Raw genomic sequence first — 144,179 nt, forward strand, 5'->3', positions numbered from 1 at the left:
CTGTGTGGATAATTCACCAACAACACTCTGTCCTCTTAATATTAGGGAAATTTTCTATTTTGAACACAATATGGTTCTGTACTCCATAATGTTTATTTGTTGGGAAATTGAAAATACTCATGTGACATTGCAGTTCCGAGCATTTTCAACATTTTGCAAAAGCTGGTTTTTTACTTGTTTACTATTTTTTTATTTGCAGAAAAAAAGCAGTCAGGTAAATAATTTGCAAGAAAACAAAAATTACGAATCCTTTTCTTTAATGAAAATAATGTACATGTTATTGCCTAGACCACCATAGTATATTACACGTCAGAATAGGGTCTTATACACTTTCGATATTGTTTCACTAGGTTATTACAAATTTTAAAAATTGAATTTATGTCCAGAACATACAATGTCCATTGTAATATAAATTCAATTTAATGCAACCGCAATTTCGTGCATTTTCCGTTGTCTTTCATACTGGTTGCAAATTCTATAAGACATTTATGCTACACACATATACCTACTGGATCTAAGCCTATGGAATGTTATAAGTATTCAAACGGAATGCCATTTAATCATCCGATACTGTAGATCGTAAGTTATTTTTACAATTCATAACATTTTGTTTAAATTTCTGGGAATAAATGCTAAAATTTACACATTGATATGACGAAGATTGTTCGAAAATGTCCACAGGCGTAAAATGACTGTACATTAAAACTACCTTCTTGTACGATATGTGCAATAAGTATATAAAAAACTAAGTCTGTGGACATTTTTCTTTTTTCTTTCCACTATACATTTAGGTTTCCACAAGTACGACCAAGGAAAAAATACGATAAAATTAATTAATTTTTATACAAGTAAATATTTTTGCTTGTATGAAAACTAACACATTTTAGAACATGTTAAGTATAGTAAAGCGTTCACCTGAGATTTGGTAAATAACATGTTCCAAAAGTTAGAACTTAAAAAGTAAATATATGTGTGCAAAAATTATAATACAAAATGAAAAGGGGAAGGACCCTATTCATAAAAATGTTTGACGATGTCAGGTCTAAAAACAAAATATGGGTATGTCAGTCTAATGATCGTAGAAAATAAAAAATAAAAATTGTTAGAAACAATAATTATATCGTTGATGATATTATAACGCGTACAAACAATATATCAATAATATCAACAATCGCTTAATTTCAATTGTAGGAACTTTTCAACATTTCTAGATTGGTCCTCACATAAAAAAAGAACCACTAAATTCGATTATATACATTGACATACATAAAGAGTAGATTAATAAAATTCATATACACTAATTACTAAACAAAGAGCTAAATTCTAGAATACTTGTATATTTACCGTATAACATATATCTATCTACAACAATTGTACACAACCGGCGGGTGACATCCATTCAAATATATAATTATGAGACCCTGCTTAACAATGAGTGTCAACCGTCAGGCTTTAACAGTTATATTGTTACTATACGTTTTCTCCAATCATCCCAGTTTTTCAACAGAAAAAGAGCCGAGCAGGTTCTTGATTTGCCTTAGACCTGAATGAGTGGAAAAATATATGATCTTGTATGTACAGTGATATTATAAGCGAAAGCAATAAACAATTTATACATTAAAAATAAAACTGTATAAAACGGAGACGATAACTACCTATTTCTAATTATAGATATAAGTATTTTTGGCATAAATTAATATTGAACAGTCGAAAGACGTTTAATTTTCGTGGTGTTTACTCGACTAACCTACCTATAGGAACTCGTTATCCAACTGGAAGACTGTTAGTAATGTGATGACGACAAAGGTGCTTCAAACTAATTAGTTAATACAATAAATAAGTAAACACTACGGTCAAAATATTTAAATATGTGTGACATGCATGATTATGACTTTTACCGAGATCCAATGACACATAATTGAATATCGAGAATACTGACGAGAGATGCCTTTACGAAGTTTCAGTATAAAAACAGGATATCTTCAAGTGGGAATGTTCCTTGTTTCGTCTTTGGCAAAGTCTGTTTCACGACACAAAGTTATGTTGGTCCTAACAGAGGATACTACACAATTGCACAACACGTCGATCAGCTATTCCATGTAGTGATCAGCGAAGAAATTGACGTGGGGTCATTCCTGCTTCACCATCACATTTGGATTGAAGTTATTATGGGCGCTGGTCGTCACCAGCGACAAGGGACTGTTCGCCAACGAGTTCGCTATGGCAAACATGGCTCCGTTCGGGTTCCCGGCAGAGCACGGAGAACCCAACGCGGCCGTCGGAGGATTTATCCTCTTCTCCTTTTGCCGCCTATTGCAAAACCACACCCGCACTACCTCTTTCTCCATGCAAAGTCCATCCGCTAATAGGGAAATTTCTTCGGACGTTGGCTTGGGGTTCTGAAGAAACGCTTTTTCGAGAGCCACTCGAACGCTGGTCTCTATGGACGTCCTCTTCTTCCGGCGCCTGCCGATGGTCTCTGGCGTGGTCATGGGATTGCTGAGAGCCCCCGGATTGGTGAGGGTGCTGTCGGCGTCTTCCAGCCACTTTTGCAAGAGCGGTTTCAGTTTGCACATGTTCTTAAAACTCAAGTTTAAAGCTTCGAACCTCGATATCGTCGTTTGGGAGAAGTCGTTCCCGTAAAGTTTACCCATCGCCAGGCCGACGTCGCCTTGAGTAAACCCTTGAATAAGTTTGAAGTAGAAATTTGAAACCTCGATTCACTTCCGGACTTACCTAATTTAATCCTTCTTTGTTTGAATGTTTTGGCAAATTGCTCGAGCTCTTCTAGGTCCGTCGTTTCTTCGGGCGACGGCTCTAGCAGTCTGGAGGGCGTTTTTAGATGCTGAGGGGTTAGACCGCCCGAACTGGGCGTGCTGGGGGTGAGTAAACTGGCCGGTATGTGCGAGTTGTTCGGTGGGGTGGTCTGCGTTTGGGGTAATTGCGTATTGGAAGGGATACTCGTGTTGTGTTGACTGGAATTTTGTTGTTGCGCTTTTTGGAGCTGCTGGAGTTGTTGGGCTGCCTGAGCTATTTGTTGCACCTGAGAAGAAACGTCGAGATAAAAACACGTGTGATGAAATCCATAAATCATTCTAGTGGAATCATGCAAACAACACATTAGAAAACGAAATCTGGTTGCGTAATTGCACGTCGTTACGAATAAAATTATATAAACGTGTTAAAAAAGGGAAATAATGTGCATGCTTGTAATGAGAGGCATACATGACAAGAACAGGCGACATTCACACACCTGCATCGAATGTGGCGGTCTTGAAGATAGACCAGACCTAGGGAATCCTTGTAGAAATCCCTTCAAAATTATAATACATCGAAATTAATTTATCTTAAATTTCGCAACTGTTATCAGAACTGTTTCGCAATGAAAGGTGTATTTCAATATTCAATGTACATGACGAAATTTAATTTTATATTTATCGTAGTGTTATTAGGAAACGGGAAAAATACCAACCTGATTTTGTAGAAAGAATTGCGCCTGCGGGTTTCCGCTCGCCTGTTGTAACATCGCCAACTGCTGCAACTGTTGGAGATTTTGCGGATTTTGGAAAGCTTGGAGACTTCCTAGCATCTGGAGGTGGTTTCCGAAGAGGCCCCCTAGACCACCTAGGGCGGCTAGAGCGGCCCCTACGCCAGGACTCGAACTCGTTACTTGAGAGTTAGGTGATGATAACCTAGGTTGCTCAGCTTCACTAGTTACCTGAAAGAAAACGAATTTGTTAATTATTAAAGTGTGGGTTTTGTAATTTTTTTCGCATATATGAAATGTTTGTTCTCGTGGCTTTAATGAAATTATTAGCAGATGACGATTTAAGTATTCGTGGAAATCTGTTTGAGATCTCTGATTACTTTAATATACATAATTTGTATGTTCCAAAGGTTTCTTATTATCGGTGATAAATTCCACCATAAAAAGTAAGGTTTTTCATATAAAGTTGGACACATTAAAAGAAAACAAATTTACGGATTACCCTTTTTTGTTTTTCTATGTACGTTGTTAGACGCAGTTGATTTAAAAAAAAAAACCATTTGCAGGCTATCTGTGTGACATTTTCGAACCATTTTAACATTTTAGACATAAACATTTCCAGAAAACTTAGTGAAAAAGTAAATTATTTATCTTAACAAATGCTATCTAATTTTGAAATATTTGTTTAATTGATTGATTAGCCTATTATGAAGTTTACTTAGGAAATACTCAAGCAATACATTTTTATTAACGATACATTTCGCAGCGGTGCTTTAGTTGTACAAGTAAAACCTCGATTTTTATTTATTTTGCAGACAATTTTTAGAGTTTTTATTTTGTATTTTCATACTTTTTAAATATTTCTTTTTAGGCTACAAATTATTATTGTTATATAAATTCTAAATTTTAAGTATGTAAATTTTGTGACTTTGGAATTTTCCGTTAGTAAATACATACATCATTATTTTCAGCAAGGGAGTTTTTTTTTAATGAACTCAAGTTAAATCGTAAGCTCTCTTCAAGAAATAATATCAGAACAATATTTCTACATGTAAGTATATGTTCATTAATAATAAAAAATTATTAATCTTTCATTAAGCAAAATTTTATCAATTAAAAAATTAGTTTCTACTTTTTCTTTGTGTATAATTGCAATTCGATAATTTAATTTATTAATTGTTATTACTCCCAAACCACGGGCACAAAACCACCTGTCAACACGAACATTTTGGAGAATGAAGACATTAAAGGCAAAATTATTGCTGCGCGAATTTCAGTTCAGGTAGTACATCACTGAAAATGGTCGTAAGCTTGAGGCAATTATTACGGGTAATTTAACAGCTAATTACATTCATCCCAAATAAATACAGCGAAAAATTAGAGGTTGTGCCATCGTTGTGCATTTTAATGAGACGTAAGTTGATGCATTCAGAAACTATGCATTTCTTGCCTTCAGAATGAACCACTGCCATCATTATTGAGTTGTGAATGCTTAAAAACACAAATGGAATCAAATTCGATTGTAGGGGAGAACGTCCCTGAAGAGTTTAAACATTTAACTTTTTGAAGGGTGTTATTCGTCTGGGACCGGCCGACTTCAGATTTATATGTTGAGAACAAATGTTTTCAAAAAGAACAGTTTACTAAACAACCCAGGGGAAAAATCGTCAATTATAAGTGTAGTTCGTTCCGAGTCAATATTTAAAGAAAACTTTAATATTTCGATGTTATTGGTTTGTAAGGGGCAGTTTATGTTGACTTCGCAAAATCTCCATCTAATCCTGCGTACTGCTGTCGTTTTTGCAGTATTATTACTGGTGATGTAACAATATGTAGTTAACATATGTACAGAAATCTGTGATATGTATGATAAATGATATAAAATACTCGGTTTTGGATATTTTGTTTTCTTTCATTTACATCACAACGGAGCCATTAATAAATTCGAAAGAAAATATATAAACAGTTTAAACAGTATAGCCTAATTCATTAAAAAGATTCATTTTTTCAGAACATCTTTCGCTAGAACATATATACATTAACATGAAGCTTAAATTAATTTTGTTGTATACACCACTAATCAAAACGTTATTCATTTCTAAAATTTGACGTCCCCAGAATACTTATATTTATTCAACTTCATTACTGTTCCGTTAGCATCCGTTTTAAAATAAAAACTGTTCTCTGTTTTAATGTCGATTGTTTGATTTTAATTATTTATTTTGTCACATTAATTGTTTACTCATAAACACTTTTATCGGCTTTGGGGCCCAATTTCAGATTGACGGGGAGCTAGGAGCTAGCGCAAAATGAATTTGCCATATAGTAACACCTATTAGATTGCTTATAACTTAGCTGGTTTTTAGTTAATAATCATTATGACAGATTTTTTTGACTGAACAAAAAAAAAATCAAACTGTAGGCACTGAAATATACCCACAGTGTTGTTAAAGAATATTTTTAGTCTGAATCTTAAAAAATAGCCAAGAAAAGAAGGAAAAAAAGGCATTTAACAGATCTTACTCTGGACAGTGTACACAAAATTTAAGATAATTCCAATAAATGGTTTTTGAGGTATTCTACTTGCCCTACCTTATATATCTCTGGCTTTTTTAAATTAAAGGAAAGTATTTACTAAAGTTTATTCGTATGACCTACTAAGTTACCAAGGTTTCAGAGGAATTCGTTGGGTAGGTACTTTCTAAGATAAATTGTAAAATTTTATTGTACAGTTCTGAATGTTTGTAGAACTTATATGTTTACGTAGGTAAAGCTTGAAATATATGTGGATTACTAAGCCATAGTTAAATAAAATGATATTTTACACATTTCTAGAGAAATTTACGCAGTGGAAATGAGGCATGAGGCATTATTTTTTGGACACTAGAAATAAATATGATTTTGTTAAAATTAATCACCAAATAAATTACTGTTAATTATGTATTAGGATTTTATTAAAAGCTTGATTAATTTTAGAAATTTAATTTTGTTGGGACTATATTTTGGGTGGATTATCAAATCACACCATGCTAAATGCTTAAAGTGAAATATTACATAGCATTAAAATTTTGTGTAAGATCATTTATTTGTGGGGATAGCTGTATAAATTTTAGTACGAACAATGTAATAAACACCGACTAATAATAACACTAAGAAATTGCTGTATTCATGATTTTTTAGCCATTCTGTGTAATTAATTCCAAAAAATAAAAATAAAATATTAAAACATAAACAAAATTTTAACAAACATTTATTTAATAAATTTTTGAGATGACGTCATCAATTTCTAAAGGAAATAAATACATACATTTGAGTCAATATTTGTAACCACTGGATAAAGCTCGGTATTCTACCAAAATGCCAAAATTGTAAGATTTCATTTTTCAGATTTTATTTTTTTATGATAACTCGTACGCGCAAAGTCAAAAATGTGGGTACGTAATAACGAAGCATGTCACAATATAAATTTGAAACGACATTATTTAGCAAAATTTTGAGACGACGTCATTAAATTTTGGATAGGGAGAAACGACAGCTAAAATTTCATATTAATTAGTCCTGCAGTTTAAAAAAAGGATCACTAGACAGACGTAAGACTGACGAATTTGTCAAAATTACACTATTAGAATTTTGTATTTACACGATACAGTCACCAGTGACGCGAAAAGTACCCACCAAAGTCAAATTAGGAAAAATATGTTACTGAAGACTTACCAAGTTGAGGGCGCCACCCCTGTCCGAGTCCATGGAGTTTTCGTCATTCTGCTCACCTTGCCGTTCGCTGGCGATGCTTTGGTCGTCTCCGCTGAGATCGCCGTTAACGTCACCGTCTAAAACCATCGCACTAATTAGGCATGTGTGTGCATTTGAATAGCCAATTTACAAACGATATTTTCAGTTATTACCCGCGCTGATAACATTGATGCAAATTTTTTTACGATTAATTTTAATATTTGAACGTAAAATGTGTTGCATTGTTACGAAACGTAAATAAAAACTCGCGTGTAGGCAGTAGCGATAATCGGCGATAACGCTCCGAAAGCTTCATGTGAAGCAATTTTCCAATACATCAGGACGTTGCTGTTAAGTCCTGCATACACCATGATAAGGTAAATAACGCTTCGATAAGCGTGTGGGGCACTCCGCACCGCCTAGCTATAAGAAATTTCACACCAACTGAATTTTGATATTTAGGGATGCAGCGGTCACTTCACTCGGATTCATCGACCGTAAAAATAGCTTCAAACTGAACGGACGAACGGTAAAACGAAAAAAAGCCCTGCAGACTGTTTTATCAAATGAATGGGTATTTATATACCAAGGGTGAGAATATTACGTTTGTGGTCTACAATTTTGATTTAGATTAGGCGGATTTCCTCGCCTAGACGCTTCGCTATAAAAATGACGTAGGTATGCGAACAAGTTTTGGAAAAATCATCGCACTGTTTTTTTAACATAAATTTGTCAGATTTGGTCAACTTACTAAATTATTGGTTACTGACAAAAGGCTTGTTTTTTGATTTCATAAATAAAAGAATATGTGTAAACTTATGAAATTGTATAATGGAAAATTTACCGAAAATGTTCAAAACATACTGTGAGATTTATTGCTTTTTTCCATGAGAATCCATGGTCAAATAATGGCTTGTAGTACTTATGGAAAAAAACTAGTTGCTATTTTATAACACATTGCTTCTTGAGAATGTTACAATCTTTTAAAAGAGGAAGGACCAAACTTTATGTATATTCGTATTTTTTCAAATAACGATCAAGCATTGGTAAAAATTTTGATCTAAAACTAATACTAAATTTTTACTTTAATTTTTTTTTCTCTCATATAAACTTTCTTTGATCCTTTCTCTTTCAACAGTACATATTACAAACTTATGAAATATTATAGTATAGAAAATCAATAAATTTTTTACACAGTCGCTGAGAGACCCCATTTTAGCATTGATTCTTGAACCGAAATACTCATTGTTTCTTGTCCGCACCATCGTAGTAACAGCCTTAACGTTATAATAATATAAATATTTAGTAATGCAGAACTACAATAGAAGAATATGAAGTAGTCAATACTACAATTGTTTGGCGCAAAATTCTTCTTACGTTTTGTTAAAATATGAACGAGGTTTTCTTCTTTTAAATTAAAAGATTCAAAATAATTATCAAAATGTTTTTGAAGAAACAGAAAAACAGGCTGCCCTCAAGAGATTACAAGTGGTCTTTTATTTTAGGTGTTTTCTATAAAAAAAATACCGGAAAATAACGGTTTTTGATCTGTTCAGAAATATATTCGTAGATGTCTTTCGTAACATATTACTATTTGAAGAAGAAAAAAAATGTTTAAAGTCAAATTTTCAAACATAACGTACATTTTTGTGATGTAGAAACATTTCGTTTATGCTGATGAGGTTGTATCATTTATTTAATAAATTAAACTTAAAATTGGGTACCGATTATGTACTGTGAAAACAAATGTGACACTAATTGCTTAGAAGATGTATGTCATAACAGTTAAATGTATGTCCCAAAAATGACTATATTTGTGCAATCTTTTCACAATTCATCCTTCGTTATGTAAAAAAAAGAATAAAATATATTCTTCCTAATGCATGTAGGTACTTACTATACAGATGCTAGAAACATATTTTTAGTTGAAAGCGATTTCGCTAATTATCCTTTTAATTATTGCAAAGCTCATTTTTAAAGAAAGTACTTTCAGTGTAACAAGAAATAATGAATATTTTTCTACTTTCATATAGGAAGTGTAAGTCCTGCCAATTTGGAGGTGAAATAATCTAATCTAAAAACTATTATTTAAATCAAAAATATTTATTAAGCTTTCGAAATTTATTTTTGTTGTCTTACGGTAGTGCATTTTTCACTGACGTCATTTGGACGGCGCAGTAACAGCCATGGCAACTGGTGGTAAATAAAGCTTCTAGCATACATTACAAAGTGATTTTTGAATTTTCTCATTGACCTTACGCAAAATACTTTTAACGTTAATGTTGGGTTGCTTTCTATACATATGTCACATATGTCAGCATCAAAAGCGAGACACAATGTGGGTACAGTCCGTTTAAAAATATTAACTTTATTTTGAACTTGACTTGACCTCTTATACATGTTACATATCTTACAAATATTTATTTTTTCCATAACTTGATTTTTTTATCTGTAACTTAAGATTACAAATACCTATATATACATTATAAATATCGTTAATATCATCTAAATTTTACCTATCTAAATAATACATGATTAAAAAATTGTAGATACTAAGAAACCATACAAATATACTTACACGTAGCGTGCTTTAATCAGATTTTTTTATCATAAGTATAATTTATATATAGAGTTCAAATTTTAAATTATGTGATATATGTATGTATAGCTGAAATAATATGACGAGTAAAATTTTTGCTTACAATGACGAGAAAATTGGCTTTACTCATCCTCTTGAACTATTTCATTTTATTCTTTATACCAAACCAAAATTACGTTCCCATTTAATATTTTTTGGAGCGATAATTTGACACGAAAAAGAGTGTAAACTAAGTATCACACATTAAAAACCAACTTTTCTCTTACTGTATATCGTGTTTTTATTAAATTCACGTTTAGAAATCCATTGTTTTGTTTTTTGTGCATTTTGTAAAATAAATATCAATTTTGCTTTCCAGGTTTTATCTCCGCAGAGCTTGCGAATGGTATGGTTAAAATATCTGTAGTAAATGACTCCACAGACAAAAATATAGTACATTATCATGTGTTGAAACGGTAAAATATCTCAGATAACAATACGTATTCTCGTCTAAAACTTGTTCTCTTACAAATAAAGTCAATTTATACGAGAATTTACTTTTTTCGTTTCGTATGTAATGAAAATCTTCCTTCGCTACCCACAGCAAGCATTATTTGAACGTAAACTTCTATTTACAAAGCAACGAAGTAAGATTTGAGGAAAACTATGTTAATGCCATGCAGTGTTAACGCGTGTTAAGGGTTGTAGGGCATCAAAATATTGCTACGTCACCTCAAGATTGATGAGGCGTCCCTCGGGTCTGACATTGTTGTTAACGCAAGCAACCCCTGATATGTTAAAATGTGACCGCTTTGTTACCACCACGTCACCCAATCAAAATTCACAATGAACCCTTTTAAACATCACCCTTTAAGCCGGCGTGCGCCATTTTAGAACGGATTAATTTTTTTTAAACCGCTCGACGTGCGGATAACTGCAACTAACTTTTTAATCACGTGTTCTGCACGAATTACTCCAATATACATGAGACATGACTGCAGCCGCTTGATAATTTTTGTCGCAGGTAATTAGAAGTTTTATGGTGGTTTTTGAGCTGGCGGAAGGATGTGAACAAAATGTTTTATAGTCGTCAGCTGAAGAATTTTATTTTTTTGATATACACGAATCTTAAGTGAGTCACTTAAGTTTTATCTTGAAATATTTGTAATACTTTTAGTATTGTTGAATATAAAAAGATTGCTACAATAAATTAATAAGATTAATTAGTAATTGTTAGAATTTTAAATCTTATCTCTAAGTGTGATTATCTCAAGTACAATGGAAAATTGACCAATAAAAATTAACAGCAAGTCTTTTAAGTTCAACTATTTTTTTAATGTTCATAACTTCTTGATAAAGAATATAGTAGCTTTATTGGTTCTGTTGAAGCGTGTACTATGTCTTAATCACTTGATCTACGTCTAGTGCCAGATTCATTGGTCATTTCCTAGTGATTTCTTTATAAAGAAGGATCACTTACTGTTAGGATTTGTCAAGTCAAATATTATTCCCTCATTTTAATTAATAATTAATTTGTTTAAATGTGATATTCAACATTTTAAATACTATTCTGAGATAAATTCATCAAAAAGAAAATACGTTGTTCACAAGCATAATAACCCGTCAAAATAAGCGTATCTTATTTCATTATTATCTGTAAAAAATACTATAATCCAATAACTTAATAAATTAGATTAAGTGAATAATAAAAATTTCGTATTGTTATAATGATAATCTGATTGACACTAATAACTACGTGACATCTATTGAAAATAGTGATCATAATTTAATAATTTTTAAGACAAAAATTATTTTATTGAAGGAACGTAACAAGGATTAAAGCGATTCAAACTGTTTTCTATTTTTCCTATTTTCTCAATATTGTCCTATAGCAGTTAAGGAATAAATGGATTGATCCACGTGAATATTTTTGGACTAAAAAAATCTTCCATTTTGAAATGTATACTTTTTGAAAAAATATATCAGAAATTGAAAAAGAAAATTTGTTTGGTAACATCAATTTGTTATAAAAATCGAAATGAAAATTTTTGAAAGGAATGGAAAATAACTATTTTAAAATATGTAAGTTATACATACAAAATGTGTGTAGTCTATCATGAATATATAATTACGCTACAATTGGTGGACCATGGTAAAAATTATGAGCGCATCTAAAGACAAAAGGTTTTGAATTTTGCACGTCAAATCTAAATTGTAATTACATTAAGTATAATTTTACTTTACTTATTTAAATACAATATAGTATTACGTCCATTGTCCATGTCGGAATTTGTAAATTATGGACGTCAATCTTCGTATCGGATGATCAGATAATATTAAGTATTAGTTATACTCGTATTATTTATAAGATAAATGTGTCATTTCACTTAAAATTATTCCTGTTCGTTTATATAAATAAATTGTTTCGTAGTAATTATTATCAGCGCTCAAAGCTTAGTCCGTTTTTATGAGAGATGTACAAAGTTTACGAAGGTACTTGCGTCATACTTGCTCTAGTAATTTTAGCGCTTCCTCGGTCCTGTTCGGCGTTTTTCAGTTTTTATAGAATCGAAGTTGAGTACATGAATCGAATATAAAATAGGCATATTCAGATAGGCTTGGTCGGCCTCCCTAGTAGCATTTAAATAGTGCGGATGAAGAATTTTTGCGTCACTGGCTATGTAAAATAGGGTTTGATTTTAAGTTGAAGATACGTGATTTGAATATATGTGCGGAACGGACGAGTTCGGTAATAATTTAGTAAGGAAATTTCGCACGACACCTGAAAAAAGCCCGAATCTGAATGGACAGTATAAAAATCTGAAAATATATTCAGATCGCATTCGTAAAACTCTTTGAATAACAAAACAGAGAGCACAATAAAAGTATACTGCCACATTATGTGAAAGCTTGGCGTGATAGTGGCAGGATTTGACTAGAGCTTTCGAGCGAACCGAATCGTCGACGGTGCGAGAAAAGCTCGTAATTAATTGGGAGTTATATAAGTGTGATAATACAGAGAAAATCACACATTAAAAAGTAATTGGACCAGTTAGAGGAGCTTAGAGATGAAAGACACGCTGGAGCTTTCTGATCATCAATCAATCATAACGGATCGTGTTTCAACACTATTCGATCAAACAACATTTAAGGGCGGCGAGGGTGCATTTTAACCGGGAAAAGGGTGTAAAAGTGTAGTGAAGGAATAAAGAGCAGACCGTTAATCCATGAAATGTCCGGGAATCGATTATCGCGTTGCCATATGGCATTTTGATTTTTTTCGAAAAATTTATTTATTGAAACGTCAACAGGCATTTAATTTGGACGGAGGCACGGAGGGATCTTTTATAATTCAACAAGCCGTGGCACGTGTCGCATAACCCCCAGCACGTGGCCATCTTCTTTATTAAAAAGGGTTAAACACTACTTAGGGTTTTTTATACGCATAATATTTCCTTAGGGTCGGTTTTATTGCGACAAATGCCTTTCCCTATTCAATAAGACTAGGTAAAGAGTTGACGCCTGCATGCGTGTGGCCTTCGAAGAACAATAAAAATATTTTAATGAGGGTGGGAAAGGACAAAGTGATAGTCATTAAAATTGAAATCTTCATAAAAGCTCGTTAGGTTCCTGCATTAACCAAAGTAGTTCCCGGTAAAAAATATAAAATTATACATTAGTAAGAACAGAAGCTGAGTATTTTTCGCTATTATATGGACTGGACGGACTTTTTAATTTGGCCGTCTAGCCGACTTAAGTGTGATCAATTTTATTCTCAGGTAAGAGCTACTAATGATACTATTCTTGACTGCGGCAATAAAACAGCAATTAATTAGTGAGATTCGGTAATTAGAAGGGCAACATTGCTTACCATCGTTGGAGGGCGGCGTCGAAGGCGTCTTATCCATTCGCGTTATCGAGCGTTGCTCACCTGGAAAAAGTTTCCAATTTACATTACTCATCAATGATAAAGGCAAAGCAAATAAGATTAAAAAAATATTCAAATAATGATAATTCCAAGAAGGATTATACTTGTGTCATCTTTTTTTAAAATTCGATATGACTATGGTATTTGCATGTGGAAGCAAATAATCCAATGTTTTATGAAATATCGCGTGAGGGCTGTATGAATATATCTACGCATCATAAATATTTAAATGTTCATCAGTAGAATGCATTCAATCCACCGCAGAATATTCAAAAATTCAAAACTCAATTATCTGATACATGCATGCCCTTTGCAACTGCTCCCGATAATTAAGTTAGCGGTAACAATCCAATCTTTGGAAGTAAGTAAATTTCATGTATATTGGGTTGTTCGATATAAATATACATTGGTGTGTGTTTTATTTATAAATGTGGAGACATAAGGAGAGCTTTTGCGGCCGAAATGTCTATCTAAGGCGTCTCGGATAGTTTACTTCTTACGACTCCCACGAGGCGGCTGACCCCACGCTATTATTTTTCACCCTTAGCCAGGCTTTTGCATATATCCTGGTCTACGACTCTATTTGTGTTTATTCGGTTTCATGACTTACCGAAGACGACTGTTAATTTCATCAAGTCTGGACTTTCTGAATTTAAATTGGAAATAAAGCTTAAATTATGTTAATGCGGATAGCACTGTCTTAATTACGTGTTACGATAATTATCCGAGTATAATTAATTATGGGATCGAGCATAATTAAATCAAACAAAAAGTGATGCAAATTGTTGTGAAATTGTTTGGTGAGGCGGGAAATTCTTCTGTCGCAGCCGAAATAAAACTAATTACGAAAAATCTGTGTTTGTCATTTCCTTCGGTAGCAAATAATTTAACGGTTGTTACATTTAATAAGTGGAGGAATGAGACATATTATTTTCCAAATTAATGGCAAGCATTAGCCAAGTTATTAATTTATTAAATGACTGGTGCTCCCCAATAAAAAAAATTAACGATCTAGAAATAGCCAATAATCGTTGATAATTGGTCAGACAATTTATTGTTTGATTTTCGTGGTGATTAACCAGCTTTCAAACGCAGAATCTACCACTAAATAAATTGCTAACATCTCATAATCACAAAAAAAATAATAAAAAAATACACTTATAATTAGCAAAGGTACTTACTCAGATGATTAATATTTGGTACGATCCCAAAGTTGAAAAAGTCAAAATAGTTTCTGTGCGGCATATTCGTCAGTGATAATAAAGATGTCATGCTGATGAAGATATTCTGATTAACTGAATATTTAAAAGAAATATTTACTATATGTACGTTAAGATAGCTATAATTAAGTACGATATCGATAAGAACTCTGATAAGTAATAAAATAAACACGTGTGAAAAAAACTTCAATACTATATTATAAATAAGAGTAAGTAGGTAATCGTCAAGTAGATTAAAGCACTCGTGATCAGCATTATGGGCAAGAAAAACATGAGGCGGTACATGCTAGTTCACTTGTTTTTTAACTAGTTGAAAAGTCACGGAAGGGATGTTTTCGCGCCGGCTTTCCGATCATTTTAATAGTCGTTCTTAGATCGAGTTGAGTTTGAGACTGACAGGGTGGTCAGTGGTCAGAGTCTGATATAGACTCTAATACATTCACCCTCTCGCTATGCGATCCTCTGCATGCCCGCATATGCCACATGCTCCCATGCCACCCCTCCAGTTCTACTTAACGGAAAAGTAAATTCCATAATTTTACGAAATTGTTTCAAGGTAGCTTTTAGTAGATAACATCGTCTGAGATTCTACAGTATCTTCTCTACTTATTACAATAAGCACTAAATTTAGATGTCAAAACCAGGATCAAAAAATAATTAAGCCTTGATGCCCTCCGACATGAATTTTCGTCGTAAAATTAATTGCCTAATCTTATCATTTTATGGCTGTTTAAACAAGCATAAACTAAAAAAATATTTTTTTTAAGATGGAGAGTACCTATTGTTTATCTGAACTGCATAGGTATTCCAAGTATAGTTTATCTATTGTAAACCGACTCACGTCGCCAATAAATCAACATAAAAAACTATTTTTTATGATTTAACACTGAAACCATGTCGTATTTGAATTGTGGAAGAAAATTATTTCAAAACAGATAACAGGTGCTTATTATCAATAACAGATAAATAAATTTGTTCTGGATTCGTAGATAGCACTATTTAGATTTCAACATAATTGATATTAAATAAAAAATTCGAAGGTTGAATTTAATAAGAAATAATCCCTTAAAGTACAGTAATAAAGTTCTTATCGATTATTATTCGCAAATTATTGTAATAATGCCTTCACTAATGGGAATATTTCATTAAACTAACAGTTGGATTAGTTAATAAATTATTGCAAAAACACACCGCTATAAGATTCGCGGTCCGTAAATATCACACATTCTGGATTTTCTACTAAATTTTACTAAATAAAGAACAATCGTCGAGTTTTTTAGTTATTTTTGGGGAGTTTATAACAAAAAAAAAGTACACAACTAAATATTTAAAAAGGTAAATCAAGTTGAATAGCTGTCAAATTGAAAATATTATTAGAAAGACGTTTTCTGCGTTTAGACCATGCTAATTTTGAAAACGAAAAATGACTTCGATGTTTCCGTAAAGAAAATCTTCAGGAAACAAAAGATAATAATAGAAGAAGAAGAAGAAAAAGAGTTCGGGAGGGAAAAGAACGGTAGTGGAGGTAAATCTTGTCTGAAATTTTCTGAAGATTCCCCTTACCCAAGTGGGAAAAACATCGAAATCCTTTACAAAAATCTTTTTTCTTCTTCTTTTTTGGTTAGAGATTCCATAGAAGGGCAAGACAGAGTAGCTCGAAAATTTTGTAATTTAAACATACCGACGATAGTTTACTGTAAACATTAGGCTTGACTCAGTGTCTCTCCTCGAGTGGTTATGCTATAGTTGCACACGTTTCTTTACTTTTCATAATGTTTCTGGAAAATAATTTGTTTGATTTTATTTATCAGATGGAATATCATCGAATGTGTAAATCTTTTGCCTTGTCTTGAAGTTGTGCCATTTAAGTTTATTGTTTTCATCTTGTCTAAATGGTTTTAAGAAATTATACTTGAAACGTAAAATAAGTTCATATTTACAAAGATTATGAAAAATGCTACATAATGTTCTCAATTCAAAAGAAACAATACGGTTGCACAACGACTAGGTACATTTTGTTGTGCGCCAACAGGTTTTTGACAGAAAAATAAAGATTGCAAGAGGAAATAGAAGCATAATCCGACGTTGCCTCATTATGTGATAAGGGAAATGACTTTTAGTTGACTTGTATTGTAAAGCTTAAACATATTTAAAGACTATTTAACACCTTTCTTTAGAAAAAGATATTTTTATTTTTTATATCTTGAACCAATACATATTAGGAAATCATAATTGAAACTTTGGGGTACATAAAAAATAGAATTGCTGACGTTTTACTATAAAATTACATTAATCGCAATAATATTGTTTCATATGTCGAGATGTGATTTTAACAACGTATCCGTTTATGTGTAGAGTGTTTACTATTTTGAGGCGAATTATAAATTGTATATTCAAAGAAATCTAACAAAGACTGCTTTATCTACAATCTGATTGATTAATTGATTATGTTTCATTTGCGTCGAAATTTTATCCACAGTTTATCACTATTTCGGTTTTGCATAGAACTGGAGAGGTACCACCTAGTTCATTTTATATTGTTTTACTATGACATTTTACAGAAGTTTTTGACCACGCTATACTCGTATTTTTTGGAAAGGAAACCATAAAACTTAATGTATATCTGTGTCAAATAATATTGTTTGTTTTTTTTTTTAATTCGGTTAGTATAAATCTTTAGTCTTTTCGTTTTTTGACTAAACGAATAACGCATTTTATAAGTAGGTAGATCTGCCATAGCCTTTTATAAGTAATACCTAATTTATTATATAGTTTGTTCTTGCAATTCCAATTATTCCAAATTATATGTAAAATTATACTGCAGTTCGTGCATCGAACATTTTTGAAAATTATGAACGTTGTCAGAATCGATCACGTAAATTACAAAAATTAATTCCAATGAGATGTAGACACTTATTAAATTATTTGATAAAATTTATTTATATAAAAGTAGTAAGTACCCAAAACTGCTGAGTTATTGTTTGATTAAAATTTCTAATTTTAAGACGCGATTAGATGACGCAATTTTATCTCAAATTAATAAGAACATTTTTTAAGAGACAAGAGAACTCAGGATAATTTTTTTAAACTTTTTTGTTAATCCAAAGTTATAAATAACATCAAAGTTGCTGGAAACCCGTCTTTGGTTATAATCACATGTTTTACTAAAATTATTCAGAGAAAGAGCTCAACTGGTCAAAAATTCACACTGCTTGTTGGCGAAGTCCGCTTTACAAAGCATCCCATTTGATAACTTTGAATTAATTTATTTTAAGTCAGTGCGTTGAACTGAAATATTTATTAATAAAACTAATGAGTTGACTACGACAAGTAGAAAGACAAAAATTCAGATTTTTTATGTTTATACAGTTTTCATAAATTATAAAAACAGTCTGTCAAATTAACTACTAAAGTTAAATTTCAGTATGTAACTGTCTTAAAAACATATTGTATTTTTCATTTCGCTTTTCGCCATGTTGTTTAACGGCTGCAAATTCCTAATGAACCTGAAGAAATTAGATTAATTTCAAGCATAATATGTTTAAGCATATATAGTACCGAATAATTTTTTAGCGATAACTACTAATTACAATTTTGACAATAATATTTTTTGAAACTGAACTATATACTGTTATTATTGTTATTATTATATCGATTTTATCGATATTTTCGAACTTCATAGTTAAGTATACGAGTAGATGTGAAAGAAAAACTTCCTTTAGCCTGCAATATAAGATAATTCAAAATATGAGGTATACCAAACTCCTGACTAAAATCAAATTACTTATAATGTGGCGTGGCCTATCTGTAGTTATCTAAATAAGTACACAGATCAGTTTTAAATGTTAAAATATAAAAATGCGCATTTCGTTAAGTTCTGATAACATTAGGCAATAGTTAATAATATTTAGTCCGGCGTTTTAGCTGTAAGCTGCTGTCAACTCACGATGAATTAAAATACTCATCATTTTAATCTAATAGAATGAAGCTATTTAGTAAGTTTATTTATTGTTCTAGAAAATACTTTCGTTGACATGACTCGTTAACAAACTGATAAGAATTTTATACCACATTACCTATTTACAAAGAATTTAAAACTGATATTAATTCTTTTAAATATGACAAGACGATAATAAATCGCCTTAATTTCAATAGGCGAAAAATGATTTGATATCATCCCGTTATCTGAATGATGTATTTCCGTTTCAATTAAAAAGTGAGTATGAAATTCCGGTGTCAACAGTTCCGAAAATCCATAGTTCATCAAAAACAAAATGTGGAATTAATAATTTCAACTATCTCGGAAAAAACAGAGAGGTAGTATTGTATCCGTATTAATAACTGTCAATTTATCAAAAAGACATTAAAGCTTTCATAAAAGCACAAAATGTGAAACTTTGAAACATTAATTAATTTAATTAGTAAAGTTTCGGACATTTACTGAGCGCCGCTTCGTTATTTACAGCTTCAATATTAGATTATATATTTTATTTCTTTTAACATCTTTCATAACAGTTACCGCTGATAGAAAAGTTTAGGTAGTTAAGGCGAATAAGGGCATTTCTACTATAATTAATCGAAACGTATGTGAATACCGTCCAAGTCGGGGGCAAATTTTAGCAGTGTTTACGCAGTATATCAATAAGGGAGTCTCCAAGGGTCCCCCGTTGACCACCGGGCCCTGTGGAATTGCAAAATATACACCCTCAACTAGAGTGGATCCAAATATAGAGCACACCCATTCCATACGCAACGGAACGTGGTCGAAAATCCACATCAAATTTATTTCCTTCAATGCATAGAATATTCGACGTACCTTTTGAGTAGAACGGTCAGCTTTAGTATTGAAATGTAGCCCACGGTTAAAAGCCACTTTGATATGTATTTCAAATACATTTTAAAACAGTTCGTTATAAGGTAAAAAGGGCCATGGTTTATTTATGGGCGCTCGTGGTTTCGCAGGCTATTATTAAAGAAGAAGGTGGTAAAACTAGGCAATAGGTTCGTATCCTTTTTCTTATAAATTGGCATTGTACTGGGATTCAGACGTTTCGTGTTTACTTTACATTCATATCTCGGCGCCGCCAAAGTGACATTTTTTTTTATAAAGTCAGAAGTGTTGAGTACGTTTGAATATTCATTGAAACAACTCAGGAACAAGCTAATACTAACGCGGATACTACACACTTGTCGACCCGTTTCGTCAGCTACGCTGTCTCCTCTTGGATTAAGGTTTTGAGTTTGAGTTTGAATTAGAGCCAACGCAACACTGATCATTAAAAATATTCTAAAATGCTTGTTTAATAAGAATTTTTTTTACACAATTTATGTAACTAACTCAAGCCACTTTAAAATCTCAGTTCTTTTCTGTTGGATTAAATTAAACTTTAGCATCCTTATTCTAAGTACAATATTAATTCCTTTATAAAATTTAATTTTCTATTTAGCATGTGCCGATAAACATTACCTACTATGTATATAGCTTTACAGCGTAAATGCCCGCTTATTAGTTGATAAAAACTTGCGTCTGTCACTGTGACTATGACTTGTGGCATTCCACAGTTAATCGTATAATTGATTACAATTAGGTACTTTTATAATAAATTGTGAAAAATTAAAAACCTTGGCTCGGTAACACGCAGTAATCTCTTACTGATTAATAGAACGTTATTAGCCTTAATTTGCAAAATTTAGAGCAGCAAATTTTATCAAAACATATTCCAAATCAGCTAAGTACTGAGACCTGTATTCGGGACACAGTATCTATTAAAGAAACAACAATTTATTTAATTTTTTATTTACAGATTTATGTACATCAGGTTTTTGTACATCAGGTTTTTGTACATCAGGTTTTTGTTTTATATAGAGATATATATGTCATGAGAAATATCACGTTTCATTTTCCAGTTTTCGAATTTTCTTTAAGAAAATTCCCTAGTACCTACATATGACGGCCTTACTGACAAAAACCGAAAGACTCGTAAAATTTTGAAACAAATTTTGTTTTTGTAATATTCATATTTCTTTTCGCTTGTTTCTTCGAAAATAATGTTTATAGAGTGTGTTTCAGTTTTTAGAAACATACTTCATATTTTCGTTGTTTAAATGATATTTTTTTGAAATTTTCGTAACACATAGGTACCTTTTCAGAGAAATACTTTTCATGTTTTTTTACATATTTTTCAGATTATGTTTTGTAGTTACCACAACCTTAAAACTTGTAAAAAACTGCTCTTTCGTATTATGCTTTGTATTAAAGCTATTGTAAATTGTGATTATCAAAATTATATATTCATGAATTTTGATCACAGATCAATTTTATGTAATAAAACATATTGTTGACAGATATTTTTTTTCACTGCCTATCGTTTTGAAATCACACTATTATTTACTTGTCAGTGATTAAATTAATTATTTCATATGGTAAGCGTGTATCCAACAAATTTTGTTCCCGTAATTAAAAATACTGTTAATCTTTACCACTTTCTGTACATTGTATTTTTTACATATTTTTGTAAAATAATCGAATTTTATGTTCACTTGAACATTAAATTATTAAAATTAAAATTTATCACAATATTCATGAAAATAATGTAACAATTTGTGGAAATTGTTCATCTAAGTATTTATCAAATTTCGTTAATTAAATACATACTACTTTTACTAGTAACACATCTTTATATTTTTACGAATTCCACATAATTTCAAAATTCTCGGGAAAATACGGCAAAAATAAAACAGTGTTCCATTTTCTTAATTACATACATATTTCTAAAATACATTTAACGTGTGATACTTTTTGCTTTAAGTAAAGCGAACTATTTGTCAAATTATCGTCATGCAGTATTTGGATTAACTTACGTACATGATTTGAAAAGACCTTTATTAAAAATGCCAATTTTATACATTGCTAAATCCATATTCATATGTGGATATACTTTGAAGTAGGCGCTGACTTTTGCCGCCTCGCTGAAATAGGAGTTATAACGAAATGGTCAAAATGACGTTATTCCTAATTCTCTATGGGTAGTGAAGGGTACTTTAACGCTGAGAGACAAATTTAGTCAAATTTAAAGTTCCTAAAATTTCATATTTTTAGACAACATTAATTCAAAAATACATTTTCAATTATTTGTTCGTTTTGTCATTCGTTTTTCTCAATTTATTTTATATTTGAACTCGCCATATAACTGGAATACCGTAAAAATTCTCGTTACATTTTTTGTGTGTTATAAACAAACGTAACTCAAGCCGTGGGTAAACAATTTATTTCGAAGAAATGACGTATCTTAGCATGAACGAATCCTAGGAAAATTTCGTGTAATCATAGTCTTGTTTTCCAAAACAAGCATAGGTAAGTTAAAACGTAGTTGTTTGTAACAAATTACATAAAGATTAGGTATCTGGTGACTTACAATATTTGATTGTATTTAAATCATAGTTTAAAACACGTGTCGTGTTCGGAAATTTTTAACAAAAATTTCAAGCATTGCACAACAATATTGTATGCAGATGCATCTTCACAAAAAGTAGAATCAATCTATACAAAAGCCGTTCTATTCGGAAGCTTTCTACAAAATGATGTATTTTCTTTGAGCACAACATGAGTGATTTCCAAACGGCGAATACTTTGAATTCTTAGGTCCGAACGACTGCATAAGAAAGCATTATACAAACAATGCAGTTTCAAGAATGGTCTGCGGATCCTTTGCGGAGCTTTTTTACAGAGGGTGGATGCCCTTAGCATTTAAAGCGACTTTAAATCAGATCATTTACATTTAGGACATGTTCTCAAAACCTACTTAAAAATCACCCAAGGACATGCTGATCATCGAGATAAAGCGAGAAAAATAAGTTTATCGCTCTTTGAAGATTACTTTTTATTATTCATGATTATCTATCAAGAGCTAATTTTAAATAATTTAATTGATTGAAGGTGATAAGACACGTCAAAGAGATTACTATTAATATTTGCTCAGTTTTAAAAAGGCGCCGGATGACGTTATTATATGTAATAAAAACTTAAAATGAACATGTAAATCCACTTAGATAAAAATCGATAAATCGGCCAGCTTTGTCCCCTGTTTGAATTAATTTGCGTAACATTAAGGGTCGTGATTTACCTGTATGACTGGGGGCTATTAGCATGATAAGGATCAACCTTTTAAATATTTAAAAAGGGGTGAATTAAACAGGTCCTGCTACCTGTTCAAGGCTGAAACAGTACGCGTGTCAACTTGTGGTAAGCCGCTTGGGACAAGTTAAGTGTTTCAAATCCCTATGCGAAAATACTTTAAATTCCATCTTCCCTTCTTCAGGACCCTAATTTACATCCTTTTAAAAGAAGGGTGTCAGTACTCAATGGCTTTACGAGGACTATCGCAATATTTGTTAAACGTGCTTTATGTTCGATAGTATCGTTGACACGACAATAACATACGTGAAAGGAGGGATAAAGAAAATAGGTATATTTGACTCACTCTATTTTTTCTTTTACAGATAAGTTCGAGTGACTATTACTTTTTAGAAAGGTGTTTATTTTGGTCTTCTAGGTTTAGATTACACAATGTTTTCGGCGTTATTATTTCGAAGATAACTCACAAACAGACAACTATGTTTATTACAGTAATGTTTCAAATTCAATATTTATCTAGATTGCAGAAATATTTTTCACTTAAGATTAATCGATCATTTTTTGAACTAATAAAGTTATTTACGTAAACTAACAGGTATGCGTATTATACATACGTGTACAACGGCTTACACTGTTTTATACCAAGCAATTTATTGTCGATAGTCAAATAGATCAAAGTTTGAAATGTTGGATAAGTATTAACTTTAAAGAGATAATATCTGTTTTATTGTTTATATTTTAAAGATTATTTACTCCTTAATTACACATAAGTATGTACGCAGTTTACAAAAATAACTATATTTCATATAAAAATATAATACCGACATAGGTAATTATGTTTACTGCGTAGTTTGGTGATTAGAAAAGGTAAACGGTGGCGTAGAAATGTTTTTTGCTACCGTAACACTATATTTCATTTTTATTTCATTTTGCTAATGATTTTCTCCCTCTTATATCGGTGTATCAATTCGTTTTAATATTATTTTATAGTTCTCTTCTGTGTTAGACAAAACTATTTTCCTTTCTAAAACCTAATCATCGAATATTTTTAGTACTTACGTTTTACTTTTTTGATAATACTGATGTCAATAAATCCTCCTTTGACAGTTTCTTTACACATTACGTCTCAATTTACTCTTAAAAATGTATTTATTTTCTCTGAATGTAGTTTTAAAATACTTACTCCTAGCCACACATTACTAAAAAAATTCTTTTGTCACTTTATAATTTTATAACTACAAGAAGCATCCAAAAAAGAGTTTGTATTTCATTTGATTTTTTTTGCTGCACATGGTCACGGAGCTTGTTTATGAAACCGGGTTTGGTCATATATGATAAGTATTTACAGCAAATCATGACAGGTTAAGTTTCAAGTTTTTTTTATGCAATATACAGGATGTTAATAAGTGATTTACATCTAGTGAGCTATGAAATTCTTTTATTAATTTGCCGCTTCACTTAACTCTGTTAAATTAATTAATCTGTCAACTAGTTGTCAAAATTTGAATCAAATTCTAACGTTTATTTCTTTAAATCACAAAGAATACTGAAAAATGAAGACTCTAGAAGGATATACATTTTTTATCGAACTCTATTTTCTGTTTAGCGAAGCGATTAGTGAAAAATGGCAATACTCAACTTCTGCCACCATAAAACTGTATTTTTCGAAAGCGGCAATTTTTTTGTCAAGTCGTGTTCACGGTCCTCTAGATATAAATAATTTATTAACACTCTGTAGATTCTAACGCTGAAAAATCGACGAAATGTTCGCTTATTAGCCTGTGGCAGAAAAATGGATAGAACCAAGAGGAATTTTTGGGTAATAAATATATTTCCACTGTTTTCTACGACCAAAATTGTCGCCATAAAGCACACTCAAAATTTTTATCACAACTAAACGTTTGTTTTATTTTTATGTGGTAGTATTGCCCATTATTAAAAAGGGTAAGAAATACGAATTCGGTCAGATTAAAAAAATATTTATTTGCAGTGATTTGAGTCCTTGTAGGACTAAATTCGATTTCTAAAATGTACTGCAAAATTAAATATGTGGAAGATAAGAACGAATGTTCTTAAATATAACAAATGCTGAAGAAAAGAGTATTCCTACAGGTCATGGATGAGGTATTAAAAAACACCAAAGTTGGTGGTGTTAAAAAAGTAGAAAGTTTGAATGATATAAAGAAAAAAAGAAGTGTAAAAAATTTGCGTTATTTAAACAAAGAAATTTGTTTTGAGTTTAGAAAAAAATATGGTTGAATCGAAAAAATGCTAGGAAGAGTGTAGGAAAAATGTCGTTAGAGATGAATACTAGCGAATTAAAATAAAAATTGCCATTTAGGAAGGAGGTAATCAAATATTTCAAGAGACGTAACGGGAGCTTAAAAAACTGGTTAGTAAAAGAAGATCTGAAAAATGTACAAGAAGAAAAGAAAGTACATTGTGGATAAAGACCCATTTTATTTAAGTTGGTTAATACAGATATTTTTTTAAATATTACATTCTATATTTCTAAACGGCAACTTCTGAAACTGCTGTCTCGTTCCCCATATACCCAACACAGCACGAAACCAGTGCAGACGCCGAACTAAGGAAGAAATTGTAGAAGTATGAAAGACATTTGATAACGAGTTTTAAATAAGGGAATGGACAATGGATGAAAGTGTATAATAGAGATGCGAAAAAGGTGGAAAATATATTTATATAACTTGTTTTATTTAAGTATATTTCTATTAAAATTTCTTCTGTAAGAATTCTTCTGTAAAGTATTAAAGATTTCTGTTTTTTTAAACAAGAGTCCATAGCATTGTATTATGTATGTTTTTTATTTGACAGCTTTACCCTTTTGGCTACATTTTTGCATATACCAACAACTTTTGTTTTAAGTACTTAACCATTTTAATTAATTACAAAACAAACTCTGAAGCACCGATTGTGTCAAAATTTCAGTATAAAATAATAAATACATATTTGAATTATACTGGTGTATTTAAAAGAAATCGTCCTTTTCCGTAATTTAAAATTAAAATTTAATAAGCAACACTTTTTACACAACTACGTATTTCTAGTACATTAATACGAAGTGGTGAGTCAATGATTTCTCGTTCATCTGATCTTACGTTAATTGAACCTAATTAGATATAAGTAATTTGAAGATGAACAAAATATGTTTATTTCAAAAGTTGATAAGATGTTGAAGATAATTGTGCCGCTATTATCATTAGGTATATGGCGCGACAAATTTAAAACAGATTCATATTGATAGGAATCAATTATTTTGGAATTATTCTATATTAAAATGTGGACTAGTTTATAAAAAGCAAATTAAACAATGCCCATTTAATCAGGCGATGAATTTAATCACATGATGAAATTTGACCAATTATGGTCTCAGATTTACGCGTTAATTGCAGTTACATATAAATGTATTGAATAAATTTTAATATAAACTAAAATATTTAATCTGAATGAACATATTTATTCCATTAATGAGACGCCGGATTTTAAATGTAATTGTGACGAAGGAACACTGACAATAATATTAGTAATTTTTTCGGGAAGTATGGATTTTGGTTTAATTTCATCACACCTAGAATTCCTTAAGTGATAAATAATCATAATTTAAGGAATTTTAGATTTCATAATTTGTATATCTGTTATTTGTCAAACATGGGAGTGTTATTTTAAATTACGGCATTTCAGGTTTCGATCTTAGATAAATTTATTGACATATTTGCTATACATTTACATTAAATATGAGTATTGCAATCAAACATAAAACTCTACAATTATCATTATAATCAATGTCGATTCGTTCAGCACATATAAGGCACATTTATGATAGTTTCAAGTTCTTTTATTAGCAAGCAGGTCAAAGAGGGAAAAGCCTTCAAATTATTAATAGTTAATAACTTTAAACTATAGTCTATTCTCCAGATAACTATAAGTGGCTAATTGTTTAAGAACAAAGGAAATAATTTCAATTTTTTTCAACAAATTGCCTATGCATTGGGGAGAGGATAGTTGTTGAGTTGGGAGTGGCCTAGGGTTGAACCTTTTAATTACGGAATGGGGATGAGACAATTTATTTGTGCACTTTGAACGGGCGACATTTATGAAGGGTTATTTATTAGGCGTATTACCGAAAGCTCGAGCGACGCATCGTGTTTGATTTTTATAATACTGATAAGAAAAGTTACAACAATAAGCGTAGGCAACCAGTTATACGGTTTGGTAGGTAGAGTCCCGCGTTTTACACGTACCAGGGCGACATTTAATACAAAAGTTGTAGCTGTCCTAGCACTAGTTTATGCCCTCATCGAGGATGTTTTACATCAATGTCCTGCGGAATATTCGAGTCCGGGGTTCGCATATAGGGTCTGCGACTTGGTGAGTAGGTCGTATATAACGGAGGGAGTCTTGGGGATAACCGTCCTCTTTCCTGAAACGCCCGGAATGACCAGCCAGCAGCACCTTGCCATGATAGTCCCCATTGATATACGGCCGTAGCAGGTTATACATTCCATAAAACATATATTGAAATGTCAGTAGATGAGCGGCACATGTAACTGAATATGACTAAAATGGACGGCTTGCTTGCAGCCATAAATTTCACGGACCTTGTCCGGCATCGAGCCCTTTCCAATAGATAAATTAATTTTTGATGTCCGTCCGTCTCTGATACTCTGTTACTACCTAAGTTTTTCCGTGCTTTCAGTGTTTGTTTTTTTTTTAATGTAGCGGTGTATATTAATTATTCCGGGAAAGGTAATGTCCCAGATTAAAAAAAAAAAAATCACAGTAATTCTGTCTTTCTATTGCGTCAACCAAATCAGTTCCTTCTTCCACTTCTCCCAAATCTACATATTTTATGTTCCAAAATTATATATCTTTTCTGTAATTAATGTATCAAATGATCGACCGTGATCACATGTTTAATCATCTAAGCTATGTATTTTGCGCTTCGTTTAAATGATGAACTTGACTAATATTTAACTTACCCGTTTCAAATTTTCGTCAATTTGTGTATAATTTATTTTTTAGATTATGATTAGTGTAAAATTATAACCATAAGTTGATTGATAATGATATTTCTAATTAGTCTGTACTGTAATTTCTTAGTTCTACATCCATTTTGTGGAAAACTTTACTGCTTATTTTTGGGAGTAAATATATGCAGAAATGTATTCGCTGCAAAAAAAGCAGATAGTCTTTTAATTACAAAATTACATTGCTGCTTTTCGGGTGTAAAAATTGCGCCATTTATATTTAATGTTCTTATGGAGTTCAATGACTGCGACCAACGACAATGTTCGCATGTGTTTGTAGTTTAAATAATGGCTTAAAAACCTATTATTTTACGCTTTTTCAAATAAAGTTTGAATTTCTTTAATTAGTCGTAAAGAACTAAATTGTGGTAGGATGTAGAGTAGATTAATTATTATTGTTACAATTAATGAATACAATTCTGTCATTACTAGATGGATAGAAAGCTTAATACGCATCGCTTTGTGCTCAATCCTGCAACACCGTTTTTTATAACGTTATGTATTGTAATTCATATAGTTCACACTTCTTTGATAGTTGTTGCCAAGTTGTATTATATATGTAAAACATTTAACAGAAAGTCAAATTTTTAGATTGTCTAAAATAGGATGCATTTTTCAAGTGATACAACACCACGTCAGCACTCAGTGATAAAACCAAATGGTGGTATTTTATCACCTACATAAATGTATTTTAGCGGCTGATATAAATTCTTCTGTTTATGTATATCTCTTAGATTGGTCGCAAGGTTTTTTTCTGAAAATTTTGTACGAAAATATGACGTACCTAGGTGCATTTTATCGCACAAGATTCGGACAGGTATAATTTTGTCAATGATAAAATTCCTGTTGATTTTATGACATTGGTGGTTTACTTTACTTTACTTACTTACTGATTAATATTATTAATCGAATTGATACAAATTGTACAGAAAATCATGTAAAGTACAGTCAGGAAGATTTAGTAGAATTTGAAAGCACGCGTTTTTAATAAACAAAATAATTCAAGAAAACTTGAATTGTAATCGTTCCACTTTTTTTTGATTGTGTGTTCAAACTAAAATTAACCTCAAGGTGTTTTTGATACCTTTTTAAAATACAAACAGATTTTTAGGGAAAGATAAGATTTCTGTATATGCACAGAAATTTTGTTTCTTTATTCAATTTTGCGTAAAAACCTTTTTGTCGAAAGATTACCGATGCTTGGGCAGGTAAAGTTTGTCCAGAATTATAAGAATTTTATGGACTCCCAACGTTAATTGGTTTTACATCTTTGTGGTTAATTCTATTGTCCAGCTAAAGAGCCTGTCAGGAGAAGGCCGATGTTTTCTGTACCTGAGTTCGCCACGCTATTCAGCTGTACAATAAAATTGACAACAGGGTTGTAAAACGAATTAACTTTGGGAGTCCATAAAATTCTTATAATTCTAGACAAACTTTACTTCTTTCCCTTATAGGTTAGACCTAGAACTTCCTGTGTTATTAATAGAAATAAATTCGTCATATACTTAACTATTAGTCTGTTTTCCGAGAAAACAAATACTCCTATTAGATAAGGCAAAGTTAGTATTTGTTTTAGTTTTCCTTTTTTGACATTAGTGTAGTATTAGAATCCAAAAGTTACTGTAAATAGATTAAAACTTTCGAATTTAAAATCGTTGTAAGAGATTTTCATAAAATACAAATTAGTTAAGAAGAGAACAATTTTTGTTACCCTCATATGCCATATTATATTTTTTTTTAAATATTACTTAACAAACTATACAGCCCGCAACTAGCATCACAAATTTGTATGGTTTATATTGGAATACGTTAAAATTTGTTTTTGGAAACGACAGTCCTGATGCAGAGAAACTAGTCAGTTTCAGCCCAAAGCGTACAAAAAGAAGTTAATTACAACGCAAATTTAATATTTTTATCCACATTTTAATATTGTATCTGTTCATTCAGCTTTAAATGCGATCATTAATTCTTTCATGAGGCAGTAATTAGCTGCTATTGTTACATCATGTAGGTTGTTTGTATTAGAATAAGTAGCACCTGCTTGGTTTATTATAAATAAAACGTAGAGCAATAATCATTGACCTAATTAACAAAAAGGAACTCCCGTATTATTGAAGCACCTGCACTTATAAATACATACTATTCTTTTGAATGTGAAATACTCAAATTGCATCCAAATTCTCCGTTAAAGAACTTAAACAGGATGCATTATTTTAATACCATAATATTGTTTGCAACTAAATATCTGGATGCTTATTATAAATTGTGACTTTATTGATGTAATAATCAAATAAATTATTGCTGTTAAAACAACAGCCCTTAAACGATTAGCGACAATTTTTGCTTGTGCCAGAAATGGTGTCTCAAGTATTATGAAGAAAAATTGTTAAAAAGCGCTTGAAAGTGGCATGTTAATACTATTAAATCATACCGTTTTGTTATAAAAGATTCTTGTAATTTGGAAAAATATAAATAAATAAAGAAGAGTTTAATATTTTTCTTATCACAAATTTATTTGACCAACAAATTTTCGTAGTGTAGATATGCTCCAACAAAGTCACGCCAAACTAAAACCTTGAGAGAAGCGACGTAAAGATTAAAATCAAGTACTTGTTAAACTATTAAAAAACTTAGGAGTTAATTAATTGCGTCACATATTTGAAAAAATACTCAAATAATCTCGATAATATGGCTAGGATAATTTTTTTATCGCTACCTAGAACTGCAGCCAGTTTTTCTATTAAAAGCGCCAACCTGTTAGATTATTAATTTTTCATGCACTGTGTATCATTAAATACAATGTTACCGTGTTAACAAATTTTCAAGAGAAGTAGGTAAATTACTTCTGAAACAATTTGTATAAGCTATTGAAAATTGAAATTAATTATGGCAGCACAAACAGTATTATTCTTCTAGTTGAAAGCATGCTATTTAATTGATTTAATAGTATGTACTTTCTTTGTGGCGGCATTATCAGTTTTCTGCTGGAGAGATAAGTAAGTTTTAAAAAGATGGCAGAGAGTCTGTGTACTTCACTTAACTTTACAGATTTGTTGTTTTAAAATTAATTCCTTGTGAAATTTTGATTGACATTTGTATTATATTTCTGATTAAATTGATAATCATATCAATTGTTGCTTCCGTTGTTATTGTAATAAAATTGTTTATAAAAACAAGCAAGATCTGGAAAAATCCGTCACTTACGGAAATCTCATCAGAGTTAAAACGATGCTAGGGAAGCAGACGCTGCAGATTTGCATTAATATATTTGTAATATAATAATAATAATAAAAAACTGCCATGCTGAGATTAACACTGGCCATTTCAGAGACAGCGTCCCTTTAAAAGACTTAAAGTGGGGTGGTAAAACAGTCAATCTTTATCGAATTCTCACGTCTGGCGTGGTCCATTTGTCCCTCCGTTTCAGATTGCCCTTCTTGTTCGCAAGAGTCCAACCCCCGCAGCAGGAGACTTTCTCTTATTTAAATCGAATTATACTCAAGTTGAAAGGTGCTTCATTCTCTCGAAAAGTGACCCAATACACTACCCGAATCCTCTCCGAAAAACGTCCAATTTCGTTTTGTATAATTAAATGAACAGAGGCTAAATTCAAATTTATTGTTATCGATTGTGTCGAAGAAAAAGAAACATGGTAATGGGTATGCAGTCTTAATAATCAAGGATGATACATAATTTACCTAGTGTAACTAATTTTTTTAATTGTTACGCTTATGTCTGGAAGTAAATACAGTTAAAATTTGCAATTTCACTCTTCGTGTGCAGTAATTTTCATTTTATTACCGGAATTATATAATTAGACGTTGGAATCGGTTTTCGATGCACACGATGCAAATTGGCTCGGGCGAAATTGATGACGAACTGAAAGCAACATGTGACATTAACAAGAAGGGGTGACTCAGCAAATTTGGGGCTTTTCGTAATAATCTGTCAATGGGGTATGTTTCTAAAATCAATGATGTTCGGAAATTGAGTGTCTCCCCAAAAATGGACGAATTTAATAGACAAGTGATCGTTTTTGTCATGAAAATCAAAACGCCGCAGATGCGAATTGCAGAGGGTGAAATTGGGATATTTGCGCTTAAATACAAGAAATATTGTTTAGCGATGGAGCGATGGATCACTAATTCAGAAGCTAAACATTTTGCTTATATTTAGAACAAAATTAGCTCAATTTGTTTTACTTTTTAATTTTATAAAACGAGTGAATGTCGAATGGGTACAGTATTTCGCACACACCTTAATGTATTGCGTCAAACGTGCGCTGCGCGCACGATATACTTTCGAAATCATCCCCGCAACATGGATACGTATTGTCCATGGTAATGGTTTGCTTCATGTTGGCATTCCTTGATAAATGGTTATGTGCAATATGACATATACCTAATAACCAAGTTCTTTCCGAATGTACGAAATTTGCTTATCGGTAATTATTATTTAATACATATTATATTTATGTATATAAAGTGCACTCGTAAGTGTATGGTAAATAAAATATGTATTTAATCAAATGTTTTATACTTAACTGATACAGATATATGCATATTTTGGTTAAATTCAATGTACATATTTAATTGCTTATTCAAGTGATTACTTTCCTGTTATACTAGTGATCAATGTACCGATAAAATCGTACACTCTATTAGTGTCATTTAACAATTATCGAACAACCTACGTGGCAGATCCTCCTCAATCTTTGATAATTTTTGCTTTGAAATTTACCTAAATTGCAGGGTTGCATTCGAGAAAATTTGCTGACATAAAATAATTTCATGCTGAATGTTAACTTATATACTTCCATATAAACACAAAGAACAAGTTAGTGTTCTATCACTGTTGACGATTCTTACATATCTCGATTAAATTATTGCATAGTAGAAGAATACGGCTCTGTTCACTGTTTGGTGGTCGCTAAGTTTTGACCGAAAGTCTGTAATTTATGGTTTTACGGATTGTGGCTTAGGTCTTTTAAATTTTAAATTCTAAAATTTTATTAGTGTGTAAAAGTAGTATGCTTACGACATAGGAAAATGACACAGTTACGGTATATCTATTTTTGGCTTTTAATTAAATTAGCTGATAATGTCATGATGGATTTTAAAATTTTTTGGAATTTATATGTTATCAGTTAGATAACCATTGCTGTTGTGTAAGTCGCTATTCATAATGACTTTTTTAGCTCTCTCATACTAACAGAATTTGAATTTTAAGTAATATTCACATTAATAAAACTAATAATTGCTGGAATGTACAGGGTGAGTCAGCACGCGCACGCCCCTCGATGTTGTTCAGCTTTTAAGGAGCATACATTAAAATTATTTTCTATTATATAATGTTTTGTTGATAAGTACATTTTTTTTTTAAATTCCGATGTGACGTTGCCATTTTTGTAGAATTTCAATCTACAAAGTACCTATTTATAAAAAAAACTATAATTTTCAAAAATCGATACTTCAGTTTTTTCAAATATAACCTCTTTTATAACTGAATCTTACTCTATTTGTTTGTTCTTTTTGCTTCAGTATGTCGATGTGTCCCTTAAGAATCTAAAAAATCTCAATAACTATCAAATTTAAATATGGAAAATACTTAACAAGAAAGAAAGAGAACGGAAAATAGAATAAGATACAGTAATCAAGTAGAGTGTGCTCTATTTGGAAAAACTGAAAAGAATTTGAAAATCGTTATAATTTATTTTTGTTTTATATAAACACTCTGTTATTAAAACCCATTTTTAATACCACAATTTATCTCTCGACAAAGTATTGTAACCAAGATTTTAAAAATCACCCTATTGCGATTTATTTGTGAACCAAAAAAATTGAAGAAAATTGAAATAAGTTGGTGGCGTCGCATCGGAAGTTCGAAAATAAACTATGGTCATTAAGCTTAAGAAGAGATCAATCAGAATATGTAAAATACATAGGGTATCCCATTTGAAAAAAATCAAGTGATGTGATAGACTTAAAAACAGAGCACTCTGTATAGTTGAAAATAATTTTGGTATATAGTCCTCAAAGAACTATACAGTTTTAGTCCTATACTTTTTTTCTATTTCTAATAATGAATGAGATATCGAAGAGCGCGTGGTTAGTGACTCACTCTGTATATTTTTTTACACTTTCAGCAATAATAACAATTATAATAAGATGTGATGTTTACAGTTTTCAACAAGGCTTCCAATGACGTAAATCTCTACTTAATTCCGGAACACGTGCTTTTAAGATTTTCAAAAATCAGTTTTAGTTTCTTCCTTATCTATATCTATGTGTTTAAATAAAAAATAATTTGATTTTACTTTCTTTGTGGATATGTATATATTTTTTTTATCCGCAGGAATAAATAGAGTCGTCCATATTATTTTTTTAGTAAAATTAGATCAAAATAACCAGTACCGTTAAAAACAAATTGTACTTAGTTAATAAAGTTTTAGACTGTATGAAAAGATATGACAGAAATTTTAAGAATCTCAATACAATCATATTTTTATTTAGATTGTTTGTTGTTGTATGGGTGCATAATTTAGGGTTCGAACTACACAATACGCATCCATAGAACCGATCACATTATTCCACAAAAATGAAGTTTACAATTTCTGCAAGCTAACTGCGTTACATCTTCAGATGTCTGCAGAGAAGTGTCTTGGACATAATACAGTTTTTTTAGTTCATTAATCTCCTATTAATTTCAATTTGATTCAATATATTCTTATCATGTTTTTCTATTTTTATAATTAGCACAATTAATGCAATGCTATATTTTTATGTAGGGATAAGTTTCGGTTAATCTTAAGGCACAAATCTGAATACAAATAACGTTAGAAAAATACTCACTCGGCGAAAGCGCCAGCCTCGTCTGCAGCGCAACTTTGGAGTCTTCGGCGGAAGGTACTTGCATTTCCTGTCGCCAAGTCATTTCTGGGTCGTTTAACCATAATTTACCTGCAAAGATGACATTTTTGAGTCCACGTGAGCATGAAATCGATAGTAGGGATGAGGTTAGTTAAGATCTCTCTCTCACCCTTCCGCATGCGATATACGAAAGGAACGTGCAATGGTGATTCCGAAGGTAAACAGAGGAGGAAATACTATGCTGATTCTCGGCCCGATTCGGGGGAGTTAAAGAGGGGGCGGTAGTAGCGCTAACTAGGGTCGCACTAATCAATAACCCCCCTTCCGCCCCCATTCCGTCTCTCCGGAACACACAGCTTCTACTCCGGATCAGCCACAACAACTGGCCAACGATTCAGGTCTTCAACCTTTGCACTTTCATACCACTCATAAAAGCACTGAATAAACATTTTCCGTGAATGCTGGAGTTTTTTCCTTTCGGACTTTTCTGTAACCCAAGGTTAAATATGATCTTGTTTTTAATAGTAGAGACACATAATCGCTTCAAAGAAACATTCAACGCGGTAGCTAGTTGATTATTATTTTTGGTAATGATAGCTTTGGAGTATTTACGTTTTTTTTTCTGAGGTTGTTTCACAGGGATTTGTATGTTTTTATGTGTGACCGGTTCACCGGTTTTTAGGCGTTTGATTGCCGGGAAGGAAATTATCGAGCTTTTCGTGCCGGACCATTTCACGTGAATATTTTATTCTTATTTTCCTCCGCAATTAAACAAAGTTTTTTGCTTCTCGAGTCCCATCTCTAGGCTTCTGCCTCGAGATCTATGATGGATGGAACACGATAAAACCAAACTTTAAACAACAACAGAAAGCTATTCAAATGTTTGTGAAACAACTGGGTTGCTAATTAAATGTATAACGACAAAATGATCATAATTTGCCCTAATAGCAACGACAGCCCTACTTTTTTAGCCCAAATTCCTACACATCAGTATTTTATTCAACACCGCAGAAACGAGTATATGATTAACGCAGCAACTCTAATTTGCAGCGATCTTAAAGCTAATAATCGCAATTATTAAGGAATCTGGTTTGTACGTATTTGCCTTCCCAAGAGGTATGTAAAATCGCAGAAAGAAAACTTTTGTCTCGTCTAACCTTTGCCTCGGCACAGTGATATCTCCCACTAAAGTCCGTTTCAGTCTTTAATCTCTTATTTCCTGAAAGTTAGTAGTCCAAGATTCAACATCCACCGGCTATGTGATTTAGGAGAGATAAAACCGAGTTAAATAAAAGTGAAATAGGGGTATTTTAGTTTGGCGCGGGTTAGTGTAGGGGTGGTCTATTCTTTTGAAGATTCACAATTTGATTCGAGGGGTCTAAGTAAATTGCGGCCTGCTTTTCTCAGACGCTTTCATGGCGGCCCAACGGATGGACACCACCAACACAAATCAGAGAATACGGGGAAAGAGGAAAGAACATACACATATATAAGAAGACACCGTGAGACGAGGGAACTGTTTGTCTTTGCGCTTCAATACCCTTCGCTGGACTCTGAACGAGTTACACACATGTAAAACGTACACAAGTGAAAATATCGTCGTCAAATTGTCGTCTTCATGTGAGTTTCATTTTGCAATTTAGTTGCAATGTAGCGGAAACGTTATATTCCCGTCATATTTAAAAGTCTGGTGCTTGCGCTATTCGTTTTTCTTTATTTCATTTCCAGCAAAAAAAATGTTCCATAAGTTTGTCAGTTCATATATAAGTATTATATGTATATTTGAAACAGCACTGATTTTATTTAATGCTAATTGTATTGAGAGTAGTAAGTCTTAGTTATTTTTTTACAGTTTTTAATTTCAGTAATACTAAATCTGACGTCTATTATTATAGAAAATGAAGATAAAACATGTTTGAGTTTTGTTCAACAAATCTTCAACAGCTCAATAAAATTCGGTTATTGTTGATTTGGAGTTGACGTGCATAATTTGAGATACTAGTATGAAACGAAAAATCCCGGGACTTATTTAAACATGAAAAACAAAGTATTAGAAGTGGACAATATTTTTGACCAAACACACCTGAGACTTAAAAGCAAAAACAACCTGTTTTGTTTTTTTGAAATAGAAGGTGCACTAGTATTTCTAATGTAAGAAAACGTACATTCTTTTTAGAAACAAAAAATAAAAAAACCAGAAATGGATTTCAATTTTTTTGCTTATGTGACTTTATATAAGTACATATAATTAATATTTTCGTTCAACTCTCACAGAATAAGAGAGAAGGTTTAATTGCAAGCTACTTACAATATTTTGTAAAAAAAAATAATGATGGCAATATGCACGAGAAAATTCCATTTGTTTTATTACATTTTACCTTACATAGAAGGAAAAAGCGGTTGTGAGAATATAAACAAATATATACTTAAATATTCAAGTAGGTATCATCATGACTGAATAATACATATAACAAAAGATATGATAAAGTAAAAAGATAAATACATTTGTCGTAAAATTATAATATAACGGATTTAGAAAGTTAAAAGTCGTCTTATCGAATATACAAGGGGATAAAAACTACAGCACATTAAAAAATACGCTATAAAAATGAATAAAAAATGTAGCGAAATAATGAAAAAAAATGAGGCAAATTTTGAACAAAAGAAGGATAGAAACTGGTTTTCGATTTTCGCTGCCTTATCGAAACAGTGACTATAATGCAATTGTCACATATGTGCCGTTTTATCTAAATAGTGGTTATAACGAAATCCTGAAATATGCGAATTTCTACTGTACAAGTGTACAATGCCCCATTTCTACTGGTCTAGTTATTTGCGGTTTTAACTAAAGATATTTTTATTTATGTATATGTTAAATGAGACCTTTTTATTTACTTTTTTCATTTTATAAAAGACATTAGATATAAAGAATCAAAACAAACACTCGTTGCAAGATTTTACACAGAGACAAACAACTTTACTTTTTGGAAGGAATATTTTGTATTCTTAATTTGTATTCAGAAGAATTCTATCACGTCTGGCAAAAAGATATTATAATTATATTTAAAAGTTTACCAATCTGATCTTTCTATGAGTGTATCATTTCTGACTATAGAAAATCGTTTAGCACTTTTTCAAATTTTAATGAAGTCTTGTGAAGATGCTCGTGGTTTATAGATATAAAAAAAGGGCTATTATTAACAAATATGTAGCACAATGAAAGAAAATTTTCAATTTTCTTAAAGTTACTGTACCTTTTTTTTTTTTTCTCAAGAAGTAGACGTGATGGAATTTTTAGGGTAATGAATTTGAATTCAGTGAGTCAAAATACATACAATTTTTATTTTACTTCTGGCTATGAAACTTGGGTGTTGGTCGCTTGCGCGCGGCGGTCAGTTTAGCCATGCAGCTGTATAATTGGACTTCCCTCAAATAGGGGATAATAAGGGTTACTATTATTTAGAGAAATCGGTACCGTCCTTCTAGACTCCTATACCGGGTGTCTGGAAAATACCGAATTAACTCTCCGTTACGCTCTAAACAATCAACTGGTGAGTCTGGGAGAAATAGTAAAAAAATCCTTCTCACATTTTGGTGGAGTTATAATGATTTTAAAATTGGTTCTTTTGCTACATTTAACAACTAAACAACACATTCACTATCATCACAACAAGTAATAAAGCTTTTAGTTAATATTTCGCTCACCCATGACCATGTTTAAGTACCATTTCAGTTAGAATGTACAATGTATGGTTGTGTTGTTTTTGTAATAATTGATAAAATTCTATTTGACAACAATGTTTGCCTGATATAATGCGAAGGTACAAATCAGCAAAAATCGAGTAAGCAGTTAAAAATGTTTGACGTATTAAAAATTATCAAAGATGTGTTAAAGTTTTCAAAACTCTACGTTTAAAATGTTCGCAGTTAATTTAAGGTCCCCTGATGTTTTATTTTCGGACAAATTTAAAGGAATTGGGTGTTTTGTTACTGGATGAACCTGAAAAAATCTTTTGAGCTTTTATTGTTTCATTTTTTACGAATTTAAAAAAGTCTTGAGTGCCGCAGTGTTTTTTTTTAATTCGGGAGACTGTTGAATACCCATGGTGTATTATTTTGAGAGCCCATGGAGATTTTTTTGTAAATTATTTAAAACAATTTTGGGGACTTTGGTGTTCTATTTTTGGAAAATTTCTTAGAGGATACGTATTAGCCCCGCTCACCCACTCTCTCTTTTCACAGAAGGTATCTCATTTCCCAAAACCAGTCTTATTTTAGCAGATACTAGCCCCGCCCACCCACCCTTTCTTTTCTTAGAGGGTATGTCATTTGCCAAAATTAGTCTTATCTTAGCAGCTACTAGCCCCACCCACCCACCTTCTCGTTTCTTAGAGGATATGTCATTTGCCAAAATCAGTTTTATTTTGGCAAGTACTGTTGACTCACTATTACAAAAAATGATAAAAACTTAAAAACATCTTTTCTAGTGTTTAGTTGGTTATGCTTTAATGGATTTTTCTTTTGTCAGTTTTGTTTTTGTTTATAATTTATAAACGTTTTATTAAATATTGTTTTTTTGGTTTATTTATTAATGAAGAAGAACAGATTGTTTTATTTTAATAATAATGCACACCGATTAATAACTGCTAGTTGTTGTAGTTACTGTTCTAAAAAAATTAAAGGTAGATTTCAGTCACCATCATTACTAAGAAATCAGAAAGTAAGCCAGAGGTATTCACGCATTAGGTGTGTGCAATGTTGCCAATTTTACTTTTATAAAATTACGTTTTTTTCATAATCCACATCACAAAGAATTTTTTTATTATTTTTTCGCGAAACCCCGTAGATAACGTACTGAAGATTTAATCTGCCATTTTTCACCCGGTATTACGGTTCCATAAGGTCCACGAGATATGTAAAAAAAAATAAAGTAGTTTTTCAACAAACTATTTATTTTTAACAAGATGGTGTCACTGAAAGTTGAACTATTTCTTCGGCTTTTTATATTTTAAAGTAACTAGCAACTACGTAAACTACACACCACAGCCCATCTTTCTGGTCGCAGCGCGTAACTGACCATTGCTTCTTCGGTAGTTTGCATGCAACTGTCTTGCATATTTTTTTTGACAACGGCGTGCAACTGACCCATGCTCATAAAACTTGCATAAAATTTATAAAGAAGTGTAATCTATTGCATTTTTTTTTTAATTTTCGTTATTTTTAGATTTTCCTGAGCGAATAGTACTTCGAACTTCTTTCTAATATTTCGCAAGTAACAAATAACTTTTCTTTTTTAGGAACATCTTTGGTTAATCAAAAACATTTTAAATACTTCTACGAACTTTTCGATAGGTTACTGTGCCAATATTTATAGACTATCTACGTGCATCATGTCATGTAGTCCATTTTTGTCAAATATTAACGGAACTTATGGAAGGATTTAAAATTTGGGAAGGTGAACAATGAACTCATATTAATATTTTTCTTACTATTCTTTTTAGACTTCTTATAGCAATTATAATATATGCTAAAGTGGATAAATAATGAAAATGTTTATTTCCTATTGGAGAGATAAGGTTATCTATCTATCAGATAAGAATTAAATTTATTGTCAACGCAATAACGCATGAATTAGGTATATATGTAACCCACAAAACATAAAATGTATTGCTGGTTATTTGTAAATTATATCATTATTCCTATATTTTTTATACTTACTATTAACATTATTAAATATTCGAATAAATTTACTCATGCGAGTAAATGAGTAATGAACAACATAATTTAATTATTATCTATGAATAGAATACATTCATGTAAATTTGCTTGAAATTTTGCATAATTCTACTGAAAATTACCACGAACTTATATCGATGTTGTAAAAAATTGGTCTAAAGAGTTTAGACAGTACTTCCATCGCTGTCGGAAACTTGACGACTGCATGCCTATTGTGTTTTTTTTCTCATAAAATTTTTGTAGTGGGAATTTAAAAAAAAAATTGCGATGACGTCATCAACATTTTTGCAAGGACACGTATATCAGTTGGGATAGATGTAGTGTAATACTAAGAATAAAATTATTATATTCTCAAATTTTCGGGAAAATGAATTGGGTCGTTTTGAATATTGATTTGTAATAATCAATAAAATAACGAAACAATTTACTCACGTATACGTATCAGAGGCAACTGAAAATCGTGTATGTATAAACATTCTTAATTTAAGATGACAGGCGTAACAGCATACGTGAGAGTCAAACAGAGAAACTGTAAACAAAACGACCATCGGTTTTATTGCTTCGACTTCCGCTTATTATATAAAACATTGGGTTTTATTTTAATTCTTGACGGTGAAATTCACAATTGGTTGATTATAAACATGTCTATTTCACATTCGCGGAACCAAGTGAGCGCATAAAACAAATGCAGGTCTGTAATGTTAAAGTCGATGTAAATAAGCGTGCTACCCTTATGTTTCAACCGAGTTTTTCCTTTAACAAATTTTCTGTCTACCAAATTGGGTTGGTTGGGGTGTAATACTAAGAATAAGTGTTGCCTTTAATTTAATCAATAAAATAAATTGACTTCATTAATTTTTTTGAACCACCTCTTAAGAAAATCTAAAAAATATGAATGGAATGATAAATCACAAGTACAAACTCATCATATTTTTTGCATTTTAGATAAGATTTATTCAGCAAAATTTAAGGGTGACGTCATCAATTTTTTTAGGAGGGATGAACAAATACATTTTGAACAAAAGTTTACCATGCTTATAATAACTTTAAAATATTCCCAAGATTTCAAAGCATTCGGTTTTGTAATTCCTGATTAAATCGATAAAATAAATTCACGCCTTCATTAATTTTTTTGAGTCACCCTGCATATGCAAATCCAAAAATATGAATGGAATGATAAATCACAAGTACAGACTCATCATATTTTGTACATTTTAGATACGATTTATTCGGCAAACTTTTGAGCTGACGTCATCAGTTTTTTGTAGAAGATAACAAAATATATTTTGACTAAAAATTTATTATGCTCTTTATAACCTTAAAACATCTGCAAGATTTCAAAGCATTCGGTTTTGTAGTTCCTGATTAAATCAATAAAATAAATTTACGCATTCATTAATTTTTTTGAGTCACCCTGTATATGCAAATCGAAAAAATTTGAATGGAATGATAAATCACAAGAAGAGACTCACCATATTTTGTACATTTTAGATAGGATTTATTCAGCAAAATTTTGTGGTGACGTCATAATTTTTTTAGGGGGGACGACCAAATACGTTTTGATCAAAAATTAACCATGCTTATGATAATTTTAAAATATCTTCAAGATTTCGAAGCATTCGGTTTTGTAGTTCCTGAGTAAATCAGTAAAATAAATTTACGCTTTCATTTATTTTCTTGAATCACCCTGTATATGCAAATCCAAAAAATATGAATGGAGTGATAGATCACAAGTACAGACTGATCATATTTTGTACATTTTAGATATGATTTATTCGGCAAATTTTCGAGCTGACGTCATCAAGTTTTTGGAGGGGATAAGCAAATATATTTTGACTAACATTTATTATGCTCTTTATAACCTTAAAACATCTGCAAGATGTCAGAGCATTCCGTTTTATAGTTCCTGATTAAATCAATAAAATATATTTACGCATTCATTAATTTTTTTGAGTCACTCTGTATATGCAAATCCAAAAAATATGAATGGAGTGATAAATGACAAGTACAGGCTCATCATATTTTGTACATTTTAGATATGATTTATTCGGCAAACTTTCGAGCTGACGTCATCAAGTTTTTGGAGGGGATAAGCAAATATATTTTGACTAAACATTTATTATGCTCTTTATGACCTTAAAACATCTGCAAGATTTCAAAGCATTCTGGTTAGCAGATTAAAAATTAAATTTCAAAATGTTGTTTTATAATTTTGATTTTTTTTCCAAAAATCTGGACGTTTCGGGTGAAAAGTCGATTCAGAGTTGTAAACTACATGTGTAGGACTATGTTATTTTATACAATTGAAAACCCATTTACTATGTACAATTTTGAAGTGACGTCATCGCATTAGTGGTGGGGATGATTAGACAAATTTTGGTTAGCGTTTTACCATCTACATGATATTCTTAATATAAGTACAAAATTTCACAACAATCGGTCGAGTACTTTCGGAGATTATCTGTCTAATAAAAATCCGGGACAACAGACGGACAGACGGACGGACAGACGGACGGACAGACGGACGGACAGACGGACGGACAGACGGACGGACAGACGGACGGACAGACGGACGGACAGACGGACGGACAGACGGACAGACGGACAGACAGACGGAAATGGGAGACCTATTTCTTCGTCTTCTAGGGGTCATGAAAGATCGAGAAAACGTAAAAGTAGAGAGTCGGCCGACGGACTCGATTACAATACTTCCTTTGCTTACGCTCGGGAAGTAAAAATAAATTGAAAGAAACTTAAATAATAGTCAAAATTTTCTTCGTTTAATACATTTTTATTTTGAAATTTTTTGACATTTGAAAGCCCAAAAGAGCTCCAAAAACTCGTTCTGTTTTACAATTCACGTACGAGCCTATGTGTTAGTTCTCTGTAGGGCAAAAAAAATGAAAATGTTGCTTCTTTTTTATGTCTTATTTTTTCTGGAACTGAAATAGGCTTTGGTAATTAATTTAAAAGAATAACAATAAATCCAATATTTAATTTAGCTGGCGTATTATTTCAGTTCCAGTAATTAGATATCACTTAATTACATTTATGAATTAATATAAGATCACTTCGTATAAAACGAGTGCATTATTCATTTATTTTTGACTTTTATAATGGCGTGAGTCACCTGTGATTTAAAAAAGAAAAAGTAGCAATTATTACACAAATAAAGTAAAAATACAGACCAAGATATGTATAAAGTTTCAACTTTTCGTGATGTCTTAGCTTTGTGGTTGCTTGTATGTTACATTTATATAGTATAATATTTTTTTCTATTCTCAAATGGAACTAAAACTTGGTCCCCTTTGACTTTTTTTTGTTTAATCTTCCATTAGGAAATGCCTATTTCGTGTTACCGCAAATGATAAGAGCTTCCGAGAAATATATTGAGTGTAGTGTATGATCTCTTTCATGAAAGCTGTCCTGAATGCACCCCGTGCAACGTTCATTTCCGCGTGCGCTTAATTACATTACGTCTTTAATAATTTCCAATAATCCACCCCCTTATTGAGACGACTTAACCGTCGTTAAACGATGTTCTAATGCCTGTAATTGTGACATAACAAGTAGAACTCTAACAAGGTGAATCGTTCCGCCATCCCTGTTTTTTAAGCGTATGCAGATGTAAAGGGGTAGTTTACATAGCGCAAGCGTATCCCGCCCATATCTCTATCGATATTATGTAAAAGTTGGACGCGTGCGCGACCTAACGCGTTTTACATGTACATTTTTATGAGCATCCCTTTCATTTCACACCCGATATAAGATTTCAACCCTTACTCAAAGGGTACCCAATGGCAACGCGTGCTTAACGGGTGCCTTCCTGGTTTTTTCTAGACATTCGATCATCTCGTTTACTTTTCTTATTTGTCAATTTTTTTTGTTAAGCTTCCGGCTCGTAAAAGCTGGCTCGGTTCGAGCTTTATTGTGATGATTTCTAGATTTCTACGCAAGGAAAATGTAATTGAGGACGCCCAAGCTTTTGTTATTTTAATTCATTAATTGTTTTTTCCAAACGCTTCTTGAAAGATGTGGTCTTTAATTAGAGTACCTGCTGTGTTAATTGCAGATGTGTTATTTAATGATGGACACTAACAAAACTGTTGATTAACATATTGTTGGTGTAATTGTTAGCGATGTAATAAAGAGGAAGCGTCTGCTGGTGCAAAAACAAAACGTTTCTTTCGGGCCGCGTTGCGATTGGACACATGCCGTTACAAAAGTGTTATTTACCATTTTTTACAATTTGAAAGCATGTGGTTCTATTGTGCACACACGCCTGTGTTGTATATACCTGGGGTAGCAACCCTTAATGGCGAAAATAACCCTCTAACTGCCGCCTCCCCCCGCTTTTGCACATCAGCTGTGCTGAATAAACACATACCGGGCAAGATTTGTGACGGATCGGATTTTTTTATTCCTCGCACAAAAACTTCCTTTAAGAAACCTGAAATAATATTTTTTATTGTCATGATGATGTCCCGTCGTCTTAAGGAATTCAATCCGAAACATGAGGGTTAAGACGCAATAAAAAAATTCTACAAATTAAATTCGTTAGATCGGGTGCGACCCAGAAGGGACCTGTTCGAAAAGGTACAAAGGGCCGTCGCAACGTTCCTCTATGATAAATGTTTTAAGCGTGCAGAGCTCGTGTTGTAAAGTAGCAGATTTTTATGTTTGCTTTTGTATGAGGCGAACCCTTTTTTTGAAATCGCGTGTTCAAATATCCGAGGTTGCAGCTTTTGTGCGAGAAGTTCCATTGGATGTTTCAGAACCAATAGCTTAACGTTTTGCATAATTTTCTTGGATAATCTCTCTGAACAGTTCTTGTATGGAGGTGAGTTCGGAAAAATAGACAACTTACTGACTTAAATTATTCATGAATTCAGATTAAATTACCGGTATGGCCGTAAACGTCGGACAGTAGCAATGGTTTATTTTAATTTATCGAAGAAAAACAAGCTTTTACCCATTCATCGAACTAGTTACATTACAATGTTTATTATTACGATTTCGTGGCAAAAAGTCGGCATAAATCTCGTTATGTAATCGGGTGATTTACGTATTCTCCTCGGCTAAAAAATGTTCCCACGTTTTTTTCGCTAAAAGACAATTTAAAATTCATACAAACCCTACAAAAAAGCGGGTCTCACCCCATTTTTTTAGATGAATAAAATTGACAAGTAGGTAAAATCGCAATAGGTTTGAATAAAGGAGCACTTTACCCTAAAAAACGTATATTGGGGGAAATCTGATGATTTGACCCAAATCCTTCTTTATAAAAAACGACGTTTTTAGAAATCTGCAACGGAATTTCTCAAGGGTTCCTAAAAGGTTGAGTTTCACATTAAACCTTTAAAATTTCTCATATTCGGTCTTTCTTCCACCGGAATGATTAAAACCGTGCTTGTAGGGGAAACCAAATATTGGAAACCGTTACATAAAGAATTTTTTTAACGAACTCTTTCTTTTATGTAATAGAAGCTACTAAAAGTGACGTTAAAAAATACGTGGAAACTGAGACTGGGGTAAAAAGACGTTACGTACTTTATCAGAGTCGAGACGTAACGAACTTTTCACGCCCAAAACCGTTGGTTTTTTATGTTATGGTTGTTCTGGAAGGTGTCAACGGCGTATAGTTAGTCTACCCTTCAAAATCTGGCCAGTAAAGGAAAAAAGACACTGTTTTATCGTGTACGAAAACTATCTTTCGATATAAAACTACTCATAGTGGAACTAAAAAAAGTTCGATTAACACTGTAGAAATGCAATTTAACAAAACACCCCAAAAGGTCAAATTTAATAGTAGACAAATTTGCAAACATTTGAATGACAAAATTTCTTTTATGTACAATTTTAAAACATACTATAAAGAATTACAATTTCGTCTAAAATAATGAAATCGACTATTTTATAAATTTAAGAGTCTAACGCAAACATTTTCAAATTTATTTAGAAATAAATTTCACGATAAAAATGTTCCGACATATTTCGACACTTTTCTCAATTTTTTTTGGGACTTTAATTCAAATATTATTAGATCGTTTGCTGATTTTTTAAATTTTATTATCCTTAACTTTTGTCAATTCACATCAAAGACGCTTGCGAGAGACTACAACTTAAGAACATATATTTAGTTTTGTGTAGTTATAAAACCATATATTATTCCGTATAATCACTAAACGCGTGACTAGTTAGCCATTAATATAGTAATGTTAACGATCTGCAAGGATGTAGTCTAAATATCACAACTGTTTGAAAATAATTATAAACTTTAGGCACTTATAAAAAAATGTGTAAGGAGTTATTATCGCCTAGCGTTAAAAAATAAAATAAAATTTTATAAAAACAAAGTGCATATTGTAAGTATTAGGTACCACAATGCTTCGTTAAATCTGTGGCCACTATACCCAATTTTTAAACGGTTTAGTGAACTGTTGCTTTTTTAACCCAATGCAACGAAATTCCCAAATCCAAAACATCTAATTATGTTTACTAAAGTATAGCAAATTTATGCCATAAAAGTAGTTTATCTTTCTATTTGATTGTGAAAGTAACAATTTCTAAAATAAAAATTTGGCACTTTGCTTTACTTTGCGATTATCGTTTCCATCACTGATTATCTCGTTTAATTGATGCTTAATTAAGACACATGGCTATTATTTAATGGAGATGGAGATTTTATCGAAAATCTACCGTAACGAAAACCGTGAAAAGATTTGAGTAAACAGTCCATGTAAACATATTCAAAATCTGGACCTCCAATGGCGGTAGCAGATATAGTTAAAAAGCCGGAACTAGAAGATCATTAGCATCGTAATGTAATAAGCGCCAACCAAAATCTTCTACACGTTCAATAAAAAAAAGCTTGTAAGTAATTTGCAATTCGCGATTTGGCTTCCTGTTGGTCGACTAAATTATGTAAACACACCCGTTGGAATTTATTCAAACTTTGGGGAAAAACGTTTATTAAATAATGTATAAAATGTATAAATTACGTGATCCTTCATTAAGTGGTGTGGTCATTATAACGACTACAACCGCCACGCGTGTTAAGTTGAAAAATTCCATTTTAGATTAGGAATCTTTTCTTGGCATTGCACTAATTATACGCGACTGTCAAAATATGAAAAATGACCAGTAGATAATTTAGTCAAGTAACCATTAACTAAATGGCATTTTATCACAAAAAGCGTCTGCCCTCCAACGAAAAAATTTTAATACGGCGGCACCCCTAGCCCAAATTCTTCTAGAACACGTCCGGTCCATGCTAAAACAGGTAAAGTTCAAGATAAAAATGATTGACGTGTTAATAGAAATCAGGATAGGCAGCGAATTATGAAATTGATAGAAATCCAAAAGCTCTTTCGAAGCGAACAAAAGCCCACCTTAATGTAATTAACAAAATTAGGGTTACGGTTGAATTGAAGGCATTATGTCTTGATTGTGTTGGATGCAAGTGCAGTGAAAAGTCCTAGACCGACGATATTAACCAAACGTTAATGGTTGCCGAAGGATACGAACGCAGATAGATCAAACATAAATAAAATATTACCGTTAACGTTGATATTAACACTGACATTGTTAATTTAACTATGTAAATCCGTTTTTTATTAAGATTTTGGAACGCGAACTGTTGCCGCCAGGCCGTCATTCAAAATACACGTAGATGATTTGTAATTATTTGAGTAGACACTTTTACATATCTCTTGTCCGTCATGAATTTCACGAAACTGAAATAAAGAATTGTGCCGATAAAATACTTTGAACACTAAATTTTAGTTCACAGCGTGTCTTTGGATATGTTTGTTGTCAGTTTAGTCATTTTCTACAACAAAAGGTTTAATTATGGCGATTTTTTGCTACACAATGCATGTTAGAACATATTTTTTAGAAAAATGTCTGGTCAATAACTTTCGTTATGAAAAAGAAAGGATTATTATAATGTCGTTCATCAGTTTTTTGATAATGATTAAGTTAGTTTGGGTGTCTAATTAAAACTTTTGCATCCTAGGATTCGAGGTCCTTCGAAAACTTGTTTTCCACTTGAACATTTTATACGAAATAAAAAATAGAACAAATACATTTTTCAATGATATAAACCTTAAGGTGCTATTTAAAAAATTCGTCGATGTTGAGAAATTTCATTTGTGATAAATATAGCGAAAGTTGTGGACAAGTTATGTTTCAAATTTCGTAACAATAGGTTTGTTAATAATGGAGATATTACATTTTGAAAATTTATTGAAAATCTCACAAAGTTTGGGTTCGCCTTAAAAAATATATAGCTACTAGCAGCAACAGTGTAAAAGAACAAAAAGGCCCATGGAAAAATCGAATGCACGGCCGTCAGGTCACCTATAAAAGCTTGCTATACAATTTTGATTTTTTTGCGAAAATTTGAATGCCTCTGGATAAACCTCAAGCGGATTCATAAACCAAGAATTCAGAAGGATGTTATTTTAAAAACTTTCCATCCTATTTACTATGAAAAATTTGGGGGAACGTGATCACATTATTAGTGGGGATGATTAGCTACATTTCACAACAATGGATCCAGGTTGGCTATCTTATAAAATCGACACAAACAGACAGACAACAAGCAGGCGGAAACGGGACACCTATTTTGTCGTACTGTAGGGGTCATGAAATGTCAAGAAAACATGAAAGTAGGCAGTCTCCGGATACAATACTTCATTTGCTTCCGGTCGGAAACTCGCAAAACTAATCAAGGTACGAATTAAAAAAAAAACACAATTTAAAAATATGTAACGCCTACTTTAAATGAAATATTTTTGTAGAAATTTAAAAAATCAAACGTTTATAAAGTGTCAGAACTATTGGTGAAACCGACAGACCATTTCTACAATGACACTAATTATATTTATATACATATAGAAACACACACAGAGAGACAGAATTGTGGGAAACCTACTAAAAATCGTGAAGAACTCATTATAAACATTTAACATATTTAAACAATCCAAAGTTTGATGTATTGATTTAATTTAAAAATATTTCACGTAAAATTATAAGTTGAAGTAAGGTAACTGTACCCTATATGGCCTAACTAAGCTTTGAGAATTTTTTTAATTTTTGTAAGAACTTGAAATGGAAGAGTAATACTTATTCCATAAATTATATATAAAAAATGTTCGTTAGTGTTGTGATCAGCTTTGGATTTATACTAAGGCACAGTAGGCACTGGCCTTGGGCATCAAAGCTGGAGGGGCCCCAAACCCTTTGGAAATGTATATTTAAAATTAAAAATTGCAATATTTTATTATTATCTTAGTACTCATTGACAAATTTTTAATTGTGCGAGTAATTCTTTGTGGTAGGTCACCGCAGCTGACACAGGAAATCACATGTGCAGTTTGCGAGCAAATCAGTACAGAATACTGAACCTTATAGGACCCGTATCCCTATGCTAACAAAGGTTGTTTTGCCGTACAAACCGTGTGCAAGACCATAAAGTAGTTTCCGAAATTCCTGAGAATTTAAATAGGAGATTTTCTAAACAGGTCATTTAAGAAACAATATATTTGAGCATCGTTACAGTAGCAGATTTAGTACACTTTCGGCGCTTCGCAATTACAATTTGATTTTTATTTTAGTACCTTTGTACTGTAAATGTTATTGTTGTCAGTCATATTTAGAAAAGGTGTTCAGTTCTTGTAATTTTCATAAAAGTGAACGCCATTTCATTCTTTATTGAAGAATTTTTTATGTTTAAAATAAAATTAAAATTCGTAAATTATTAATAAATTTAAAAAGGCCCTTTGACATTGCCACAAATTAAAAAAAAATGTCAAATTGCTGTTAATTTTTTTTTCTGTTATACAAACAGGGTATCATTTTTTTTCGGCTTCGACAGGCGGGTACAATCTTACGAAATCTGCTATTCAAAATGACAACATTTTGAAGAGACTTTCGGGCATCCGTTGGGAGACTCATGCTGTGCAACTTCAGCAATCTTGGAATCATTTAATAAGATAATAAATACTTTAGACTATATATTTACAAGTATAAATTGTAAATGAAGGTAGATTCTTGTTCAATAAAATTAATAAAGGCGTTATGCAAACACTCCCTTATTCCTGAGGAGGGTTGGGGGCACCACCAGTCTTTGGTGCCTAGGGTACTAGAATAGTTAAATCCGGCCCTGGTTGTGATGTTATCAGTGTTATCATTAATCAGCAAGTTAGTGCTAGCGTTTTAATAAAAAATAAAGAAGTCTATTGCACTGCTTTTGCTTGTTACGCTAACCCATATGTTTTAAAATAAAAAAGAGAGGTAGAGTGTTAAATTTAAAAGTGTTAATTATTATTAATAAAATTTTGTGTGGTGACAAATATATAAAATTCAAAACGTATGATGTAACAATAATAACAAATTTAGGTTTCTAAATTTTGTATAAATTAGATCATTTCTTTTTAATTTAATCAATCAGAAATTATTTCATTCATTAATTTGGTTCAGTTCATATTTTTTATAAATGCTTATTTCATATGTGTTACATAATTCGCGAGATACAAAAATTAACATTCTGTTCTGATTCTTCTGTCGTATTAGCTGGTTTAAAATTATTTGGATAGAACCTCTCTGGCCTCTGAAGCACGATTAGTTACACGAATCTAGTTTATTAAATAAATTAATTGTTTCTACAATTTTTTTGATAAAGTCTAATTTTTTGAAAATTAGATAAACCGTTTTTTACCGAATCAACAAGTTTTACTGATTCACTCTTTCTTCAAGCATCCATTCTAAGAAATAAAAACATACTACTAATGCATAGACACCTTTGGATATCGACGAACGCTTTAACAAGCATTTATTTAACAAATTGTACGATGACGTCATTAACTTTCTAGAAGGCATTAATTTAATAATTGTATTTTGGAAAATTTTAGAAAAGTTGCCTTCATAGATTCTAAGACAAACTGTAAAATTTGCTTTTACAAGTTGTTAAAAATATGGATACATCATTAAATCAAGGATAAAGGAGTTTGTCACTTCATAAATTTAAAGCAACATTTAAATACTTAGCAAAATTTTGAGATTACGTCATCATGTGTGGAAGCGGTAAACACATACATTTCACCAAGTAGTTTCGAAGATTATATGTCTTATAACATCGTCAATAGGCAGACGGGACTGCTATGTATGTAGATTAGTGAAAAGTTGAGTAAACATGAAATTAGTTTACACTTGGAAAGTAAAAATAAATAAGATCATTACTAAAATCTTACTCCACTTGTAATTAATTAACTTAGGTCTAAGAGATCTCATTTTATAAGAATTTAGTTGGAAATATTAAAACAATTTCTTAATATTATGATGTAAATATTTGAACTTTGGGAGGAGCAATTTATTTCACAAATTGTTTTTTAAAATGTACTTTTTATATTGTGACGTTAACATTGCAATTTGCACAAATTATGAACCTGCTAATACCGAAAGTGCCAAAATTAGTTATACCTGTTACTTTGCAGAATACTTTCGCTTGTCACAACGTATTTCCGACGTTTTTAAACTTGAAATGAATTGAAATATAAAAACGATTTAGGCAAATTTCAATTGATTCAATTGTTTTCTAAATAGTCTCTTTATAAGTCTTCGATAAGCGTAGTACAGCAAAAACAGATTTGTAAACCAACTGTTACGAAAATACCTACTTCTGTCAATTTAGTGGACAAGAATTTTTCAAAACCGTTGTAAATTTCACATCACGTCTTTGAGAAATGGGTGAAAATTAAGAAAACGGTTTTTGTAAGCGAACCCAACCCACCTTAACGCAATTAACGAAATTAGGGTTACAGCCGGGTTGAAGACATCGTGTTATCGATTGTGTTGGATGCAAGTGCAGTGTAGAAAAGTCCTGGACCGAGGATATAAAGTAAAGCGTTAATGGTTGCCGACCACATTAACCTTCTTAGGTCGAAGGAAAACGGACGTCGATAGTACCTTGATTTAAGCGGACGTCCATTATAAGTCGAAGGCGAAGAAGGGCGGCAGGCCGCCACCCAAGCCCGCTAACTACCCGCAGAAATAGAACTAGTAATTGAATTGTCTTGTTGGCAAGCTTGCTTCGTACAAGTGCTACGGATAGAGCGAGAAACACGCCTACGATTTAACTGTTCGACCCCCAACTCATAGAAGTTGGTAATTGAATTTTACCCCTAGATATATATTTGCACCGCGATAAATTCTATTTCAATATGGCCAATCTGGCCGCTGTGTCTTTTCCAAGCAAATTGTGGCCGCATTCATCGTAATCGGTTTGATCGAATCCTCATCAATGGGAGGGAGGCACTTTTTACCGGAAAGGTAATTGAATTTCCTTCGGACGTCAAGTCAAAATCACAAACCAAGTCATGGAAATTGTTAACTTTTGTATAAAAAACTATTTTATTTTTGTAACTGTAATTTATTGATTGTCAGTTCCACTTTAATATGTTAATCGTATAGATATCTGTGTCTGCCTTTTTAGCGTTTTCGACTGTCGAACCGATGAGTCTGAACTTTAGATTGTTTGTGAAAAATCATGCTATTTCAAAATTAATTTTAAGCTTTGCAACCCTAAGTGATCGCTTACTGCCAGGCCATTAGATCCTTATCATTGATAAAAATCTAATGGTCCCGCAGTTAACGTATTTTATCGCAGTAAAAAAATCTCCATCAGCAATATAATCTATTTTTTGTTTTGCGTGATAGAGTAGCCATCGAAACATAATCCTAAATCAGTAATTTCGTGACAAATGCTCTAGGTCAGATAGGTGACGGGGTTTCTATTATAGTGGAATGGATATTCATTTCCCATATAAATGTAATCATTGATTCCGCCAGTCCTGGCGAGCTTTTTTGGGATGGGGAGATCCTATCTTCCTCTTGTATAAGGTTTTCAAATGATTGGCTGGTTAGAGACTCGATAATGCTCTTCGTAGTATTGGTCCGCAATCCACTGAATTCCATTTCATTTTCAAATTGAAATTTCAAAATTCTTTGTGATGCCGCATACAGAAGCTCGAATTGCCAACGCAACGAGAATTGCCTTCATTCTATCTCTTTGCGAGGGAAAATTGCTGAATTTATTTAATTTTATTTCTGGTAATAAACGTAGAATATTTTTGTGCAAAAGGGGTGAATTGAGCGCAACGTAAAACTTTCGCAGTACGATAGTTATATTTTAAACGACGATTACTCAACGGTTTTTTTGACGTCATTTATGGTTGATTGAAGTTCATCGCATTCGGTGCAGACGATTATGTGTGTACAGGATGGACTACTTTTGGGACAAAGTAATATATTGAACGTGCATCGCAATAAGTACTCAAGGTCCGTTAGTTTTAAAGCAGCTCTAAATTATGTTGCAACGATGTGTTTCTGTGGCAGAAAACTTTAATGTCTAAAGAACGTTTATAATTATGGTTGTGGAACTGATTGCATCATCACTATGTTAAACTTCAACTAAATGTGATAAAGAATTGTCACTTTACCAGAAAAAGAGGTCTATAGTTTTAAATAATGATGACACATGGAAAAATGTGTATATTCAATGTTTTTTAAGAGACTAGGACAATTTTAGGTCACGAAAATTTACTTTAAATAATAAAAAAAAATTATTCTGTTGGTAAGTGTTAAGATCATCAAAACTCTTTTTAAGTGAATATAACTGGCTATTTTATAATTTTTTAGTTTCTGTTTTTAGCAAATTAGGATTTTCGCGTACTGTAATCTGCCCAAAAGAGTAAACTCCAAGAACTCACATGCGTTAGGTTAAGTAAAAATAGCGGTAGATTAATAAATCAGAAATATATAAATAGAAGTATAAGTTGCACGATACGATTCACTTGGCAAAATTTTAAAATGGAGTCATCAAATTTTTGGTGGGGGATGATGTTAGTTACTATTTTACTATCTAGTACTTTCGGAGATTATCACAGTCGCCCACAGACGACCGATAAGATATAAAATAAGACATGGGAAATTTATATTTTCATACTCAAAGGGCTATGAAAGGAAAATTACCTATCCACAACAAACAAAATTTGGAGGTAAGATTCTATTATCAAAAATAGTTTTTGAATTGTAAACTACAAATTAGAGAAATCGTTGTTTTATTGTACTGTTTTAGTAAAAATAAATTGCACTAATAAGACACGTATGCAACACCATATAAGGACGAAAGACTTGTCAGTCAGTAAATAAAGACATGACAGTGATGGTCGTACCAGTTCTAATAAAACGCCCTTTTTTATAAATATGTAGAATTCCACACTTTTCAATATTATAAACCGCTTTGTTAAAATACCGTCCGTTCGTCTTAATTATGTTGAAACACAACATAAAATCCCCGCTGCTTTGCACTTCTTTAATTATTCGCAATAAAATGTGTATACTTCTATCTACCTTTTATGATCTCTTTGCAAAATTACAGAGGCATTAAAAATGACGACTTTTTACGACTGTAATTGTAAATGTGTAAAGGCAAAATTCAGCCAACAAGTCAGTCGTATGTGTGTGAACTTAATAAAACTGCAAGCGCATGAATACAACATAGTTATATTTATTTTTTATGGAGATGCACATAATTATATGTTGTTCGATTCAAAGAATGCATCCATACCTGAGATCGTGAATATTCATAAAAGATTTTTTGTGTGCGAGCCCGACCGTTTTGATTCATTATCAAACACTATCTCCGTCTAATTAATCGACTTGCAGATGCCTCGCTTCTCCATTTCTTCAAAATTAAGCATTTTGTGCGCTGATTCGGTGTTTAAGCATCCTCAAAGACCGTTGAATCAATTAGACATACAATATAGTGGCTTACCCAGGGCCGTATTTACCCGTACTAATAAGCAGCGACAAAATTTAATTTAATTCAACAGAATTTGGTTGGTTTTCTATATGAATGCATAAAAAAAACGCACAATGTTATGGGCTTTAAGATAAATAACAATTATTTTTTGTTACAAAAAGCAGTACATTCTGTCCAGTTTACTCAAAAATTTGAAGAGAAATTTCAGTACAATTTACACAATGCATTAATCAGAGTTGTATATGAAATTCTACAAAAAACATATTTTAAACATTCTAAAAAAAATCCTATATTCGAGAAAACTTTTTGGTACAAAGTTACGGACCTTGTTTAAGATATACTTATACAGATTGTGAAAGAATGAAGGATTACTTCTTTACAAAAACGCGAATCGTGTGCACTTTATTGAGTGTTGTTCCCGCATTGTGGCTTAGATATTGGGGATATGAGGGTCGGCAAATTTGTTAGTTCGGCTCTGTTCATACCATACCTGCTGATATACAAGTCAGCTCACCGAACTAATGATTAGAGCACCCCCTACGGAGAACACTGCGTCGGCCCGTAATAAAATCATCTTCAGATATAAATATTAGTTTACGATTATAAATACATGTGTTTTATCACGATCATTTTGTTCTACACCAAAGGCAAATGCCGCTTCTGAGCGCCGCGCACGCCCTCTGCCGACAGCATGGTCGTTTAATTTAAATTGTCTTCGTAATTTACGTAAACATGACGGTACATTACCGTACGCCGAACTCATTTGAATGCGGTTCTTTAATAATAATAATAGCAAGTTGAATAAATGAATTAGTTATGCATACTGTGATATAAAAGGATATCTCAGTTATGATTTGCATGGGCAAAACACCATAACGGTTTATGCTTATTATAAACACAATTATTCAGCACCAGAATGCTATTTCTATTTAAATTATTTCATTAATTATGTTTGTGCTGGTTCAGGATAACTACGAATTTCACAAGATCCATGTTAGTTGCTATGCATGATGAAAACTTTCGTTTTTGATGAATGGAAATTAAATATTCGCCGATGGTCTAGGAAATTTACAAGTCACTTTCTTAATCAATTTAACCGCACTTTACACGTGCAAAATGTGTTTTCAGGAGTTTTTAGAAAAATAATAGGGTTTTTAGTTTTTACTCGAATCGATTTAAATTTCATGAGATGTAGATGAGGAACGGAGATTCATTCACTTTTTGTAACATTTGTGTGATACCAAATTTATTAGAACACCCTGCACTTTATTACTCATCTTATTATGTTTTTTCTTCCCTTTCTTTTATGTTAATTATTTTCTAATTTAATGTTGATGTTCTTGCGGTTTTTTGTTTTTTTAAAATAACACTTTTATAAACACTCTGTATATTAAAATTTAAGTTAATTGATACCAGAACAAAGAGTGTACCTCTATTTATCTCTCCATAAAATATTACAAAACATGTTAAAAATAACGGGGCAACATCGCATCGGAAATACAAAAATATGGTTATAAAGCGTAGGAAAAAGCTAATGCCTCAAAAAGAAAATACTCTGTCTAGTTGAAAATCATTTTAATACACATACGCTACCGAAATTAATGATATATTGAGAACCGAGAGCTTAATGACTCACCCTGTACCTTTGTGTTTTTCAATTAATACCTGATTTTTTTTTAATTTGTAGATAATCAAACGACAAGAAAAGAAAATAATACCCTAAAAATCAAATATTAACTTTGCAAAATTTTGAAACGAACGAATAAATTCTAGTTAGCAATTTATCATGCTTAAGATAACCAGAAAACTTCGGGATCACCTGTTTTCTGTTTTCAAAGATAAATTGTAAAATTTAAAAGAATCTGTCCACTAGTGTTGGAGATAGTAATCTAATAAAATTTCCAATATACGACAGACAGACGGAAACGGCAGACCTACTTGTTTACTTTCCAAGAACTAGGAAACGTCGAGCTGACGTTCGGGAAGTAAAAAGTAGGCAGTTACGTAAGGCGTGTCGTTCAAAAGCAACAAAGTCATGGCATCTTTCCTTACAATCAAGGTCGAAGTCAGTGATAGCGGATACATTATTATTACAAAAAGAGTCAACGAATCGCATGAAAATTAATGACATGTTATATAACTTCATTCACAAATCTGTTGTTTCTCGTGTCTTTAAACTGTGTCAGCAAACGTATTAAATCTTATGCAAATTTTTATTTTCCGTCTTTGTCTCGTCTTAGCATGATGAAATCATCGCGGATGGTTTCCCCGAGTCATTTGCATAAAAATGTGCTAGGAATTTAACAAGAAACGGAAATGGGTATTGCTGTAACTTCATCGGTGGACCGAAAATCAATGATAAAACCAAAAGTTTGCAGTAAGCTTAGTCGGTGTGTCGAAAGCTCATTCAGCGACTTGTATGAGGTGCTTTTTTCAGCATGTTTTATAAACTGTGGGATTGAGCGCATCTACCGAGTCGTAGCACTACGATATTTCATTTGAACTATAAGTTAAAGTAACTAAATTACCAAAGCATGATTAAATAGTAGACTTTGATAAATATTGCTCTCATTTTATAGCCTGCAGACACGATACTTGGCGAAAAGAATGCGAGAATGCAGATTTAAAATTTATATGCTTGATCTTTTTGTATGGATCGTTGTACACGTATCTCCCATCTTTGCTTGATATACTGCAAATTACAAATTTTTGTAATCTCAGCCGGTAATGTTTATGTAAAAGTGTGGAATTGAAACAATAAATCACGGTCACTTACCCTAATGAATTCTTCCAAAGAACCCATTAATTATTTGACTGAGGAGTTAATAATCAATAAACGTCATATTTGAGATTGCTAATAAAAGAAAGAGCAATGGGAAATTAGGAACTCATCGGCTAGTCAAATTAATTAATTAATTTAGTCGATGGCAGCCGCACAATTCTAAGCTTTAAGACGCGCACTCATAAGGCACCCGAGGGAAAGTCTTAAGTCGGAGTGACTTAAGAACCAATTTGTTATTAATACACGGTCGGTATTCACAAAGAGATCGAAAAAGAACCAACTGATTAATCATATTGCATGCTCGCGAGTAGTATTCGGAACAGAATCCTCGTAGTACAACACACAATAATTAGCATAGTCGACCACAAAAGCATCGACTCAGTTGAACATTGTGATCTTATCGCCATTACAGACAGTCAAAAAACGAATTAATCGTTTCCAGAAAGTCGACCGCCATGCTTCCAAGGTACTTATCATAAGTACCATTGGTTTCGTATGCCTCCAATTGTTGAGCAGACGTGTCATTACGAAAAATATAACTTACATATTGCAGATGTTTGCAGTAGGTGGTGTTCATATACATTGTGCAGCTACTTTGGCAACCAATAGTCTTGTAGGTAATTAGACCTTTTGTGAATAGCTTTGCTTTTGTCCAATAATATTTGCGTTGCCGAAATTTTAATAAACCAAAAAGGAAGAATTAACCTGAAAGTTCTTCATCCCACCTGCTTCAGAACTGCGATGACGTTTTCAATATAGAATTTATATAATGATTATGCTCCTCGACTATATAGCCCATATAAACGCCAAACACCTTATTACCATATAATTAATTTCAAGTTTTAATGGTTTTGAACCAATTAAGTTATTGGCGAGATTATTAAAAACCGTTTTTTGTGAAATGTTATTCATATTCTGACCGAACGGAACATAACCAAATAAAAATGATAATTTATTTTAATTATCGAGAAGAATAATGATGTGAATTGAATGCAGCGGGTTTATTATCTGGAAAAACGAATTTTTTAAATACTGTGTTACATTACATTAGCCTTGATGCATTCTTTGCTCCTAATATTTCTAACAAGCGTAGTTTTTATTGCTATCCCACTTCTTATTATGCATATATGAGTTTGGTAAGTTGGTCAAAATACTAGATTTATAATTCGTTCATAATATTCATTATTCATGTGATGCGTTTTTAAATTGTTGTCTGCTTTGGTTGAATCTTTCTTGAAAAAAAAAAGAATGTAGCTCTCTTGTTTGAACCTCGCAAAACTAGTTTTTGCTGTTGAAAAAAGTATAGGTGATGCACATCGTTCCTGCTGTATACTTAAGGCTGTTTTTACGCTGAAGTGAGCAAGAAATATTGACAGTCCACGCTTCATAAGAACTAAGGATATCTTGATGACTTGTGAAGTTTATATATTGTGTGTTATTTTTTACAGCTGTAAAACATTATATTGTTAATTAATGAAATCGTTTTATAATATATGTACTTAAATAAAAATAACAAATTTTATTAATTGTATAGAAATTTAATGTTTTAAAAAATCAAAAAAATGGAGACCCTTTTCGTTTCAGCTGTTGCAACTTGTGTATATATATTTCCATTCCCAATTATATTTTAATTTTGGGGTTTATATAATAGTCATAATTACAATGCTTACTTGTGACATCACCAACGGACTTAACCAAGCTCAGTTTCACCCTAGCGAAGTGTTGTAAAACAAGGTTTCATAAAGAAGTAAATGTCAGGTGTCAACATACACATTAATTATTTCCAAACTTATTTTTTGAGCGAAAAAAGTAGTTTTTTCTTTTAATATTTTGTGCAGACGGTAAAACCATATTTTTTTACTAAAATATAAAACTTAATAAAACAACAATTGAGATATGCATACATATATTATTAAGCTTGAAAAATATAATCATGTTGGTTTAAAAGTAAAAATTAAAGCAAATTAGAAATTAACAAACTTTATATACAAAAAGTTACAAAAATAGTGACTAGTATTACTTATTTTAAAGTTATTTAGTTTGCAAATTTATGAATTTGTAGAACCAAGCATCACCAAAAATCCCCTTAAAGATGCCTCTTATGCATAAGAGAGTAAAAAAAGTGATTATTAATAAGTACTGTGTTATTCCCCGAATATAAATTCATGTAGAATTCATGAATAAGTAAATTGAGTGATTTTACTTCCATCTGTAATATGTTGCTAAATGTATAATTTGCAACGAATTCGTAGGATTCTTTCACACACCTACAACTTATTGTGACGTAAAAAGTGGACCAGTATCCAAAACGGAAGCTTCACCTTCGCTTATGTGATCCGACGAGAAATTAATTCGTTTAGTTTGAAATAATCAGTATTCTCGGAAAGCCTACAACTAAACAATAAAACAGAATGAATTATGCAATAAAATGATCCGTCAGGAGGTAAAAGTCAACATCTCCAATTATCGGTTTATATCTTAATCATAATCAAGCCAACGGACACCGTGTCGGTGTGTGGTAAAAAATTGTCATTTTAGAGCCCAAGAGAGCTAAAACAGGCACTAATATCTATTAGCATAGAGGTCGTTAGAATCACATAAGATTTTTTGTGCATCTATTTCGTTTTATAGTAGCCGGCCGGTAAGTAGGTCCTAGGCATATAATTTAATGTTTTATGGGGGTTTAGTCATGAAACCAAGAATAATGAATTCTGAGAAGACAAATTTGTTGTTCATAATGAGGAAGATCGGCGGTCGCTTATGCAACTTGAAAATAAGGACAGGTTTCGCGTAAAACTATAGTCGGTCGGTCTCCAACTGTAATAATTGGTTAATTATTGGATGCTTGTGTTGCACGACATGACCAAATTTTTTCCCGATCGTGTATGTGAACGATCCGAGATAATTTTGCATAACTTTGGGCTGCCAGTAATAAAATTTTATTGTTTCGTTCGCCAGCTATTTTAGCATCATCATGCACTAACAATCATTATAATTTATGGCGGCGGCTACGCATCAGTTGCGTTGATGGCCATTTGCATATCCATATTTACAATGTTTAATTTCTCCCGATGTTTTGCATAACATCCAAATCTTGGATACCGAGCACGCATGAGATCGGTATCTCGAACAAAGGAAGTCTGAAAGTTCGTTTCGTGTCTAAGAATCACCTCAAAAAATGACATGTAATACGTAACCGACGAAAGTCGCGTATTCTCAAAATTGCGCTACAATTTTTCACGCAATGAATGTTATTAAATCGATTACTGTTAAAACTCGAAAGCGTTTTAAATAAGAGAGTTCAAACGACATGTACAGTATAATTTCAGTCGATTCCTGGTAATTCGGTAAAAGCACTTGCACGGACCGTCTCTGATGCACTCTATTGCATGACAACCCCACCGGAAGTGCACCTGTGATTCGTTAATTTCATTATTAGGTATTCCAATGCCGCAATTAAAACGGACACATATTCAGAAACGAATACGAAGTCGTGCATACTCATTAAAATCCGGATGTGCATGTTATGACGGCGGACCGTTGCAGATTTCGGGCTTTCCGGTTGCAAATCCGGCAGAGCTTGTGCGGTTTGGCGAATGAAGGAAGTCTATTGATTTAGTCGATGATCAAAAGCAAGTTTTATGCTATTACAGGACTTGACGATAAAGTATGGGTGCTTGCAGTCGTGTACGTCGCATAAATATTTCAGATGACCCCTGGCGTTATTTCATTAAACCAAATTTAGTAAGATTTGTATAAAATTTAAAATTACACCTTCGTCTTCGGACGAATAAGGTTTAAAATGCATGCAGATTTCGTGACTCAAAAATTTACCATATTATCTAAAAACGAAAATCACATGCTGAGTGCAAATGAATATGCATCAGTGTAATGCCAACTGCTGCAATCATAATGTGCACTGTGAAGTTAAAATTTGATCGAAGATATGAACTTCTAACAGAATTCTAAGTAAAGATAATTACAATTTCAATTTTGATTAGCCTAAATTAAGATATAAAGTGTCACTAGTTTAAATCTGCTTTACCGTTGGATTATTTTTTTTTAAGTTTCTCTGTTAACGGTTTTTGAATTTATAGTGTTTATTTCACAATATTCGAATATATTTGAATTTTGATTTTATTTTTTGTTTTTAAAGTCTTCTACGGTATACACGCTCAAAAGGTTTTTCTGTCTTCATGCATCTTTAAGTTTGCCTTTTTTTCTACACTCTGGCAGTAATGGCACTTATTATACACAAAGAGAAATGTATTTAATTGTTAATTTCGACATTTTAATAATTAAATTAATTAATTAGTTAAAATAAAAAAGAAACAATTTTGCAAAGTTTTGACAATATTGTGGAAATAAATATAATATTTGACTTATATAACTTAAGCCTTATCGTAGACAATTTTCCTAGATTTTATTCCCATACGTTGTATATGTTCTTTAAATGGATGAATAACTTTTACGTAACATATGTAAATAAAAATGATATATCTTCTGCAATCATGTTTATGAAATTACACAATTATTATAAAAGTATTTCAATTAGATAAAAATTTTTGCATCGATAATGCTGAATGTAAAAACTTTTTTTAAAAACATTTTCGCTTTCGAATTAAATATTTATAGTATTTATTTCATAACTAACTTCCATTGTTAATGTTGATTTCACAACATCAAGCGTTCCCGGGACTTCACTCTTATTATGCAGAAATCACTATAACACTAAATTATGATCAAGTGACATGGTAAGCGTTGCATGAGCAACAATTACATCGTGCTGCCATCGCGTGGCTAAACGAAGTCGTTTACTTGGTGAACTATTTCAGTAAATTTTTTAACTTTATTGTCTGTCTTACAACTTTTACTTGAATTTTACCGACCTGTAGATACAAATTAAATACGTGTTAAGTGGTGAAAAACATCTCTTGGAAACACATGCAGTTATTTTAAATACAGAATTGTATTGTAGTAAAAATATTGTTGAACTTTTGTTTTATCACTGTAACTTATGTTTCAATTTTGCGTTATTAGAAATAAATGCAGCTTATTACTATTATTACTATATGTGTTTTCCCTTATTTAATTTACTAGATATTTTCTGATTTAATTTTTTCTTGTTTCGACAAGTTACTCAACATTTTATTCTCTGAAATTTTCTTCGTGGTATATATTTTCACTTGTTACTACAACTTATAAACTTGTAAAGAATCCATTTTACCTCCCGAGCGTTAACGAAGGAATTGTTGTAGTAGGATACATTCGGTAAATGACCACTTTTATGTTTTCTCGACGTGTCAGGACCCCTAGAGTATGAAAACTGAGATCTCCAGTGTCCGTCCGTCTGTCTGTTTGTCTGTGTATCGTCTGTGTCGATATTTATTAGACAGATAATTTCCGAATTTACCAGATCGATTATTGAAAAAAAATATAGATATGTACATATTTTAAACATCGCAGACAATAAAACCTTTAGTAAAATTTGTCTGATCGTCCCTAGCAACAATTTGATAATGTCATTTCAAAATAACATATTCCTGTCCTTGTGGTTTATCAATGCGCCTTGATTATTTAATATTTACCTTACGCATTAAGATCAGAGCAATGGCCGATTAGTTCAGTTGGTGAAACATAGTGCTAATAACACAAACGCTGTGGGTTTGATCCCCTAAGGGCCACTTTTTTCCTTACACTGTGACTGGTGTTATACCGGTATTTTTTTAACTTAAGGGATTAATTTTTTTAAATGTTGACTGTGTGTTTTCACCAATCCATTTATCACAGGTTACTTTTCTTCCATAAGAATTATGTGTATTACGATAATCTGAACTCTAGTCATGTACGCATCTTCATTACTTGCGACATTGCTTTGATGAATACTTGTTAGTCGTAACAGAAAATTCATACGTTTTATCTTCAACGTTTCTTCGAATCTTCTCTTTAGGTCATTCCACACTTTTGAAGTTCTTTTTTCTCCTACGAACATGAGAAAAATTTGGTTTTGGGTCTAATAACGTATTGATTTTTAGTTTTTGTAGAGAAAAAAGATTGTAAGTATAAATAATCTATTTTCGTGAACAGTTTTTATAATAATAGTAATTCAGTTAAAAATAATTGGAACATATTATATAGTTCTTCCTGCTAAGTATATTGGAAGATTTTTCAGCAAAATGTTTCATTTTTTATAACAGCTGCCTTATTTATTTAAAACAGTTGCAAAAAAATCGTCTTTAGTATTGCAAAATATGATCATTGCATTATTTCTACACTTTCTTTTTTCAATTTTGGCAAAAAGTCCCGACATTAGTGTTTTTATTTCACTGTTCTTCTTCATGCTTCATGCTTCAGTAAAAGGCAATTGTTTCAGAAAGATATTGAAATTAGATGCTGAAAGTGTCATGATTCTTATGGTCCGTTTTTTGTGTTTCGTCTAATGTTATCCGATTATCACCGTCAAACCATCGAAATAAAACAAAATTAAAACTTTTAGTTTATTATTTCTTGCAGTTATTTTTGTCGTATCTTAAGAACTACTCCTTGAATCTTGAAAGTGATATCCATGTATCGCAATTAGTTAAAAAAGATTAAAAATGAATCAAACAGAATTTCTAAACCGATTGGGAATAAAGTGAACCTTTTTAATTCTATCACCATTTGAGTTATTTTCTGTGTTTTCCTATGTAATCGACTTTTACCTGCAAAGTAATCAAAATATCAGTTGTAAAAATCATTATGTGGTAAGGATATGAACACGCAATGATGTTATTGATTTCCTTTCATACATTTAAAACTCGTTCAATTCAGATGCAAAATGCTACTTTTTAATCAGCGAAGCTCTTTAGTGCAGTTAATTGAGGCCGCACTTCATTAAGTACAAAAGCAAAACCGATAAGCTGTAGTTTAGTGTTGTTCGTAACACCCCTTTCCTTATGAGAATTAAAATTCAGCCTCGGGCACGTTGGTATGCACCAGACGGGAAGAAGCACGGGTGGATATTATCCAAGGTAACTATCCGTGAGCGAGCTTTGCGACATCAAATTATCTTTTATGCCTCAAAAAAAAACCGTCAAAAACACACCGTGCTCAGAGTTATTATTATTCAACGACAAAAATGTTCATGTTTTTACTGTTAAGTGCTTGCAACAAGATCGCTAGTTTCGCCCCGATAGGAAGGATGATGATCATCAACCAAGTCGTTGATTTGTTGATGTTCTAAATCGTTAAAGGTCGTTTAATAGTAGACTGCAATTAAAAGATATTCACTTTTAGGGTCGAGTAATTTCAAGAATCGTAATTATATCTTGCTGCTACGATTAAAAAAATATTATTGTATATTAACTACATAGCTATTACATAGAGACTTGTTCGGTTAGAAACTTATGGGTAGAATTAGTTACGGGTTTAATCTGCTGCTGCCATGAAAGAATTAATTCGTTGTCTTTTTAATTGATTCGTACCGACAACAGGGTAATTCTATCACTAGCGCTTTAGATACCGACGTGTCACAGGAAAGTAGTAATTTACTTGTGCAGAGTGACCATACATTCCAACGTACAGAGAATTATTTAACCAGACTTCATTATAAATTTACATAACACTTTTTTAAAGTACTCATTTTATTACAACTCAAGCACTTAATGCATACTATTAAAACAAGTATAAAAGCGTACTTTCTACTCTACCAGTATATGAATGACCAGAAGAGAAATATGGTGGAATTAAATATCACAATTTTGTGTAATTTAGATTTATCGCACATATATCTTGCTACCCACCAACAGTTTATTCAAACATGTCCAAGAAATGTGAAAATGAAAAAGTACATGAATAACTCATTGTATTTCTGTAACAATTACAATTAATTACAACGAGTATAGTTGCATGAAGATTCTCTTCGCTGCAACATTCGATGCAATATTGTATTCATCAGAATTCGTTTCAATAATCCTTCTAGTCATAAATGAATAAAATCGTTTTCAATTATATAAAAACATGCTGTTGCTAATTCAAAAAGATTAAAAAAATGAAAATTAATAATCTTTATCGGACGCCGAATCTACTAACCATACCTTCAAGTTTTAACACCGTATTTAATATTTAACGCAAGCTGTATCACAAAATCTGTAGACACCTACAAAATTAGATTTTAGTTCTAATAGTGATATTAATTATAGGTATCTAATATTGAAATTTTCGCCGCTAAATTTTTGTGGCTTTTTCTGATACTCATTTTCCATCATTCTTGGCTCTGTTCCTGCGTACCATTACTCATCAAATTTAGACTTCAGCGATTTGATCCGCGAATTTCGCATTCCATAAATGCATGAAGTCACCATCAAATCATCTAATTGTACATTTTTAGAATAACGAAAGCGTTAAAAAGAAGAGTACTTGCTGTTGCGTAACAATCCGAAAATTCTTTGCAACGTGACTGAAACATCACTAATGATGGAACTAAAAATCTGGTAATTAATTCTTAATGAGGACACTAACGAAATTTTTTATGACTAACTGTGTATATGAACAGCGTAATTATGTGGAGTATTAGAAAAATGATTACCATGTTGTTGATAGTAAGTAGAATAGTAAACTATAAATCATGGTTTTGCTAAATAAGTTATTATTAACAAAATACTTAATAAATATAATTGGATTTACTTTTCAAATGAAAGTTACATGCGCTTATTAATCATACTGATATCGATAATTATAACTGAGAAAAATGGCAAGAGCGAATAATTTGATAAGTAACCAACATTTGCTTAAAGTCCATAATTTATAATTTTTTAAAGATGTTCAATTAAGATTAATTACTTTGAATTTTGTAATATAATATATTAATATACAGATAAGCATACTACGTGACTGTTTCTTGTTTACAGTGAAAGTTTCCGAAATATACAGTAGACCCGCTTAAAACATTTAAGTAGGGATTCAATAAAAGTCGAGATTTTTTGAAGTAACAGAATATTTTTACAAATAAATATATTTTAAAATTAAATTAACTAAAATAAAACTCAACATGGTTGGATTTTCAATTCAAACTTTCAAACTGACGGTAATCTGATAAATCGAAAATTCTATCAAAGACAAATTTTACTAAAAATCCGTGACAATCTTGGTCGTGTTTTTTAAAGCTCTCTCGATGTAATAAATGTCAACATTACAACGTTAATTGACAGTTTCAATTTGTCTAAATAATGCAATGTGGTTGGCGAAACGCGGCAACAATTTTTGTCTTTTCGGTATTGTAGGGTAATAAACTTTATAGTGTTATCGTGCAAAAAGACAACAATTGTTGAACAAATGCGAAAATTATTAAAACCTGTCACCAGTGGCAGAGGCATACAGTGTAACTTCCTCAGATCTAGAAATATAATAAACCGACATAAATTATGACGTACATATTCTTAATTTGTCAGAATATTTTCGTTTTGTAAACACTAATTTTATTTAAAAGGGTTTTTTTTTATTAAAATAATTATTCCTGATGACAGAAATTATTATTAATATCTATTTTTGAAAGACGATCTCTGTTGACCGACATCGCAGTTAAAGCCCATGTTAAAATTAAATACAAAAAAACACCACCTGTTGATTCGCATTGGCATGGGCACATACATCATTAGAGAAAATGTTAAGTGGATGATGGCAGAAGTAAATTAACGTCACGTGCATGTTACGTATTCACAAAAAAAAACGCAGATGCCTTGAAAAAGGGGTTTTAAGTTAAAATTGCGCGAAATCACGAAAATTTGATTGATTTTGCTTGGACACCTTGCGTTAGTAGAATTATAAAAAATGTAATTATTTTAGGGTTGTCTAAAGTGGTTGGGTGAAAGGGGGAAATTGAAATAGTTCTGGTTTCACGGATTGGTCTGAAAACTAATAGAAAAACCACAATGGATCATTTCCGCAATGCGAATTTTTACTGTAGAATCTGTTGTTCAAAATTATTGCTGTTTTTTAAAAAAAGTTGATTCAAAAGTTTTAACAAGAATCCTAGCAACAGACACATTGTTTTCCGACATTACAGATGTTTTTAAAAATTTTAGATCACCAACTAGTTCTTTTTAAGACCTAATATTAATAATAATTTTCTTTCAGCGCCATATATTTATATATGATTAATAATATATTTTTGTTAAAGAATCAAATTCATTATGGGCCTTCGTCTGATTTTGACCATTTTGGGCAAACGGCAGACGGTCGCAAATAACTATACTTTTGAATTAATAGGTCTTCAAAAGTGTCACTAAACTATAGATTTTCTTATTTTTGGCGGATGGTACAACAGCATAAACTTTAATGTCATATAATCTATCTTCAGTACATATAGTTTAAGGAAGAAAAATACCTAATAAATTTTTGACATTAATTATGTTAATTTTGATGTCAAAATTTTTCTTCTATCTCAGTGTCTTAATTTTTAATTTCAAAATCAAATCAATATAACAAAAAAAAAAAATTAATATCTATAGTCATTGTTATTAAAATAATTTAATAACTGTTTATGTTTTTAAACAAATTTAAATAAATATGGGTTCCTAAAATCTTGTGGATCATATGTCTTTAAAATGTTTTTGCCGCGTCTTATCCCGGCTCTGTAAAAACGCATTTTCTGGCATTGTGAATGCTTATAAGCAAAACTCATTGATTCATCCAATAGAAAGATTTTACGACCACTTTTTATTTAATTCTAGGATCTCTAGCCATAAAATTAGATCGTATTGTGTGCAAATACTATTCAAATTTATTAGAGAATTTTAACTAAATGGAACTTTTTCGGCCACCCGTGAGTGGTGCTCACAGCGTTACATAACGCAAAGTAAATTACATTAACGTTAAAAAATACATCACATTGACTTAAAATTAGCTGTAAATAATAATAAGTCGTCTGGTATTTAAATTTTGCAATTTCTTTTATTGATTATGGTAATATTATCTCCAGTAGATCTGGATGGGTCAATGTTACTTTCTATTTTGAGCAAAATATAAATATGGAAAAGAAAATATCCTTCCAAAAAAATTTGCAATGATGTGTCGTCATAATTGATCATAATATTCGAAAAAAGTTCCCACTTTCAGCAACGCGCAGTACTTAACTGGAAATCTACTTGAGCGTTTAGTATAACGAGAAAACAATTAGTAAAACAAAGATGTGTAACTACCTGTAACTGATGTTGCAGTAAAATCGACTTAACTGGTTAATTTGTTAGCAAACATGCAGAAAACATTTGGCATTGCACAATCCTGCTTGTAAATAAATAAAAAGCGTACGCTGATTATATCCAAGGAGTGAAAGTTCGTGCGCTCGTCTTCTTTTTTCAATAGGAAATCGCACGATATTTGCTTCATGAAGTTAATTTGCGTATCCTGATGTAATGTAAAAATAACAAAAAGAAAACTTTACTCGGAAATTAAGCTAATTTGATTTTAATGCTGCAAGATGTGACAATCATGCCGTAACACCTACCACCATAACATTTTAATTTAATAATTTTGTTTATGTTTGTATAAAGCTAGATAATGTTACGCTGGTTTAACAAATTTGACTGCGGCCTCTAAACCGTGACCGCAGACTACTAATTTTACCACTAAAGGTTTTTTTTGACAGTTAACCCGTTGCTCTCACTTTGTTTCTTAAGCAAATAATTTTTTTGCTCGGCGTTTTATTGGTGATTAATTAAACCATGCGATCCAAGTTTAAGTGCTCAACCATTATCCACACCGGAGATTCATCAAGCTTTTATAATAATAATAATCAAACCGTTAGCGATCAATAAAACTATTTTAATTCGTGTGGTCGCTAATTGTTTCCGTTTTAGCTTCCACTGCGTTTCAGGACCTGAAAAGCTGAAAAAGCGTTGGCGCAACACTGTCGGTAACGCCAGTCGCCGTACGAAAAAACGATCGTAATTTACGGAATTGTTTATGGAAATTACGGCCAGCTAGTTTTTGCTATAATTTACAAATGGTAATTACAAGAAAAGATTTTATTCAGCACTAGATTTCCCACGATCGTTAAGCAAACAAAGCTTGAATATTATTCATTCATTCATGTTTTTATTTTAACCTTTACTTTTATTCAGGTCATTTATCGGCAGTGGCCGCTTAATTGATTGTTATAATTGCGATTATTCTCCAAAAGCATTGTAAATTGACGCAGCTCTTTACGACAAACCTGGTTATAGAATAAGAATAAATCAAGTGATTCGTGCATAAAGGAAAATTGCGTATAAAATACTGACGTCATTTGCGATAAATTGCCACCTGGTGTAATAGGTTAGGCAAATAAATAATACCGCATTTGTAAACCAGAATTTTTAAGGTTTGTATTATTGTTAATAAAATTGAAAAGGTTTTTAACCTCAGAATTCAAATATTAGTTCAATATAAAGAAACCTCAAGTAAGACTTAATGATCTATTATTATTATTATTATTACTAATACCTTCCTTTTAACATAAAATAAGTCTTCTTCAATATACCTAGTGTATATACAAAAAAATCTAGTTTTAAAGAGTTTTTTGAAAATTTTTAGACGAAATGTTTGTACCTGCTATTTAGGTTACTATCGAAACAACAGCACACAAAAAGCGATAGTTGTAAAATCGTTTAAAGTTCTTGAAAAATGGTAAAAAATGTTGGAACTTTCTATTTCCTAGAAAACTGCGTTAAAATATGCATGACTGTAACAAACAATAAAAATAACATTAATATTATTCATTGGATATTTCTCAAATAGTGTCAGTGTCACTTACTTGTGAATACAACAGCAAACGTACTGCAAAAGAAAGCAAAGCCACACATCTCAGTTTTATGGTTATTCTTGATGATACAAAAGCGATGAGATTTATAAAAACCGAAGAATCTTCACGTGATACAGACCAAAGAAAAATAACTACGATGCTACCATCCAATAGGAGATAACAATATTATATTTGCTGTTGGCCAAAGAGCTTTGTTGAAGTAACAATAATATAAAATCAGATTTTGTGCACCTATGCATCGTATTTGAACAGGTAATTTAAAATGTACAGCTATGTAAAACCACGAATCCTAAAATGAAAAAACTAAAAATAAATACCAAATAAAGAAAAAGCAAATGAATCGTACTTTAAAGATAATTTCTTGGGTATATTTTCTTGTAAATAACATTTTCCTGAAACAGTCAAGAAAGGCACTCTTTCACGCTTATTTTGTGTGAAAAAAGTTGACTATTACCGTACTAGTACTGTAAATATTTTACCATAGGCCTTTTCACATCTTCTTCTTCAAACATGCTGAATTTATTTTATATCACAATTCATCATTAATGATTACAAAAATTCAAAACTCAATCGTTATTTATTAGTTCGAAAATTATTACCGTGTTTACGTCCATCGATACACAAATTAGATGTTTCCTCATTCTAACACAATTGACTATACTGTCACAAGTAACAACAAAATTTTTGATGTTGATGAGAATTAAAAAAAATATATTTAAAGTATTTGTGTGGTTGGTGAAAAATAATTATATAAAACACGGCATGAAAGTTATTCATTCTACTGGACTCAGCAGCTAAAATATAATTTCAATGTAGAGTATATTTCATACTTAGTTTTTGTAAAAATTGTTGAGGAGCACCTCAGATACTTCAAATTTTTTAGATTTTAATCGCTCAAGAAGCCGTTGAGTCCAGAACAAATTATAAGTCAAATTATAAGTTAACACCAAAAATCGTATTAACATTATTGAATAATTATTTATTGACCTTTTTTATTGCACCAAAAATTATTTTGTAACACATGGGAGAACAAAATTTTTCATTATCACTTCTATCAATTCTAAACTGTTTACCACACAGACTGTAGAATATGCCAAGATTTGATGAGATATACCAAATTTGAGTTGGACAATTGGTCTAAAGTGAACCTCCCTCGCCTTTGAAGTACAATAACAAAAATCTTAGTAAAATTATAAAATTTTATTTTGTGGACTTTATTTTTTTATGAAAACCCCTATAAATTAAAATAAACCTATATGTGGATTGTTAAACCTCAGATAAAGAAGCATGCTATACATATATTTCAAGTGAGTTTTGGGTAATAAAATTTCATCAGTTCATCAACTTTTTAGCAGAACTATATAAATTATATCAATTTGGATAGGTGCGGATGTAACGTGTTACTAATAATAACAGTAACAGTACAATGAACTGAACCATTCTTGACTTAATCATTAATATAAATTGATTCATTAATTTTTTTAGTCACCCTGTACAAGCAATTATGTGTATCTGTATATTGATATACACAGTATAAACTCATAATATTTTATACATTTTATAGGTATATTGCTTTTTTTTAATCCGGATGCTGGATGTCTGAGATCAGTATCGGATTGAGGACATAGAGGTCCACCGGGAAATTTACAAAATGGGGCCCTATGGTATTGTACACAGATGTTGTTTGGGTTTACTATTGCTATTATTTTCAGTTTTGCCTGCGACATTGGCGTTTTGAAAAAATGATGTTGTTTTTGAAATTTTGATAACGCTACCAAGAAAAACAAAGCTAGTAAAACAATTGTGGAAGGTAATTTTGACAGAACTTCCCCCGCCCTTGAAGTATAGTCCGATAAATTCCCCTTGTTTAAAAGAATATAAAATTAAATTTTGTGATTTTCGTTTTGTGCTACCTATGTTGACCTCTATAAAGTGGCATAATTAACATTCCCACAGCCCCTGTGTCTTTAAACGTGAAATATATTTAAAGCACATAACCAACAGGAAAAAACGGTGACATTCTCAATTTCTCAGTATATGTTTATACTTCGACCGAATTCGACTATTAGTACTTTCAGATCAGCGGAAAGACAACGAAATTTGGTTGATTTTGTGTCCTCAATTCAGAAGAAAAGACTAATTGATTAATTACTACTCAGTTTTTTCCCAAAAACACTAACAAATTTGAAGAAATTTGGCAAAAATATAAGATGAGGGATAAATTTTGATTAACGGTTTACCATGTTTCAAATAATCATAAAATATGTGCATGATTTTACACGGAATGGGATTATTTGGCGCGGCCGACTTGGCGCGGCCAACTTGGCGTGGCCGACTTGGCGCGAGCCATTTTGGCGCAGGGCCAACTTGGCGCAGGGACACTTTGGCGCAAGCAATCTTGGCGCGAGCCATCTTGGCGCGACTACGTCGGTATATAATATAAAAAATATTTATTTTTTGTATCGTGGTTTGCACCCTGTTATTTATGCTAAGTGTAGGCAACCAAATACACAGTTTCATTCGCACAAATTCCAATAACTAAATGATCCACGGAGCAAGAAGTTCCACGTTTAGGAGTATGTTTATAATGGGGTGCAGGGCGCGAAGCGCCCGTGTGTCCATTAAAAAGTCGACATTACCCCTCCACGCATTGGAGACCATAAAAATTAGGTTATGCTAACAATGGGTACAATTTTTGTATAATTATATCAATTTTTCTTGGTGCGAGTTCATTCGCGCCAAGATGGTCCACGCCAAGTTGGCTTTGCGCCAAAATGTCTCGCGCCAAGTCGGCCGCGCGAAGTTGGCCGCGCCAAGTCGGCCGCGCCGAATTGTCCTAGACCGGATTTTACAGTATTCGGTTTTTACAATTTCAAAGTTAAATTGTAAAAGGTTATAGAATTTTGATTTTTTTTCCCGAACATTTCGATGTCTAGGGTGAAAACTCGACACGGATTCATGAATTACACGTGCAGGAATATACAATCCTATAAAATTAAAGATATACAATACCAACAAAAAGGGGCAACTAAAATAAATAGTACGTTTCACTCCACATTTTCTTTTTCAATTTATTATAAGGTGCTTTATCTTATAAAAAAGAAGTGAAAAAAAACTTCAACGTCAAAATTCGTGACTGTTTGCTTAAAAAATAATGCAGTACCTTAACATAGATGTAAAAACATGTAAAGATAGCTTTAATAAATGAAAAAAAAAAAAATGTGGGGTGAAATCCCAGTTCTTATACAGGATATTCATAATACACAAATAAAATTTGACAATTGGTTCAGTAGTTTCGGAGATTATTTGGTTAATAAAAAGCCGGGCACACGGCAGACATACAGACAGACAGACAGACAGATAGACAGACGAAAACGGGTGACTTATTGTTTCGTACTGAGTTTACGTTCTGGAAGTAAAAAGATGCTTTATTTAATATTTACATATACATATATGTAGTTTTTTATGCGTCTATTATATTTTTAGGTATATTTATTGCACTTGTAATTGTAACATTCTGTAAATGTGAAAAATGTGTTGTATCAAAAAAAAACAGCGTTATGACTTATTATATATTTTTTCACAAATCAATTACATTATCGCATGAATTACTTTTTTAGATAAAAAGTTTGGTTTATTTGAGATACACACTATTCTAGGGTCTGCTGCAGGTTTGGGGAGAAATAATATTTACAAAAATAGTAAGAGACAAATTTTAATTTGGCTTTTTATTACAATAAAGTCTACTAACCAAGAATGTTATTAACCATCGTCAATCTATAAAAACGACAATACAATTAAGTAAATCCCAAAATACTACTTATTTGTAATTGATAAATGTAACTTCCATTGTTTATAGTTAATTATTCTGTTTGAATTTTACTTGTGAGTTGTCTTATTTTTTCGAGATTATTAAGTTAAAGACACGAAATTTGTCCAGACAAGCTAACTGTTGAAAAACCTTTATTGCCGATTTTGTTTTATCAGATATTAAGTTGTAAAGCTCACCCTGTCAAAACTTATTATTCTCCATTCTATCGTGCGATGGTTTCATAACTTAATTTATAGTCATCTGTGAATTTACTTTGTCTAGACAAGTCATTCTGCAACATCGACCAATTGGTAGGCGGTGTAATAATTATTACTTTGACACAGTTTCAGCTTTCCGCTATATCTTTGTCAGTTCTGCGCACTGAAGTTCAAATACAAACTCGTCCCCTGTCACTGCTAACGTCTTTGTACCCTTTTTCAATGCATTTAGATAATTAATTTCTCTTTCCAATAACGGTTTAACCACCCACGGCGAATTTGGAATCTGTGCAAAAAGCCAAAACTTATTCTTTGAGACCAAACGGAGTAGGTAATGTCATGCGAGCAAATTAATGAATGCTTGAATAATGGATAGGTTTCGCTGTTGATTTAGAAGACACGAAACAATGTAAAATCATACGTTTCCTTATTAATTAATCGTTTTAAATTTAATGATCTTGAATTTTAACGAGGGTCCCTGTCATTAAAATTATTATAAATATTAAAGGCCCGATTGTGAGCATATGCTTAGTAATTTAAATTGAGAGTATATTTTAGGGTACAGTTATCTGATTTCGGTTCCTGCTAACCGTAAATTCGTGTGCTCAGGTGGAAAAATTACGAGTGCGTCCCTGTTCTAAATCATTCGGACAAATTTGCGGATAAAGCAGGGACAAATTAGCATGTGATGTCTGCTATACCGTAATAAAAGTCTTTGTTTTAATCCGAATTAAAATTTTTGGCATTGCTCGCTGATACACATCGCGACCTGCATGCATATTTATATTGTGGCTATTGCTGCCGTAATTGACTCTTATCTTTCGAGTATTTTCACAATGGCTTTTAGTGTTAAGATTGCGTTCGGTGAGAGAGCATTAGGATTTTTTCCTGATGCTAATGACTATGGTATTAAGAATCCCCGCCAATTATTCGGCGGGCCCTTTCATAGTAATTGTATTAATAAGCAAATTACGTCGTAATGTGGTAGCGAAATGTGTTTAAGAAAGCGACTTTTTACAGGATACACGCTGTCCGTTAATTTACAGAGTTTTACCTGCGAAACCCGACATATTTTAAAATGCATTAAGTCATATAGCAAGGCAGCTGACTGAGCCGAGGTCGTGTTATTATGCTGGAAGATGGGTGATAAAAAATACAAAGCCACCAGAACGCGGCCGAAAAAATTGTCTCGTCTTAACCGAAAGTAAACAATATTTTTCTTTAATTTTGCGCACACCGAGCAATTCATCATCGCGATGGATATGGCGTGCAATTAGTGCGCATTTGCTCGCCTTCTCACAATACGCAAATTCCTTGAATAATGATGATTGCTGCGCTAACCGGAAGGAAAACGTTATTATGCCTCCATTAACAGTTAATAAAGTCGGTGCAAATTGATTACAATCATAGAACACATGGTGCTTCGGAATAGTTTGGCGCCATTTTTCGGACCCAGGTAGACGTCTTCCAAGATTTTTCTCATTAGTTAAGGCCAGGTAAAGAAGCGAAAAGGTGGTTATGGGGTGGGTATCGCATGCGAAATCAAGGAAGTTTTTTACGAGCCGAAATTAATTTCTCAGAAACGTCTTGGTCGAATACAATGAAACAAACTAGTGGCTGCAGGGGAAGTGCGTGTAGTTTGGACCAATCAAATAATAAAATGTGAACATACGTGGTAAAAGTGAATTTCTTTAATGGTGATGCTTAAAATTTGTACGTTTCTTTACGTTTTTAAAACCGGGGCGCGTTCGTGGAAACCAGACAATGCAGTCAGTCAGAATGGAAGAGAAATTGAAAAATTTGCAGCTTTTGTGTTTGATTTATGACCTTATTTGTTCACCACTGATTGAGATTTAAATAAAAATATTGTTTACTGATTTGGAGAGGAAGCATAGTAAATTGATGGAATATTACAGGCTTGATGTAGCTTACGGAGAAATTGTGTTGATACATTTTATGGAACACATCATTTGTGTGCTCCACCTAATTATCTTTATCTGTGCACGCTGTTCCATTTGAGAAGTACGGACAAAATACTCCTATTAATTAAAGTAATCAAATTATTCCAAAGGTATTACCAGCGAAAGGAAATAAATTAGGCACCATAGCATTTATAAGAAGATTTCAGTAACAGATAAAACAACTGAAATGATCTAACCATAATCAGTTATTTAAGAATAGAGTTGCAAGCATTATTGAAAACAAGTTTTCAAATAGTATTTATAGTGAACAAATTATATAAACTGACACAGATTTCGTAGTATGTATGTTTACTCTTCATGTTTTTAGCGTAAGCTAATAAAGTATTGTAATTGACGACAACTACCACCATTTTTTTCCCGACGTTTCATGGTACATACTTACAATACGGAAAAATAGGTCTCCCGTTTCCGTCTGTCTGTCTGTCTGTTTGCCGTCTGTGCGGATTTTTTTAGACATAGGATTTTACTGATGCTATTGTTGTCAAATTTTGTATGTGTATTAGGAATATCGTGTAGATGGTAAAACTAAACTAAACTAAAATTTGGATAACCATCCCCACCAACAAGAGGATGACGTGATCTCCAAAATTTACATCAGTAAATTTTATTTAAATTGTATAAAATAGGACACTCATGCACGTGTGGTTTATGAATCCGTGTTGAGTTTTTACTCTAGGCTTCCAGATATGTCGGAAAAAATTAAAATCGTATAACAATACATTTTACAATTTTTTGAAATTGTAAAAGCGAATGCTCTGAAAATTTAATTTAAGCATGGTAAATCGTTAATCCAAATTCATTCAATTCATAAATTTGCCGAATTCCTTAAATTTTATAGAATTATAGACTCCTACAGGTGTAATTTAAGAATACGTGTTTAGTTTTATCCCATACATCCAGATTTTTGGAAAAAAATTCAAAATTTTATTTTACTATTTAAAACATTAAAATTGCAAAACCGAATGCTCTGAAATCTTGTACACTTTTAAGGTTATAGGAGCCATGATAAATCGTTAATCGAAATTTTCTTCGTTGATGGTCTCCGCAAAAATTTTGACGTCATTTTACAATTCTGCGGACTAAATGTTTTTTTTTATTTTGGCAAATAACATGATTCTGCTTTTGTTACATATATTTATGAATCCATGTTGAGTTTTTAGCCTTAGTATCCAGATTTTTGGGAAAAAAATCAACATTCATATAGTTTTGGAAATTTCTTTCTGCCCTGTAAAATTTTATTGGCAATAACGAGGCGAACAGCAGTACAATAACAAGAGATATTTATAGACAACTTAAAGTTGTCACGTGCCGGTAATCCCCGGATGTTTTAAAGCAGAAAAACCAGGTACGGGCAGGGACCATCGTTACTCATGAACGAAAATGACCATTATTTTATGAGTACAACTACCTGCTAAATGTTCTCCGACAAATTCGGATGCACTGGTGTGAGCCATAAATATTTCTTACTACTGTCCGTCTCGTTATTGTCAATAAAATTTTATAGGGTACAATGAAATTTCCAAAACTATAACAATATTTTACAATTTAACTTTGAAACTGCAAAAACCAAATGCTGTGAAATCTTGCAAATATTTTAAGGTTATTCGAAGCATGGTAAATCGTTAATCAAAATTTGTCCCTCATTTTACAGTTTTACCGAATAAATAAATGTTTTATGAGTGTTTTTATGAAAACAATTGACTGTGGTCAACTAATTAATCAGTCCTGTTCTGTGTTGAGGAAAAAAACGATCAAATTTCATTTTCTTCTGTTAATTTTTGAACTCTTTCGAGGGATAAACATAGTCGAAGGTAAGCATATACTGAGAAATTGAGAATATCTAAATTTTTCCAGCTCGATATCTGCTTGAAATATATTTGTGCCACCTCGGAATTTCTGCTCCCGCGGCGTAGGTCTTAATTACGTTACTGGTTTTTACTTTATAAAGGTTACCACGAAACGAAAATCGCAAAATTAAATTTTATAATGAAGGGGGATTTGTCGGATTATTACTTTAATTTTTACAGTACAAAATCGAACAGTTTCGTTAAAAAAAGAAAGATTGTATTTTGGTAAAACCTCAAGTTCTAGTTCAAATTATTGAGAAATAGTGAACATTTTTCGTGATTTGTATAATATAGTGTAACTCAGGGCCGGCTCTAAGGGACCAGGCGCCCCGATGCAAGTTACTGTTCAACGCCCTCTAAAAAATTTTTGTAAAAAAAAAACAATAAAATTTTGTAATCACATATTTTTATAGAGAGATACTTTTTATTAACAAACATACATAAAATTATGATGAATCAATCTTAATATATATATAGCAAAGTGTTTGTCCTGACTGACAGACTGACTGATTCATCAACGCAAAGCCTAAACTACTGAAGCTACAAACATGAAATTTGGACAGTAGGTTCCTTTTGTGTCATAAGCATCCATCAAGAAAGGTTTTTTGGAAATTCCGCCTCTACCGGGACAAAATATGGGATGAACATTTGTGTAGGAATCCCGTGGGGTTTTAAGTTAGACTGATTCACTGGGGAAGGGGGAGTGAACGGGATGAAAAATATTTATATTACAAAAATTTTTCAATTTTTAATATTGTAAAATTGATACCATTTCAAAGTTATTTTTAATTTAAACTTACCTCAATGTTATTCGAAATTTAAATTTAAAATTAATGATGACAAAGACCGAATGATACACAGAACCAAATTCAGCTAGAAAGAGGAACAAACAGTGAAAAACAGATATAACAAAACTGTCGAACAACCACCACAACCAACCGACTAGACTTGGAAAATACATTTTTTAAGTATATGTCGACATCACGGAGGAGACATGGAGTTTTATGGTAAAAACAAACGTGACAAATGTTAGGAAAAACATCTGCTTTTGGTCATACCGCTGTCTCGTCAAATTGTTACCCAGGTAATGCAATCATAAATCTGGTATTTTTTGTCGGTATTGATCTAAAGGTCCAATGACCCAACCCAAAGGCGGACTCTTTTTCAATTATTTCAGTCAGAAAGTGCCAGGAATTGACTTCTTATTACGTGAACCACTCCCTATAGTGGACTCCTAAAATGTAGCTTTTTCTGAAAAGTTTTCGATAGGCGCCTTGGGCTGTTCCTGCTATAATATTTTGTACGTAATGATTCAATGCAAATCTAATTTTAATTTATTTTTAAAGAGTTAATATAAAAGCATAGGCGGCGCCCACCGCCCGGCGCCCCTTGTCGCGGGCGCCCCGATGCGGCGCATCTTTCGCTTACCGTGTTGAGCCGGCCCTGGTGTAACTGCTGTCTTGGAAATAGGTGCAGGTGGTTCCAATGAATCAGTTAAAATGAAATCCCTTGTATTTTTACTTATTCATATTCTTCAGTAAAAAATAAAGGGAAATACACTGGTTATTTTAACAAAATTTTAGAATTATTTGAATTCCGTTTAGAAATTTTTTACACTTAAAAATTTACGTAAGCATAATCTAACAGAAATATTGGGAAAAGGTCATTTTGACAATTAGGTTTTATAATTTGTAGAAAATGAAAACGTTGATCTCCCCTTTTGTCTGTCTGTCTGTCTGTAGTCTCTCTTTACGGAACCGATTACACAAATTACTTTCATATTATCACGTTGACAGTAAAATCAGAACCAAAATTGGCCTACGTACTTTCGTCAAATAATTAGGTACTTCAGCGATCTCAAAATTTGGTTAAGTAAATCTCATTTCAAGTCTACATTCTAGTTTGGTTGCACATTTATATATTATTTTAACATTGCGTAAGCAACTTTTTATAAAAAAGAATAAAATTGGTTTAATGAAATTTTGCAATTTGTTATAAAACCTACATAAACGGATTAACATTCTTCTCCTCCAGAAAGTTAGTGGTGTCATTGTTTAAAAAATTAAATAAATGTTATCCTTTACCCGTGGTTGATTAATTTAGTTCTATATTAGTTTTAACAAATACGGGTTATCTTAAAAAAATGTTAAGAAACTTGAATATTAACAACAATAATAAAAACGTTTATTGTGCGTAAGAAATACTATTATAATGTATGCACTCGTCAAAAAAGAAAAACAAAATCACTAAAATTGCATAGAAATGTGAATATATTTAAATAAAACAGTAGCTCAAACAAGTACAGTATCTGTCAAAACAAGTCAGGTAATGAACAAATAAAATAAATATACTTAATAAATAGTATTATATCAATAAAATTTTAAACAGAACTTTAACAAAATTGTATGTAATCATATTTACATATTGTTTATCTATCAATAAAGCTCTTAAAAAATAAATGAAGTAGATTGCATTTGATCGATTTTCTCTGGAACAGGAAAATAGTTTTTTTTAGTTCTGATTCTATAAAATTGTCATTAAATTGAAACTATTACTTTGTTTACGTTTATTAAAAGTTGATAATGTGTTTACAAAGAGTTGTATTTGGTAAATCTTGTCTTCTAAATCTGGTTTAATGTTTTATCGTCACTTTTAATGTCTCCATTCTTATTAAAATAGTTTTTTTTTTGGGTTTGAACATGCTAATTTTTCTTTTAAAGTTAAAAGTTGGCCAAAACAAACAAAATTTTTGACAGGATAATCGATTTTATACTTTAAGTATTACAGTATTTCGTTGATCACTTTCTTGTTATTTTTGTTACTTGATGTTCATTGCAAATAATTTTCAGAGTAGACAATAAATTTTAGAGCACACTTTACCCACTTTATTTCCCTTCTAGTTCTGGCCCTGACTGATTTATTAGGTTTTATCCTAATAGTTTTTTCTTTGTCAAAAGGATAAAAAAAGGTTACAAGAAAATTTTATTATCAACACAATAGTCTAGTTTTTCAAAAGAGCGCGGTATTTTTTATATGGCCTTTTTGCAGTGAAAAGACAAAATGGTTGTTTATGGAACATGTATAAAAATAGAGGACTCAGACATAGAAAGACCGATGTGGACATGAAATTCGAAGAAAATTGACGGATCTAATACAGGTTACAACGTAAGCACTGATCAGATCTAATTGATCTGCTTTAAAGAATATGTAATTGCAATGAAATATAATCAAAGTTACACTATAATAATAAAATACGAAATATGAACAACTTTAAGTTTAATATTTAATACTGATGATCATTATAAACACGTTAAAAAAGTTTTTGTTGTTTTTTTGCCGTTCCTACATTAACCAATATAGAGAAAAGAAAAATTTTTTCAGGGGTAACTTGAATGTGGTTCTGTGAGGGAAAAACTTCTATATTAGTCAAATGAAGAAACAACGTTACGTCTAAATTAAAAATCTTATGGTGTTAAACCACTTCACTTATTTGCTTTTCTATGTTAATTTCAAATTACACGCACTTCCCCTGACCCGAGCCGCTCCAGCGAGGAAGTTTCCAAATTAACTAGTTAAATACTTAATTTTGATTATGCAAATTGGCTCTTCTAATAAATCATTTTAAATTTAAATATAAAAGCTTTTAAACAGGCATGAATATTCAGAGCCGAAATTAAAACGTGATGGCAGATTCGACGAGATCGAGGTTGTTGTGAATCCCTTAAGACGATTTGAGGGATTTCTCCCCGCGGATATGTATATGTGTTATGAAAAGAACATTTAAACCTGTTGCAGCCCCTGGAAAGACATCGGGGTTTCTTGAACACTCGATCCCTTTCAATAAACTACCTACCCCCCAAGGTTATGACATTTTTAGAAGCTGAATATTTAGTCACAAGGGTAAAAAACTTACGGCTTTACAAATAGGGAAAGCGAATTGAGATTTATTGCTCGTAATAAACGATCGCAAATTTTCGGCGAGCCCTTTGAAATTCTGCGATTTTTCTAACGGTACTAAATTTAGAAAGTTTTATGGTGTTTTTTAGGAGTGAGTATTTGAATAGATGGAGTGCTTACCGTACTGTTTGTCCCCCGACGGTGTCACCGGAGAATTTGCGATTTCTGAAAAAGGAAACGACGTTTAGAGAGAGCACGTGAAAAATTTGAAAGTAATTTCTTGTAGCGTATCACCAATTATAATCTAATTAGGCAACAGTAGAATTATATTTGAATCTTCTTCGGTTTCTGTTTGCCACATTACAAACCTGAACAATATTTCTTTTCAGACGTGTTATAACACACACGTTACGCCTCCCCACAAATTAAAATATTTATGTTTTGCATACCGTCTTTGATTTATGCGTGTTGGGCGATTCTTTCTGATCATATTTAACCTCGCATCATGCAACACACAACAAAGAAACTAACCGCTGAAACAGACTTTTTTTTTGGCTTGCGTTGAGGATTGCTATTAACCAATTAGTTTATACAAAACGACCTTTATTCATAAATTTTACCGAGTGATATTCTATTTAGAATATGCAAAAGAGAAAGGTTTACGAACTTTTAATTAAAACAAGCTCACGCGACTACTTCGGATCAAATTTTAAGCGGCAACACCTTTCAAATAAACTAGCAAATATTATTTATTTTTTTATTTTAATTATATGGTAGGACTTACTATATGTATATAATTTATAGTTTTCATTTACTATAATGTCGATGTAATACCAACGTTACACATACATTAAAAGCTTTGGAGATTAGTTTATGGTCGTTCACACGTCGTGCTCACAATTAAACACAAAATAAAAAAAATGCGCCTTTTTTGCATAATGTGTGCTTGTTATCTGTTATTAAAATTGACAATAATTACCGTGCGCAACGACGTTTTCTTTAACAAAAATTTCCTATGTCGTATGGGCAAACCCAAACGTTAAAATTGAGATAATGACAGTTGGGAATAATTTTAATGAGTGTCGCTTATTTCCACGATTAAGGAGAGACAATAAGAAAAACATTCCGCTAATTATTTTATATGAAGTTTAAACATTTATGTGGATAAGTTCCACATATCTATAGAAAGATTCTAAAATGTCAGCTGACAAAAATATGAATAAATGGCATGTTTATATGGTATTTGTTAGTTTTTAACACAACAAAAGTTTATGTCACTCTCAAATGTAACAAGTGACATCAAAAAATATTTTTAGTACGATAAATTATATTCTCATAACTTCAATAAGACTTATTTTGTATAATTTTGGATTCGCATAAGCTGTTTGTTGTTTACAAAATTAATTCGTATCCGACGGACTATCGAGTATCCAATGATTATATTAGTGTTACAAAGTGAAGATGCTAGAAGAATGTGGAATGCAAATAAATAATTCCAAGTTAATAATTGAGAGACGGATGCTTAACTGAATAAGCATAGAATAAAAACTTTTTTAATTCATAAAATTACAGAAATAATTCCAAACCAAGAAGTTTTTAATTTTCTGTTTGTATTGTAAAGATTAAATACTTTACGATATTCTCTTTTAATAACAAACATTAAAAAGTTATATCATTGTTGCTATTCTTAAAATTCTAATGAAAACTAAATACTCACATAAACTTCATCGGTGTATGTATTTTTTGCATATCTTATAATTTATTGTGTTTGTATTACTAAAATGTATACCTATATTTAATTTTCACGGCGGTGAATAAAATTCACTGGCACCTTAATATTTACAAATTCTTTATTTCACATGGTTAAAACATAAGTATGTATGTAGAAATAATAAAAAACAAAAAATCGAGAACCATTTTTCAGTCCGTGGGGTACAATCTTAATTAAGTTTAGTCTGTATTATTTATTATAAAACAGATTAATTTTCAAACCTATTGAACTAAAGACTATCGAATTGTAATTGTACACTACAACAACAGATTCGGTCATATTATAATTAAACTATTAAAACTGATAATAATAATAAAAAGCTCTTCGTGTGATTTCCCTTCGGTCTGCCCTGCAATAAACTAATAACATTTTACAGTTGGGTCAGTTCTGTACAGCTGTGTAGCAAAACCGTTATTTAAACCTAGATGTTGAGCCAGTTTTTATTATTTTCTAACATTTTGGTAAAATTGGTTAAATTCTAATCAAAATATGTTATGTTTTAAGATATTGTTAAATCATATCCTCCGGAAAACTGATGACGTCACTTCAAAAATTGTTGAATACATCTTCAAAAATATGACACAATTGTGTCATTGCTTCCAAGATGATTTTATTTTTTAATTTACGTAAACACAGTGTTTAGAAAAATTAATGTGTAAACCCACTGACATATATACATATATCTTTCAATTTCACTGAAACAGATTGTTTTCAGAAAAATTTGACAACCCTTCAAACAATGCATTAAACCTGTGTATTTCTACTGAAAAATAGGCTGTTGTCTGGACAAAACGAACATGGGATACCTAATTATTTTAAAAAATATCGATTTCAACAAAATTAAAGTGACATTTTGAGTTAACGTTTCAACGGTTGCGAAATTATATAAGAGTGATATGAACACAGTTATATAATTTAATGCTATCATTCAAATTAAGTTGAATTTTATAAATTTCGTAATTAAGTGGTGAGATCTGTAGATACGTATTTCTCGCTGCACTTTTAATGAAGTTGTGTACTTATTTGGAATAAAGAATATAATTAATCTTATTTAACAAACTTCTAAACGTTGGATAATGATGGTTATCTGTACCTATGTTATTATTCACACATACTGGGGCGTATAACTGACTACGTATTATTATTAAACTTCATTTTAATTTCTTGTCTACGAAGCTTTGTTTTACTAACTCAAGTTGCAAATATTCGTAAAATGCAGGAATTTTAGCCAGAAAAAAGTAAAAACAATAAAAGGTGCTTACGGCACAGCATTAGAGCAATGTATAGGAGAGTTTATGAGTCAACAACACCATAAATGCGTATTGTGTAACAAGATTAATGACAATTTCGTATTTATTTCTACGTTTATAGAAATATGGGTGATTGTGTGCAAATAGAACTATTTCTGATTTTTAATGCAGTTTGATAATAGCACGATTTTATTACTTAATTTTTTATTTAGTTAGAAATTAATTTTTATTGAAGAGTGTAAATGCATAATGACCCAGCGTTAATGTTCAATAAATTTTATGTTATATTTTGCTACGGCTTATCCTCTCTGCTCCTTGTTCGATATTCGGCGAGCAAAAGTGAAGCACGAACATGAGAAACCGAGCGATGCGTGTGAAATGATTGTGTCAATTTTAGAAGACGAGTTGTGAAGTGTTTATCCCGTCGATCTTTGGTCGCTTTTCCCATGTAAATTTATGCAAAAGCGTGTGCATTAGCCGTTAATTTGACGGCAACATTCATTATAATATCAGCTATACCTACAGCTAAATACATCAATTACGTGAACGTTTACATATCATTCACTAAACGCCCAACGCCGGAGATGGTTGTTTTGTGTTGGACGGTGTGAGGCCGGCCGAAGACATGCAAATAATTCCACGATACGATAATGGACCGATAATAATGACCATTATCATCACTCACTGAAAACTAATAATGAACCATTAATACATCCAATTTATTTCATTATTATAATTCATTTCTTTGGGTGTATGACTCAGCTGTAACTGGTCGTCCCGGCTTTACCACGAGTAATTTTCGGCGTTCTCCGTTCACACACTCGCCGACTCAAACCAAAACACCGCTGACATTCAAAGTGGTACATCGCGGAGTTACCTGCCGCAAAATCATTAGCATGGGAAAAATGCCCATGAAAACAAAGAGCGCGCTTATTTTCGTATGCCAAACCGGGATGAATATTTTATCGCTGTTAATTTTCTTTGTCTATGGCAGGGGCCAAATCCTCCCGCTCCCTGTCCGTTACTAATTATTAACGATCCCCGCAGGTGCATTTTATCCCGACGATTTGCGGTTTTCCTAACAATTCTCGTCGAATTTACGATTGTTTCAGACATGTGACGAAATATTCTTCGAAAGCAATTGCCAAAAGTCGACAAATGACTGTAATTATGACCACCGAAATTGTTTTCGGCACAAAAATGTGCACAACTTCCCTAGAGATTGTGGATTTAAATATTGAGCGCCCGCATGAATAGGACATGTTTTCAATGGCCTAATGGACGTAAAACGTGCCGAAGGATCCCACTTTTGCAAACATATTCTACCTGCGCGAGAAGGACGAGCAGGTGTCAAAAAACGAAAGAATGAACATATGTCAGCCCGATTTTCGACCGATTGCCGTGTTTTTTTACAAAATACCATCGAAATGCAAAGCAAACGCAAATTTACTCGACCATGCTAGATGCGGATTCTATCTAAACTTCACTAAAACTTTCAACATTCAATCATGAATATTACAGTAAAAAATAAAAACCAAGTAATTTTTACATCATAGAAAAATAAAATGAAGACAAATATAGGAAAATATAATAATATAAACACAACACAACTGCTTCAATTAAAAAAAAATGTTTGGTCAGTTCAGGGTGAATGTGATAAATGTGATTTAAAATGAAATAAGCAACAAGTGATCTTTTTTATAAAATATAACTAAGTAGTTGTTTAATTTTTTGATATAACTAGAAATATACACGTACAAATGCTATCAAATTTGCATTCCTATAAGGATGAAATTTTTACTGAATTATAGTATATCGTTACAAGGAACAAATAAGTACCTACCTACTTAAATACAAATACCTAGAAACTAATTTATTAATCGTATGTCCACGCGGTACTTACTGGTCATTATACAGAAAAGTAATTGAATCATACTGTGTTTTTGATACGTTTAGGCTGTTACCGACGAGTGGGAAAATCTTACAGACATTGCAGAAGGTATTTTAATTCATTCGTGCTTCTACTGCATTTATTGAGATAAACTAATCAGTGTATCTATACTATCATAAGAAAATAGTATTTTACAAACTTCAATTAATGATATTTTCCTACACTTACGTTTAAATTTGTAATTGTAGAATAAAGACAAATTTTTGAAAAAGTATCCAATATTTCTTTGCATTAATTTAACCAATTATATCATTCGGAAATGAGGCTCGTTTTCAGTGCCATCAATGTGATGGGATCCATTTTTTCACACAAACTTCATTTAAATGAAAAAAAAGATACTCAAAATGTTTTTTTAAAATTTCGTCAACTCGAAAATTATTTGTCTGATAATCTAAAATCGTTTTTGTTACAAAGATTCAGGACAGCTTCTTATGAATTACATCATTAAGATCATATTTATTGAATATTAAATGTTCCCAAAAGAAACACTTAAAGTAAACTTCAAAAAATCTGCTATAGATTCCAAAATTGTTGGAAATAAAAAATTAAGCCCCTATCGTCGGTATTTTGGATTAAAAAAAAAACAATATTTACGCATAAATGGCACGAGTACTACTAGTAGTTGATGTTTAAATGTATAGTTTAGCATAAAAACTTTTTTCATAATTCTTAAACAAAATTGTTACTCACTAAAAATAGTGTTTACAAAAAACGATAGAGATAAATCATTTATGATACTTTTAAAAAATATTTAAAACTTATGCAAAATTTTATTACATGTGAGATAATTGAACAGCCTGCTTTTAATGAGTTTAATTTAAGAAAAGAAATAACGAAAAATACGATACGAAAATTTCATGTGTTAAATATGTAAATACAATCAGTAAATTTTAGCGTTTTAGATATAATTTTGAGTTAGAGTCTTCCGCAAAAGTTTCGCGACCTGCCCGATCCAAGGTTGCTTGACCTGGCTGACACATCGTAGCACATCCTAACTTTTTTATATGTAATACACGCTAATTTGACAAATTGGTATACCTATTTACAGTTGGTACAAAAAATGAATCAATGAAAATATCTTTAAATCGTTACCGTTAATATCTAGAAAATCTAATTTTTGTTGTAATATCAATATTTATTTGTTTTAACCTTCTCAAAAGATTGATACTGTGTGTAATATTAAATCCTGAATTGTTTATGTCTCTGTGATAACAAAATTTTGATTCCAAAATTTGCACCTACTAAACCTCGTATGTACTGGTGTAGAGTGCAAAAATGTTTGAGTCGTTCCTCAATGGTAGAAACATTTTTTTTTTCGGGAATATCAGAAGGTATTTCTTCACGGTTTTATGCATATCACATTTTAGACATAATTTAAAATGCAGAAACCATACTTTTATTTAAGAAAATGTGCGTGAAGAGGATATTTGAACACAGTGTTTGTGACAGCCCTTATATTTAATAATACTACAGCAATCTTTACGAAATTACATACAGTTGTTGTTCAAAATTTCGGTTTATTTTTATAATTTGGAAGAAAAGGATGCTTGACGTGAAATACCCTATATGTGAATGTTTTAAACCTTTTGCAACATGCATTTTTGAAATTTCAGTTTTGCGCTCATAAAATCAGATTATGACAACAATATAATGTTAGAAATTATTTCTTAAAAATAATTTGTGAATTTATTAAAAAACTTGGGAAATATTTTGGACGCTAGTGCATTTAAATAATTATTATTAGTAAATTTTGCGATATAGCATTTATTTTATTTCTGTTTTGTTTTCTTTGCTGAAAACCTCCAAATTTATAAAATAAAAAAAAAGTCGACTAAACAAATTTATATAAATAAATAACAATAAAACTCTTGAAAACATAAATTCAAGAATGAAGAAACAGTAAAGACAATAATCTTTTCCATGTATATACATGTGTATATTTTCAACAGAAATTTTTGTAATATTATTGATATATCTCCTGTGTTAAAAGTTAAATGTAAATTCTTAATTGTTACTGCACAGTTAGGGAGAGTAGAATTATATGTTTATGTAGACAATGTATGATTATTTGCAATAAGAAACCAGTGTAGGCACAATTTAAAATTATTACTGTTACTACATATTGGATATAAATATTTAAATTTTTGAAAGTAGACGTTTATTAAGGTGTTATATACATGCATATATATTTACATTGCGAATTTAATTTGTTTTTATTTTATTCATAATCGGTTTTCCTAATAACATGTATTTTGATTTATGCAATTTATCTTATTTGTTAATTATTTAGGTTTAATATTCTCCAAGAAGTCTACATTTTATTTAACTTATATATATATGGTGTATTTCAGCGGGATTTAAATTGGAAGTGTCTATTGGTTTCGTTATTTAAAATAGTTTTGCTGATATTCCAATATTTCAAAATATATGTACACATAATATAACGTCCAAAAATAATTAAAAAAATTAGAACTACCTAGTAAAATTGTTTCTGGGTATTGAAACGGATTTGCAAAATACTTGTAACTTATTAGAACATTTTCAGAGTAATATCACCAGCACAATGTTAATCGAAAAATGTTCGTTTCCTTCAGCTGTCACCGTTATATACATTTGTCCAAGTTTATTTTGTTATTTTATGTAGAACACCAACATACATACTTATACTTCAAGCACCACTTATTTTTCAGTTCTCTTTTTTTTTAGTCATTCGGTATATAATTTTTGCTTAAATTATTTTTATTATTTTAAATAATGATTAATATGTAGCTCGGTATATTCGAAACGGAATAGTTTATAATGTGCAGCTATAGTGGCTTTATATCTAAAATAGTCTTCTATAGTTTGACTTTTCATCAGGCGAAAAATCTGCTAATTAGATTTCAGCGTTGACGTAGACTTTCAGCTTTAGTACATACATCGTTTTTGTTAGGACTTGAAGACGTCAAAACAAATGACGAAACGTTCGCTTATAAGAATTTCTAGTGTGAGAGTCATAAGACAACAATCTGCATCTTCACACGTTCAGTCACATGCCCCCTAACCCAGGCAGGTAAATCTATACAGTTTTGCATCAATGCCAAAGCTCTGAGGATGACAAAGCGGAATGCGAAACGTTTATAACTAGTAGTTCCGCTTACCGTCGCTCCTGGCGGGCGCGGGACTCGGTGGCAAGGACCTGGGGGACTCCGCCGTCGGCGGTCCGACTCCTTCCTCTTCCGAACTACTCGACGGGCTACTCCCACGCGTGAAGCTCTTATTATTGTTTCTATTAAAATACACCCCGTTGTTCTGCAGCAGCATCATGTGCTGCTGCGCCGCGAAGTTGTTGAATTTGAGTTGGGACGCGACCGTGGGCGCCGTCTTCGTCTTGAACTTGGACATGGTGAAGTCTAGGGGCTGGTCGGTCTCGTGGGCGGAGAGGAGGACGTGCGAGGGCGGCTGGTGGAGCAACATCGGCATGTCTTCCTTCTGCCTCCAGAACGTGTGGCCGAAGTCGATCGTGTTGTTGTTGTTGTTCTTGAGCTTGGGGGTGTCGATGTTGTTGGGGGTGGGTGACGGGTTCGACTCGACCCACCTCCGCACAGTGTCGCTTTTGAAATCCGCCAGATTCGATACCTTCATCGGTCACTGGAGTCACTGCTCAGGTCCGCTCATCGTGCACCGCACTGCGATATGTCGTCACTGTCACTACGCGGGGTGATGTCATCAAGGGCCAGAGCACTCAAAGGGGCACAGGTTGTCTTTCCCGTGCTGACGGCGCTACCGTCTATGGCCGTATAACAACGCGTATTTGCATCGGTAGGATGCTGAGTCGGATGGAGGGGGGCCAGAATCCGGGCCTCCGGGTGGTGGGGCCGGCGCGCGGCCAATCAGCGCGCGCCATATTCCGATATACAATAGTATATAAATTGTATGGATTATTTATTTATTCTACATCTTATGTATGTATTTATGTGAATATATGTATAGGAGCAAAAGGATTACTGTTTCTCCTTTTTCTCCGAGCTGCTGATTTTAATGGCGCACTAAATCAATAAAATACCATTCCGGATTATTTTTCAAGTCGGCACGATAACCTCTTCTCCTACCCGAAAACAGACACAACTGTTCTTACCCCGGACTTTTTACTAATATGAATAATTTACATATTAAATTAATAAATGCAATTAAATAATTTATTTTAATGGGCCGCTAATGAAGATGAATTGTGTATTTGCGATTGTAATTAATAGCAACACAACCAAATTTAAATAATCAGACGAAAATTAGCAAGTTTATAATTGTTTTTATTACACTCTGTACGTACCTGTTTCAAAATTATTCTATTCTTTTCAAAATATTAAGAAACACCGCCGAAAAACCCAAACGATTATGCTAATCTTTTATTCTTATCACAACGATTATAATGTATATAGTACAAGTAAAATCAAGATAATTTGTTTGAGCTGTTTAAATATTATAATGGTGCCGAAATTTACATGCCCATTTTTTGCAAATTATATTTAAGATTTATGCTAATGTTCATATTAACACTTTAAAATATTAGAATGAAACTCCTAACAGATAACATCTAAATAGCTATATTATATACAAAACCGCGTCATTTGGACGTGTAGAATTTAACCATTCATAAGCAATTTAGATAATTATTTCTTACTGCAACAAACGTGCCAAAAATTAGCACAACAATATTGTTGGTGACAACGATTTGCCACGGGTAATGCTCCATAATGAGTTTACAGGTTTATTTTATTTACCTACGTAGAGATTATAACACCTAACTTAACAAAACTGATTATGGTCACAATAAATAAGTGACTGCCCCACCTCCTTTGCCCTGTTGTAAATCTCTCCCCGGGAGTTTGCCTCACACCTTTGCCGAACGGTGAACAAAATGAAGTAAAGAGTAATTGAGTACCTATGCCTGAAATTTGGTTCCACGACTAACTCAAAATAACATTTATTGACAGCCAGTAATTATAGAACAACATTAATTAATGACGTTAATTACACCTACCACCAAAAATTATTATTATTTTTTTTATTTTATATCTTTATTAGGTAACTTATATCTTATAAGTTATAATTAAAAAATTAATACAACTATTTTTTTATTCTTAATCAGTTTTAGAGTAGGTAGTGTTTTTACCTTCACAAAAATTGTCATTTTCTTACTTTTTGATGATGCAGTTTTATATAGTGATTAATAAATATTTGAATACCAAATTAGATGATAATTTCTGCTTTTTATATGATTTTCCTATTTATTAAAAAAAATAGATAGGTACATGAATTCGTCCATTTTTATTTCTAATTCAAATTAAAAATTATACAACTTAGAGCACTTAGGCAATATGATAAATACTGACGTTATTTTTATGCGACTAATAATAATCATAATATAATATATAATATAATATTATTGAAACATTTACACAAAGTGACGCTATAATTCGCCTACACATTTTTTTTACCTTATTTAGCTAAAGATTTAGCGCCATAAATTTCTTTTGTGTTTTAACAAATTTAAAAATTTCCAAAATTGGATTTGTATAGGTCATACAACAAGTATACAGTAAATATCCAGTATCCAGTTTGCTGACATAATTCTAGTCCTAATCGTGAGATATTTTTACTGAATACTTATTTATTGATACCTATACCTAAACAAAATCAAACCATTTAAATTTCCCTTCCCAGAAAATGACGGCAAATATGACAGTTGGATAACTTCTATTCATTACGTTCAAAGATTGGCCAATAACACAGTTTATCATGAAATTACACATGACAAAGTTCCCAAAATTTCGTTTTGAAGGTTAGGTTAATTGTTAAGTGTCAAGCACTTACCAAGTTAAAAAGTAAACATACTCTGGCATATTTTTTTACACATTAATTAAATCCTTTTCTCAGTTTTATGTGACATTTGATCCTGTTTTTGCGCTTGCGTCAGCTGATGATAGCTGAACTGTCATTTAGGAATATTTATTGCGCTACAAGTATGCAACAGGTGCTGGTATATTTAAAATGTGGATAGAATATAACCTCATTTGCCTATGCAAATATTTGTGACTTTTATGCTAATTAGGAAACAACTTATATGTACAATTGCGCTATGATTCTATTCTTACAATGTATCTCAATTTATTACAATTTATGCAAGAAAATATTAGTAGTTAACTTCAGAGCAGAATTTAATAACAAAGACTCATAAATGTTGCAAAGTGCACAACTCTTTTTACTTAATAGCTCCAGTTTTGTTAAATAATTATATAAATAGATTCTGAATAGAATTTTAAATTCCTCTAAATTACATACATCGAATATAAAATCTTAATGAATCAATAAAATGATTACAGTGTATATATTATCAACTACTGCGGCAGTTTTGCATCTGTAATGACAAAACACGGAATTATGTAGCATTCTTGTCCCCTTAACATTCTAAATTTTATTGAATAGTGTAATCATATTGTAAAATGTACTTTGTGGTCGATATTGGACTTACCTCTCCTTTATGCGGAAAGTTTTAAGTGCATAATTAAAATTTCAGTCGTTTATAGAGTAATTTTTTTTAAATTTGATACTAAGAGACAGATAATTATACGCTATACTTTACATGCCTTTATGTCGAAGCAACTACAAAGTACACTCTTTTCCAGAGTTATTAATAAAGGTATAATTTAGTCTGAAGACTTTGCTATCGATTAAAAAACGACTGTAATTGAACATTTTATAACGCGGGGGTAAAACGTTCACCCCATCCTACTTATTATAACAAAGCAATTGAAAAGATATTAATGTAAAGACGATAATGATAAACGACCAAAATCGAACGACTCCGAATCGTTAAATCCTCTATCCAACATTATATTCGCAACCCCGTCCTAGCTAAATTAAAAATGGAAAAGTTATCGGCACAAGAGGTCAGTAATATACGTGATTTATGATGATATCATTTGATTGTTTTCGGTCCACAGATTCCATAAAGCTTATGAAAGTCGACGGCATTAGAATAAAAGAAAATCAGCTTTTCGTTTTAGCGTAATGAAAGCGCCGCCGAACCCCGTTTTCAGGTAAAACAGATAATCCACCTGAAAGTGGGATAGGTTGTCTGAAATTTCAGTAATTGCATTAGCCGTTTATAACGATCCCATTGAACGCTTTAATATTGAAAGAGGCGTAGTAGAGGCGTTGCAACTAGTACTTATTGCTGAAAAATATTTTATATGCTGTCCCCCCAATCATGTGCTTAAAATTTCCATTTAAATTAACTAAATATTTAAGCACATTTCATAAAATAGGCAAGGTAAAAATTTGGAAATATGACGAACCTGTTATTACTCTCAAATTGCACAAAATTTTAAATACTTATTTGCAAGATAGTTTTCGAAAACCCCCTAAACTAAATAGTTTATTGTACAATCTATACAATTGGGCGATATATTTTTTGGAATTTCAAAAAAACTGAAAATTATAGGAACATATCTCGATATTACATTTCGGGCAAGATTTACTTATCAAAATTTAGTATGATGTCATCAAATTTTTAGTGGGTGTGAAAAAAACATTTTGATTAGGATTTAACTATCCACTCAATAATTTTAAGTACACCTAAAGTTTCACATAAATTAGTCCAATAATTTCAAGGAATATCTGTCTAATAAAACTGCCGACAGACGAAAGCCGACAGTTAGACAGAAATACAAGGACAAGTAGGTACACAGAAATGGAAGTTCCACATTTTTGTTTTATTCAAGCTGTGAAACGTTTATAAATGACCGTATTATTACAGTACTTTTCAAGCTTACGTTCGGAAGATAAAAATTACGATCACAATGTAACCTATACATATCACACCACTCAAAACATAAAATAATGTAATTCTTGTAAAAACTGTTTGAAATATTAGATACTTTCTTATTTTAACGTTCTTGTATTTTCAACTCTTTTTCGTCTATAATTTTTTTTACTCATTTTAGGTTTTGCAATCCTAATACCTGTAGATACACGATAGAATCTAAAAAATCGGATCACTATTAAAAAAATACTGAGTTCAGTTTTATACTCGATTGTTGGTAGAACAAACGATCTATCTGAAGGTGGGGTAGTTTATCTGAAAATTCATTAATTGCATTAGTCCTTTATAATGATCCGATTGAGTGCTTTAATATTGAAAGAGGCGTAGTCGAGGCGTCGCGACGCTTCAGTTGGCCGATGCCCGACGAAGCGTCGGTGTATTTTTCCTTTATCGGCCGTTTTTCTACGTGTTACTCTCTCTGATGTACGCATATTCAGATTTGATATGAAAGCTGTAGCTCGCGCAGCCGCGCCACATTAGATATGCACCAATGCGAATCTTGCTACCCTTCACACCGATAGGGGTGGAAAAGCTGCGAGGTATTTTATTTTAAAACGGCTTTCCATTGGCCGCTTATGGTTTTGATATCGAGCAGAGGAGGATAAACGCGCGGTGTCGTCTTTCTTGTTATGTTAAATTAAGGTGAGTGCATCTAACGTTTATTTTCGGTGCCGGATATGGTCGGGTTTATGGGACCCTTGCGCCACGCGCCCCATTCAACAATCTCCGAAACGAATCCAATTGTCAAAGGGTTGTGTCATTTACAATTCTAACGAGCCAACCGCCGACACGTGCCTCATATTACATAATGTTTAAATCGTTTTAAAATGGCGACGCTTTCATATTTAACTCCAGTGATCTAACGGTTGCGAACAGAGCGTTGGGTGCCTTCCATTGCACAGTTCTGCTGTTTAACTACTTAGTCAAGCGAATTGTGGAAATTCGCGAAATAGTTTCTGTTCAAGAAGTATGGTGTATACACATTTTTGCATTTTAGGAATGTTCGTTGCAAACAAATATGTATACTCTGGAAAAAATTTAAATAATTAATTAAACATTATCTACTTGTAAATAGGACTGAACTGGCTGTAGACTTTCATTTGATGTGCAGTTATAATGACAAAAATTGAAACACAAGATCATTATAACCCTTATTTTTCAAAGTAACAGTGATACGTTATTTAGGAAAACGTATCACTGTTTGCAAAAAATCTCTAAACCATTTACCGCAAAATTTCCTCCTTCGTGATAAGATATTTTGCATCACTGGCATTCTGAATAATACGGTAGAATTTATTATCATTAGCGTAAAACAGAATGTGATTTTTAAAATATAGGGCGAATCGTTAATAAAGATAATAAATAGTAGTGGGCTAAGACTGGCTCCCTGTGATACTCTAGAATATATCTGATCTGCCGACCAATAAAAATCACATACTAAAAACTAATCGAAATATAGGACTCTATATTTTTAAAATATTATCACCAAAACTAAACGTATGAAGGTTAGAGGTAAGAATATTGTAAACAATTCCGTCAAAAGCCTTGAGGAATCAGTAAGATAGGTATATATAATATGCCTGCCGTTGAACATTTTGACTTTTGCGAAGTTACAAAAATTAGATGGTTGTTCATCCGTAACCCAGTTTTGCCGTCAAGTGTCTGGGGAGGGGGGATGAGACACCAAGCTGTACAGGTGAACGGGCGATCTGAACCTAGTCGGTCACCCGTCCAAGCCGTGATTCAGGGTAGCTTGGGCGGTACCGCACCGAACCCCTCGAAACGTGATAATATTGCCAGATTTCTAAACCGAGGTAAATTAAGAAATTTCTATTTTGTTCGGAAGACACGTAACAAACAAGTGGAAATTTGAAATGATTGTATTCTTATATAGAAAAACAACTATAAATTCATGTTACACATTTAAAATTTTTTGGCAGTCGACACAAAGTTTTCATCATTTTTCAGAGATTAGGTACCTTTTTCTAAAATTTTGAAACACAGACAGTAGATAGATGAATAACAAGCGAAAATGAGAAAGATGCATATACTTGTTGTGAAAACTTCTAATAAACGGCGATAAGACATGAAAATAAATGTTCGTCAAAATGACTCAATTAGATATTTTTTTTGTAATTTTTACTTTCAGATCAATGGATGACAAAATATGTACTGTAATAAGATGATTTTGACGAATGCTTAATTTTTGTTTTTTTGACGTTTTACAATTCGGAGAACACAAAAACGTGGTGATATTTTCAATGGGGAATTTCCGCACCAAAATTTCAACCATTGTTTAATTAAGAATATCGTGAATGTAGTAAAATGTTAACAATATTTTTTGTCTTCACACCTTTAAAATTAATGACGATATCTCAAAGTATAGTTTAACAAAGCTAATTAGAAAAATTGAAACTCATATATACTATTACAGTTATGGTTTAATAAACCACATCAATTTTTAATTTCACACATAGAAATCGATTCAAAAATTATGATTTTTCGAAAATGTTTTATAGTTCAACTTAGATATTAGCCGTACTTATAGGAATTTTGAAGAGAACGTTACAATAATAAAAACAAAACTGTCACTAGACTAACTGTGACGTAGTTCAAAGAAATATGAAAAGTATTTTTTTCGAAAAATTTTTCTTGAAATACAACTCACAACTTTTCAAAATATATATGTTTTCTCAATTACTTTAGAAATGGTTCATCATTCCATGTTTTTAAAATTTCAAGAACATAAGAACATTATGACTAGTTACAAACCATAGTATTAACTACCAGGGGCGGCTGGTGCCAGAGGGCACAAGGGCACGTCCCCCCCCAAAATTACAACGTCTACAAACAAACTGGACAATTGGACATAGCAAAATAGTAATTTTCAATATTTAAAAAATTATCCTGGAAAATGTGCCGTAATTATTAAAACTATTTTTTATATCTCGCTTCATTTGTATAAAGTGTATCAAAACTTACATCTGAAGATGTTGCGATTTGAATTGAAGTGCTGATAACAGCGGAGACCAAATAAATCATGGCTCATTTAGACGTTTTGCTCACACCGTTGCCATGGAAACCGTGCGTCTAATCTCTGTATTTAGCTGGAGTCGGGTCCTGCTCGAATAGTGACCACTACCAGTAACTCAGTTGCGTGATTTTATTTTCATTTTGCGCTAGAGAAATTGTTTGATTTTAAATAAAAATAATGAATTCGGTTGAATATTTAATCAAAAATTGTCCTTTACGACGGTAAAATTTTAGTGAAATATTTAGGGACAACCACCCCCGATTTATTAATAACAAAAAGTGTTCATGACAAAACGAGCGACTTTTATAGATATCTTAAAAAACAAAACAAGCCTGGAAAATTTTTGTGGATGTGCGGTTGTGAAAAAAATAATAAATTGTTTTGTTTTGTGTGTTTCCTCAGTAATCATTTAAAAGCAAAGGTATGTGGACAAGTACATTTTACTTTTATTGAATTTATTTTTGTATTTATTTCCGTCACAGAATTTCGTCTATTAATTGGTAATAACCACTTGGCGGGAAAGTATCTTACGGATGCAATTCCCCAGTTGAAGCAAAGTGTGTTTTACGGCGAGTAGCGGGGACGCTTTGATCTGGTCCACAAGGTCGTAGCCAGTGCGTCGCTAGGAGTGTTTACAGCTTGTTAAAAAACTACTTCTACATTACTATATTACTTCAAATAAAAATACTCGACGCCCTTTTTAATTTTTCAAACACAGGACCACAGATTTGTGATCTTGAAATGTTATATTATGTTGATATAGTCCAAAAGAAAAATATATTTGTAATCAAACTATCGCCGCGACAGCACTGGATCTAGCGTATGAAACACAATTCCGCGCGTTGGTAATAACAGCCTGATGTTTTGTATCTTCATATTTAAATCATCAATCAAATTGTGTTTCCCCATTTCAAAAGGTCACGAGTCGCCACTGTTAACTACATATGTTGTATGCATATCGACAAATTACACCCAAATTCTAACGTTACTGCTTTGATAAATTTTTAATAGTTCAGAATTAAAAATGTGACCATGTTACGATATTATAGTCATAATTTTTGTTTAATTATTTAAGAATACGTTGATATGGATTGGGTGTCAAGTTAGTTTCCCTGATGGCATCTACCTAACTTTAATATCTCGATATTAAAATCAGAAATATGTAGGTATACGGGTAAGAATTTTGTGATCTAAGATTATCGTGTAGGTATATTACGAAATTTTTGAAAAATATTTCTACATTATTGTACATATAAATGTTAGTCGTTAATGTAGATAATATATTCTGCTTTCTTAACCGGTGATGAAGATTTTTGTGCATTATAAAAAATTAGTAAAGCCGTGTTCATGTGGAATGACATCATTAATTATCCAAATTTAATGTCTAATTAGCAGCCTTTTCTGTAAGTGAAACACGTGATTGTGTAGTTGTAACAGTCTATAATTTTTGGTGAACCATTTTTATTCAATTCGCATTTTCATGTTACAGATCCGCAGATGGTAACATAATTACATGCCCATGCCACTGGTGTGCCCTGCCTTTCTGTGTACATTTAGCCGTAATGCATATAATATTTCTAATTGCAATCTATGCGCCGGTGTGTTCTTTACCATGAGTATAAACCTATAGTTAACATGTAACTCGCCTGGTCTTATTCCTTTCTGCTCAAATACCTAAACATAATGATTTATTATGTCGGCTCTGCTCATTAATTAATTAAACAAACTTTTCCGCATTTCGTTATGCCATCACATACATTATATTTGCAAAAAGTTTCTCACGACTGTGAAATTATTTATAGATCTTCGAGATTGATACGGGTCAAAATCCCCTAATTCGGCATTCAAAAACTCCATCTAAATTTTCGAGGGATGAAAGGTTTCGTTTAAAAAACGGTGCGATTGTTCCCAGGAAACGGGATTCCGTGTGTACCTTGCGACCTACATAATGTGTTTTTTAACGAAAAATCGCTCTAAATCTTAGTGCGAGAATATTTAAGGACGATTTTGCGAGGATCAGGCCGGATTCTCACACTAAGTGAATTTGGGTCATTTTTTGCCCTCTCGCTTCACACCTGAAGGTTTCGCATTTTTTTACCCAAAACTTGATATGGAAACTATTCGCCTTAATTTAGCGCCGGAATCCGCTCTATGGAAATGGGGAACTGCAGATATATTATGGCATATAGTGTCCTGTATTGATTTTAATGTTGCAGCGCGGAATTTCCGTCCTTATGGTTCATGAATATTGGATCTTGTATTCTGTATGCGGATTCGCGCAACGCTCTTCAATAATAAACACCGTTATATTAAAGTGACTCTCACTCGGGCTTACTCTCTTCTAAAGGGGTTGTAGATGGAAGGAGCTGGCAATTATCTCGTCGTCTCAAATAATTTATGAAATTTTATTGTGTCGCAAAGTTTCTCTATTGCAAAACTCGCGCCAACGGATTTTATTGCGGCTAGATAACGCCCTGGTTATTAAATTTTCAAATTATTATTACGAGTTTATCTGTACCGCGTTATTATGTTTTGTGCACTTCATTTGGCAAAATATACTACAAGCGGTTTAAATATTTTGAAGATTGACTCGTTTTTGTAGCTACAACTTTCAGTATAAAACAGATCCGGTGGAAAGTTTAATAAAGCTGAAAGACTATAAAGGATTAACTCCAAAGAAAAAAATTAGAACACTTTTCTAACTGTTTGTAAGCTACGATTTCTTTTAAAGCATTAACCTGACAGTTGTTAACAATGCCATTAACAAAAATTTTAATAGATACTACCTACATATGTATTTTGAATAATAAAAAGCACGAACGTAAGTCCTAGATAGAACTATGATAAACAACTATTTAAACTACAGACATGCAAAACTTAAAGCCGATTTACGGAAGCTGAGTTAAATATTTGATTATTTGATTGCGATTAACTTCTTAATGCGGCATTAAAGTACCATGTGACTCACTATGTCGATCAGATGTCGCTAAACGTACATCAAACTATATGGTGGGGAAGAGTACTTAAAAAAAGAAATAATCGATATTTAAGTAAGGCTACGCTTACACCTATGTGGTGTTTACCAGACTGCGCTAGCACATACTTATTTAATTGGCTGAATCTTGGGTAATAGATATTTTTATCGCACACTATAAATGTACATGTTTATTAAATCTTCCAAATTTAGGTATGACTAAAATACAACTGAAACACTTCAATGTATTTAATTAAAAACTTTTAATTAAAGTGCGTTTGTCAGTGACTGTTATAGCAATAACTTGTGCCTTTATATTTTCTTTTTTCAAGATGGATGTTAGTAGTTTAATGTCTTTAAAAACATGGAACTGGGCAACGGAATTTCTGATTTTCGCCAAAATAATATAGACAGAATCGAGTAATAAATGTAATTATGAAGTTATATATTATACACAATTTTCATACAAGCAGTAAATAGTAACTGCTAAAATAAATCGGTCATGCATCATATTTACGATTTTTTTCTGATAATAAAAAAACAGTTATTTTAATTTTTACTTATTAGATTTCTCGTTTGTTGTCTGTTTTAAGATTATGTGGTTATTCTCAATCAACAATTTGATGTCGTAATTTTAAAATTTTATGGGGTAAAATCTAGTTAAATTTTATAACATATTGTATGCTTGTTATTAATCTAATTTACTTTCAATCTTATGTATTTACTATACTCTTCTATAAGAAAAAAAATCAAGGAAAGGCATAAAATATAAAATTTTTGCGTCCGAATTTAAATAGACCACAATAAACCGTGTCAGGTTTGTGCTTGCACGCGAGTTGCCCACAAAAGCTTCTGAAACACTGCAGCGAGCGCAGTGAGCATGCGTGCGCAGACAGATTAATGTTGGCAACGGAGTGGCTGCTGTGTTTTGTGCACTTTATTGTCCCAGTTGGTTTTCCAGTGGAAGGTGTTATTGTTATATTAGTCTACAGTTTTGAATGCAGTGGCGTTAAATAGTTTGAAATATACGCTAAATACAACACTAAATTGCTGTTGTAAATAAAAAAATTAGAGCCTCTTAAATAAAAACAACATATAACATAACTAAATCGTATAAATCTTCAAAGAAAACCCGCAATATTTATAACCTGTATTTACCGGTTATATGAAAACTAACTAGCCATGAAGAAGAAGTGTTTTTCGACTACTCATGTTTTTTATCCAAAGACTGAGAAGAATTTTGTTTCAAATTTTTTCTAATTTTAATTTAAAAGTTGACTAGTAGAGAATTTGTTTTTCAACAGTTTGTGTGTTGGTACCTATTAGTCATAGTGGTATTTATAATAACATAACTGTCTGATGTATAGGTATAAAGAATTTACTTTAATTTTATTTACCGCCTAAGATTTCCGCTCAAGCAAATGCTATAATTAATCATTTGCTGCCGACAAAATCAAAGGAAAACTACTAATATAGTTTTGAAAAATGTATGTAGTGAAACAAAATTAAAACAACCGTATTATGTATGAAAATCCAAATACTGAAAGTTGTCAGTTTATAATCACAATGAATAGGGTATGTACAAAATTAGTGGTTTTATGATTTTGGCTGTCCGTAACATCTTATTTGCTAAGAAAGAGCATCTTAACTAATATATAATACTTTTAACTAAATATGCACAAGAACGCTACGTAAGTTTGAGATGATACCATAAATTTGCTGTATTATTCGTTGATAAGGGTGGCGAAGGAGTCAAAGTCGTAAAACCACTATTTTCGTTGATGGCCTATACTAGTTAGGTAGTTGGGATTAACAAATTAGGTGACCAACCAAGAACTATCTCCACATTTTTCCACATCCAAAGACATAGAGTTCGTCAACTTCAGTGTGTGATGCATTCTTTATTCTGCATAATTGTAATAATGTTTCAGAATTATTATAATTATAAACTTAAAACTGAATAAAAATAATTCGTCCTAGTTTCCTTAGTTAGTAGTTTTTAATCATCGACAAAATTGATTATATTTCACAATCGTTTTTTCGCCGTTGTACAAAAAATGTAGAACGCAGAGAGTAAAGTCGATTACGTGTACTCACGAAGTATCTCACTCGGCTGACGCCTCGTGATTATAGTTTTTCTTTCGTGCGTGAAGGGTTTTTTAGACTACTCGTTACGTAATGCGCTATTATTGTTTTAGTGTCTTGTATTTAAAAATTGCGAAAAAGGCTTTTTGGGTTACCACGAGTTTCTGGTCAAAAAATTTTGTCTATCTATTCCCACCAACATTTTGTGGACGTCATTCCAAAATATTGCTGAGTAATTCCTATTTAAAATGTTTTAAATATCTAATATGCGTCTGTGGCGTGTGGTTATTAATATACTCACTTTTTTTTACAAAAGTTCCTCATCAGAACCTGATATGTATTAGATCAGGTTTCTGACAACGAAAAAAACACTATGTTTTTAAATGTTAACAAAAATAATAGTTCTATAATTAGTTTTGGAAATTCATTTTTCAGTTTTTAGAGTTAACATTGCAAATTAAAATGAATTATCCAGGAACACGAACCAAATAATTAAAGTAAGTGACAAAAATAATGTAAAACCTATTTAGTATGTTTTTGCAAAATTTATATCTACTGCTGCTACTATACAGGGTGTTTACTAAAAGGCGGCAAAAATTCAATGAGTTATTTTTTGGGTTATTTTAAAAGTGTTTGTCCTTAAAAGTTTTTCAAAAATACGAGGGTTGTTTCTGATTGTATTACACCCCGCAATTTTTCGAATCTTCTTCATTTTCCACAGGAGCAGTGTACCACAGTAATATTTTCAAATGATAGCATAAATAAAAATTTTGGGTATCTAAAATTGATCGCACAGCCCGTAATGAGGTTCAGTATGTACGATTAACTCAGCGATCTTCAGATGTGCAGTACATCGTATTCGTACTTTACTTTTATCGCCTCGTATTTTCGAAACAAAGCGCCTTTTCGAAAATCATTCAAGGACAAAAAAATCTTAAAATAATTCAAGAAATAATCCATTGAATTTTCGCTGCAGGTTCAGTAAACACCCTGTATACTACGATTATTGTCACTGACTTTTAAAAAGCGTCATTTACAGAACATGTCGAATTACAATATCACTCGACACTTTTTTGATTAAGAAATTGCTATGATAATTTTTTTAACAACAACAAATAGAAATTAATCAATTAAGTGGTTTGATTAGGCTCATTACAGTAAAAAGAGTTAATTAAGGAACATTTAGTATAATATTACAGAATTTTCGCAATCCAGAATAGACATATAAACAATGTATTAAAAGATAAATACTTAAATCAATAACTGATCTCGAAAGTAGATGAAGTTCATTTTGAAATCTTTAATAAAGAATTTGATATGTTTCGGGCCACGAACTCATCTTCAGGATATTTGTTTGACAGGTTTGTAGCTGTGTTTTTGTCAAAATATATTTAACATACTCAAGTATAAAAACAACTTACTTATGAATTAGAAAAAAAGGGAAAAACATATCCTATTTGCCAACCAACACTTTGCTGTTGTATAATAAACACATTGCGACATTAGAGCATCGATTTATAAATTTACAGCAGTTCATAAATATGCATCTGTAGTCTTAAAAGTTAAAACTATCGTTATATAATCTAATTGTACAACGCTGCAAGCATTGCATTTCTCCGGTTAAGGAACTTGAAATTGTCGGCTACTGCATGTGCGATGGTTATTGCATTTGCACACGGAAAGAAAACCATAAACACAGAATTTAAATCGAGCAATGGGGGCGAAATCGGGATGCATATGCTTCGTTAGAAGACAACAATGGACCGGTGGTTGTTTGAATAATGACTCCGGTCAACACTATACCCACCCCACAAAAGGTAGAAATTCGGATGTTTTAGAAGCGGACAGGCCCAGATATTTCGCTAATACGAGGGTGGCTAGAGCAGGTAGTTTTTTAACCCTCCTGTTCCAAGGTGATGTATTAAATTCGTAAGAATACGACTAGCTCATTATAAAAAAGCGGATCGAAGATTCTTCAGTTTCTAGTTGCATTATTCGAACGAGCGTTGCGGCGAGCTTTAAAATGATAAGTTGTATTTTTCTTTCATTACCATTGTCAACATCAGCCGAAGAATACATTAGCATATTCCTGTTTACAGGGTTCTTACCACCAAGGACAGTGGAATTCAAAAGAATTCGAAAGCATTGTTAGACCACGTTGTCGTTTGTAAGTAAATGATTGAGCTTCTTCTTTTTTAAATTTACATGCGGGCACGGACGCTAGAAAATTGGTTTACTTTAGAAATCTGAAATTGTCAGCTGCGGTAGTAACTGAAAGGGCGTCAGCTGTCGTAAATGGGAGAAAATTTAAACATTTCCTCCCTTGTTTTAATGCGAGATGTCCACGTCAAATGATAATGGGGACGTTTATGTGCGTCGTTGGCCTTTTTCTTCCATTATTTTTTTATTACGTCCAAGAGCCATTCGGTTTTAGGTACATTATTTATGCAGATTTCTCAGTCATAAAGAGTTTATTGGTTCTGAAAAGGGATGAAATTTTGTTAATTAGCGTTGCGTGTTTGTCAATGCCTGGAGATTCTGACCGCAAATACGCCTTGTAATTGGTAGTAAATTGAAATGTGGCATCAACATACAGATTTTAGTTAATTGTTATTTTGGGGAGGTAAAGAAAAATAACTCATTTTACTAAGGTAATAAATCTTGTATAATATCGCGAATATTAATAAAAGACTTAAGTGTATTATTTGAAGGAAAACACATTTTACGTTCTAACATTTACTGTTGTGTAATGTAGATATTTACAGAGGAGTTATTAGATTTTTTATTTGTTACAATAAAAACTTAACAATAGCTTAACATATAACTATAATGTAACCTGTATAATTTTACTGCACTCAATGAATTAAAATGTTTGATGTATACATATCTATAACACAATTCGAATTATAAAAGAATAACACGTAGGTATTAAAAACATAGAACATACGAAAAGTAATCGAAATAATACCGAATGATCCAAAAGTTTTCGGATAAAGGGAGGCTGTGATTAATATACGTAAGCTTATCCTATTTCTTTCCAGTAAACATTAGCTCTCTATCTATCATGTCCCACGTGCGGTGATCACAGCCTCCCTTTGTCTGGAAACTTTTGGATCATACGGTATATATTTCAAGTATAAATATAAAAATAAAAACAAAACAATTTTGGACTTTTATTAAAAACAGAACGAAACAGCACGGAATACCCAATGTGATGAAATATAATGACAGCGATTTAACCTCACCAGAAGCTATAGTCAATGCGTTTGCTGAATTGTTTGTTAAATCATTCAAAAAAGATAATAACAGCAACTCTGTAGTATTTGAGGAAAACTTAAGTAGTCTAAATAAAAACATCTTATATGTTAAAAAGGTTGATTCCAGAGAAATTTGCAATTTGCAAAACGATCTATTTTTCCAGAAAAGTGGAAATTATTACGCATTACACCTGTCCACAAGAAAAATAGCACAACTGACATAATTAACAAATTATCGTCCAATCACAATTATTAACAATTTTGCAAAAATGTTTGAAATCCTGCTTCATTCTCGAATATGTAATCACGTTTCCACTTATTTGTCTTCAAATCAACATGGTTTTAGAAAGGGAAAGTCAATAACTACAAACTTATTTTTAAAAATACAGTTTATTTCAGACTATTTAGATCAGCGTAGTCAGGTGGACTGCATATATACAGATTTTTCTAAGGCGTTTGATCGCATAAATCATAGAATTTTATTGCTTAAATTACATTCTTTTGGTTTCTCGAATGACTTGATTAATCTCTTCACATCATATCTACATGAAAGATATCAGTATGTGTATTATCAGGGCTTTAACTCTAGGAAGTTTCGTCAAACCTCAGGGGTACAGCAAGGGTCTGTGTTGGGTCCTTTACTATTCAATATCTACATAGATGATGTTGGACAACAAATTGATGTTGAGTATCTTATGTATGCTGACGATCTCAAACTAATCTGCGAAGTTAAGTTAAAACAATAGATGACTGTGTGCGTCTTCAGAATAATCTAAACAGATTGTATAACAGGTCAGTCAGTAACGATCTCTTTCTAAACAAAGATAAATGTTTTGTTAAATCCTATTTCAGAAAGATAATTTTTTAATCTACAATTACACAATTGACGATTCTATACTTGAACAACCAGAACACATCTGTGATCTTGGTGTCACCTTCGACAGAAAGTTAAAGTTTGACAAACATATTGAGAATGTTTCAGCCTTGGCGTATAGGTCTCTAGGTCTCGTCATCCGCAACTCGAGTGTTATACAAGACAAAGAAGTTTTGTCACTTCTGTTTTCCACTTATGTTCGTTGACGCCTAGAGTATTCATCGGTTGTGTGGAATCCCATTTATAATTGTCACATTTCGGCATTATAAAAAGTTCAACGCAGATTCTTGAACTTTTTAAGATTCCTAGATGATGGTGTGTATCCTCCTAGAGGTATTCCAAACAATGTGTATCTCAAACGCTTTAAAATACAAAGTCTATGTCTATGTTAGCTTTGTTATTAGAATTCTAGAATAAAATTAAATAATCCTTAATATACAAGAGATTTAGACTATACAACAGTGTAGAGTCAAAGTTTTGTAACATATTTTCTTTTTTTCATTCCATCATCAAACCTCGTAATTATTTTCTTGTTTTACCTTTTCTTTCTTAAATTTTTTTTTCTCTGATCCTCTCTGGTTTCTTCTATGTCTATGTTTGGTATATTTTCTTTAGTTTGTTTTCTCTTTTCACTTTCTTTCATTATTTTTATGAAATTTTAATCGTACCTATTTTTAAATTTCTCTTTGAATTTCACAGAATCAAAATGTAGTTTATACATTTTTTAACTTCAAACTTCGATAGCATATAACTTTTTTACTTCCCGAGCGTAAGCGAAGGAAGTATCGTAATCGAGTCCGTCGGCCGACTCTCTACTTTTACGTTTTTTCGACCTTTCGTGACCCCTAGAGTACGAAGAGATAGGTCTCCTGTTTCCATCTGTTTGTCTGTCCGTCCGTCTGTCTGTCTGTCCATCTGTCCGTCTGTCTGTCTGTCTGTCTGTCTGTCTGCCTGCCGTCCGGACTTTTTCACCTCAAACTTGGGTAGCACTTTACTAAACTATTAAATAGTATTATCTTCTCTTTAAGCGATGATTACACGTTTTTTCTCCTTCTACCCAAACAGTTTTGTAAAAATTTTATTTTTTCTTTATTTTTTTTTATACTGTTTATTTTAATATACTGTTTAATTTAATCTATACTTTTACGTGATTACGTAAAAATGATTATTCTGTTTGTTCGTTTACAATTCCTTCCAATATTTAAATATAGTTATTATTCAATTGTTTTTACTTCCCTAGCGTAAGCTAAGGAAGTATAGTAATAGAGTTCATCGGACGAATGGCCAGTTTTATATTTTCTCGAAGTTTCATGACCCCTACGGTACGAAAAAAGTAGTCTCCCGTTTCCGTCTGCCTGTCTGTCTGTCTGGTGTCTGTATCCATTTTTATTAGATACGTAATTTCCGAAACTGCTCGACCGAATGTTGTCAAATTTTGTATGTATATTAGAAACGTCGTGTAGATGGTGAAATGCTAATCAAAATTTTGCTAATCGTCCCCACCAACAATTTTATGACGTCATTTCAAAGAATTCTATGTTTGTCTGTCATAGAACAATATATTTCTGTACGTGTACAAATCCGCTTTAAGTTTTTTTTCTAACCGTCCAACTCTCGCAAAAACATAATGCACGGTAGGCATCCCGATTGTGGTCTAGTCGAGAAAAGTCGGGATTTCGAACCGGAGGTCCCGGGTTCAATTCCCGCTTTGGCCTTTCGTTTCTTTTCTTTGTTTTTTTTTCTCTTTTTCTCTCACATTGTATATTATGTATGTTTATGACTTCATAACAACTTTTTTATTGGTCAAATTAAGAAAGAGTCACCCGATATTTGAGCTTCGGATTGCTATTACCTAGTGCTGAAGGACGTTTTATCCCGTTAGCTAAGTGCTTTAAATATATTTTACATTATGTGCACGGTGCAGGGACTGCAGGGTTATTTCAAAACGAAAATCGAAAAATTAAATTTTATAATTTTTTTTAAAGAGCTGCATTTTCAAATTATATTGTAAGGCCTGTGCAAGTTCTGTCGAAATAGCCTTCGACCAGTTTTTTTACTCTGTGTACTTCTATAAATTCCCGACACACCTAATGTCGTCACTTTATTATTTACTGTAATAAATTGAAAATTTATTTTAATTCCATTAAATAAGTATTAAATGCCATATAAAGTGAACGACATGACAGGAACAAATTACATTATTTGTTTTGTACTTTTTATTTTATTGATCAAGATCATAGAAATCTCTCCCCTTTTCTCTCACTAGTGTCTTAGAAACAAGAAGTTATACAAGCTGGGTTTAACAAAACAAAAGAGTTATCATATTTTGAATTTTTGTGCGATGTATTCCTAATTAACACTGCATCAAGCAAGTATATTTTATTTTAATTTTTGATTATTATTAGTAAAAAATTAAATTTAATCGATTTTTAAAATGGTACCTATATACATTTTTACACAGAATTACAAGAATTACAAAAGGACTATGTAAAAAATTGTTTGGATCCACTAAAGTTTACGTGGGTTTTCTTAAAACTGTAGTATATTTTTAGGTTACATTCAAAACCAGTCTTTTTTTTTTGTAATATACCTAATAAGCGAAAGATCATGAAAAAAATGATAAATGTATAAATGGGACAGCTATATATTTAAAAATTCGTTGACTAACAAAAACACAGGCGAGGAATTTTGACCGCTTTTAACATGTTTTAATTTTTGAAAAAAAGTTGTAAGTTATCTTTATCCAATTGTCTTTTAATTAGTTTGACGTCTATAAGATATTGCAAACTATGCTGTCAAAAAAATTGTTGCTAGAACAGAGTGAACGCAATAGAAAATTTTGTGTACTAAAAATGCACCGAACAGTAGAACCGTAGGAAATATGGAAAATTTAAACATATATCCAACGAAATTTAGAAAACTTATACGCAGTTAAGCATAAAAATGTGTGAGGATATGGGAATTTTTGGTGGTTAATATCGTTTAGAAAATTTTTCAAAATTTAGAAATAAAAAAATTTCTTAAAAAAAAAATTCCATCATACATATCGAACTTATCGAACGCAATTTAAAGAAATGGTGTTATGCTTTGATGAACAATGTGATCAACTTTACTTATGTTATCGTGATGAACAGTGAATTAACTCATCACACTCGCTGTATTAACATTCTGTATATAGACTTACTACATAAAATACTAATTCGAAAAAATTCAAGTACATTTGTCGTTTTTTATTGAAATTCGCACTGGTTTACTTGTATCTGTTCTACAATCTTATACAGGGTCATCATAAAATACTGTAGTCCACTCAACTATGAAAAACAACTGAAATTTTTCTCGTGCCGCTAATCATCAAAATGATTTGAACTCTTCTGAAATGTCAAGTACGTCAAAACAAATTTGTCAAATGTGTCAAAAATTGAAATGCCAGGTTTGCGGTTTAATTTCATTTTAAATAGACACGAAAATACGCCAGAGCATTAGAGCTTGCAGTGTTGTCGAGCATCTGTGAACCCTACTGCAATATATTTGACCTTCAAAAATTGTAAATTATTAAGAAAACGCTTAAGGGCTTTGCCATGAATTAATACACCTTGGAAAGTCGATTAGAGTTGAACAGAATAAATCATCTGGTATGTTTTGTAAACAAACAACAATTTTTTAAATAATGAAATCCAAAAAAATTTGTCCTAACCAATGAACACTGTAATTAATTAAAAAGTTACATTTTTGAAGGTACTCTGAAGGAAAAAATTGTGAAAAATCATGTAATGGACAATGGCAGAGCAAATCTTATCACAATTAGAGAACAGCACTACTGTTTTAAAATGGCAATGAGTAGTTTTTGCATTAAATAATTTTCCTAAAGTTGTGATTTCGCGAAAGTGGGTGTGGTTACACAATCACAATGCAAGGAATCGGCAAAACATTGTGAGGACGTGATTTGTAAGCGGTGCTTTTCTCTTGAAAAAACACATCTGAAAGCCTTGATCTTCGTCCCTACATTAGGTGAAAACTGCCATCCAAAATTTGCTCCCTGTATCTCGTCGCATTAATTGTCTCTTGAAAAAATACCGGGCCTATGAATCGTCGTCTGGAAACAGCTAACCACACACCAACCTTCAGTATAGTGGTGTTTCTTCAAAAGCGTGAGGATTTTCTGTACTTCAAATTCTGAAGTTCTGTGAATTGACGTAGCCTGACAGATGAAACCAGGCTTCATCAGAAAAGAACGACAAATCGAGAATCGTCCATATTAACTTGAAACCAACGATAATACTGGACACGGCGAGGAAAATCTGCTGGTTGCAGCTCCTGAACCAACGAAATCTTATATGGATGCATATGTAACTACTCTTTTACGATTTTCTGGCACGTGCTGTATGGTACTCAGGACTGTAAAGAGAGTTTAGACAAAGATTTCTTCGGACTTTGTTCCATTCTCGTCCTTAAATCCTCAACAACGTCTCCACTAACTTGAGGTCTCCCCGTCGGTTTTCCCTTAGAGAAGCTACCAGTATCGTTAAATCGGGCCACAATTCGCCGTATGTGCGTCTTCAAAGATTCTTCCTCGATGACAACAGGATATCTCACCAGATACTCGTCTTTACACGCATTCACAGAGTACACCCAGTCCCCATCCTCATTTAACACCCCATTACGGTAATAGGACATGATGATGAACGTGTTTTGCCCCAAGGAATAACCCATCCTAACCTAAAAAAGTTATTTTTAACACTGACCATAGTCATTCCTCCGTGTCCATTACCTGAGATTACTCCACAATGATCTGAAGTTCTAATAAAAACCGTTTTTTGAGACACTTAAAGTTCGAACAAAGGGGAAGACACCAAATAAACAACAAGACAAGTCAATTAATGCACAAAATGTGGGAAAACGCACCAGTAATTAGTAAAAACGAAAAAATTATTAACATCCGACACAATCTGATGAAGCGTGGGCGCCGAAACAGTGCAGCCATAAATGTGGCGTTAAAAATAAAAATTCCAATATTAGTGTAATCGTTTACACAAAACTGTGAAAGGCGGCACACAATGTCAACAAAGTCATGGCCTTCCTTGACTACAATATTTTATGATGACTGTACATTTTTCTCAGATTTTTGGCAAAGTTTTAATCAGGCACCACAGAAAACATTTTTTGGGTATTATATGATATTTTACCAATATTCTGTGGAAAACAAGCTTAAGCTGAGATCAATAAGTTTCAACATCCAAGTTAAAAAGTTTATATTTTTTTATTAAAGTATGTTTTGCAAACATTTCAACATAAATATTACTCCTACTTATTTGTGCGGCAACAGCACCGGAAATAATAGATAGTTCTTCAACAACTTTTTGTATTTAAAAGTAACTGGGAATTTTAAAGATATATAATTATATACGAACGTTCAGAATATTTACTATATTATATTTCGTATTTTTTTGAAAGTCCACCAAGGAGGATAATATAACATAAAGATAAATATGTATTTAGATTAGAGATGACAAATTCTTTTTTTCTCTTGATACTGGATAAAGACAAAACATTTGCATTGAGTTGGTTTTCGTTTACAAAGAAGACATTTTTTATACCTTAGGTGTATATTTCATAAGATTAAGGTGTTATTTGAAATAAATAAACTTCACTTGAGATTAGTGATATGTCTTCGACTGTTTGCTTAATTCTGATTTAGCCTAATCAATCCGGTTAGATACTAATACATAATAGCACTGAGACCGATCAAGATTGTGCCTGAAAAAAAATATAAAAGAAACATTATTGCAGTGAGCGCATAAATTATGTAAATGACAGCAAGTCGTATATGTTGAAAGAGATATCCGTTAAATAATCGTGTAATTTTAATCGGAAATGCGGAGTAATATGCTGGAAAAAATGAGTTCTTACAATTTTATGATAGTTATAAAAGTAATACGACTTTATGATTTCACTGCTGTCATAAACAACAGCAATAATTAATTGGTCATTAACATAATGTATTTTGTAAAAAAAACTTTAGGGTGTTGATTTCGTGCTGTAATACCTACGTATTGGTACGAATTTAATTGTAATATATTTTTTAAATCTACTTGAATTTGAGCTCGTAAAATTGGGGGAATAAATTGGCTCGATAGCTCTTCTATATCATCTAATTTACCCTAACACAAACTCTAAAAAATATGTTTGAGTGGCACAAGCTGTGCGTCTTGAATTAATTCTAGGGATCAATTAATTCGATGGCGTGTGTTTAAGGGATCCAACGACACACATTATTATCCCAAGTAAAATATTTTGTCTTACGATCAGGAGTTAAAATTCGTTTTAATTAACAACGGCATGGTTAACATTCTCTCATAATCGATAAGGAGTTAAATTCGGGAGGAAGCGGCCGATTTTAATAAAGAGCCGTAACCTTTTTATCAGGAGACCATCTGGCCTCTCCCGAGAAGGAACCTGAGTTAAATTAACTGTAGCTAAGGTGGAGGTTGAAAACTTCATTTTTTTAGCAGCAGCTGTCGCCAACTTAAGCAATGACACTCTACGGGGGTGGTTACACAATCACAATGCAAGAATGCGAACCGATTTCGCCAAGAAAGGCATTAGAATACATTTAAGACGTGTATTGTGTGGTGTTAACGTTGGCTTGCCAATAAAAACCTTCTGCCAGATGATTTTAGGTCGATTCTTCCAATGAACTCTGGATTCTCGCCCAATTGTACTTTTAGTGTGTGATACCATTTCTTCAGATTTCTTCAAGAGTTCCATTTACTTCAGCGCTGACCGTTAAATGAAATATGGGCAGTTTGTTTTGAATACGGCAATTTGCCGACAGCCTACAAATTTTCAGTGACACCCAGCCCCTAATAACCGAAAAAATCGTTACTCTAATCAAAAAGGGGAAGTGTATGAATTTCAAATATTTGGTAACCCTTGTTAATTCGCGGGCCCCCTTTTTCCGATAAATCGTGAGAAATCACAGCAAGGGTTGCGATTGCAGTGGAATCACACTGTGAAAATTACGGCTTCATTTGAAATTTGTGAAATTTTCTCATGACGGGGCTCGATTCATGCACAACTCCGTGGTTTTATTTTATTATGCTCTTGCACAAACAGTTCATTAATTCCCTATCGTTAAACCAAGTGTTTAAGATTCATGGCTGCGTCTTAATAATAAAAAAGGTAAGGTTTGAACCTTAAATGTCTGGTAATTTTGCAATGTAAGAGAAGGGAGGTGTCCATGAATATTGATTGACACCTGTTTTAACACCTGTGATCATCAAATTGTCAATGCACAGTACTAACCGAAAACATCCTATATGCAAACAACAAACTAATTATCTTTTAACATATCTTTTATTGACTGTGTGTCGAGAATGAAAACGGGATTCAAAACAGATCATTAATTACTCCATTCACGAGATTTTTATCACTTATCTTTGACATAATTAACTATTAATTATAATTGAAATATGCTTTTAATAGTTTTACTACCGTGTCGTAAAAATTATCTTAAAAACCTGAAAAGTTCATTTATTTTTTATTGCTACTTCGTTATCCTGGGGCGCACTCATCTACTATTCTCATTTCCTAAACTATATCCTCTCTCCCTTGACTATTTCCCTCATAGCCTGTTTCGAATGTTTGCCTTCATTGGTAAATTTATTAGTTGGAGTGCTGTAATTTGGCCCCCGATAATAATAACAGTGGTAATAAATAACTTCATCAAAATGAATTAAGCAAATTTTGGAAGGAAAAAATATTTCCTTGTTTTTGTTTTTGAAGGACCATTGTGTTAACTGACGCAAAAAATAGTACAGAAGTATAATACTCTTTGTTTTAATTCTATTATATAACAACTACTTAATATGTCACTTTACATTTGAATACGTATTCAGAATAATAATACGAAATCGTAAACAATCTTTGCATGATTAATAAAACTACATATGTATATAACCTGTTCCGTTTATTATGTATATATAAGTTACGTTTATCAGCATAATTTTACTTACCTATGTAAATTGCTCCTGGTAAGAAAAATACTCTTCTGCCAGTATTTTCAAGGAGTTTGTTGCATTCTGTCTATGTTTTAATTTTTCGAAAGTAAACTTGTACATATGATATTTTCAGTTTTCATTATTAAACTTTGAACTCAACTCCGACGAAAACAGTGAAAAGAGTGTTTTTTAAGATTTTATTTACTACTTTTCCAGCTCATCCAAAGGTGAAATTTTGAAGACGTCATGTGTCACAAAGAATATCTCAAAAAGAAAAATGTAATCGTGCAAGTGATACAAATGGCAGTAGTTGAGCATTCAACATAGTCTCATCAACGTTTATTTTAGTTTGTTTTGTTAAATATTCCACTAAAAAGTGTATCTGAAAATTTGACACACCTGTCTTTCATAATAGAGCACCCCTCTTTCATATTTCGCTTGTTTTTCTTCATCATCCGCGTTCACACGAAGATTTTTAGATTTCGGGTAAACAGTGCGAATTCTGTACCTGCCACGATTTAAAAAGTACAATGAATAGATGTGGGTGAATTTAAAAAAATCTTGTAAGGTTTAATGCAGTGTAAAAACATCCTTTTTGTTGCAGCGCCAGGGGATTAAAAAATAATGTGAAATCGAGAAAAAAATAACAATGAACGTGTATGAAGCTTCGAAGAATTGCCTTTTATGATGCGAGAGTTTATGAGAAACGAAATAAATCACACGTAAGCCAATAATAAAACATGTCGCATTAAGAGTTACTAATTTGCATTACGCATTCAACATCACATTACAATTAGCTGTTGTTAATTGCCAAATGCAATGATGAGAAGGGACGTTTTAGTTGTGTTGAAGCACGAAGACGCACATAAAATGACTATAAAATGCGGCGCCGCTTTTTATGCATTTTTAAATGAAAAGGCATTCTATTCAAGATAACTAAATTAGATGCATCATGCATTTGATTTATCTTTTGGCGTTTTTTTGTTTTCTATGAAAGGAAGAGAATTAGGCAAGCAAGATTTTTGATAGGTACAAAGATTTCGACCAAGCTTTACGTTTTGGCGGTGAGTACGTGGCTTTGGGCGAGATGGTTCTTCGGGTGTGCGTATGATCTTGCTTTCTCTAAATCTGGCTAGTAAAAATGTTTCTACGTTGATTTAATCCACTTTTTCAGATTTGGTCTTTGTAACTAAGCGGAGTAGAGGTGCGAACAGGAAAAGGTAAATACAAAAACTGAAATATGATTAAGCAGTATATTTTACATGCTGCGGCGGGAGTCAGCCACCTACAGCAAACATTTTTGGTAAAAAACTAACAAAATGTGTAAAACTTTTCTAAATCATCTGATAGCGATTTTAACAGATGATCTCGACACTACTGGACTGATTGTTGCAAAAATTTTAGGTGCACTTTAGAAATATTGTACAGTTGGTAAAATGCTAATCCGAATTTGTTTAATCATCCCCACCAATAATTTCATTACGTGATTTCAAAATTTTACAAAGTCAATCCTACTTAAATTTTATAACGCTTTTTACGCTTCTGTATTTGTGGTTTATTTTACCGAATAAATACTGTCTAAAATATGCAAAATATTATGGATCTACATTTATGGATTTTCAATGTATATATAATGTGTTTTAGAATAAGTTATAACGGATTTCTCGAAAAAAATAGTTCATTTTATTGAATAAATCATTAACGACTTATCTCAGTTTTCTAAAATTCTGGCAATACAATGTTGTTATTAAACAGAAGTTATTCAAATCGATTTAGTTTAACTTAAAGTAGGTTGTCATAGAAAAGTCAAATTTGTAGAATCATTTTTTACTTCTCACGAGTAGGCTAAGAAGTATTGTAACAGGGTCCATTAGGCGACTGGCTACATTCATGTTTTCTCGACGTTTTATTATCCTTAGAGTACGAAAAAACGTGTCTCTGGTTTCTGTCTGGCTGTCTGTTTGTTGTCTGCGTTAATTTTTATTAGACAGATAATCTTCGAAACTACCGCATCGATTGTTGCCAAATTTCATATTGTTAGGAATACCGTGTAAATGGTAAAACGATAATCAAAATTTACCTGACCATCTTCGTCAACAATGTGGTAAACAATTTTTCGTAGCAAGTAGAATTTAAATTATATAAAATAACATACTCCTGTACTAGTGGTTTATGAATCCGCCTTGAGGTTTTTTAAAATTCTAGAATAAGCGGACCTTCCACATTGTTATTTGGCAGCTTATTGTTTATACTATGCGGTTTAGAACTTGTAACGCAAAAATCGCGCGAGTTTGATTCTCGCATGGGTCTTTTTTATTTTTTATACTGTTACTGACATTATCTATAATTTTTTATTGATCAAATCCCAAGAATGGAGCACCCCATTGTTTTATTATTATTAATTACACTGCACGTATCGAAACTGACATAGGTGTCCTTGATTAATTGAAATATTCAGCCCTGTAATAAAGTACGACCTTATTACAGTAAAAACTGTCAAAACAAATGTTTCACGACATATTCCGAGAGGTTTATGGATCGTAACGTTTCCATCCACGAACATACAGGCATATTGTTGAAATTGTTGTCGCCATTCCGTTTTATATTTTTCAAGAAAGGTGGGATATATCAGCAAGAACAAAGATAGAGGAAAGATCAACATTAAACTTACGATTGAGGATTTTAAAAGTACAGACGAGATCGTTAAATATGCGACGTGATGTTAAAATTGGAAGTTTCAGTATAGCTGGTCTATCCTCATAAGCTTTTTTTGTCAAATTCGCAACAGTTTTAGAATAGCGACGCTGAACTTTGTCAATTAGTTGTTTGTCTCTTACTAGGTAGAGTAGGAAACCAAATGACACTAGCGTAATCGACCGTAAGATGAACGTATGACAAAGAGGATTTTAAATAATTCTTTGTTTAATTATTATTATCAATAGTATACATAAATTGGGTTAGAGTTATTTTTGTCTCAACAAGAAACATAACCCTTGTGAATATTTAAAGGCATTAATCAGGTGGAAGTCCAGTTGGAAGATCGTCTTGAATAATCTGCTGACATGTTAAAGCGTTACCATACAACTTGCCATCGTTGGCATAAAAAATATGAGACTTTAATAAAAATATTAGTTCTGATACATAAACGAAAAATAATACTGGACCCAGAATTGATTGCTGTGGACCACCAGACAGTACTCTGTGTTTCGAATAAAACGATGAACGTACTATTGCACTAACATGAAGGTCGCTTAGGACAGCCTCAGTCCATCCTAAAGGCATACCTATCTATTGGTGCTAGCACATGGCTTCAGCACAAGAAGCGTCATATCGTCAGGACCTGGAAAACCCCTGTCGGGAAGTTTGGTTAACTAACTGAAGACAATCTAATCAGAAAAATCAATGTTCGAAAGAGTTGATTTTATTAGAGATTTTGAGCATGGTGGCAAGTTACCACTAAGCTCGGCAGTAAGTACGTTACTAAAAAATCAGCTAGTATGTTGGCAGGCTCCTCTTCGCTTCTTGCAAGTGTTATTAGTGTCACAGGTAGACACTTTTAAGAGTATTTTGCTTCTGACATATTTTTTATAAACAGATTTCGGACCGCTTTTTGGTGGTCATAATTCCTAGCAATCTTTGGCTGACCTGAGATCATTTTTAAGCTGGTTAGAATATATGAACGGTGTTGGTCAAAATCCGCTTGAGAACTCAATGATTTGTATTTGAACCACGTTGTTTCGTCGTTCTTGCACGTTTTAAGAAAGAGTGAATCCCAATTAAAATCAGTGAAGTCCGAAGTTAATCGACCATAATTTATTTTCGAATATTCTTTTGTGTCATATTTACGACGATAGATAATATTGTAGGGATGTTTCTAGAACACAGTGTTCTGATATGCTAGTAGGTGTACAATGGTTAATTTCACCAAGAAAATTAGAATCGTTTGTTAATATCAAATCTATAAGTGAAGCATATCCACAAATAAGAGGGTAGAATTATTAGTATTTAATAAGTATATGTTTGGCCGCGAGATTTTAGGAAAGTTAAAATCTTCAAATATTAATAGATTAGAACGAAAATTACAAAAAATATTTTATTTCATCAAATAAAGATTAATCATCTGCAATGGAGCTATGTGGATGTGTTTTAGCTATGTTTGATGGTAATCACTTAAACTACTTTTAACTTTGAAGCATTTATCTGTCTGTCGATTTGTCTCTGGCACCGTCGCCCCAAAACGGATGAACCGATCCATTTCGAGGCGGTGTTTTTTAGTTGAAAGCTAGTTTGCTCGGGATGGTTTTTAGTTATGTTTGACGATAATCACTTCAATCATTTTAAGATCATCAGCCGATTTCTCCGTGCGTCTTTGTTGCACAGTAGCTCTCAAATGGATAAACCAATTTCAATGCGGTTTCGTTTGTTTGAAAGTCATTTCAGTCGAAAAGATTCTTACGAGGGTGGTTTGATGAATAACTCAATTCGCATCGTCTTGGAGGGCGAAAGAAGAAAAAACAATAACTGTATATATAGATTTCAAGTAGGGTTCTCATAGATAATGTTTCTATAATGTCAAGTCATTTTGTCAGTAATTATGATTCAGTTCTTCTTTTTTGAAGGTAAAGCTGCGAAAGAAATGCATGAAAAGATTTTTCCTACATTGGGCATTCACATTCTTCTTATGAAGCCATTCGGTTTTGAGTTAATGAGTTAAAGCACAGGAAAGCATCCGTTGAAGATGCACCACGTTCTGAGGGACCAAAAACTGTCATCATACCAGAAATCATTGACCAAGTGCATAATATGGTTTTGGCCGACAGATGAATGAAAGTGGGTGAGTTAACCGACGCTAGAGGCATCTCAACTGAGGGAGTTCATTTCATTAATCTTGAATTCAGTGGTAGAAGAATCAGCTTTCTTAATCAATTTCAGACTTTTTAAGAGTTAATTTTTTGGTCGGGGTCTTTTTAAGTATTAACAATTGTAGATTGGTATTTAAAAGATCGATATAAGATATGAGATCTGATTTGGTCTGGACGGAATCTTGATCAGAATTTTCTGTTTCAATTAATACCACAGATTTAGTTTTGTTTTTCAATATATCCGAGAAAGATGCACCTAAATATTATTAATCCTGTTTTAGATCAGAAAATACGTTCTTAGCCTACTAACCATCTCATCAAATTTTTTGCGTTCGGGGATCTAAGATAAGCATTTATTGACGAATTTGGTGCATTTCCAAGTAGATCTGGAATAGTGATAAGCTGGTTGTGTAAGTCGTCCGAAATATTATCGTATTTAAAATGAAAGTTCTTGCCGCACGTACCAGAACAAGTTAAATAGGGTGAACCTGACTACTAAAAACTGCGATAAAGTTCCATCGATTAATGGCCAGCGAACCGCCTAAAAACAAGACCGGCCACTGACCTTATCTCCACCAAAAAATGCGACGATAATTTGCATAGAGTAAGTGGAGAAACAAAATGAAAAGATCTCACCAAATCGACAGCGAAATAGAGCCAGGTCACCGCACTCACAAAACAAACCACTTTTGAAAATTTCTCGCCCACAAAACCAGAGAAAATAACCAAAAACCTACAGCACGATGCAAACACGACGGGAAATATTCACTCTCCAATTTACAAAACTATCATCAGTGGGAGTAAACGTTCGGTCATAAAGTAAGAACAGATTCCTAAAACTGGCCTGTATTTACAGATGCGTTGTAGTGCATAATGTCTAAATGAATTTCTAACTAGAGTTTCAATGAAAAGAAACCAACCTTGAATTAACGTCAAAATATTAAAGTTAATTAGACGCAAAAGAGTTTGGATAGTTTTTAAGCGCACAGGTCCACAGCAAGATTATTTACTGCTTCGGAATTTCTCAAAACGAATTATCTTTACCCATTAAGGCGGCCAATGTAAAGTATAAAAAGCGAATTGGCAACAATAAAAATCTCAAAAGCTTTTACAAATACGTTCGAACAAAGGTAAAAGGTTTCGTTAAAACTCCTTGTTGATAAGATGATGGTGATGGTGAATCAAAATTTGTCAGAAGTAACTGAAGCTTTCGTTAGCAACTTTTCTAAAGTTTTTACAGATGAACCACCTATCAGCAACCTTAAAGTAGAGTATCTTTCATGCTACGAAAGACTTGCACTGATACACGTTTCTGAGAACGTCATTCTTGAAAAATTAAGTAAACTAAAAGAAGGAAAACGATATTGACGTCAAATTATTTAAAAAATGTGTCAGTTCTTTGTATAAACCTCTCAGTTTTCATTTCAACCACTCATTTAACTATATTAGAAGGAGTGCGACTGTATGGCTAATTTATAAAAAAGGGAATATGTTGAGCTCTGAGATCTATCGTCCGGTGAGTCTTATGGTCGCTGATGGTTGTTTCTTGAATTATTATCAAAGTTGTGGACCAATTAAACAACAAGACAGAAGCCCCTTTTATTAATCGCTGACTTCTTCAGGGCTACACTAGTTAAACGTGTGTAGCTCTGAGGAAATCAACGACTAATGAAGATTGGCGAAATGTTGATAAATGTTGTTTAATTGGTCCACGGTGGACGAGAAAATCATCACAGATTGGTACTTATGGTTGTGGAAAAAGATTATACCTACCTCTACAGCAACACAGGCTTGTTTCGGGAAAATCCGTAACTAGAAATCTCTTATGTTGTCTTTCGAACTGGACGAAAGATTTTGATACTGACGTTATATACTTAGATTTTTCGAAGGCTTTCGACCGGGTACCGATACATCGTCTCTTACTTAAATTAGATCACTATGGTATAGAAGGAAATTCTTTCTACTGGATCGGCGAAAATCGATTATTCAGAGTTAAAGTTGGTGACTCATTTGCCCCTTCGGTCGAGGTTCGCAGTGGAGTTCTCCAGGAATTTATTTTGGGGATGTTAGCCTTCATAACACTATACTGATCTACAGTATATCTAGAAAGAAACTAAAATCTCTCAGTATGAAGTTCACTGATCATATGAAACTTTTCAACATCGTACTGACCAACGATATGTCATTTATCAGCAAGTAGTCCAAAACGTCATCAGCATTAAACGAAAAGAAATGTGCAGTTCTGCGTCTAGAGAAAAATAATCCTAGATACAGCTATTACTGGACAACGAAGAACTAGGGAAAGTTGATTCTTGTAGACCTTCTTAGGGTGACAGTGACTTTAGATCTGTCTTGGTCCCCGTTTTATAAAGGTGTTAATTACTTGGAACCCGTTCAATGGAGAGCAACTAGAATTCTTTTTGAAGTGAAACGTTCAGCAAATCCTCTAAGAGTCTTTATTGTATATAGGGCACTTACTGTAGATAATTCATGAGTAAAATATCTTTTTATTCTACATTGTGACAAGAGAGAGATAAGACACACACTCAAGTTAATTAAAGAAAAATGTAACACTGCTGCTAATAGAGTATCCAGCTAATGCAAAATTGTTAGTGGGTTTAAATTCAAATTTGACGATATTTTAGAAACAATTAAGATTTCACTTTTATATGAACTATCTGCCCGATTGCCCTGCATAATAATAATAATAATGACCATTTTTTAAGAATGTGAAAAAATCTTTGGGAATCAATTTGGAATTAATTTTTTTATTTTTGAAAAAAATTAAAGGATCTTGGGAGTTCCTGGGTGTTTTGTTTTTGAAAAATTTTCAAAAAATCTCTGGCAGTCTCTGTATCGTAATAAAAAATTAAAATGAGCAACATCAAATTTCATGATTTGTCGAAGAAACTGAACGATTGGTTTTATTACTTTGCCGCAGGGACGAGGGGATTAGTGTCTAAATAATTTTGGAGCAACTTTTGACAATGTGTTTTTTTTTATATTTATGTCTTGCAAAATACTGAAAAGCAGAAAGAAGTACTGTTTTCTTTGGTAGAAGGCTCAATTATGTTACACCTATTTGAAGAAAAAATAAATGTATTTCGAAACCCAACTATAAATTTAAAAATAAAGTTTGTTGTGTAAATGAGAAAAAACTTCTGAGGTGTTAAAATTGCACGTACATAAAGTACTTTTTAAATTGTTGAAAAAAATCTTTACATACCTTTGTATACCGACTAATTAATTAACAACACAAATATTTATTTCTAAGTTTTGGAAACAGATGCAAGGAATAAAAGGGTTTGAAATAGTTCAATTGTCTCTTTAATTAATTTTTGAACTGTTATCGATCATCTGAACAGGTCTCATAAATCCCACGTAATCATAATAGGGCGGTCATTTAAGTGAACGGACAACTTATTTTTTTTTAATAAAAAAATGTTTAAATTAGGGTTTTTCTTTTATCAGAGTCAATCTTGATACCCGAATCCTGAAATAATGGATGAATCATTAAAAATCATCTCTTGTATTTATGCCGAATGCAATTAAAGCTATTTACATAAAGTGGTTTAATTCGCAATTATAATCATAAGTGCGTAGTTGCGACGTTCCACAGCTGCCACTTAAGCCGAACTCCTTAATTAAGACCGTCTTTACCCAGTCCAATTTACGACAACTCGTAAACACATGAATAATTTACATTAATGTACATTTTTCAGTGTGAATTGTACTTGTCGGCATATCAAACGTTTCGGACGTGATACTCGGGGTTAAAATGACATGCTAATTTTAAATATCACTAATTTACATCCATTAAAGACCTTTTATCTCGCCGATTATGACTCATTTGCTTCAATAACAATCACTTTGTGGTCTCGCGATACATCTCATACACGCTCGCATCTCGAAAAAAATTAGATCGTCCTTGAACTTATTTTTTTCTTCGTGCTTTCAGAAGTATACGAAGGAAAAGCTACGCCATCTAGAGAGGGATAATCGTCGTTATTCATCGCATTACGGTTGTCATCTCGCTTTATTGGAAGATGGATGTTTTACTGTTTATTATTTAATATGATAGCTAGGCCTGCACTTTCATTTAAAAAAGCTTGTAACCCTATTAGCGAGATGAAGGAAGCAATTGGTCACTTGTTAGAACGAAGATGGTCTGTGGTTTTTCAACCCCCTTAGACACACTAATTTCGTAATAAAGAAACTTGCTTAAGTTACTTAAAAAGAACGTAGAGTAAGGTATACCGTTCGCAGCTTACCCAGTCAGGGTTTTTAATGAGTATTCTAATAATGTAATTTATCAAAATCTAATTAGAAAATGCAGGAATTCATTTATAGACTACTTGTTTATAGCAGCGATTAATAATCGCTTTAGATAACAAACATTTACTATTATATTTAACTTCATCATATTTAGTTTGATCGATTCTTTATGTAATTAATTAAATAAAAGTTCTGTGATTAATTGTTGCGGGAAATTAATAAATTATTGGTATTCTTTTTGACTTTACTGAACACGTTTATTAATTAGTGTGTGGAAAAATCTTTCGGAGTAGATTTGCGGCATCTTTAGATGTTACCAAAGATTAGTAGCTTAAAGAATTATATTTTAACTGAAAACATGTGGACAGCTACATAAATTGACAAAATATCAAACAGAGAAATTGATACGGGTACATAATGTGATCATCATCATTTTATATTTTAGCTATCTAATTTGCTTTTAATGACATATTCACTTATTCTGTCAATGCATAAGTTAAATAATGTGTTCTATTAAGTTAAAAGTGAAGAAAAATGCATACATGTGAAAGAAAAATGTTCTATTCAACTTTTTTATGCAAATCTAAATTTAAATACAAATACATTTGGCTATGATTAGTACTCGATAAAACCAAATAATTAATACTGTGTCAAATCAAGATGCAATTTGAACATTTATAAATCAAGATATTTGAATCCGAATGAAGTTTTCAATTTGTTACACTAGGATTCGGTTTACAGAAGCTGAGATAAATACTTGATTGCGATTATATTTTTAACATGGCGTTAGAGTACCCCGTGACCGACTCTACGCCAATTAGACGTCGCTAAACGCCTCGTTAAATGTATGATTAACTTAATCTCAGTTAAAATATTGTGTAAACTGGCCCCTAGAGTACTTAACAAATATAAAAGCAAATTTGCAATGAGATTTTTGCATTAAGTATTAATAAATATTTCTTTCTTCATATTTCATAGAACCAAGTTATGTAGTTCCTATTTCAGTTCTAGTTGTCGCTTTGGTACACTATAGTTATTTATGGTACAAGTGTCTTCAGTTACCAATAAGTCACGCGAGAAACAAGTAGCCCACAAGGGGACGGAGTCCACGAATAGAGTACGTTTCTCAACTGACTTCTGTGCTGAACTCACGCGTGGTATACAAAACTTTATTCAACACCTCAAAAAACCGATTTCGGAATGACAATTAGCTGACATTTCTAAAAATTATAATAAAACCTATATCCTTGAGTATGTCATGCTATCGTCTCTATGGAGTATGTTTGTGTATCAAAGAAAATTTTATTTCTGTGAAAGAATTTGTCAATAATGGAAAACCAGCAAGAAGTAGTTTTTGTACCTTATAAAATAAGAGAACAAGCCGAAGCAGCTTGTAGGAAATTAATTCCGGAGAAATCGAAAGAAAACGTACGGGTTATTCGAAGAATGGAAAAAAGAGGAATGTGTTTCTGGCATCAATGAAGAATAGTGTTAGCATATTTGCATAATTATAGAAAAAGGATTGCTCCGTCTTCATTACGGACGAAATATTCCATGCTAAAAAATACTTACAGATTTTAGACGTTCTTAAAAGAGGCTCCCGACAGTCATTACTTGATGGCAAAATTTTCTTCTAGTTTAGCACAGGGTTGTAATTGTATCGGGAGCATGCCGTTGCGACGAACTAACTAAGCTAACATTAGATAATATTGAGACTAAAGGAGGATATTTGTATGTCAAGATACCAGACACAACGACTAACATTTCAAGGACTTTTACGATCGTCTAAGAAGGTTTCTCAATAAATGTTCTTGAATTTTACCGAAAATATGTGTCCCGGAGACCGAAAAATGTCTCACATCGTAGATTTTTCTGAATTATAAGAAGGAAAAATGCATTGTTCAAGAAGTTGGAGTTAACACCCTATCAAAGGTTTCCCAAACTGTTGCTACATTTTTAAAATTGTCCGATATAATATCATATACGGGGTACAGCATAAACGTTCCTCAGCCACTCTTTTAGCCAATGCGGGAGCTGATCTTACATGCAACTGTGACAAGGCACGGAAGCTGGAAGTCCTCCATATTAGCCGAAAGCTATATTCAAGATTCAATTTCAAACAAAATTGGTATAGCCAACAAGAAACAAAGCTCTAAATTTCTAACGGGTTATTCTTCTTCAATTTCGATTGCCGATGCTTCAAACCAAGAGCTTAATAGTAATGATAACATAGTTGATCTAGACAAGTTATAATTAACCAAATGTGAATTACAACATCGAAAATCGATTATTAGGTTGAACAATGGTGGTGAAACCAACTTGAGAATTCGACATGTCAACGGCATTCCAAAAATAGTCAAGTCTTTAAAATAACGCCAACACCCACTTGTGTTCTTCTACACAAATTATCGCTTCTCCGATCTCATCACATGAGGTGTTGGAAATTCTAAAACGATCAAAGGACTCCCTCACCATGGGAATTGATGGCGTTCCTTCTTTCATACTTAAAGGCTGTGCATTGTCGCTAGCGCATCCGTTAAGTGTATTATTTAATCTTATACTTAAGCACTCAGTTTTCCCTTCTTTATGGAAACATGCATATATATGTCCGATCCTAAAAAAAGGAAATCCAAATGATGTTACCAATTACAGAGGTATTTCTCTACTCTGCAATTTCGCCAAAGTATTTGAAACAACTTTATATTCTGATATTTATAATCAAACTAAGCAGTCAATTTCTATACATCAGCATGGCTTTACTCAGAAAAGATCGACGATTACGAATTTGGCCATTTTTTCTCAGTATGTATTAGCAGTCATAGATAAAAAAGGGCAATGCGATGTGATATATACAGATTTTACAAAGGCTTTTGATCAAATAGATCATTTTATATTGATTGAAAAATTAAATCACTTTGGCTTCTCTCAATTCTTAATTAAACTTTTCTGTTCCTATTTGCGTCAGAGACAATTTTGTGTCAAGTATAGAAATTTCACTTCTAAGCCTTTTGTTCCGACGTCGGGTGTACCACAAGGATCGAATTTGGGGCCTCTGCTATAATTACCTTTTATTAATGATCTAGCTAATTATATTACTTGTCAGAAATTAATGTTTGCGGATGACTTTAAGCTTTTCACTAAGATAAATGGTATACAAGATTGTGTTGGTTTACAAATGTGTCTAGATCTTGCATGTACATGGTGTACGGAGAATCGCTTGAAACTGAACATCGCAAAATGCAAAGTTGTTTCATACACACGAAGAAATCAGACTACTTACTTTGATTACAACATAAATGGATCTGTTTTGGAACGCCTAGACAGCTTTAAGGACTTGGGTATTGTATTTGACAATAGATTAACTTTTGTAAAACATATTACTGAGATTATCACTAAGGCATATAAAACTTATGGATTTATTTACCGAAACTGCAGTGACTTTCATAACGAAAGCACTTTGAAATTACTTTTTTGTTCCCTAGTGCTTTCGAGGCTGGAATATGGAGCAGTTTTCTGGTCTCCAATTTATGCAGTTCATCGTAGTAATCTAGAGGTCGTTCAAAGAAATGTTTTTAAATGGTTGGCTTTTGAACAAGATGCTGTATATCCTCCTCAGGGTTTCAATCACTCTACTCTGCTAGATAGGTTTAATATTTTATTTCTTTAAACACGTCGCAATATTTTAACAATAAGATTTTTGCACAAGTTACTCAATAATAAATTAGACTGCCTTTTACTTCTTGGCTTCGTGCCTCGTTCTTCTGCAGTTCGACAACATGTGTTATTTTACATTTCTGCTTCTCGTACCAACGTACTAGCTAGATCTCCTGTTGCCTTGATGTGCTCTCTTCACAATGGTATTGCTAGCGGTTGTGATATATTTTTTGATTCTGCAAATTATGTTTGTTCCTGTATGAAAGACTTGTAGTAGTGTAGAATTTTAATCGATTTGCGTGTATTCAGCTTTTTCAAATACAGCATCCAGATGTACAGTCGTAGTTATTGCATTATATATTATCAGTTATTAATTTAAGTTATTTAGTTTGTTAATTTAAGGTATAATTTAAGTAGTTGTTATCATTATTACAATCACTGTTATGGTATTTAATTCTTCTAATTCTTTTATGTACTTAGCACAATGTAACTCTTGTGTTTACTTGATTCTGATAAGTGGGTCTATCCTGTTGGAATCAATAAATATGATTATTATTATTATAAAAAAAAATCAATATAAAACGTAGTGTTTTATTCAATAAGCGGAAGTCAGAGCATACTTCTGTTATTACATATGGCAGATGTGATTAAATTGTTTCGTTATTTTATTGATTATAAATCGCGATTCAAGAATAACAATAATACAATACTTTTATTATTACTATTACAATGCATCTACCCAAACTGATATATGCGTCCTTGCAAAAATGTGGATGATATCAATACAAAATTTTGTAATAGAAAAACTTAGTTGTAACAAAGGGTTAGCACGTTTCTTTACCTTTACTCAAACATTAGGTACATATTTTTATTTTAGCTTATAACGATTACCATAAAAAACAATAAAATTCGCAAAATCAAATCTTTTAATTTTTCGAAAGAGCTGGATTTGACAAGGTGAGGGGCAAGATGGTATGACGGTACTCTGTCTTGCCTCTCTGTAACTATCGAGAAAGTAATAGAATAGAATAGAATAAATTTATTAGCATACAAAATACAATTTGTTTAGCCTCGTCCAGTAACAAAATGTACACACTTACATAACATATACTTACACACTAGACTAAAATATACACATTGTATAAACAAGTACAATCAAGTACCTACATAACAGTACTTCTAAAACAATCAATAAATGATCTGCGCCGCCGAGGACATCCTATATGTGAACACTAGCAAATTCCTCAATGTTATAAAACAATTTTTCATGCAAAATGGACTTAATCTTAGACTTAAATTTATAGGGCGAAAGACTTTTGACCGTGTGTGGTAATAAGTTAAACATTTTAATGCAAGTTACTTCTATGGAATTTTTTGTTTTTTCTAACCGATGGTATGGCATCATGAATTTATCTTTGTTACGAGTTGGGTAATCATGCACGTCTGAATGTTTAACAAAGTTATTTTGTTGTTCATATGCATATAGTAGTATATTATAAATATAAATGCAAGGAAGTGGCAAGATATTAAGTTTTTTAAAGAAGGGTTTACAATGTGCCCTCATGTCACGACAGTTTGATAGAACTCGGATAGCTTTTTTCTGTATAGAAAATATTCGAGTTGCGTTACTAGAATTTCCCCAAAGTATAATACCATAGCTTAGTAAACTATTAAAATTACTGAAATAAAATGTGCGAGCTATATCGCTGGAGCAATACAACATTAATTTTTTTATTTGGTATAATACTGAGTTCAGTCGTGGTGCCAGTACATCAATGTGTGGTTTCCATGTAAGTCTACTGTCCAATGTCAGCCCTAATAGTTTTCCTACATTCATAACATCAGTAGTGTTTGTTAAGTTAGATTTTAAGGAAAATATAACACATTGATTTTTCTCTTCATTTAAAACTAAACTATTCGATGCAAGCCATTCCTTTGTTTTTTGCTTACTGTGACTTTCCATTTTTTTAAGATCCTGAATGTTATCTGACGAATTGACGAGACTCGTGTCATCCGCAAATAATATACATTTTTGTGTATCTATATTTGCAGCAATATCATTGATATAAATTAAAAATAATATTGGTCCCAATACTGAACCCTGGGGAACTCCAATCTTCAATGTTTTGGGTAGCGATAATATGCTTTTTTCAGATACTACTTGTGTTCTATCTTTTAAATATGACGCAAGAAGTTCGTGGCATTTGCCTCTTACTCCATAATAATATAGTTTATTTAATAGGATGTGGTGGTTTACACAATCGAAAGCCTTCGATAGATCAAGCATCGTCGCGCAAGTGGCTTTGTTGTTTTCGATGTTAGACATTATAGTTTCTACTAGATTTAGGATAGCTAAAATAGTTGATTTGTTTTTTCTAAATCCAAATTGCTCACTAACAAACACATGATTATTTTCGAAAAATTGGACTAGTCTCTTTTTTAAGATTTTTTCAAATATTTTAGAAATAATTGGCAAAATAGATATGGGTCTGTAATTGTTAATGTTATTTATATCCCCTTTCTTATGTAATGCTATGGTTTTTGCAACTTTCAAGCAACTTGGAAATATGCCTTCGTCAATACATCTGTTTATTAGTACTGATAAGGGTTTAGCAATGGTGGGAGCTACAAATTTAATAACAGTCGAATTTAGGCCATATAAATCGTTGCTAGTAGAAGATTTTAATTCATTGATGCTTTTTAAGATTTCGTTTTCATCAGTTTGCCAGAAGCAAATGGAATTTACTGGCGATTTGTTTAAGTTGTTAACAAAAGTGGAACTGCTTGTTTTTGCCGGTGGAATATTTGAGATTAGTTGGTTGGCAACCTTGACAAAATGTGTATTTAACTCTTCAGCTGTATGTAAGCTTTGACGGGTGCTGTTACACTTTACATTTAGTTCTGATTTAATAAGTTTCCATACCGCTTTGCTTTTGTTTGAAGAAGCCAGGATGAAATCGTTGTTAGCTTTTTTTTTCGCTTCTATTAATTTATATTTATATTTAGATCTTAGTGATTTGTAAACATTATCTAAAGATTTTTCATATTGACGCACAATACCTAAGATTTCAATTTGTTTTCTCATTTGATGAAGTTCGTTATTGAACCATTTTATTTTATGTCGTCGATTCACATGTGTTGTAACTAATTTTTCAGGAATTACTACATTAAATATATCTACAAATCTTTGATGGAAGTAGTTAAACACCTCCTCTACTGATAGATTGTTATCATTAACATATGCAAAGTTTTGCTGCCTCAATACATTGACAAGTTTTTCACAGTTAGTGTTATTTATATTTCTACAGGTTTTTGTTCTAATAGATGGTATGTCTTTATTTTTATGTGATAAAAAATACAACATAATGCCTAAATGATCCCCAAACTTATCTGTTATCACCTTACCATGATGTTTGCTATAGAGATCCGTACATATGTTGTCATGTCCGGTATTACTTTTAATGTTATATTTTGTTGGTTCATTTATAACTGTATGCAAATTAAAAGAAACAATAATATCTTTAAATTTAGTAGTATTGACAGAGTTCTCTAATAGATTAATATTGAAATCGCCGGTTAATATAATTTGGCATTTATAGTTTTTTGAAACATAATTTAGCGCCTCATAAAGTTTTGTAAAAAATATTTTTATCTCACTAGAAGGTGAACGGTAAATAACAATGATAATACAGTTTTCTTCCACTACCTGAATAGCGGTAACCTCAAATGACATTTCTTCACATAGGTGCTGAAGACAAACTTCGTTTGACATAATTCCTTTCCTCGTGTAAATAGCTACTCCCCCATGAGTTGAGATCTGTCTGCAATAAATGTTGGCCACATCGAAATTTGGAAAGCTGTAGAGCGCTGCTTCATCTTGGGAAAGCCAGTGTTCGCTAACACAGAAGTATTGGATATCATGTTCTTCAAGAAAGATTTCAAACATACACATTTTATTTCTGATGCTTTGACAGTTTATAAAGAAAAGTTTTGTGGTTTTGGCAATCGTTAATTGATTTTCAAAATTTTGTTGAATGTCCTTCCGATATGGAAAACACGATTTGTGATCAATAAAGTTTTCTCTCACCGACAAAAGGCAATTTTTGTCAGAGTAGTCCTGATGTAGTTTGTAATGTCGCAGTGGAGAATCTACCTGAGTTGTTCTGTCGAAAAAACATAAAGCGTTTTACTAAAATATTTTTCGGCCAGGAGGTTGGCTCATACAATAAGGTCATCAATTCTTCGTCATGGTCAACACTTATTCTAAAACTTTTGCTGGTACCTTTACTGTTAAGTTCTATTACTTCAAAGTCATGATTTTGCCATTTTTGACCCACATAAGTTTTTACGTCGGCTTCAGTTGTCTTCTCGTTACATCTGCCAACGTATAACCAGATTTTCTTTTTTCTAGCTTGAAACGTCGAATTTGATTCCACCGATCCCCTGATTTCGGCTCTGGGGTTCAGATCGTCGTTAACTTTTGGATTATGATTCTGATTAGCCGAACTTTTCTTTATTGGTTTCTTTTTCCGGCGTTCGTTTTGCTTATCACATGTTTTTTTCGTATCGATAACTGTATCCGTGGAGAAGACCGATTCACTGGATGTATCTAATTCTTGTAAATCACATTCCACATGCGGCAATTCGTCACTTTTTCTGATCACTGAGGCTTTTATCTCGTTATTTATTTCACATAAGGATGTAATTGTCGCTTCAAGTTTTTCAATCTTCTTTAAAAGAACTGCGGTTTCTGCTTTCACAATTTCTCGAATAGTATTGGATAAGTCTTTCACATTAACATAACGATCACCACTATTTTGGCGTGTTTGAGTCATTTTTACTTGGTATTTTACTTAAAATACGGAAGATGTAATAATAAGCGTGTCGACGCGACGCGTGTACGACTGTGTAAAACATGATCACAGGTGGCCAAGAATTTTGAAGACTTTTCTTTGATACAATTTTGGTCTTGTCAGATTACCGTCAATTTGAAAGTTTCAGCTAAAAAAGCAGCGATCAAAGACAACCTTTCAAAAATTTTTACTGATCTGGTATACTAATCGTGTCTGATCTCATGTTAATTAAAATGTATCTAATTTATTATTATAGAATGGTCAGAATAGAGTATGAAAAATGCAGTGAATGCATTAAAGGAAAAATGAGATCTTATATGCCAGCAGCAAAGACATTTTCTTCTCCTCCGGCAATCTTAGAAAGAAAAGTCTAGATAGACGATGACAACAATAATTTAGGTTAATTATTGCATATCCCCTCTTACCTTATGCAGGGGATAAGGTGGGGAGAATAAATTAGATAATTAAATTAAGTCCTAAAAGTGGAAACTAAAAATAAACACAACTCCAAAAACTTAAACACTTTTACCAAGCTAAACAAAATCAAAAGAAAACAAAATTTATATTAAAAAAAGATTAACAAGCACAGCTCACGTTTCAAATAAATTCGAAGAGATAACTTTCTATGATCCATACCATCAATCATCAATCCAAAGAAGAATGCTCGATCTGAATCCGCAATGTACGCATAAGCATGTTTTTAATGGTAGTGGTGGTCATTGATGGTCAAAATTCAAACAAGTGTTTTGGCGCTGAGTTTTCTATGTCTAATTCATAAAATGTAAGTAAAAACTTGAGATAAGGCGAAGCCACTTTTTCCAGTCGGTCAAGTAAGAAATCGGAACAGTATCGTGCAAATTACGTTCACTACTGTGCTGGCTCCCTAACCATCGTAAAAAAGTCAAGCTCGCAGATCCGCTCTCTGCTTATCATTATAGCGAGTTAGCTTTAACATAATATGAAGACTGGTGGTTGATATTTAGCTAATTCGAGATTGTTGGATTAGCTAGCTCCTTACTACACTTGTTAATGATGAACTTGATGACAGACATTTACCCACGTATTGTTTTGAAGCTTATCTAAAGACCAAAATAGTAAGAAAACAACACCCATTCATAATAATGCAAATGTGTTTATTCACATATTTACCTATCAGGTACTTAGCATCACATCTAAACATATCTAGAAAATCACTACACATGCGGAACTCATAAAAAGTTTACAGTTTAATCTAGTTTTCAGACGGCATATGCATAACAAGCCGTTAGACGAATTATACGTTAGAACTTCCTATTTTAACCTGGTAAATTCAGCTTCTGCATAGTGAGCGCAGCCCATTAATTAACGTTCTAAAAGTGTTTACAATAAATTACCTTGCCTATGCAAATTTCTCAATGAAATTACTACACGGTACGGACATATGGTAATGTTATTACATGTCGGTTCTCTTGAACTGTCCAGTTGCATTAGCGGACACATAATTCTTCGCTATTTGCATGCACTTACGTCCATTGTGCATAATTAGAAGGACACGATTTTCTCAGAAAGTCCACATTGGCAAGCTGTCGATCTTATTAACAACTTTAATAAAATAAACAATTAACGTACCCATTATTTGCAAATCAATTGTTGAAAATGCCAATCGAATTCTCGGAAGGTTATACTGCATTACAGGACGTCATTCGCAGGAATTTTACTATCAAATGCTCGTAACCGAAGTTAACACAGCGTATGATTGCCCAAAATCGCTCGTGGTCCTTGACGACCCTCGAAAATTGCTGCATTACACTTAGATTTGAATTCTAGAAACATTCTAGGAATGATATTACGGCATTTTGTGATCGATGATTAGTTATCACTTGTGTGAAGTGACGTGTGATAACGTATTTGTCTCGTCCGACTACACGAATTAATTAAAGTTTAATTCGTTTCGTTCTGAACGGCTCACGTCGAATGGGTTATTTATTTAAATACTTATGCAAATTGACGTATTAAAGAAGTATTTACTAACAGACGTGTTTCGTGAATCATAAATCTTGTTAAAAACTTCGTAAATTAATGCTTGTATCAAAATAAATTGATGTAAGTTATTCGTTTTTCTTTTTAACTTTACGGAATTTTAATTCTATTTTTATTTTGTTAAGCGTAACTTGTGGTGTTTTACTGCTGTAGGTATACATAAATAACAAGGTTTCTTTAATTGGTGTTAAGAATTAATTATAATACATACAATAAAATGTAGACAATATTGTAATTATTTCACAAGAATGATTCGTTTTACGACTTGAATTTGCAAGATTGTGGGTAAGATAGCATGTATGTAAAAATTGTAATAACTTTAAGTTGAAATATACAGCATGGCATGCTTCTTTACAAGTATCTAATGTATAATTCATATACATATTTTATCAAATGGTGTTACCCTAAACTTGGTAGTCTGTACAATCAAGTTTGACAATTTATCTAAGCAGCTACATAACGGATTTATTTTATTTATTAAATGCAATGGTTTCATTTTTGCGCATTTTTTTGCAATGAATAAAATATTTGTGTTAACTAGTTAACAAATGCATTGGGTTTAATATTTTGTCGATAGTCCAAAAACAAGTTTTTTAGCTCAAATCTTAAAATTTTGTTTTAAAATGTTGCGCGAAATGTGAGGCTGACATGTTGCGCTGTTGTGGCCGTTGTGCTTTATCGTGTACGAAATTGCTGTCAAGAATGAACTTCATGTTAAACTATCAAAACTTAAATCAAGTATTTAAATTAATACATATAAAGTGTTTCTAAAGATATTTGGAAACAGGGTTAAATACTTAAATTGCACCCTCAGCGCGATATAAATGTCCCTACCATAAATGTTTCAAAGCCCCACGCCCCAGGTCCGAATTCTGCACTTCATTACATGTGGCCGGATTGTATTCGGATACTTTTATGGGGATTAAGCTCAATAGCAGGCAGTTGAAGATTGACCAGGGACTAATAACACTCATAAAGTGTTTAGCTCATTTTCAAATATCTTTAGACATACTGTACATACATTTTTAGGGGTACAGAACCTCATATATGTATACTATATTTCGCCTTACTTTATACACAAAAATAAATATCATTCTTTTACGAAAGGATTTTAGTCTCTACGATTTATTGCTTAGATATTGGATCGGATTCTTGCGTGTAATGTAGTAAAGTACCAGTGCAAGGCTGCACCGGAACCTCGCGTCTGAGCGATTAAAGTTCAAGAGGCTAACTCTACGGTATACAAACGTTTTGTTTTCCCTCAAATTCACGCATATCCAGCGATGAGCTATGGATGATTTGAAGGTTACCCCCATGAGTTCGATTTCTGGTAATTATTAAATTTTAAATACATAGTGTTCAAAGAAAATAAAAAAAAAAAAATAAGAATTATAATTTTTCTCTATGTGTAGTGTTTTGATATCGATAATTAATTATATTCTGAAAAGTTATGAAGTCTAAGAAAAAATCGCTGAACCCACAACCTTGTACTTAGCGCATAATCCAATACTTTGAGCACCGTGATTCTATCTAACGTGCTGATTAATGTTAATAATAGATAACGCCATATGACTTCCGAAATTTTTACCAGTATAAGACTGTTTCCGCTTTAGATATTTTTGATGTTTTCACTATTTTTACTTCCCGAACAAGAGTTAAGGAAATATTGTAATCGCGTCCATCGGGCGACTGGTTACTTTCATGTTTTCTCGACCTTTCTTGACTTCTAGAGTACGAAAAAATAGGTTTCTTGGTTGCATCTGTTTCTCAACTGTCTGTCACCTGTCCAAACTTGTGCCGATTTTTTTTAGAATTTCCAAAATTGTCATACCAATTGTTATCAAATTTTGTGTGTCTATGAGACATATTGCCAAATTTGTCTGATCCTCACCACCAACACTGGTATGACTCCAACTTTTACAATAGTAAATGTTGTTTAAATTTTAAAAATTAACATACTCCATTTGTAATTTATGAATCCGTGTTGAGCTTTTCCCCTGCGTATCCGGACTTTTAAAAAAAATCAAAATTATATGTCAACATTTTACAATTCAATTTTGAAATTGCAAAACCGAATGCTCTACGGTTCTAAGATTAATCATTAATCAAAATTTATCCGTTCAAAAAATTGGTGTCATCTTACAATTTTGGCGAATAAAAATTATTTAAATTTTATAAAATAACATACTCTTACATGTGTGATTTATGAATCCATCTTGAGTTACTACCCTAGATATGCAGAATGTTGGAAAAAGAATCAAAATTATGTTTCAACATTTTACAGTTTAATTTTGAAACTTCAAAGCCCATTGTCCTCCAAAATTTTATAAAAATAAAAAATGCATAGTATTAAGAATTGTGGTTTATTGATGATATTTTTTAGAAAAATATTAATGAATTTCATTTTCCCAAAAATATGAGGATAAAGCACTGTTGTTAGTAGTATTACACTGTACATATTCAAATATACGCATCTTTACTAAAATGTTGCTAACGTTATCAAAACATTTTTATCTGAAAAAACTCACTAGAAACATGTGCATACGATGCTTCTTTACCTGTACTTTAATAATCGACACAACACGTATTAATTTTCGCTAATAGGGGTCATGATAAAAAAAAAAGTTTTAACTCTGAATTTATGTTCCGTGTAATTTAGTTTTTTACAGGTTTGCTGTCAGAAGCACATTATTTTGCAGTTTTTTTTAATACAAACTTTTATTCAGTTAAATATTGTATAAATACGAAATTATAAGTGAAACAAATACCTATTCTGAAAATCTTTTGTGCACAGATGTTTGCATGGATTTTATTGTTTCGTATCCTATTTAACCTTTCGGGTTGTTTGTGACACTCAAGCGGCTTCTCTATGCTTCAGGACCGTATCTGAAAATACTTTTGAAATGACGCACCACTTTGCATTTGCTTAAGCTCAAAAACAGATTAAATTTTAAGAAGCTATTTTCTTGTTTTCTTGGTACCGTGTACCTGTCCCGTATACGTTAATCTCACATCCCCCATAGTACTTCTTAGAAGTATTTTTACTTTATCAAGCACACTCCATCTGGGCGTAGCCTACAAACGAATTTCAAAAAGGGCTTTTGTTGCAAACAGTTAAATAACGGTTGCTGAAAACTTGGCGGGAAGTCCGTTGAGCGAACAAACACTAAATCCGACTGAGAAAAAATGACAAACAGTCTTATTTTGACTGACAGTTTCATAGTCATAGTGGGTAGAGATTAGGAGTAGTTGCCATGCAAAAAGTTAAATAGTGTCAGCCATAAGATGCAAATTGCGGCGGACTATTTAACAATAGTAGATTGTTCTGCAAGTAAAAAAAATTGGGAGTTTTTTAGGGAGTGAAAATATATTGATACGCGAGCGTAGCGAGTGGATTAAATTTTCACGAGCCTAAAACGTAAAAAAGCTTAAAACAACTGTTAAACTTTCATGGTGACAAGTAAATAAAAAAATTATTTTAAAGAAACAATTAATGGGTCAGGTGAAGCTGCCTAAGATATTCTAGGAGAAACTGCTGAAGCAGCACAAGAAGCAATTTCGAATTTGCTGCTCCACATAGATTGACTTTTCATAATTTAACAAAATGTACAGTTAATAATTAGCAAAATAAATCTACTAAATAATTACATTGAATGGGTGTCATTTGAGAACTTTGTCTTCATATAATTTTATTCTTAGATTTAAAAATCTGTATGGTAAAAATTTTACATCACGGGCTGGGATAACTTGGCGGATTAGTTGCGCCGCAGTTTACATCTGCCCGTGTAAGCAACACTAAAACTGAATAAATTAACTATCCACTCAGATACTTGGAAACTGTAAGAATTAAATAATGTAATACATAAAAAAATGTTTGATAATAGACAGGATTTAAGTGCATACCAGTTGTAGATATTTTTTAGATAAATTACTTTTTCGCCAGCCGTCTTAAAAGATGTCACTTTTAATGTCAATTTTGGACGGAAAACTTGACGTTTTTGTGAGAGTAAAAAAAAGTTGCGTTACTAAAGTAACAACGTCATTTTTGCCTTTTTAATCCTAGCATTAATTTTTTTTTTAATCCTAGCCTTAAAAAGTTAAAATTTTTTTGAGATTTACTTTTTGGCTGGCGAAAAAGTAGTATGTTTCATTCGGATTAAAAGTGAGTTTTTGACTCGCAATTTTGCATCCGCTCGGCTTCGCTTCGCTCCGCCTCGCAAATGCAAAATTTGCTCGTCGCAAAAAATGGCACTTTTAATCCTAATAAAACAATCTACTATTTTTCGCTGAGCAAAAAAATTAATTTTAGAAACTAATAGTAGGAAAGAACTGACTTTCATAACGTCCAACTTAGGTAAAACAAAATTTTTAAATTAGGCACTATAAAGTTAGATGCACTGCCTATTCAATTAAGCTTCTTCTTAGAAGTCCTGTGTCTAAAAATTCGGTTATAAACGGAATCTTTTTGAAGTTTTACGTAACGTATCTTGAAAATAGTGCCATCCTTTTTAAATATTTAACGAGTGCGGTACAATGATACACATTCAAAACGGTCTTAGTAATTCGTAAACTGGAACAATTGAAACACTTCTTTGTTGTTCCTTTATTGTCACTCATACAACTAAATTATTTAATCACAAAACGTTTATTCTCAATTCTCACTGGAGGTCCTTTCCGGGGGTCTAAATAGTTGTCACGCATGAGATCTCTGCGTTTTACACGTTTTACCGTTTAAATAAATAAATAAAATCTTCACTTCTTCATCGTAACCGGCATTCTACGGTACCCAAAAATCAAACGTTCATCTACAGAAAAAGACTTCTAGGAAAAAAATTAGTTAATGAGATATGATTAACACATTGTATAGTTAGCGCACGGTTGTTGAATTATGTAATTCATAAGTCTGAATAATGGCAGGATACCATTCACACTAAATGCTTTATAAATACCCAAATTAAAGTGTCGGTTTATCGTAGGTGTCCATAGATAACGCCGGCGATAAGGCGACAGTTCATTGTCACGAAACGTCACATTCCGCCGCTTCTCTTTAATTGTATACGTCACTTCCTCACGCGCATCAAGCGGCACACTCACACATGTAGATGGTACACCGCATGAGCCCAAATGGCCTTGCAATTTACATATTTTATTGGCCCCGTGAGTCATATTCATTCATTAAATGATTTTCGGGATTCATTCACATTTCCCGCGGAAACAACTTCCTTTAAACACAGATTTAATATTTTTTTCACTAGCAGCCTGGACGCATGCAAATGTCGACTCATTTAGTGGTAGCAAATTCAACTTTTGCTACCACCGGTTCAAAAAGAAAAATTGAGGTTATGTACGCAATGTTTGATGTGATTATTTCTTAAAAAATGAACAAATGTGTGCTACAAACATTACTTGAATATACGCATGGTAGTTGGTAGATGGTATAAGATAAAATGATTAGCTCAGCGACAAATATAAACGGTTTTCTTTGTGTTGAAGATTTAGATTAAGTTTGATTAGAAATCAAAACAAAATCATGTTGTGTCAAAAAATTGAACGTTTATTTTTCAGTTTATTGTCTTATGGTTTCTACTAGTGAAAAAAATAGTATATTAACCACGGTTGCAAAGCCACTTCTAGACCTCGCACTTAGAGCCCTCGACGCTGCGCGTCTCGGGTTCTAATTTGCGCTCGGTCTAGAATGCTTGGCTCTGCAACCTTGGCTAATAATATACTATTTTAGGACAGAAATGCTTATTTTTTCTTGTGCTATGTTAAATAAAATTCTCTAAACATAAAAAACGAACAGGAACATTATTTTCAAATTCCCCAGAAGATTTTTTACGTTTTGACAGATATAATAATAATAATAATAATAATAATAATAATAATAATAGTAATTTTATTATCCAACAGACGAAGGTCCAAAAGGATAAATATAAACTCACAAATTAATTAATTACTAACACTAAATAGAGATAAAAAGAAAAAAAAAAAACATAACTATGACTTAATCACTCCTATACAACAAAACACGAAAAGACTTAATACTAGAAGTAACAAAAATATCTACAATTGGGGCTACATCATTATAGCAACGACACATGTTGTTCAATGGCGAAAAATAATGTTGGTTGGTCCTACTACAATTTATCATGAAAGTGCCTGAATACCGACAATTTAATCGTGGAACATGAAAATTTATTTGACTAAGTAAGTTTCTGCTAACAGTGTACCCATGTATTAATTTAAATAAAAAGTAAATGTTGGCGAACGTCCTTCTTTCTTTGAGCGACAGCAAATTAAAATCATTTAATAACATTTTGTTAGGGAATGATCGTGGAGGATAAGTATGATATTTTACATAATATAAGTATTTGCAGAATCTACGTTGTATGCGTTCGATTGCCATAATATGGATGCTATAGTACGGGTCCCACACTACAGAAGCATATTCTAATTTTGTTCTGACATATGCGAAATATAACGTTAGCAAAGCATCTACATTTGTAAAACTACTTGTGTTTCTAAAAATAAATCCTAACATTTTTATAGCGTGTCCACAAATATATTGAATGTGAGGAATAAATGACAAATGATGATCCAGTATAACACCCAGGTCTTTTATTTGGCTAACTCGCTCAATTTGAATATCATTCAATGTATAATTAAAATTAATATTGGTCATTAATCTGGAAAATGTTATTGTTTTGCATTTATTTTCATTTATCTTTAGTTTGTTTAGCGTGCACAATTTACTAAAGTTGTTTAAATCATTCTGTAACAAACGACAATCCTCTATGCTAGACACGTATTTTGCGATTTTTAAATCATCAGCATAAACAAAAATCGGATATTTAAATTGTGCTAATATATCATTAAAATATATTAAAAATAACATGGGTCCTAGGTTGGACCCCTGTGTTACACCACTAGGAGTACCATATGCATCCGAACAGTAGCCACAAAACTCAACATACTGGATACGATTACTTAATAGCGATTTAAAAAGTTTAACTAGATTATCACATACACCAGCAGAACTTAATTTGTTTAACAAAATAGAATGGTTAACAACATCGAATGCTTTAGAAAGGTCTGTGTAAACCACGTCCACTTGCATTCGAGATTCTAAAGCATTCGATACAAACTGAACAAATTCGCAGAGATTTGTGGTGGTCGATTTACGTTGTACAAAACCATGTTGATTAGTATTAATTTGACTAGACATATGACTATACAAGGTTTTGGCCAGTACAGATTCAAATGACTTAGCAAAGTTACATATTATTGCGATGGGCCTGTAATTTTCGATATTATTTCTTTGTCCAGATTTGAAGACAGGAATCATTTTTGCACTCTTCCAGACGTTGGGAAATGTAGCTTTGCGTATAATCAAATTGTATATAAAGCACAATGGCTCAATAAGACATGTGGCGCAATCTTTTACAAAAAATGCCGGAATGTTGTCTGGTCCCATGGTAAAATTTGCTTTTAACTTTTTGATGGCACATAAAATATCACATTTGTTTATCACAAAATTATGAAGAACGGTAGAAATATCACAGTTGGTATCACAGTTAGAGATGTTATCACAGACAGTATTACTAACAAATACAGAACTGAAATATGCTCCAAAGCTATTAACAATTTCCTGAGGCGAAGTTACGTCATTACCTTTATAGGCCATAACTCCAGGTACACTTGAGCAGTTCTTTTTTAAATTAATATACGTCCATAGATTTTTCGGATTTGTTTTAATTTCGTGTTCAGCCTTAGTGATAAAATTTCTGTAGGCCGTATTAATATCTATTTTAATTTGTTTCCTTAGTGTGTTAACTTGAACTAAATCTCTTGAGAACTGGAATTTTTTATAACGTTGCCATATTCGATGTTTTAGTTTAATCTGTTGTATTATTTTTGACGAGTACCAAGCTGGATATGATGAAGAAGTTATAGAACACTTCGGGACAGAAGCATCCAGCAAAATATATAGTTCTCTATAGAAATATTCAACTGCCTCATTAACATCATTTAGAGTTAAGAGCAAGGACCAATCCTTTGTAGCTAATTTATTATACAACTCCAGATAATTACCTTTGCGGAAATTATATTTAGTTTTACTCTCCAGATTGCAAAATTTTTTCTCTTTTTCCACTAATGGTAAATTAATATTAATATCTAGCGCCGGATGATGAGCATCTTCAGAAACTAATGCAGTGACAGGTCGACAGACTGAACAAATTAAATCATTAGAAGTCAGGACCAGATCTAAAATACGGGAATTGAAGTTTAAAATGTAATTATTTTGCCTTAGATCGTTTATGTTTAAAAATTCACTTAATGGAACACAGGAACTTGTTAACTGTCGCAACGAATCATTAGTACCCATCTGTTTGAAATAGTGTGGAATATTGAAGTCACCTAATATAAGACTATATTTGGATAAACAACAACTGGATTCTATATAGTCAAATATTTCATCGTAACATTCAGATGATAAAGCCGGTGGAATGTATAGGTTAATTATATTAAATTTGACTGTTTCACTAATTGATATCTGTGTTCCGATCAGATCTACTTCCGAAATT

The 144,179-nt window shown here is 32.3% G+C and overlaps 1 protein-coding gene across 1 annotated transcript; it reads right to left on the bottom strand.

Moving 5' to 3' along the window:
* Nucleotides 1-240: 240 nt before the first annotated feature.
* LOC135130644 (POU domain protein 2-like) lies at nucleotides 241-91,542 on the bottom strand. The gene is made up of 8 exons (XM_064058073.1): nucleotides 90,987-91,542; nucleotides 83,055-83,099; nucleotides 34,979-35,086; nucleotides 13,669-13,728; nucleotides 7,202-7,317; nucleotides 3,473-3,718; nucleotides 2,737-3,043; nucleotides 241-2,683 (listed from the first exon to the last, which is right to left on the bottom strand). The coding sequence occupies exons 1-8, from the start codon at nucleotides 91,468-91,470 to the stop codon at nucleotides 2,130-2,132; spliced, it is 1,920 nt and encodes a 639-aa protein (XP_063914143.1). The 5' UTR covers nucleotides 91,471-91,542; the 3' UTR covers nucleotides 241-2,129.
* Nucleotides 91,543-144,179: the final 52,637 nt, after the last annotated feature.

Source organism: Zophobas morio, unplaced genomic scaffold (assembly GCF_036711695.1).
Source record: "Zophobas morio isolate AGI-343-1 ecotype UQ-CSIRO unplaced genomic scaffold, CSIRO_AGI_Zmor_V1 ptg000002l, whole genome shotgun sequence".
In the NCBI taxonomy this organism is placed as follows: domain Eukaryota; kingdom Metazoa; phylum Arthropoda; class Insecta; order Coleoptera; family Tenebrionidae; genus Zophobas; species Zophobas morio.

Excerpts from the sequence above, each read along its gene's own strand:
- LOC135130644 (XM_064058073.1), bottom strand. The coding sequence starts at position 91,470 with ATGAAGGTATCGAATCTGGCGGATTTCAAAAGCGACACTGTGCGGAGG. Across the intron at positions 35,087-83,054 it reads GTCGGGGGACAAACAGTACG|GTAAATTATGGTTAAACGAC; the intron begins GTAAGCACTCCA and ends TCATCTTTGCAG. Across the intron at positions 13,729-34,978 it reads GAGGCTGGCGCTTTCGCCGA|GTGAGCAACGCTCGATAACG; the intron begins GTGAGTATTTTT and ends AACTTTTTCCAG.